We start from the raw sequence: 121,896 nt of genomic DNA, 5'->3' as shown, positions 1-121,896 counted from the left end.
ACAACTTTATGTACGAAGGAATAGGGTTTACTTCTTGTGCTAGAGACAGCTGGCTTTATATCACACCGGAGTATAAAATGACAATAATGTTGTGACCTAAATAAAAATAAGTAGTTTTTTACAGTATTTTTTTACAATTTTTTAATAATGTGAAATAGTACATTACGATACAAGTGCGAAAAAAAGTTTGAAACGTGTGGCTATAAATTTAAAACACGACCAAAGGGAGCGTTTTAAATCGACACGAGTTACGAACTTCCTTTTCGCACGTGTATCGTACGACGTTTTTCAGTATAGATGGCCCTCCGAAGTTTCGACCTGACATATAATGAACCACTTCTCGCACAAGTGCTTAAAAAAAACTCTATCATTACTGAAAATACAAAATAATTTAATTTAAATCTTTGTTAATATAATGGCTTACGGTAAACGAATATTATATATCTTAGTTAACACTTAAGTTAACATCGTGAAATACAATTTTAAAATAAAAATATATTTATAACGGGTTTCTTTTTAAAACAAATTTGTTATTAAAATGTTATTGTATGATTTTTATAACATCATGTTCACAGATTCCTCCACCATAGTAAAATTATTAACAACAAAAATTACCATTTTAAGTTAGGTCACCACATTATTAAGAAATTTGCGATAAAATAAGGAATACTTTTCTAATTGCACATAAAATCCAGCGAATAAGCAGCCTTTAATAATGTCAATAAAATTATAGATTAAATATAATAAGATCATACCATCCCATACATTAAAATGCGACCGCCTAAGAACGCGCATACACTACACCACACATAGATGGCGCTACAAAAGAAAATGTCTTGTAGCTTTCGATTATACTTATAGATGGCGATGTGTCACTTTTTGGTTCGAAAGTGACACTTAACGCCAATCTACAAATAATCAATGACAACAAGGCATTTTTTGTGGCGCCATCTATGTGGCGGGTTCATAGGCGGTCGCATTTTAATGTATGGGATGTTATGATCTTATATTTAATCTATGATAAAATACAAGAGTACTTAATAGAAATTCAATAATTGTCACCACCAACTTTCACTGACATATCGACTAAAAAATTGCGACAATTTTACATTACATTTGTAACTATTTTGAGGTAAAACAAATGAGAATCTTATATCTAAGAACGACATAACTATAATTAAGTATAGAATACATTATTTACAAAGTCTTAAAGAATCAACACTTTGGCTCTCTCGTCCATATTTTACATAATGAGTAAAGGGCCTTACTGACGGGATTGTGGACTCCAGAAATTGGATGAAATCGCGACAGTTTAGGCACCCCTTAATGAAGTATACACAATTGATTTGTAATGTTGAAGTAGATTATTCTTTTTGGTAACATGACATTTTATATATTTATAATATCGCATTTTCATTAAAAAGTAAATAAATCCACAAACACATGACTTGGGACGAAACTATTAACATTGACACTAAACGATTTTGTTTCATTTGAAACTGTTCAAACATTATTTTTGTGCTTTTTGGCCTTAATTTGAAGAGCTCAAAACCAACATGAGTCTGTATCGATAAATATAAAAAAAATGAAATATGAATTCTACATAGCGACACAGTTATAGATAAAACCATAAATATCTCAGAGACCATGTTACCAAAAAACACGAACACAGCTACATTGACAGATTGACAGATATTGACATGTTTCCAAATTGTTTTACACACGTTATCAGTGTCTGTTATCACTTGCCCACCGCTATTGCTCACACGGCGTACGTTGATATCTGAAAAAAAAAGAATAAGTTTTTTTTTGCGAAAAAATAATTTTTGGCACAAGCTTTTATAGCCGACTTTATTGTTCTTTCAACAGTCATCTACTGCCCCATCGAGTAAGGGGTTTTTATAAACGTCTCGGTTTATAAAAAACCCCTTACTCGATGGGGATACGACATTTCATTACAGTTGGCCAAAATTACAATAAATATAATTCATACTAATGTTATAAATGGGAAAGTGTGTGGCTGTTTGTTTGTCCGTCTTTCACGGCAAAACGGAGCGACGAATTGACGTGATTTTTTAACAGGAGATAGTTGAAGGGATGAAGAGTGACATAGGCTACTATGTGTCTCTTTCTAACGCGAGCGAAGGCACGAGCAAAAGCTAGTTATTAATAAACATAAATTTTACATTGTAAAATTGTTGTTATTATTGAAGTTCAAAAGCTATGAGATATTTCCTCAAAGCGCTTAATTTTCTCATATTTCCAATAAAAAAAAAACTATAATAGAAACTTATAATTTCCACAAACACAAAATTAGCGTCAACCCATCCATTATTTCAATACAAATTATAGATTAAATCGTGACAGAAAGAGCAATAACATAATAACGTTCGCACATTTGTCCCCCGTCTCTGGGGAGGCTGACAAAGGCCAGCGGAGTCCCATGGGCCGCGTTCTGTCTAAGTGGTTCCTCTGTTTTTGAAGGGAAGTATGCATTTTCAAATGTATTCTGTGCAGGTCTCTTAAGGGGTACGATGGGACAAATACTGTAGGTTACGGACATCGGATTTTCATATTGAAGTGTCGAATTTAACGGAAAACAAAAACAACACGGTGTATGCTATTTACCCACTAAAATTAGTCAGATATCGAGGTAAGAAACTATATTTTGTTTATAGATGTTTCTCGTGTTCCTGACATTGATGCATCACCAAGGGACCGGGATAAAATAAAAAAAAGAGTACGAGTTGTACCCGATATTTTGGTCCGAAATTTTGGGATTTTGTTGTTCTAAGAACACGAAATTATACATACATACAACATACATACAATCACGCCTGTATCCCATGAAGGGGTAGGCAGAGCACATGAAACTACTCAAGTTTCAGTGCCACTCTTGGCAAATAAGGGGTTGAAAGAAAACAAAACTGTGACGAAATTATAGACTTTAAAAAAATACGTAAGATATAAAAAAAAAATACAGTGTTACTTCTCTCCTTTTTCGTTCAGTCGTCATAAACAGGTTTTTTCTAATACTACGTCGGTGGTAGTCAAGCATACGGTCTGCCTGATGGAAAGCGGTCACCGTAACCTATGTACGCCTGCAAATCGTAGCTGTCACATGCGGTTGCCAACCGTTAGAAACTTGTTTTTTTAAAGCTGATTTACCATGAAAAAGCCATGAAATTTCATAAAAATCGATCCGCTTTTGTGTTAATTACACAAACTTTAAGCGATAATATTTGGATAATAAATATTCAGAATCCGAAAACATTACATTTTTAGACAGATACCAAAACACGTAAAATGCCTAAAATTGACAGCAAAGTTAATATTTTGATAACAACGTTTGCTAATTGGTTGACCCGTTTTCGAAAATCTATACACAGCGTAACCGCACATGCATATACAGGGTGGGATCAACAAATGATCCTTGTTTAAAACCGGCCATTAAGCAGTTAACACCTGACGGATGGATTCGAACCCGCGATCCATCGCTCGGGGATTTATGTTCACACCTCACGTGGGCTTGAAAATGTGGGATTTGGTGAAAAAAATAGGCGGTTTACTTTTTTATGGTTGGGGCTATTTGCCTGAAATAATTTTTCCATTTAAAAGCACTCATTACTAGCTTTTGCCCGCGGCTTCGCTCGCGTTAGAAAGAAACAAAAAGTAGCCTATGTCACTCTCCATCCCTTCAACTATCTCCACTTAAAAAATCACGTCAATTTGTAGTTCCGTTTTGCCGTGAAAGACGGACAAACAAACAGACACACACACACACTTTCCCATTTATAATATTAGTATGGATACACTGAGAGAAAATACAACCAGTTTTCATGTTCGTTCAACAAGTTTTTTGGTTAAAATAGCGCCTACGTGCTCTTTGGTTCAAACAACAAGCTACTTGTCATTTGAATCGGCAATATATTTGAATCAACAAGTCGATTTTATAAAAACAACCTGACACATATTGTTTTAAACATACGTTTGGCTGATTCAAACGGATAAACCGCAACAAGTCGAACTTGTTAAATTCACAATGCAAATTTCTCTCAGTGTATGGATAAAACTTAACAAATAAAAATAATTCCAAAAGAGGTAACCATTCAGTCCACGAAAGAGAATACTATATTTTCCGAGTTAGTTATGTATACCTGAAATTTTCTTTTGTTTTGTTTATTCGTAATGGACTCAAAACTTAAAGAACGCCGAGTATTGCGAGTACGGCGTATTAATACCAGGTATTGTCCCAGAGCTGTAAGAACCTCTTTTTTGACACATGACAGCGTCCACAAAACGTAAACTCGCGCAACCTAATGAAATTTTAAATAAAATCCTGTAATAATATTTGTAATCAAGTACTTAAAAACAATATTTTGTTTACTTTAAACATAATCTAATACCATGTTACATTTTTTCGAATCTTCGTTAGTGAGTATTTTACGATATTAATTTATCACGCAGGATTTACTTATTATGCCATTTATCATTCATTTTTATTTTTTAACTAGTGCTGTGACAGAGTCTGTCATTTCGATTCAAATGACATTGCAGTAAGTTGATAGAAATCGTATATCTGTTTAAGCGTCTCCTTGTACATAGGGCCTAATCGATTCAACCAATTCGAAATTAATCGTTAGATTTGGCAAACGATACGTCTTAGCCACATCGCAACATACTTACTTCAAAACAAATGTGTCAAAAATGTGAACTTACAGATCCGGGACAATAAATAATCGAGTCACTGATTTAAACTTTCACGATTATGACACATAATTATTTTTAAAATTGATAATCAAAACCAAGTGCGGGTAGTTCGAAAAACTCGCGCGGCTGTCAGAAGGTCTTGATGTCATTTCAAGCCAGTCTTCTCCGAGACCACGGGGACAACGCCGTCCTTGAAACGTTGGAGGTCAGTTTAATATGTAGTTATACGCGATTAAGTCCCGATTTTAAAAATAAATAAATAATCGAGTATCGGATACAATATACCTACCACTTGGTGAGCAGACCGGTGGTGTGCGAGTATGGGGCGGGGTATGGCGAGTATTGCGAGTACGGCGCCGCGTATGCGTACTCGCTTGCCAGTGTCGTTGCGCCTGGAACAGGGAAAAAATACTTGTGAACAAAAATACAAAAAGTAATGCAATAATAAAAATCTTTTCAACTCGTCTGTAAAAGTATAATCTTGTAATATTTAAACAAGTCATAAAACTTATATTGACCGGGATATAGACCGTGATTAAGTATATATAAGTCTAATGAAAATAACCGTGAATCATTAAACAAGTCATAAAACTACAGAAAACCAAACTTTAGAATTATAATATTCTGATATTCTGAAAAAATACATTGAAATAATCAAGATGAAGTAAACAAGATATTTAATTTTATGTAAGTAATGTAATAAACACTAAAAAGAAAAAATGTAGGTAGGTGGTGTAATTTTATGTAAGTAATGTAACAAACACTAAAAAGAAAAAAATAGGATCAAAAGAAAAAAATTAAAGGTATTTTAATATCGGAATAAGAAATAGGATCAAAATGTGCAGTGCTGTCAGCCTAAAGTACGATATATTTTAATTTTCCCGTATCGGAATAAGGTACCTATTATACACCGTGTTTTTTTTTGTTTTCCGTTAAATTCGACACGTAGCTAGGTTCATTATTAAGAACCATACTGTATATAACTTTTAGTTAAATTCGCAAAAAAATATTTTTTCATCATTTTCATACAATAATAAATGAATTTATTAGTGTGAGAGACCCTTAAGAATAACATTCAAGTTAGTGTCTAGTGATTGACGGCACATGTCAAAACAAATAACATTAGGAATTGGTTAAGGTTGTTATACACGTGTTCAGTAATTATCTTTATTTTTTTAATAACTCGATAACCGTAAAAGTTAAACGCTAGTTTCTTAGAGAAATTAATTGTATTTGATCTTAAAGTTAACGGAATTCAATAAAAACAGGGTGTATAAACAAAAGTTCAAAAACCTCATTGGCACTGTTTCAAGAAAAAATACACCCCTTTCTGTGGATAAAATGTGGGTTCTGTGACCTTTGCTAGCTTTTCCTTTCCCCTAAGGTGTTGAGCGAAAAAAGCTTAAATACCAGGCATTTTCGTATAAATTTATCGAAAAATAAATTACTGTCGAAAAAGTATGACGTAATGGAGTGTGAAAATTTTTATACAATTTTTATTACTATGCGATCGATGTTTGATAAGTTTCTGAATGCATTTTATTTTACCTTATTAGTCGGCAAAGTAGGTACTTAACGTGAATTCCATACAAGTTCTTGCTGCTAAGTTCTTAAATAAACATCGTTTAATAGTTTAGTTTAAATTTCCGTTTTTAGCACATTTAAATACACCGCGTTTTTTTTTGTTTTCCTTTAAATTCGACACGCAATGAACCTATCATTATCAGGAACCATCCTGTATATCACTTTTTGTTAAATCAATAAATGGATTAATTAGTGTGAGAGGACCTTAATCATAGCATTAAAGTCATTGTCAAGTGTTTGACGACATATGTCAAAACAAATAACATTAGGAAGTGTAAGGGATGCCACACACGTGTTCAGTAATTAAATTGATTTTTTTAATAACTCGATAACCGTAAGAGTTTAGACGCTGGTTTTTTAGAGAAATTGATTGTATTTGAACTAAAGAATTTAATGAAACACGGTGTATACTTAATAGTTAATTATTAACTCACATAATAAGAAATATACACAATGTTCATGCAAACATTCTCTTCTTTATATCAAAATAAATAACGGATGTTACATTATTCCATTTCCTTTATGACTGTTGATTTTACTGAAAAATCACAGCCTGCTCCAAGACACCGCGTATCACGGCATTACATAGCGTTATTTAAACAGACACGCCTCCCACGCCCCCGCACATAACGACCTTTATACGCGTAACCACATTCAAAATATGTCCCCGCCACCCTGACGTTAATATTTATAACCAAAATAAGCCACCGAAGTACTCAGAAGCACTTCTGTCGCATCACAGACTCGTGTTACGCTTCGTTACCCCCTCCAGACAAAGCCTGTATGGCCACCCCCCCTCTAAAATTATTTGCATACCCCCGAATGAGCTATTAAAGATGTCTGCTCCCGGGTAAGCAGATTGCGGTGGATTAAAGACCAAAAGGGAGAGGGCCCGAGAATGTCGCCCTGCGGTACTCAGAATTATTCCCTACCTTTATAAGCATAAGTGCGAATTCGGGGCGGTATGATATAAATTTTATGACGTTACGACCGGCGCGGAGCGGGGTCCAGAGGAGAAAATTAGATTTCGTGGAGAGTGCTCTGCCGGAGTGGCGCTCGACTTTGTCGAAAGCTTTCGTAAAGTCATTGTCGTTTTTTCAGTGATTCTTCAACTGTTTTTCTGTTCGGCCACTTTTTGCTTTATCCCCTTTTCATTGTTTTATTCGTGTTTCATTGTTTTATCTGTGCGTGGCTGCGACTCGTTATTGCGTTTGTTTATTGGCAGTGATGCTCCGAGTTGATGTCCGCAATTTGGGGGACTTTTTTTAGGTGGCCATTTGCGCAGTTTTACTTTGTTTTAATGTAATGGATTTATTTTGCTTTCGAATGATTCACTTTTGACATGTAAAGTGGCTATTCTATAAAACGATACAGGTATTCTTTTTTGTGTAGTATGTACCAGCTGTAAAAATTGCAAGGCGAATTAATCAATGAATCCATTCGTAATTTCTCCATGCAGTTTTGCAGTTCACTGTACATAAAATGCAGAAATAGTAATAATAGGCTAGTTTCCTATACTTAAAATAAAATATTTTATGCAATGCACGAAATAAAGCACCCCGTAATTAGAAGAAAAACATGGACAGCAGTTATGGTTAAACATAATTTCAATTTAATATGTCAATGAAAAAGATATAAAGTAAATTAATTGACCGTGACGTCACTCCTCAGTATTTCATAGTAATTCCATATTAGCAAATCGTTTTGACATTTCTTAAAAAGAAGCTGATTTGACTAGTAGGAAACTAGCCTATAGTCTAAAGATAATGGTCTTTTGTAATTTACATGTAACTGTTTGCGGTAATGGACATATTAAATCCGTGCGAAGTTTTGTCAATGAAACTTGAACACCACTGACACTTTGGCGCATGAGCCGCAGATAGGGTTTTTTTATACCATGTCGGTGGCAAACAGGTATACGGGCCGCCTGATGGAAAGCGGTCACCGTAACCTATGGAGGCCTGCAACTCAAGGGGTGTCACGTGCGCGTTACCGACCCATTAGAAACTTGTTCAAAACCTATCGTTCTTACTGTAGAACTGTCAGTCACAGCTATATGTAATGTTACTAGCGGCTCAAGTCAATATTGTATTTACATTAGAACCGTCACTTACCGTCTTACTGTGCAAAAGCAGGGTAGGGCATTGCGAGTGATTGTAAGACTACTAGCGCGATCACTGATAGCGGTTCTTCACCGGTCGAACATGTTTAAACTTGTTGAACTGTCACTTACCGTCATAATGTGCGTATGGAGGGTAAGGCGGTGCCGGTGGTTGTAAGACCACTAGCGCCGCCGCGTCAGGACTCGCTGCAGCCGATGGCGGTTCTCCGCCAGCGCCCCCGTTCGAACCCGTTGAGTCATTTGTTGCTGCAAACATAATTTCTAGTTAGAACATTGGTCATCATCCTCCTTGCGTTATCCCGGCATTTGCCACGGCTCATGGGAGCCTGGGGTCTACTAATCCCAAGGTTTTGGCGTAGGCACTTGTTTTACGAAAGCGACTGCCATCTGACCTTCCAACCCGAAGGGTAACCTAGGCCTTATTGGAATTAGTCCGGTTTCCTCACGATGTTTTCCTTCATCGAAAAGCGGCTGGCAAATATCAAATGACATGGTTAGAATATTGGTATTGATCTTTTATTATTTAAGCTTTACTACGCAATATGAAGCTGTGAAAATAATGTCGTATAGTTTCTCTATGTACTAGTCAATGATTGTTACTGATCTTTGTCATTGTAAATGAACTTAGTTTACTGTAGAGGGCTATTAGATGCTTAAGGTACCGTGACAAACGTAAAATAAACCCCAATTGAAGTCTAAATCCCTTGACAGTGATTTTTTGACGCTCGATTCAAAGTGTATTTTCAAAACAGTCACAATAAAAATCAAATTTAATTTTAAAAGTTACCATTTCATTAGCCACGCAACAAAACACATACATAGGTACAGATGCACATAGAAACACAACATATACCAGAAAAAACATTTTCAACAACATTTGAATTAGTTTCACCAAACTGCGATAGTTTTTTTTACTAGTTTTCGCAGCACACGCGTTTTCCCGAATTAATCGTCGGTTGGAATCAAATAAAATGAAAGCCGGTTGGAAAAATGGCGGAAGCCGCGGATGAAATGGAAAAATATTGCGAGGATTTTAGGATTTTGGTTGAAGTTGACAGCTAAAAGTGGATTTGGAAGCGCTTTAGAAAAATCTACAGTGTGAAATATCTACGAGTACCTACTTATATCTCAACTTATGATTTTGACTGACTTTTAATTTTTGATTGAAGAAAGTGCCTACTAATCAGATGTTCCTGGGTTCAAATCCCGGTAAGATGAGTACCAACATCATTTTATTCTTGATTGATGGATGATAAGTTTAGTACATTAGTATTGTTAACGCCCTGACTGGCAACACAGACAGGATAGCCAACCTCCGGTCACCCCGCTGATCCAATGAGCAGCGGCCAGAGCCTCGAGCTGCCGGACCAATAGGAATGAAGACTGAAGCGCCGCGGTTTTCCCCCGTCGCGACACTATAAAAGCACGGTGCGCGGCACCAGCGTCCCTTTTTTTACTAATCGAAAACTCTCTCTGTCGCGTGTCCTAGACAAAAACCTGTAATTTAAAATCCATTAAAAGAAATGGTAATATTTTATACTGTTTTATTTAAACAATTGAGTTCAGGCTCAAACAAGTATCATCCAAATTATCATTCAATTTATTGTACATTATCTGATGAATATAAGCTAAAAAATACCATATTATAATAAAACTAACTTAAAAACTATAATATTGAAATGGTTAATTCATATTGTAGTGTATTTGTACTAGTGGTATATTGCTGAAAATAAAAAATTCGGTTTATCATATTATCCGATGATATATTTAATCTGACTATTTTTGTAAATCCACACTAATATTATAAATGGGAAAGTGCGACGTATTGACGTGATTTTTTAAGTGGAGATAGTTGAAAGGATGGAGAGTGACATGAGCTACTTTTTGTCTCTTTCTAATCCCCCATTTCCCTATAATGGGGGGTAGAGGTTTGTATGGAGCACTCCATAATTTTCGAATTTAACGCGAGCGAAGCCACGGGCAAAAGCTAGTTATACCTATATTTAAATCTGAATTTAAAATGTAAATAGGTAAAGAATATGAATATGATTTCCATGTATTATATTTGTATTATAATGTTTACTTTATGTAACGTTGTCTGAGTACCCACACAATCGTTCAAGCATACCGTGGGGTTTAGTTAATCTCTAAGTATTTTCTATTGTTTTATTTTACCTGATACCTCATTCCATTCGTTTTTAATAAATCACTACCAGTTAGAGTCTGACACTCAACACGTCACACACATCTAAAAAAAGATGATGTCACAGATCCCATTCACAAGTTCCATCTTCAATCACTTCCCACGTGCTGAATGGATGATCTGACCGCAAGACTGCGGTCAGCCAGTTCCATGGGAATCCCATTCATTCGATCAATTTCATTCACTGGCCTTGGCATTCGATATTACGTGTTAGGTGACTAGCAATTGTTGAATGAAAGTCTTTTCGATTGGAATTTTGATGGAATTGTCAGCGGAATGGAATTGTTAGTTTAGGCGCAAAGTCGAATGGAGGCAGACCTGATCATTAAATCCGCATTTGTAAAAAAAATTGGCATTCTACGCTGAAGACGAGGCATTATCCTAAGATGGACGCAAAAATTATCAGAAAACTCTTGGCATCAAAATAAATAATGACATTTAATTATCGATTTCTCTGGTTATAACGACAAAATTAAAATTTTGAAAACCCCCGAGATAGTGAACTAATTTTCATGAAACATGGCTAAGAACACTCCCGACTAACTCAGCTTTCAAACAAAAAAAAATTAAATCGAAATTGGTTCATCCGTGCGGGAGCTACGATGTCACAAACAGACACACTCACAGACAGACAGACACGTTAAACTTATAACACCCCGTTGTTTTTGCGTCGAGCGTTAAAAATGAAGAATATTCGTCAATTTATATGTATAACTTCCAAGATATTTGAGTAAGGATTCAACACTACGACCCACAACTCGTATTACAGCAATTCCCGTCAACTTTGTACAATGCCACGTCAGCAAATTTTAATTGATCCTATTTTGTTACCAACATTTAGTAATATAATTCGACTTTCGTAAGATATATACAGGATAATTGTTATAACTAAGAAAATATAGATACTAGAGAACCTTAATGACGAAATAAAACTTAATAAAATCTCAATTAATCAACAAAATCTTGGTAACAAGATAGGAATTAATAAAAACAAATTTAACTTTTCCCTTAATTTTTGTACAAAGTTGACGGGAATTGCTGATTAAAAGTTCTTCAACATTTTTAACATGCGACGCAAAAACGACAGGGTGTTATACTTATACGTTTCAAGTGTCTGTCTGTCTGTGTGTGTGTGTGTGTGTGTGTGTCTGTGTGTGGCATCGTAGCTCCCGAACGGATGAACCGATTTAGATTTAGTTTTTTTATTGAAAGCTGAGTCGGGAGTGTTCTTAGCCATGTTTCATGAAAATCGGTCCACTATGTCGCGGTCGGGGGTTTTTTCAAAATTTTAATTTTGTGGTTAGGTTATTAACAAAAATCTTAATAAATCATTGAGTCTAGAAATACTATGTCCTACAAAAACACACTTTCAATCTACGCACGAAAGTTTTAATGCTGTTCTCATGTCGAAAAAAGGTCCCTTAAGTTTTTTAGAGCAAAGACGGGAATTTCAGTATTTTAAGGGAAAATTATTTAGATGCAGGGATAAAAGCCTGATTGTTCTACAAGGTAAACATGTATAGTATAATGTTTAACTTCTGATTAGCAGAAACGTCTGCAATCGATGCCGTAAGGCTTAGAATAAATTTAAAAGTGGAAAATGTCTGCCTTGGGTGAGACTTTAACTCACGGCCTCTGGATATAGTATAATGATCGCGTTGATCCATTAAATTTGACAAAAACCTGTTTTTCGTCTTTGCCTTTAAATGTCAAGGCGGTGGGAAGTACTACAAAGCAAACAAGTATTGTAAGACAATTATTTTAAGTGTTGTGTATAGACAAGGTGACTTATATTGCGCAAAAACGTTCAAATGGGTAGTCAGGACCAAGTACGGGAGGTTCGAAAAACTCTTGCAGCTAGAAATCTTTGTCACAAATGTAGGTTTTTAAAGCATTTGTAATGACAGTTTTCATCAAAAATGTAAAATTTATACGAAAAGTATAAAAATATAAACTGTAAATAATATATAATTATAATTTTATTTTTTATTGAAATCATTATGTTATTCTTTATTTATTGTTTTTCATAATTTTTTACATGTTTCCCATAATTTAACTAATGCTTTATTGTTATGTGTTATTATTTGATGTTCATTTTAAATTTTAAATTGTTTAGTTATTTCATTGCGTATTTTGTCACTAATGTATGACACATGTTGCTTGATTTAAATAAATAAATGAAAATGAAAATGAAATGAAAATAAACACGCAACCACACTGTCTTCTGTCGAATTCGGTGCAGAATTCAGATTGGACCCTATTTTATCACAGGTGTGCCACACTCACCAACAGATTCTATTTATACCGAGGTCATTGGCCGTTTGACAATAGCCCTAGATCAGGTGCGCAGGCGGCTAGTGTTACAGAGGATGTGGTCAGGATGAGATTACGCGGATACCCTGATGCTGCTAATTTCGAAAAGAGTATTCCTACATATTACATCTTAGGAACTTATGCCCTTTTTGTTCTGTGGGGGTTTTATTCCTGATCAGATTAAGAAGGTATGTTTTGGTATGTGTATTATAGGCGTTTAGGCCTTTTGTAATCGGTGGTTATTACTCGTCTAGTTGCCATTGAGATAGTATCGAGAAATTGTAGTTTTGTTTATTTATCGTTTCGGGATGTGGTTTTGGTGAATGGGGGATAGTAGTCGTTATTTAAATCTTGGAATAAATCGTATTTACAATTTTCATTGTTCCACTATTTTGTACTTGAGGCATTTTTTGTTGCAAAGCTAAAAAAATATGTAATACAAACAGGCCATACCTCAAATTAATTGTGCCTGCGTCTAAACTCCATGACATTAAACTAAACATAATTATGAAACATTTGACAAAATTTAATGGAGCATAATTTGATGAAGCCCCGAATTATGAGTTTTCATCACATAGGGTATTTTAATGCTTCCTTATTCCTTAGTTTCGTTTTATTTCAACCCCTTATTTGCCAAGAGTGGCACTGAAGCTTTAGTAGTTACATGTGCTCTGCCTACCCCTTTATGGGATACAGGCGTGATTGTATGTCTGTATGTCTGTCCTTATTCTGTAAAATTCGGAATCCTTTGTAAGCTGATAAATAAACTTTTTTTTTTTTATTCTTTCACAAAAAAATCATATTTAGGTGGTTTTAAGTGAACTACCTAGTCAATATTATATTATATGTGTGTGTTACATTCAATGCTAAGTTTACGAATAAGTTTATCATTTTGTAGTTTTTCTTTTACGATATTTACCGCTATTTAAACCTAAGTGTAGTGGAAACTTACGGGACATTTTATTTGAATGTCACCACAGAAATGTTGACAATGCCACCGCAGGGTTAGTTACGGGAGAGCGATAGACAGTTAACCTTCCTGTTAAGAATGATAGAGGATTCTGAAGAGAAATGCTGCAAAATAGTCTTGAATTAGAAAATGATTCTGATACTACTGATACAACAAACGGATTCGCAGTAAGTGCCAACATAGATTAAATTTACCTGTCACTGCAATGTCACAATTTCGTTTTATTTCAACCCCTTTTTGCCAAGAGTGGCACTGAAACTTGATTAGTTCATGTGCTCTGCCTACCCCTTTATGGGATACAGGCGTGATTGTATGTATGTATGTATATATTAAATTTAAGAATATCATACCATCCCATACATTAAAATGCGACCGCCTAAGAACGCGCATACACTACACCACGCATGGCGCCACAAAAAAAATGTCTTGTAGCTTTCGATTATACTTGTAGATGGCGTTAAGTGTCACTTTTGACATAGATTTATAGGTCGAAAGTGACACTTAACGCCAATCTACAAATAATCGATGGCAACAAGACATTTGTGTGGCGCCATCTATGTGTGGTTTAGTGTTTACGCGTTCTCGGGCGGTCGCATTTTCTACATCTTCATGTATTTAATCTATGGTGCCAGATATGAAGTGTTTTATGATCGAAGTAACTCATGAATAACCTTTGAATGAATTAATGAGTTTATTTGGTTATCAAAAGTGAAAAGTGTAGTTTTTTCAGTTTATATGTCAAAATATTGTTTTGATATTTAATGAATGACTGTCAGTCTTTAACAATTTTTTTTATAAATTATAAATAAAATGTACAAAAAATTTTTCGTGCAAATTGTATGGGATAAGTTTTTCGCGATTTGTGACTTTTCTAGCTGGAAATATTTTTTTGGTCCCATACAAGCTTTTGATCCTGGATAGGAATGGGATCGCTCGGCGTCAAAAAAAAAGTTTCTCAAAAATGCCCTTTTCCTCGCACCCTGTATGTTTTTTCCAAAATCTGTATATGTCATTTTTCATCAATTTTAAATCGATGGATGGTTCCCTCAGGCCATTTTCACGTAGGACTACGGGATCTCATAGCTGCCCTTACAGACCTGCTATCAAAATACACCCTGTATATAATTATGCCGTTAGATCTGCCGGCCATGGCATTCCAGAAAAGAAAAAAGAAAATTATTTATTTGTCCCTCTTTTCTTTGCCAAGCCATGTATATGTGTATTCATAATGTAAGCTTACTTCCTGTGGGGTTTCATTCGCTTACAACCCTGCATACCCTGCTTATTTCTTCAGTATCACAACAAAGATGAATCAGTAATATAATAAAATTCAAGATATAAGTTACCTTTCAGGAAGCGCTGGTAGCCTAGCGGTAAGTAAGTGCGACTTTCGTTCCGAAGGCCGCGGGTTCGAATCCCGGCTCGCACCAATGAGTTCTTTGGAATTTATGTGCGAAATGTCATGCGATATTTGCCAGTCACTTTTCGGTGAAGGAAAACATCGTGAGGAAACCGGACTAATTCCAATAAGGTCTAGTTTACCCTTCGGATTGGAAGGTCAGATGGCTTTCGTAAAAACTAGTGCCTATTCCAAATCTTGGGATTAGTTGTCAAAGCGGACCCCAGGCTCCCATGAGCCGTGGTAGCCGGGAGAACGCAAGGAGGATGAAGTTACCTTTAAGAACAGTAGCACAAATGAACAATACTATTCTAAAAAAGTTTACTTCAGAATCCGCCGCCTCACCGCCGTAGGCACTTTCAGGGCGTGGCGTTGACTAATGACAATACTTGTCAGATTGGTTGCCAAATGACAGCCCCGACGTCCGCGCTGTCACGATTTGATTATGGATATGAGAGGAAACCTTTAGGCACTGGTTTCACCAAAAGCGATGAGCTATGATCTATCGCCGTTATAAAGATAGTCGCTGCCGTGTATAACCTAACCACAAAAAAAAATTAAAAAAAAAATCCCCGGCATAGCGGAAAGCGGACCCCAGGCTCCCATGAGCCGCGGCAAAAATGCCGGGATAACGCAAGGAGGATGATGATAATAATAATAATAAATCCGTTTATTGCAGACAACATATGGTCCAATTAAAATAACAGTACAATTAAAATAAATAAATCACAGTTCAAAAAAAAATATATAATTTACCAGCCAGTTTCAAAAATTAAAATTACCTATATTTGCGACAATACTGACATTTCTTTTTTGTTTATATTATAGCATTTTAAAAGATAAAATCATAAAAACTCACAGATTAAATTAGAATTACATATATTACTATTAAGTCCTAGGCTACTTAAAATTCAAATAAATATAATTATAAGTCAAGATATAAAAATGTCAGAAATGTCAGCAATAAATAAAATCTAAATTTAAATTTAAATTATAAATGATAGTGGATCGTTTTTTTTTTGTATAACAAAAGTGACTGCACTGTAATTTGCGTTGCTATACACATCTGAGGATTGGAGACATGGTGACCTAACAGCCTGGCACACAGGTTTAACCTAGTTTGGGCACCAGTCTCACAAGTTTTGCAATTGTTGTACCTATCCATTAATTATGAGAAAATTATTGAACACAATGAAGATACTTTGTGGTGGAGTCAATAAATACTTTTTTCATTTTTCGTTTTTTTTTTCATTTTCATGAAACATGGTAACACTCAAGTCTAATTCAGCTTTCAAATAAAATTTAAGTGTGGTTCCTTCACACAATTTAAAAAAGTGTGGTTCCTTCACACTTTCTGCTGCTAATTAATAGAATAAGAATAATAAAATAATAAAAAATATTTTTATGGTGGTAAATAATTGTACGAAAATTGTACTTTCTAAAAATAAACAATCCGCCGTCCTACCGTCCGTCCGTTTGTCACCACTCTCTATCTTATAAACGGTAATAACCAGAGAGTTAAAATTGTGTGTGTGTACTATACAGTATGACCACGGAGGGTTATGAATTTATTATTGCAGTACATAGTCACGAAAATAAATGTACTTTTATGTCCTATTCATTTTAAAAATTGTACTTCTACGGTTTTGACGGTACAACATACCTACGGCTCGTCGTCGTGACCATACTATACAATAAGCGACTCTAAGCATAATTTAGATGGTAAATAATACTTCAAATAATTGTACTTAATTTGTACAACACGAAGCAGACAACACTAAAATATAGTAATCAATAAAAATGACTAATGGCAGAGTTTGAAACGTATTACTGTGTTTGGTAATAATTGACCGCATACTAAGCGTAACAAGTAAACAACAGAGATATACCATACTTTGTACCTATATTATTAGAGGCTGGCAACCTGTCACTGCAATGTCACAGTTTCGTTTTCTTTCAACCCCTTATTTGCTAAGAGTGGCACTGTAACTTTAGCAGTTTCATGTGCTCTGCCTACCCCTATATGGGAAACAGGCGTGATTGTATGTTGTATGTATGTATGTATGTATTATACTATTTCGTACTACCTTTAAGAAAATGTATCTTACTTAAAGTTATCCTAACGAAATCATGTTTTACCCGTCACTCTGACAGTCAGACATCGTTGAATAAATTTGTATCCAAATTGTACTGTACAGTACTACTACTATTAAACTGGGGTACTTGTACTAAACAGTACAATTTGGGTAGAAATTCGTGGAGTACTTTTTCAACCTATTCAATGATGTCTGACTGTCAAGAGTGACAGGTAAAACATGATTTCTTTAGGTCAGATGACGTTTCAAAGTCGAAAGAAACAACGTGAATTTTCGCTATTTTCATCGCTACTACTATATACTAAGACTTCGCTGTCTGTCTGTCCGTATGCACTGTTTGCCAAGTATTGGCTAAAAATTGAGTACTTATCTACCAAAACTACCACTCATGTAGTTCTATGGGACAACTAGGAAATGTAATTACTATTTTTTCCCATGATGGGACAAAGTAACAAAAAACAGTTTTATTTTGTTCTATTACGTCACTGACAAGAAAACCAGAATAAAAAGCTAGTATGTAGTTCTATGGAACATAATGGGACAAAAAATGCCGTTTTATACCATGACGTCACTGTCCTATGGAACATTTGGGAATCACTCCACACAGGCATATATAGGCAGGCCTATTGGTTGAAATTTTGTATTATAAGGATGGGTAGGAATGATGTTGGAGCGCAATGATTTATTCCCTAAAAACTCTTTTTAGTTTTTAACTCCTGACGCAAAAACGACGGGGTGTTATAAGTTTGACGTATCTGTCTGTGTGTGTGTCTGTCTGTCTGTCTGTTTGTTTGTGTGTGACATTGTAGCTCCCGAACGGAAGAACCGATTTGGATTTTTTTTTGTCTGAAAGCTGAGTAAGTCGGGAATGTTCTTAGGCATGTTTCATGTCGCGGTAGGGGTTTTTTTCAAACATTTAATTTTGTGGTTATACCTGCGTATAGTTATGCTATGACATATGACCATGATGTTCTAATCCTCCACAATTTGGAGTGTCCATGTTTTGGAGGAATAGGAGGTTCATAAGTCTTTAGTTTGAGTGTTTCCTAAAGGGAAAACTGAGGAGAAACTTACCAGAATAAATGAATAGTCTCCGTAGTACCATAGAGGAATAGGTAAGGGAAGAGTTTGTAACTCTACACATCAGTAAATCGTCACTACTTTTAAAAAATCTCGTATCTCACGCTGCTTCTCAAAGTTAAAACGCAGTAAGTCTATATGCATTCCATACATACTTACTACAATTTTCTTTTCATTGACAGACGAAGATACAAGTTTTTTTAAAAGTAGTGACGAAATGTGGGTTATTTGTATAGGCATAGTTAAGTGATATCTAGCGACAACCACGCGTCAATCACGCGTCAAATAGCGTGAATTATCAGTACCACTACTCGATACTAGGTGGCAACAGTCTCGTCTGCCAAAAATGTAATATTAGAACAGTTTACAACTTATACTACAAGCAGAAGGAATTGAAAACAGAATAGTGATTTATACTATTGTAATATTAGCTAGAAATTTGTGAGCATTAGACTTTTCGTTCGTTGCGACATCTATTGACAAGTAGCAGTACTGATGATTTACGCTAGTTGACGCGTGGTTGTCGCTAGATATCGCTTAACTATGCCTATATAAATAAAACGCATTTACTGATGTATGGAGTCACAATTCTTCCCTTATTTATTTCTCTATGGTAGAGAAATAAAGAGAAATAAATTTAAATTCGCCCCGTCCGCTGCGTAATTAGCTTGTAGTTTTTTTATGAGGAGAATCTCACCTGAACACTGACATTGACAGCAGCATTCTTATTCATAAGTTAGTGTCCTTTTTTTTAATACTACGTCGGTGGCAAACAAGCATACGGCCCGCCTGATGTAAAGCGGTTACCGTAACCTATGGACGCCTGCAACTCAAACAGTGTCACATGCGCGTTGCCACCCCATTAGAAACTTGTACAATCCCTTTTGCTGTGTTAAATACACAGTAAAAAGGAGTGTACAAGTTCCAAGGAGGGTTCGGGTTGCCGACGACTCAAAGGACAAATAGACGGAATAGGTCAGTTCCGTAAGTACTCCCGTCATGAGCACACCGCACCATCGTTGAGCTCTGGCAGCCTTACTCACCGGCAGGAACACAACACTATGAGTAGGGTCTAGTGCTATTTGGCTGCGGTCTTCTGTAAGGCGAGGTACTACCCCAGTTGGGCTCTACTCTAGCGAGCGAGATATCCGCTATGCTGTGCCCTACCACACAAAGCGGAATATCATTCGCTATAACCCTACCCCCTACAGTATGTTTTTCATAAATTACAGTGTCTTTGTTTTGAAGTAAAGGAGGTTAATAAGTAAATAGAAACTCACCAGAATGAGGAGTATAGTGGGGATGAGCGGCGTGTTCGTACGGCGTGTCAAACAACTCTCCGTAGTACCCCGTCGCCCCGCCAGCGGCGCCACCGAGCTCTGAGAGTAGCTTGTACTCGTCTTTGAGACTCCATTTTGATGATGACCAGAGCTGAAAGAATAGTAAAATGTTAGAAAGGTCATTTGCTAAACGGGATTTCACTTAGTTTAAAAGTCCTTAGGGATCATTGTAGAAGAAGCACAGAGAACCTCCTATAGAGTACCAGTATTGTAAATTTAGTGCGCGGTACAAATCACCAGTGCTTGGGGCGCGAGGAGCGGGAGGAGAATGTGTTTAGCGCGCTGCGAATGGTCGTTTCAAGGACGGCGGGCAGTCGCGTCAGATGAAAAGGGACAGAAGTATGACTGTCCCTCTACTGTCGCGTAAGTGGCCACTTGGCCAGTATAAGTTGACCTATGCCGGCTCTGAATAAATTATAAATATGACTTATTTGTGGAATGTAATGCCGTCTGTTTTTAAATTTGAGCTTGTTGTTACCTTTTCACACTACAGGTGGACATCTCCTCATCCTCTCTCCTTAAAACAATTTTTTTATTGCGAAAAACACGCGCTGCTTTCGGGTCGGTTACTTGGTCGCTACTGATCGGGCACGGCGAGCGCCCGCGCTTATATCATGGCAAATACAAGTAAGGCTGGTGACCGCGAGTCGTCTTGTAATGGATGTCTATAGGGGTTGGTCTGTGAGAAGAAGTGATAGAATGAAAGTTCTTTTGATTAGGTATTCAGAATTAAAGGCAACATTTATTATAAACTGAAATAGATATCATACACTAAAGAAAAAGCGATCAAGCCCACTGGTGGCGAAGCCGGGAATCGAACCCGGGTCTCCAGCTAACGCGGCCAGTGGTCTTGATTGCTTTTTCTTTAATGTATCTGTTTCCTATAATGGACCTAACTATATGCCGAAGTTAACTGAATCAATAAAAACACGGTCTTAACATTTACAACTAAAGTCAGCTTTTGATGAAACGAACTGACTGCTGTTAATCACGCTAACAAGCATTTCATCCCAAAAACCAAACGTTAAACACTTTAATCCGTTAACCCGGATTTCCGGACGATAAATCGGACCGTTTTTTCGGACCGCGGCGGCGACCGACGCTATCAGTCAAGGTGGTCGTTTGGCGCCCAAATTGATGGTTTTTTGTTTAGGTTTTTTATTGGTGATAGATTTTGAATCAAAATTAACTAGGGTCTTTCCTTTCCCAAGGTGGTGGGTGTCGTAAAAGTCGATTGTGGGATTTGGGTTCAATTGTGGAATGGGAAATGGGCTAGCAATCACAAATGAAAATTTCGTTTAATTTCAACCCCTTGATAGCTAAGTGGGCATTTTCGCGAAAAGAGATTTCAAAGTTATTTTTTTGTAAAATAGGTGTAGGTATAGTTTCTAATGGGGTGGCAACGCGCATGTGACACTGTTTGAGTTGCAGGCGTCCATAGGTTACGGTGACCGCTTTACATCAGGCGGGCCGTATACTTGTTTGCCACCGACGTAGTATAAAAAATAGGTAAATGCAATATTTTTCTACTCAGAATCACGAGCCCTTTCGATCCTAGTAGGTAAAAAAAGCGCCCCAAATTTAATTTTTCCAATTCGTTATCATTTTTCAAACACTTTGTATAGCGGTTACAAAGTGGAAAGTATGCAAAACAATAGAAAACTTTGGGACCATTTTTGTCCCCTGTTTTTTGTCCTAGATCGAAAGAGCTCGTGATTCTGAGTAGGAAAAACATAAAATTTACCTACCTTAGAATAGTTATTTGTTATACAAGAGTGCAAGAGTGTGATGGAATTGAAAAATGAGCAAGCGAAAGGATTCTATAGTTGAACCACGAGAGAAGCGAGTGGTTCGAGAATAGAATTCTGAGCTTGCGAGTTTTTCAACACACGAGAAGTAAAATATATTTGCACTCGTGTCTAACACAAAACTTTTCCCCTCACTATAGCGAGGAAAGTACAACGCAAAAAACGCCTTTATCACTGCTTCCAGTAGTTCCACAGGTGGTAAAACATCTTCATCACTAGATTAACCCACTTTTATCAATTTTAAAGCAGAAAATTTGCCTCTATTCAAGGTCAAATTACTTTATCCACTAGTGGATAAAATGTGTTTTTACCCGCTGGTATTAAAGGACAAAACACATGTTTCCGAGCTAGTGAGCCGAAAAAAAATTTTTGGTGATTGTTTTCGCGAAAATGCCCAAGTAGGACACTGAAACTTGGGCATGTTCATTCCAATTCTCGGTAAATAGCTATAATACTTACATTAGAATATATTTGATCGCCATTATAGTGACTCCTTTGTCGTTTCACGTCGTCTTCCGAATGACTGTTGAAGTCTCGGTTCTCATCTGCAACAAAATATGAAATTAATTTCTATGTAAAAGAATTTATCTATCTATCTACCGCGGTCCCGGGTTCGAATCGTGGTAAGGGCATTTATTTATGTGATGATCACAGATATGTGTTCCTGAGTCATGGATGTTTTCTATGTCTATAAAGTATTTGTATATTATATCGGTGTCTGAGTACCCACAATAAATACAAGCCTTCTTGAGTTTATCGTGGGACTCAGACAATCTATGTAAGAATGTCTCACGATGTTTTCCTTCACCGAAAAGCGACTGGCAAATATCAAATGACATTTCGCACATAAGTTCAGAAAAACTCACTGGTACGAGCCGGGTTCGAACCGGCGTCCTCCGGATCGAAAGTCGCACGCTCGTAAGAGCGTGCGACTTTCGATCCGGAGGACGCCGGTTCTTGCCGCTCGGCATTATAGCCTAGCGGTAACTCTAGGCTATAATAACAATTTAAGAAATAAATCGCAAAGAATATAAGCGTGTAATAACTTTTATTACCTCCAAAAAGCTTCAATAGAGACCAAACTCAAATTCAAACTAAAATTTCAAAACTCAAAAGCCCTATAAAATATCTTAAGCGATGAATTTGAAAAGTTATAGAGTTATATAATATGGCAATTTGTGCAGTAGGTTTAATAGCTCAGTAAATCTCGCTACGGTCTATAGGCCGCTCTATGGAGGTAGAGATGGGGTGAGTGTTTCGAGTGTGTGAGTTAGAAATATCGATAATTTGATGCGCATTCAAAAGAGAGTACTTATGTAAATTACATGGTATGCTACTGAAGCGTATAAAGTATTTTTACAGTTTTATCATACTAAGTTAGTATCTACGTGCTGAAATAAGTAGGTAAGGTGCATTAGGGTAATTCCAAATGACAGAAATGCTCGGATAATTCCGAAAGGGGAATCTTGATATGATGGAAATAATGGTGATTTTTAAGCGACTTTCGTAATAAGACGACTTTCGGAATTACCCTAATGCACCTTACATATTTAATTAACCACAACCCTACCATCCAGCAACTGCCTTATGGACTTAGGTATACCGCCGCCATTTTCAAATAGTATTTATTTATTCTGGTACCTACTTTAATGATGAAAGTATATGATATTGATAATCAAAATGTAACACGAAAAATGAATTTCCTAAAAACGTTTTTGTAGTCAAGCACTGATACTTACAAAAAACATTTTGAAATTATTATTTTTCAAATATAATATATTATGGTAGAACTTTATAAGCACTCAGCTCGTTTTTAAATATTCATAGACACATTCTAATATCATAATACTCTCATAAAAAAATACAATTCCAACTCCATTATCGATAAATCGACACCCAATTTAATGAATCTCATCCCATCTCTACTCCCAGCTAGGGGTGCAAACTCCGCGGGGTCGACTATTTTATTCGCTATACTTCGCGTTGCTCACAAGTTTAGATACACTCAACTCCAAAAAGACAGAAGAGCCTACAAATTCATATGTACTTAAGACCTTTTAAAATACATCTTAGTTTTACCTTGGAAAGAGTTTAATTATGGCAAAGTGTGCCCGTGCGAGTCGTTCTCTGGAATGGATGTGTCTCAAACTCAGTCTTATTCATACCTAATATACGTAAGCTAAAATTTTGTGAGAATGAGCAAAATACACTCTTAAGCCGGTCTGTCTCGCAGCCGGTGTATCATGCTTCCAATTGTATCACTTATCCTCGTGGATAAGACATCTGTCACTCTCACACTCACATACTTGCCAGAACGTGACGGATGCTTTGTCCGCGAAGTGATAAAATTAGAAGCATAGACGGGCAGTTTTATTTAAAATCACACATCGTAAAAATGGTGCGGAAGAATTTCAAAAAATATATGTAGACATATTGGCAGATGCTTATGCTTGTTGTAAATTATTTTACCTGTAAATGGTTGACATAATTTACCAGTATTTATTTTAAATAATGTCGAAACCATCGTCTGGCCTGGAATATGGTGTAAATGCGAACACTAGTCCTTGAAAGAGATGTCGTCACTACTTTTAAAAAACCGGCCAAGTGCGAGTCGGGCTCGCGCACAAAGGGTTCCGTAGCAGCAAACCAAAATTACAGTTAAATCAACCTATCTCAAAAACTATAAGAGATACTTTGATCAAACCAAAAATCGTTGAAAGAGTTAATTAGCATGCATCACCTCTATTTTTTTTAGAATTTTATACCCCGTAGTTATAAAAATAGAGGGGGGGGGACATACTTTTTACGACTTTGAGAGCTGATATCTCAAAAACCGTTCACTTTAAGAAAAATGTTTTTTAGAAAACAAACTTGTATCTTCGTCTGTCAATGAAAAGAAAATTGTAGTAAGTATGTATGGAATGCATATAGACTTTCTGCGTTTTAACTTTGAGGAGAAGCATGAGATACGAGATTTTTTAAAAGTAGTGACGATGTGCATTATGTGGTTATATCATCTCTTTTAATGAACGTATTTTGGCTTAAGTTTTAACTAATAATTCTTACCCTGGTCTTCATGCCGCTTTCTCTTCAACCCGTTTCCATTATGTAGACCTTCGACCTGCTCAATGCCAAGGATGCCATTGATGCTATAACTGCCCGTGTTGGGTACATGCTGCTCCGTCGTGGGGAGAGAACGGCTGTTGTACCTGCGTTACCCGAGTGGGTTATTACCTGTTGGGGAAATTAGGTTATTTAGCGGATTATCAACAATGTCAAATGAGCAATTTTTTTTTTGCCACTTTTATTGTCATAAAAGTGATATTCTTGAAAAAAGAATGCCATTTCTATTCAGAATTACTAGCTTTTTCAATCCTAGTAGTTAAAAAAATTGTCCCATACGTTTTTTTCTTATTTTGTTACCATTTTCCGTACATGTTGTATGGGGTAACAAAAGAGGAAAGTAACCAAAATGTATGGAAATTCTGGGACACTTTTTGTCTCCCAGTGAGATTGAAAGTACTCGTGATTCTGAGTACAATTGACCTCAAAATTCTCTAAAAAAATCAAAATAAAAAAATGGCAAAAAAAGAGAAATGCTCAAATATGGAAAACAAGTTGGAAAAGAGTGACTATAAAAAAAGATTCAAAAATGGACGAGAAGCTTATACTAATGGCTTTAAATTTTAAAATAATAGGGAATAGAGAAATGGGAATATAATATTGTAATCATCAGCTTTAAATTTATGATTCTCGTGAGTCCTTCCGTCGGGGTACGATGTACAGAAAGGTTTACAGATTTTTTTGCGTCATAATACGTTCACCCTTGTGGTGACTGGTCAAAAATTTCACCACCCCCTTTCATGCCTTGGCTGTCGTAGAACTCGACTGTGAAATAAAGGGTAGATTGTGGGGTGGATGATGGGCGGATAACCTGTCAGTGTGCGACAAGTCACAATTTCGCTTTCTTTCAACCCTTTATTGTCAAGAGATTGCACTGAAACTGTAAGGTTGGAAATACCGGCGTGTGTGTATGTATGTATGTTGTTGTTGAATTCCTAAGGCATAGAGGTGTGAAAGGCCTTCACAAGCTTGCACCACATCTTCCTGTCTTCAGCGATCCTCGTGGCAAGGAAAACGCAAGCATTGTTTTTAGCGGGAAACCGCAAAATGAAAGCCGTGGACCCGGGCGCCCTGGGTCCATTTTTCGAAGATTTAAGTTACAATATACAAGTGGTTGTCAATGTCTAATATGAAAAGTTGGAAAGAGACTTCCGCTTGTAGTTTCAGTTTTGAGAAATGGGCCCCTGTTCGCTCATGGAAGCGGTCCGTCAAAAATGAGCTTCGAGCGGCCGGTTTAAGCTGTATGTATGTATGATAGGATAATTTCAGAACACTTACAGATACTACGCTGCCTTGCGCCGAGGAAATTTCCTGTTCTTGCTGCTGTTGCTGGTTGTGCGCATGCTTCGCCTTTTCTGCTGCTTTATTCCGGACGATCCTGGGGACAAAGAGTCAATTTTTAATTTTAATTAACTATTTTGATACAAAGTGAATCTTGGCCTCCGAAATAAGAGCACGCCACCTATACCAATCCTGCGCAGCCTCTTGCCAGTCACCTACTTGAAGCTGACGAAGATCCGCCGCCACACTGTTCTCCCAAGAACACTCTCTTGACATCTCTAGAAATTTTTAATCCTAAACTAATGAAATAAATTGAGTATTGGACTATAAAACTCTCGTGAGACTCAAACATATTCAAAAGTATTTTAAGCGGGTTACTCACGTGTTAAGTCGATATAGCGTTCGACATGTTTCGATTTCGAGGATTTTTCTCAAAAGTAGCGACCTCACCTTTACTTGTCGAGAGCGCGACGCATACTGCAGGCGCTTGCTCTGTGTGCGCGGCTGCTGAGAAAGATCCTCGAAAATGGATCGAATATGTCGAACGCTATATCGACTTAACACGTGAGTAACCCGCTTAAAATACTTTTAAATATGATGATTTATAATGGAATAAATGAATATGAATATGACTTAACACGTGAGTAACCCGCTTAAAATATTTTTAAATAGTATTGTACTGGTTTATTGTAAACTACATTTCTTCTTGTACAATTTTCGCTGTTTGTTCCTAGGGTAAAAATGGTAAATGGTAAACTCCGGAACGAAAATTTCCGTCCATGTCCAGGTCACAGCGGTTTCGTCCTCCACACTTTATGCTTAGAAATATTATTTTTGCCAAATCTTTCATTTTTGGTTACGTTGTGACAAAACTTTCATTATTTGACAAGAACACTCCACAATAACATTATTATCTAAAAAGTTTTTAAATAGAGAACTATAAAAAGTTTGAATTGTAATCTCTCACTAAATAAAAAGCATGTAAAATTCGAAAGAATATAGGTTAATTCAATAATACCCATGAAAATGAATCACCCAAAAAGTTTACTAAGAAACTCCGAACAAGAGCACCTGTTAAAAACTTCCTAAACCAAAGCAAAATCCAACCATCGATCATATTAAAACCAGCTATTCACCTTTTTAATAAGTTCCCGAAACAATTTTTGCATATGTCAACCCGCGAGACACTGGCAATAATTCACGAAGCCAGGGCTATCCATCATGGCGGGAAATGAAACGTCAACTCGGCAAAATGGCCGCGAAGCATGGCGTTGTATCGAGATGTTACTTACTGTCTGGGGATTTTAAATTGGGGTGTTTTGTGTAATGAGAACGTGTAGGAATAAATATGGTGATTATTCATAAAAAAAATGGTACTTTTCATACAGTAAAGTACACCATACATACATGTCTGTAAAGATTTGTAATAAATATTTCCATATCTACATATTATATAATTTAACTAGTTTTTGCTCGCTCGCGTTAGAAAAGAGACAAAAAATAGTCTATATATCTCCATCCCTCCAACTATCTCCACTTAAAAAATCATTGCAGGAGTAAAATTGGGCCTAAAGTTACCTACTAATAAAACTGGAGCCCCTGTCGTGGAGCTCTTATATCTTCAACAACTTCTCCATTAATAGTTGTTAATGCAAATCTAATCTCATAACCCAAAATTAGGGCAATAAAAAACCGCCCTTCAAAATTCAAAACCCTAAGCAATTTGCCAAAAAACGGCACGTGGCAGGAAGCGTGGCCAATCGGCAAAGCGAATCGTGGTTATGCGGCGCGCGGCGGTATATGGAAAAAGGATGTTGGCACGCGTGCCGGCTGATTCATTGCGGTAATGGTGGATTGAGAAGTTGCAGATTTTAAGACAATCGGACCGACACCAAGTGTGCAAGGCAGTTTTTAACCCCCGACGCAAACACGACGGGGTGTTATAAGTTTGACGTGTCTGTCTGTCTGTCTGTCTGTATGTCTGTCTGTCTGTATGTCTGTCTGTCTGTCTGTCTGTCTGTCTGTGTGTGTGTCTGTCTGTGGCATCGTAGCTCCCGAACGGATGAACCGATTTAGATTTAGTTTTTTTGTCTGAAAGCTAAGTTAGTCGGGAGTGTTCTTAGCCGTTTTATAAAAATCGGTTCACTATGTCGCGGTCGGGGGTTTTTCAAAATTTTAATTTTGTGGTTAGGTTATATACTAGCTCCATTACGATAGTACTCTTTACAGGCATCTTCTGGGCGAGCTCACTCCATCGTAGGCCACGTCTTTGCCTTTGGCTAGTCTGTGGTCAAGAGTAAGCCCATTTATAATAATAAAAAAAAAAATAAAAATTATACTGTGCTAGCTCATAGGCTGATTGTGTGTACAACGAACGCTTCAGTCTGTCGTTAACTATAAGTACTATAACGTATAAGTACAACAAAAATCAACATCCTATTTACCTATGTAAAGGTTTTTGAAGCTATTCCTTCGTATTTTTACAGAAACGTACGAACGTATCATGCTATTTCAGACAGTCTCAGTACAAGACGTATTGCCATTGTCTGAATTAGCATGACAAATACGAACGCTTCCGGAAAAATACGAAGAAAAATCTTTTCGCTCTCCATCTGTAGTGAATAGTGATCTACTTCTTATTAATTTAGCCCAAAAATACTCTCCTTATATTTTGGCACATTTTGCGTGTCCATCGATCGAAATAACCACAAAAGCATTTCTTTAGTAAAAATAAGCATGATGCCTACCTATACCCAACCCAATGGTAAACTTTAGAATCTCATTAATTCTCAGCAAGGACGATATAATACCGAGACAGACAATACCCATACAAAAAAGCATACCCCTAAAAAGTATGGGCCTTTTAGGCTTAAAACTAGATGGCGCTGTTTCGCAGCCTGGAAGTGGCCAAAATCATATTTTCCCCAAATATTTTTGTGTGTTTTTATTTTTTATAAGAACAAATGGTATGCTTCTTAATTGTTATATCATGATATCACGACAGTAGGTAGGTATAGTCAGCCAAGAAAGAGTTTTACCACTTTTGGACTCTATTTCAAACACATAAGTTAAAAGTGGTAATCCACTTTTTTGGCTGACTGTACATACATATTTTGAAAAAAAAAAAAAAAGTATGCATCATCAGAGTAGCTATGATAATATTTAAAAGGTGGCGCTAAAAAATCAATTCAGCAAATAGGCCAGCACTTTTACATGTACGTATTCATTAAAGTTAAACAAATGAAATTAATAGAAATATTAACTTAAGAAATAGAGATTATAGATCCTACCATCATCTTTGATACTCAGTATACTCTTTTGACCTTGGGTACTCTATGCCATTATTTAGCATAATTTTCTTACCCTAACCATAATATCCAAAAATACAATTTGCAGACAACTTCCGTCCTTTTAGCGAATGTAAAAATTTCACAATAAATTTGCAAAAAGCAAGGATTACATCCATTTCCTGCGGAAGGGTTGCCAGCGCTGCGGTCCAAATATATTTTATTATATTCTCTGTGATAATGTTGCCATACCACAAGTGCTTTGTTGTATAGGAAACGAGTTTGATTTATCAGTGAGACAAGAGTTTTTGTGCATTTTCGACACAATATGAGGTATTCTTTAATGCATTTGCAATTTTTGCATCAGGGTCTATAAAACAGTGGCAGACAAGCATACGGACACAATGTACATACATTCTAAACTCTTTGTAAGACTTTATGCTAGAGGCATGAAGAATAGAGGTATTATTCATGGCTAGAGGATTGGTTATGGTTTGACATAATATTGTCAATGTCAGTGTGATCAAAAAAGACTATGATAAACTTATTAAGTTATTACATTTTTTTACAGATTTGTTTCGTCAGCATAGTATAAAAACTCTTAAAATTACGTGGTATTTTGCTCCGAAGAAGATTTTATTCTATGAGGTACAGTCAGAGCTTTAAGTAGGTATTCAAACTGACCCCTTGATACCTACGACATAATATAAATCGAATAGATCAATCAAAATCAGCAGTATAATGTTGTGCTGTGTTGTGTGTGAGTGATGACTTGAAGATGCACATTTTGTGGTTTTCATATCTGACGCTGTGAGCCAGATGTGGCTCGGAGATGTGAGTTCTCACAACTTTATTATTTTATAGTTACTATTACTATCTCAGTGATTTAAGTTCTAGCTAACAATTATTTTTATGTTCTAAGGTAAGGTAAAAGTACCAATGCTCGACACACTAATAGAAGGAAAGAAAGAAGAAGAAAGAAAATACGTTTATTAGCACAAAATACACATAAATCCAACGAATCACAACTTTCTGACACATTTATGGTCAACTAGCTTTTTGCCGCGGCTTCGCTCGCGTTAGAAAGAAACAAAAAGTAGCCTATGTCACTCTCCATCCCTTCAACTATCTCCACTTAAAAAATCACGTTAATTCGTCGCTCCATTTAGCCGTGAAAGACGGACAAACAAACAGACACACACAGTTTCCCATTTATAATATTCGTATTGGAACACTGATACTTTTACCTTACATTACTTAGATTTAGAAAAAAATATCAAAATGATTAGGTTATTTAAAAAAAGCAACACAACCAATTTATATCCCAACCTATTCCAACGTTGTCATCAAAAGTCACCCCACAAAATCATACCCATAAAATAAAATAAAAAAACACAAAACTGCCACGCAGCGCAACGCCAAGACATTTTTAATCGAGCCCGCTCGTAATTGAGGGTATAATTCTTGTTCCCAGTTTGACATTTTGAATTTTTGGCGCGCAAATGAAACAATTTGGTACGAGGGTGTGAATTTTAAAGTTGGGGTATTGTAATTTGACCTTCTGCTTATTATGCTTTATCAGGAGAATGTTAAGACGATACGACAATTCTCCATACAAACGCTCTACTATTTCCTCCCTGGTTTTTGAACATAGAGCAATGATTTTTTCAACACAGATTGTTATCATTTTTATCTGTGTCGGACGGTTTTGATTTTTTTGACAAATATTCTGATTTTTAAAGACTCTAGAGCCAATCAAAAATTTCCAAAAACGGCCTTTTTCATTGTGGCGCAAAAAAAGGAGTGATACTCAAGATTGGTAACAATTAACCAAAAAATCAAAACGGTCCGACATAGATTATTTCACTGTTATTCAGATTCTCAAATTTCGTTCCGATTGATTAAGTTTTGAAGGAGGAAAGAGTCGAGAGCGGAACCTCGATTATAAAGATTTTTTTGAAATATCTTTTGACTTAGTTGTTCTTAATGGACATTTTTTTTCGATAAATCTAGTTAATAACATTTGCATATTTAACTAAAATTCCCAAGTTGAAAGGGGGAAATTGAAATGGAAAGGATTCCATTTTAGCATTTTCGCTACCGTATCCTCTTAAGGTAAATTCAGACAGTTACTCGTGTTTTTAAAATAAGGTAAATTTACCAATCCTCGACATGTTATTGCCATTTATTGACAATTTAGATTGAAAGTTGCATCTACTGATAGTCTGTCAAGCACTGGTACTTAAATATCTTAGAAATGTAACACGTTAGCATTTTGATTGCTTAGTCGGATTTTTTGTAAAATGATATAAATAAACTGTCAAATTATAAAATTCAATGCATTACAATATTTTGTTATTCTCGATCTACATTTTTTTAATATTATCTTTGTTTAGCACATTTCAAAATTGTACTTTGTATACCTATCAGTGAAGCATAGCGCTCTGACAGAATTTTGTACCAACATTGTTACCTATGTTTACAAATAAATTCAATAGCGTCAACATCTGTCCGTTTCAATAATATTTTGTAACTCATATATTCCTTATTTCTCCCATCAATACCTCTTTCATCCTATCAATATGTACTACTGACATTCCTATCACAAAACAATAGACAACTAAAAGCATTCCCAACTTCTCACTTCACGACCGCGAGCATTACGCGCACGCAGCGGACACGCGACGACAGGCACGCGACGGACACGTGCGTAAATCGCATTGGGCAAGCGATGGGCTTCGAATTGACTTGACTTTTGGAATTTTGAGTTTTAATTTGATATTGAGTGTTTGGGTTGAGCAGATTAGATCAGTGAAAAGTTAGCAACCATTAAAAAGTATTTAACTCAATGGTATTTTATTTATGTTATAAAGTTACTTAATTATATGTTGTTAGCAGTATTAGAAAATGTATGGGGCGTTTGTGTAACTCCTCAGAAGTGTTAGTTTAGGCAAAAAATACTTTAATACAATTAAAACAATGCTTTTTAAGAAAGTATAAAATGAACCTATTTAAACGAAGGTATTTTTATTACTGTTATACAGTCCTTTTTATATAAAAATAAAATATATGGGGCATTTGAGAAACTTCAAGAATACAATTAATACCCTGTTTTTGAACCTCAAATAAACTTTACAGTTTTTGATTACCACATAAAAGAAATAAATATTAAACAATATTTCACGTTTAGAAAATGGCAAAAAAACCGACACAATAAAATCCAATAAAAAATAAAAGCGAAATATATATTAAATTACCAATAACATCCCACAATAAAGCCAATAAAAGTGCTAATGTAAAACTACTTAAAAACAATATCCATTACTACCAGAATAAATTTAAAATAACTAGATTTGGACCCCTGATGTGTACTGATACCGGTAATCCTGCATTATTGTTCGGTAATGGACTGGAGTGGCACCCCTGGCGAATAACTCGAGTGCCAACCCTAGGGGTGCGCTTGATTTGAGACAATTGTAATGACAGAATGATAGTGTGGGGGGGCTTTAAATGTTAGTGTTGAAAGTGGGTAGATCAACATGTTATTGAAAGATCGTGTTTAGGTTATGCCTTTGTCTTACCGTTGAAGGGATAAGTTTTTTTTTTTATTTTTAAAGGCCGTGTTGTCGTTATGGTACCCATCTGTTATTTTATCTCCCAGACTGGCATTTTCGCGAGAATAATCATCAAAAAATGAGTAGGAAAAACATTATTTACCTATTTTAGGAAAAAAAGTTTTTGATTTTTTTTTGGCGAAAATGCCCATACAGTATGTTCTTCAAAATTGGAAGGGTTTCCCCAAACTTATCAATACGGTTGTTGATAAGGTTGACCGAAGACGCATGTTCATACGTGTTCAAACTAACGAGCGATTTTTACATACAATCATACAACATACAATCACGCCTGTATCCCATAAAGGGGTAGGCAGAGCACATGAACTACTCAAGTTTCAGTGCCACTTCTTGGCAAAAGGGGTTGAAATAAAACAAAATTGTGACATTGCAGTGACAGGTTGCCAGCCTCTCGCCTACGCTACAATTTAACCCATATCCCACAGTCGACTTCTACGACACCCACGGGAAGAAAGGGGGTGGTTAAATTCTTAACCCGTCACCACACGGGACGAGCGATTTTTGGTAGGCTAGATCCAATTCCGTGTCTTAGATTTGGGGAAACCCGGTTTCTTAGGGACGGCAACGCGCGTGTAACACCTTTACAATCATAAGCTATGGTGGCTGCGTACCATCAAACAACCCGTATTCTTATTAGCCAGCATGTGGAATAAAATACTTACTGACTGGCGCGATAAGCCAAAATGAGTTTTGGCCTCCAACACAAGAGCACGGCACTTTGCTCGGTCTTGAGCGGTATCGCGCCAGCTTTCGCCAACGCCGAGCTCAAGGAGGTATAAGAATAAAATAAGCATCGCGATCCAGCGCGGCAATGCTACCAGCCTTCTGATGGGCATCCTACCATCCGGCGCCGAGCTTGCTCCTGCTTTTTATTTGTAAATATTTTTTTTGTTCATATATTTATTGTGTTAGATTAAGTTTAGTAGTTTAAGTTCTTTTTATGTTTTTTATACAGATGTACCAATCTATGAATAAATCTTCTTATTGATGTTAAAAAAAAAAAAAAAAAAAAGTTAGAACGTAAACAAACAAAATTGCCGATATGATTTCCGTGCAAACAACACACAGTTCAATCTAAGCCCACTCGAAACTGTCAGATACCGCGATTAATAAACGGTAGCATGTAATCCGGTAAACTAATATCGGTAATACCGGTGTCTTATCTTATCTGTGGGGCGTGTAATTAGAGATTTGTGACAAGTTTATGGCGGGATAATATGTTAAAAGCTAATAGAGAAACATTGAAAGTATACGTTTCATTCGTAGTTTTTATGAAAGTATAATCAAAATAGTTACAAAAAATAATACTGCATGGGAAACATTATTAGCAAGCTTTTTACCGCATAGGCCACATAAAAACGACATTTTGACTTCATTAGTTAAGATTGCTTATAGTTTTTTTTTTTTATTATGAATGGGCTTACTCTTGACTACAGACTAGCCAAAGGCAAAGACGTACGATGGAATGAGCTCACCCAGAAGATGCCTGTTCAGGTTCACCCTTGATGTGAAGGTTGCCGGGTTATATGAGCTCGGAAATATAGCCGCCGGTATAGTACTGAAATTTGAGGCTGAGATAAAGAAGTACAGTCTTCAGCTTGCTGTTCTGATAAAAAATTCAATCGATTTACAGATAGTCTGTTCCCGCCCCGCGCTTATGGGCGTTTTCAGAATTTGGGACCCTCAATTAGCGTAAGTTGTTAACAAAAAATAACTCGCTGTCAGTTTTGTGACGACAATTAAGCATAAAATCTGTCTAGAAATTTACTTTTTTCATATTCTGAATGTATATTATCGTTTAAAGTTTATGTAATTAACACAAAAACAATATTTTTATAAAAATGTCATGCTTAATTATCGTCACAAAACTGACAGTGAGTTAATTTTTGTTAACAACTTACGCTCATTGGGGGTGGGGGCTTATACCTGTCACAGTTTTAAATCTGCCACGTAAAATCTGTTGAGGGACAGCAATATGTGTGGAAAAGCGAGACAACACTACGATGTTGCCACTTTTTAACTTCTAGGTACTCTTTTTGTTCATACTGTACCTCTACATGGACCAAGACCCTATTTCCTGCCTTTTTAATGCCTATCGAGTACTTCCCAAAATAAATATGAAATATTAATCCCAATAACTAAGTCTTACTACTCACATCTTGATTGATAAACTAATCGAAAATCCCTGTACTTGGCCCTACGCAAAAAAACTTTATATGATTATTATGGGTATTCGCTATAACTCAATGGTACAGGGGATGTCCGGTGAGAGCGGAGCACGTGTCCCGGCTTCCGGTGACGCCATCTTTGTTCTCCCACCCGTTTCCGGTACGCACTTTGCACGCAACCCCTTGTGGGGCCAGGGAGCGGGCGGGGAGCGTTTTGGTTTGTTTTAGAATAAGTTGCTTAGTCATGGAAAAGTATTTTTGAAGTTTTGCAGCTTTAAACTGTTTAAAAGAGCTTCAGTACATTCGATGATAAGATTTTTTTTTGAAGCAGCCTTTACTTTGACACTTATAATTTCGATAACAGCAATGGAATACTATAAAATCACAAATCAATCAATTTATTTATAAAAACTAGCGAGTTGCACTCGAATCAAGCCTTACGTTCATTCACTACCGTCAAAAAGTTTAAGACCAAACACGATATATGCAAATAATCAACATTTCATGAAGTTCCTATGAGAATATTACTTTTCAGTACCAACAACCAACAAAATAAAGCGTATAACAATTTTTAAAAAGGGATCATATTTAATAAGAAATAAAAGCTAAACGTTTTTCTCATCGAAAAATCCTCCTCGACGCTTTTTCACTTCCGAGCAGATTCTTGGCATTCTTGCTATAAGTTTGTGTAGCGTTTCTTGGCTAATGGATTTCCACTCGTATTGCAGTATCTCCCATAGAGCTGTTGCAGATGTCGGACATTGTCTTCGGACTCTACGGTCGAGTTCATCCCATAAAAGTTCGATCGGGTTAAGGTCTGGGGATTGCGTGGGCCAAATCATATTTTTTAACACACCTTGGCGTTCTTTATTGACTGTGTAGCTTCTACAGATCTTTTCTGAGTGTTTGGGATCATTGTCTTCTTGCAGAACAAATGGGTTGCCGATCAATATAATAAGATTACGTTGTTTTCTATTGATTACAAATTTAGTTTGATGATTTTTAGAAGGGTTTATAACAATGACACTGAACATTGTGTTGGTCTTAAACTTTTTGACGGTAGTGTACATTCGTATTATATCGCGTATAATGAATTTCCAATACATGCCGACGTTTTGAACCCTTTAACATCGTTTGTGGTCAACGGATGTCACCCGAAATACTAAACGTTTGTTACGATTATGTCAAGGCAAGTACATAAATAAATAAATAGAATAAATAAAATATTATAGGACATTCTCACACAGATCGACTGAGTCCCACGGTAAGCTCAAGAAGGCTTGTGTTGCGTTGCAGGTACTCAGACAACGATATATATAATGTACAAATACTTATATACACACAAGGAAATCCCTCATACATCAATTTTTTATTTGTATTATAAATAACCAATATAAATAAATGCCATATTCACCATAAACCCTTGTATTTAAAAGACAATTCACATCAAATTCTGCTGATTCACCCAAAACTATTAAAATTTCATTTCATGGCCACACTCAATAACTCTTCCAAGCTCCACCCACCTTGCAAAACAACACCTTATACCGCCACAGAAGAGTTGAAATTACAATAAATATCTCCGGAAAACTTTGAAAGGGAGTGGTCTGAATGTTTTCCTTTATCTTTGTAGGTATTTTGCTTAAGATGTCAGCCCTAGCCAAGGTGACAAACGACGCTACGCGACGCCAAGTGGCTCGATCGCGTCTCTACGACATTGATGGTCCCGCCAAAAAAACGAGTAAGTGACATATCTGCGATAGAACGACGAGCGGTCTGGCTCAGTCGGTAGACTCGGTAGTGACCCTGCCTGCTAAGCCGCGGTCGTGGGTTCGAATCGGTAAGGGCATTTATTTATGTGATGAGCACAGATATTTTTTCCTGAGTCATGGATGTTTTTTATGTATAGAAGTATATATTTATCTATTTAGGTATGTATATCGTCGCTTAGCACCCATAGTACAAGCTTTGATTAGTTAGTTAGTTAATATTGGGGACACCTTACATGTATCAACTTTGGGGCTAAGTTGATCTGTATAATAATATGTGTCCCAAATATTTATTTATTTAATTTAGAAACAAACAAAAGACAGTCACTCCCGTATAAATAAAAGAGACGCGATGATATCGCGTGCGAGATAGTTCGTCGTATAAATCGCTTTCATTTTATTTACACGGGAGTGACTACCTTTTGTTCATTTCTATAGACGATAGCTCATCGCGTACGCCGTGTCTTGCGTGGGCGACGGTCGCGCGACCGTCGCCGTCGCGTCTCATACTTCCATATCGATAAGGTTTGGTTTCGTATGCGTCGCATCGCCGTCGCGCGACCATCGCGCGACCGTCGCCCACGCAAGCCGCGGCGTTACTCACGTTTGGTAGGACCAGTGCCTACAGAAGATAGGGAGAGCTATAGGTACGATACACACAGTGTTATAGATATTTGTAATTTTGGTTTGCTTAATACGGTTTTCTTCTTCATTTTCTGTTTTTTTTTTTTTTTTTCTGGTTCATTCGAGTTTGCACTTAAGGAAGGAGCGAAAAAAAAAATATCTGTGGCTGTTCCGTCACGTTTCATGATACCACTTACTTTTAGTTTGATGTACATATTGAAAATGTATCGAGCTATCTACTTATATCATGTTATGGTTTGTAAGTAATATTCTCATTAAGGAAACTGTAAGTCTGCAATTTAAGTGCTTTAATCTATGTCAATGTACATATATGCGACTGTTTGTTTCTTATTAAATAAAAATAAAAAATAAAAATAAAAGATACGCAAACGGAGCATGTTGTGAGTTGTAACGTTGGCTAGATACCCTGTTTTGTCTTTACGATAGTATTTTATAGGAGAATAGTAAGAAAAGTTTAGTTTGCTTTTGTGCTTTCAATCAATGTGGATAGGTAAAGGGGAATGTTGTGAGACAATCTGAGGGGACTCTTTTAATACAATATGTGTTTATATACGAAAAAAGATCCATATTTATACGCTTCATCCTTATAATAACGGAGAACGGAGAATGGATAGATAAGATAAAAGGAGAAATAAGAGGTCCTGGGTTGATGGATAGTTTATCACAGATAAAAGGAGAAATAGTGAAAGCTAAACTTTGCTTAGTTTGGGGCTAAGTTGATCTGTGCAAATGAAAGCTAAACCGCTACCCCAACCGTCTTCATGCTCGTCAGCCGCGATAGCTGGAGACCCGGGTTCGATTCCCGGTTTCGCCACAACATAGTAGGATTTTGTCCCTATTACGCCGCAATGGCGCCCTTCTAATACTTTAGACTGTATATCTCTAATATATAGTAGAATACTATTACGATTCTTTATTCGTGATTTTTTTAGTAATAAATATGAAAAATCTTACCTATTGATAATAGAAACAGAACGTTGTCTTGACTGCATATCTCTTCGTTCAGCAGTCTATCTCTTATTTCCTAAGCGAACATAGTAGGGTTCTCTCTTTTGTACGCCACGATGGCATTGGCATCAACCCCTAATACATTAAGCTTATAAATATTGTCAAAAAGAGATGAACCTCTTACCTATTAATACTAGAAACAGAGGGCACGTTGTCCTGACTGCATATCTCTTGGCTTAGCAGTCTACCTCTTATCTCCCAAGCGAACATAGAACATTAGGTTTCCTGACTTTTTAGGGTTCCGTACTAAAAAGGTACAAAAGCAACCCTTATGGTGCGACTCTGTTTTCATCATCATTTCAGCCATCAATCGCTCACTGCTGATCATAGGCCTCCCTTCGTTTACGCCACTTATCCCGGTCCTGGGCTAATCTCATTCAGAAGTGCCCCGCAGTTTTTCGAATGTCGTCCACCCAACGAGCCAGTAATATATATGTCAAAAACTTACCTATTTATACTAGAAACACTAGGTACGTTGTCCTGACTGCAGATCCCTTCGCTCAGCAGTCTGTCTCTTATTTCCCAAGCGAACATAGTAGGGTTCTCTCTTTTGTACGCCGCGATGGCGTCAACGACGGGCGGCGTGGCGACTTTAGGCTTCGAGCCGCCGATCACGCCGGCTTTGAAGCTCCCGGTTTCGTAGTACCTGGGGAAAGAGAAGTAATGTTGTAAGAAATTATCAAAAACTTGAGTGTTTTGCACAGGTAAAATTTATTTTAGAATATATTTATAAAACAGAGAATATAAAAACGTATCTATAGCAGCCTTTAAAGCGCCCGTCTTCCTCATCAATAAATCATATCTTATTTATTAAATTATTAAATCATTTATTTCAGGCAACTTTAGTCCATAGATACACATATTCACAAAAGAAAAGAAAGAAAGAAAAGAAAATTACAATGAAAACTTAGGTACTTATATCAAATTAAATTAAATTAAATCAAGGATATACATTTAAAACAATTTCACTGTGCACTGATACATCAAATAATTCGATAACTCAATAATTCTTTTAAAAAAAAAATAATAATAAAAAAAATCTTATCTTATCTTATCTTATCTTATCTTATATTATCATCCTCCCCATAGGCCTCCTCTCCATTCCTTCTAGTCAATATTTATAAAATAGAGAATATAAAAACGTATCTATAGCAGCCTTTAAAGCGCCCGTCTTCCTCATCCTCCCCATAGGCCTCCCCTCCATTCCTCCACGCTTGTCTGTCCATTGCCATCTGCATCCAGTAATCGCCAGCTAGTTGGCAGATGTCATCTCTCTAATGTCCGACCGAGAATCTCGGCCGTGAATAGTCTCACGACAGTCTCACGGCCCAGCCACGACATTGGTCTAAGCGCGACAGCGGTGAGCGGCAGCCATACGTGCGAATGAAAAGACCCATCGCTGTGTCTCGATCCAATGTATGGCCGCCGCTCACCGCTGCCGCGCTTAGACCAATGTCGTGGCTGAGCAGTCAGCCGGCCGAGACTTTTGGCCGAGACTTCATACAATTTATTCTCGGACGAGATTTTCGGTCGGACCTTACATCTCTTCATCTAAGGGGTGGCTTGCCACGACCGCGGGTGTTAGCGGGCTTCCACACCATAGTTCGTCTCGCCCAGCGACTACGGTTCATCCTGGCAATAAGTACATTATAAAAAAACCCACAGCAGCGGGGCAGGATAGGGCCCAAGCTGCCGGTAGTTAGGGCTGCAGAGAGAGGAACCGTTAGACTAGACCGGCAACCTTCAAATGAAGGGTGAATAAGCATCTTCTGGGCGAGCTCACTCCATCGCACGGTCTTTGCCTTTGGCTCGTCTGTGGTCAAGAGTAAGCCCATCATTTATAATTAAAAAAAATACGCGCCATAGCCAAGATGACCCTTGATTCAGCCACCTAGCGCTCAAGATGTTCACGAAAATAACTATTGGGACAATGATCGTTGAATCAACATCCCACGTGGCGGTTATCTCGTGAGCTAAATCTAGATACTCATACCAGACCTTTTGTTGTAAATAAATTAAATGAAATAAATGTATTATTACAACTTGAACGTTAGGAAAGAAAATTTAAAGCAATACCCAATGTTACAATAAAAACAATTCACAAAAGAAACAACTCGCAAAATTCGAATTGTCAATAAATCACAAAACAACGCTTCAAATAAATCAAACCAAAGGGTAGGGTGTCCAACTAATTAAATTGTCATAATACAGTCCCATTATTTTATTGAGCACAGAATTTAATTTTCGTCAGTCGTAATGCCAGGTCTCTCGGGAGGGGAGTGATCGGGAATGTCCTGACTGGCCATGAAGGGGGTCACTTTATGGTTGATTTGGGACTAGGGTGTCCATATGGTGTGATTTTGTGAGAGTGATTTTTGTTTGATTTTGGAAGGTTACGCGTGTTTGATTATTTGTGAAGGTGAATTAATTGTCAAGTGTAAGTTGGTGTTAAAAACGGGTGCGTATCGATGGATATAACTTTTTTTGATATATTTTTAGTCGTTATAACGATCATTTGATATAATTATTGAATCATATAACAACAAATAATATACTAACAAATTGTATAATTCTTATTTAATATATTGATCACTTTTTCGAATAATTTTTATTATAACATACTTTGAGTATAATGCTTATTTCTGATAATAAATAAATTGTATAACACAAATTCTTTCTAAAGCATAGTTAGAATAAAAAACAATTGTACAGTAAATTCGATCCATCATTTACCAGAAAAGTAGATTAGGTTAGAACTGTGTCCCCCACACACAACGCGCTGCTACCAGAAAAATAGGTTAGGTTAGAACTGTGACCCTTAAACATATGTACTGCTATCAGAAAAGTAGGTTAGGTTAGGTTAGAACTGTGATCCCTTCAAAAAATAATAAAATTAATTCATGAAATGTTTTATACTGTTTGCTAGTTATATTATACTAATCGTATATCAATAGATAGTTATACCATATAACGGTTATTATAAATAAGTATTATACGAAATAATGATTATACAAAATAAAAGTAGATATTTTGTGGTTATACCAAATGTTAATTATGTCAAATGAGTAATTATATCCGTTAAATATATACGAAATGTTGTTATATCAAATGTTATTATACCAAAAAAAGTTATACCAATCATTACACACCCGTTAAAAACAATATTAATTATAATTAATAATAAGTCGATACTGTATGTGTCTGTTTGTTTGTCCGTCTATCACGGAAAAACGGAGCGACGAATTGAAGTAATTAAAAAAAAAAAAAAAAAAATTAAGTGGAGATGGAGAGTGACATAGGTTACTTTTTGTCTCTTTCTAACCCCCCATTCCGCAATTTTCGAATTTAACGTGAGCGAAGCCGCGGGAAAAATCTATTTCTCAATAGTTTTTCGATCACATTAACCAGATACTCTATTGTCCCAGAGCTGTAAGAACCTCTTTTTGACACATGGCAGCGTCCACAATACGTAAACTCGCGCAACCTAATGAAATTTTAAATAAAATTCTGTAATAATATTTAAAAAACCGGCCAAGTGCGAGTCGGGCTCGCGCACAAAGGGTTCCGTAGCAGCAAATATAATAAACCAATAACTTAACCAAAATTACAGTTAAATCAACCTATCTCAAAAACTATAAGAGATACTTTGATCAAACCAAAAATCGTTGAAAGAGTTAATTAGCATGCATCACCTCTATTTTTTTTAGAATTTTATACCCCGTAGTTATAAAAATAGAGGGGGGGGGGACATACTTTTTACGACTTTGAGAGCTGATATCTCAAAAACCGTTCACTTTAAGAAAAATGTTTTTTAGAAAACTTTATATCATTTTAAAAGACCTTTCCATTGATACCCCACACGGGTATGTACATCGAAAAAAAATTTTCATCCCTCAGTTACATGTATGGGGGCCCCACCCCCAATTCTTTTTTTTTTTTTACTATTTAGTGTCATAATTTTGTAGCGGTTCATACAACACATATTCCCATCAAATTTCATCACTGTAGTACTTATAGTTTCCGAGTAAATCGGCTGTGACAGACGGACAGACGGACAGACGGACAGACGGACAGACGGACATGACGAAACTATAAGGGTTCCGTTTTTGCCATTTTGGCTACGGAACCCTAAAAAATCAAGTACTTAAAAACAATATTTCGCTTACTTTAAACATAATCTAACACATGTTACATTTTTGCGGATCTTCGTTAGTGAGTATTTTACGATATTAGTTTATCATGTAGGATTTACTTATTATGTCATTTATCATTCATTTTTATTTTTAAACTAGTGCTGTGGCAGAGTCTGTCATTTCGATTCAAATGACTTTTCAGTAAGTTGACAGAAATCGTATATTTGTTTAAGCGCCTCCTTGTACATAGGGCCTAATCGATTCACCAATTCGAAATTAATCGTTAGATTTGGCAAACGATACGTCTTAGCCACATCGCAACGTACTTCAAAACAAATGTGTCAAAAATGTGAACTTACAAATCCGGGACAATAACTAAAGCCATTTTAAAGTGCATTCAATTTGACAATATTAGATCTACTTGAGCACATTATTTCAAGCCCACTTTACAAAAAACACCCTTATATAAGTAAATAATAAGGTTTATATGACACGTGGATGTCCTCCCCAGTCCTATGGGAATAGGATCGATCTCTACTAGTTTGTTTCACACATAACTGATGATCGAGGGTGTGATGTTCCAAAGTACTCTTTAGATGTAGCACTATTGTTAACTGGTCTACTCTTATAAGTGTATTGATAAAATTAATTTGATATAGGTTTATCCATACTAATATTATAAATGGGAAAGTGTGTGTCTGTTTGTTTGTCCGTCTTTCACGGCAAAACGGAGCGACGAGTTGACGTGATTTTTAGGTGGAGATAGTTAAAGGGATGGAGAGTGACATAGGCTACTTTTCGTCTCTTTCCAACGCGAGCGAAGCCGCGGACAAAAGCTAGTTATGAAATAAAATTAATATCAAAAATGTTGGTAGGTCTCGTGTTCGTGTGCCAAACGGAACTAGCCACCTTGATGTCACGCTACAGTCATGTCACCAAAGTCATACTTACAAAATTATTATAATATTTTGAATAATAACCTAACCACAAAATTAAAATTTTGAAAAAACCCCCGACCGCGACCTAGTGGACCGATTTTCATGAAACATGGCTAAGAACACTCCCGACTAACTCAGCTTTCAGATAAAAAAAACTAAATCAAAATCGGTTCATCCGTTCGAGAGCTACGATGCCACAGACAGACACACACACAGACAGACAGAGAAACAGACAGACAGACAGACAGACAGACAGACAGACAGACATACACACAGACAGACACGTCAAACTTATAACACCCCTTTGTTTTTGCGTCGGGGGATAAAAAGCGTATTACGGAAACTATAGGTCTGGTTTTTTGTTGCTTATTTTCTGTTATTTCTTGTATATGACTGTTTGTTTCTAAATAAAGAGAAAAAAAATGACAAATACCTACACATTTATTAAAATGTATAAATATCTTTATAGACTACTAAGACAAGTAATCCTTAAATTAGTTATACAAACGCATAACCCACAAATCTAATGAATCCATCAAAAACCAGCAAACAAGATTAAAAATACGCACTTAACCAATTTATTGTACAGGCGTGTGCACAAGTGTTTAGCGGACAGAAGCTGAGATAAGCCCATTACAAGTGTGATGGCACCCTGTACAGGGGTGCGCGGAAGTGGATTAGTGACGATTCTGTTTTAACAATTTGATATTTGACTTGATATTCGGTTTTTGTCCGAAAAAGCTGACAAAAGATAGTTTTTAAAAGCTTTGCGGCAAAGTTTATAAGCAACATCAGATGTTCCTTTAGTTTAATGACCATCATTATTTGCATTTTTAACAGCATAAAAAAAACATTATTCAGTAAGTAGGCGACAGGGGTACTTTCACATGTCAACATTACGAGTACAATAAATAATATGAATTCAACTAAAGTAAAAAACTACTGCGAGGAAATGCTGCCAGCATCTTAGGCACTATGCCTCAGGGCCTCTTTAGACTTAGGTTTTTAGTTTTTTTTTTATTGACTAGTTTATAATATTTATTGTACCAAATTTTTATTTAAGTGTTATTAATAAAGTTAAGTATAATTTCAAAAGCTACTACAATTAATAAGAAATGTATAGAGTCAACAATTCTAAGTGATTTTATTTTCAGGTTTACCTTCACAAATATTGACAAGCTAAAACTTTGCATCAGTTGGGCTAGCACATGATTGGCGCGAGAATATTGTCGCCGCGAGATAGACTAGCCGTTCAAATGTCATTAAACCGATTAGAAAAATATGCAAGTAATCTATTTCGGCGAGCTTCTGTCACGTCAGTGTTAGCCCAGCAGGAATCGTTTCATGAGACCTTTTTGCGTTTACTTATTAGTGCGAATGTCAACTTAGATGATACTATTTAAGATCGTGCCAAAATAATGTTGAAACCATATCAAATTATTGGAACAGAATCGGGTTCGGTGTCACTTTAGTGATTATTAGACTTAGTGGTTGTTCAGGTTTTGGTGATGTAAATAAATAATTTATTTGTATGTTTTAATAAACCGGGGTTTGATACGAATACAATTAATCCATTATTCATGATGCTTGTTTTCAGTAAAATTTGGCAAGAAAGGCAAAGAATCGCACTAAAAAGTACCTATTTTTTATCATTTAACCTTTATTGATAAACCTTAGAATATAAAAGGTAAACTACATCAACTACATGGTACTCTTTGGTTTTAAGTTTTTTTTTTCTTTTTATAAAAAGATACTTCGTCTTTTAAATATCTGCTGAGCATTATAGGCTTCTCTTCCTGAACGCCATCATTACTCGCACTAGGCTAAAAGAAATATTGATTGTTTAGTATTAAATCTGTCTAAACACTTGTACAGTCGAATTCATAAATATGTGTACATTTCTTCACCTTAACTCATTGCAGTAAGATGACAAAATGTACTCATATTTATGAACTCGACTGTATAGTTGATTATCCAGGGTTCTATAGTGTACTGTCCCTAGGGACATCAACATAGAGGGTCCCAGTGATCCCTGTTTTAAAGTAAAGGGACGCCGGTACGAGCGTACAGTGTACACTGGATAAAACTAAAAGAGCATTGATAATTGTTTTTTTTTTTGTAAAGTTTTGATGACACTACAAATTATTAAATTCATGCATCGCTTAAGAGGATACGGTAGCGAAAATGCTAAAATGGAAAGGAGCCCCCCTTTCAACTTGGGAATTTTAGTTAAATATACAAGTGTTATTAACCAGATTTTTCGAAAAAAAATTGTCCGTTAAGAACAACTCAGTCAAAAGATATTTCAAAAAAAAATTTAAAATCGAGGTTCCACTCTTGACTCTTTCCTCCTTCAAAACTTAATTAATCGGAACGAAATTTGAGAATCTGAATAACAATGAAATAATCTATGTCGGACCGTTTAGCTTTTTTGGTTAATTGTTACCAATCTTGAGTATCATACCTTTTTTTGCGCCACAATGAAACAGGCCGTTTTTGGAAATTTTTGATTGGCTCTAGAGTCTTTAAGAAGCAGAATATCAAAAAAATCAAAACGGTCCGACACAGATAAAAATAATAACAATCTGTGTTGAAAAAATCATTGCTCTATCTTCAAAAACCAGGGAGGAAATAGTCGAGAGCGTTTGTATGGAGATTTGACCCCCATCGTATCGTCTTAACACTAACGTTTATATTTGGCTCGAGGTTTCGGACGTGACAATACGTCCGTCATGCAAACTAGCAGAAGATTTAGCCTGATTGACGACCGGTCTGGCCTAGTGCGTAGTGACCCTGCCTGCTACGCCGCGGTCTCGGGTTCAAATCCCGGTAAGGGCATTTATTTGTGTGACGAGCACAGATATAATAATAATAATAATAATAATACGCTGTCAACTTCAAACGTGTTTTGCTAATCTCTCTTAATTTTTTTTGTATATTTTGTATTTACATGTTGATTTTTGAGTTACTTTTTATGGAAACCAGAACCCAAGTCAGTTCTACATGTGACCAAACTTGTATTGGGTATATTTCATAAAAATGATCGACATGTACGACAAGACAAATATCACGGAATGATCACAAGAAGCAAAACACGCGGACAATCAGCGGTTCTACAAAGCGCACGCCCACCACCCTCGCCCGCCTCGTCCGTCTCCTCGCAACCGCCGTCGAGCGACGAGTTCGCTACCGCGGCCGACACCAGCGAGTCGAGCGACGAGAGCGGGCCGCCGCCGCCGCCGCCACGACCACCAGCGCGACGAGGGCGGCCACCGCTGCCGGCACGCTTGGGGCCTGCGGGACATCCTGCCCCGCCCACGGCTCCCGCTGCCGGTGGTGTAGTGCGCCGCATGAGATGGTCTCAGTTGATGAACGAGAATGTCATGCGAGCGTACTATGGGGCTACAGAGGGGGGAACTAGGCTGTCCGCGTATCGTTCAAGAATGCTGCTTCTGTTTCAGACGCTTGAACCCACCACCACCGTATCGGAGCAGCGACTGTCGGATCAGGTGCGTGTCATTCAGCGGTCAAAGCGGTTGGATGACGCCACACTTGATCGGCTTCGCCAGGAGGCTCTCGCTACTTGCGCGGACCCCGCCTCGGGGCGGGATTTGCCCGCCATGTCGCCGGACCCGGTGCCCGAACCCGACCTGGCACCGGAGGCGCCGCGGGTTGATTCCGGTAACGACGGCGGGGACTTCGCGAGTCAGAGCGAGAGTGAGCCTGCCAATGAGCAACTGAGGAGGTCTTTGGAAGAGGCGATTACGCAGTATCGCTCCACAAACAACCCTAGGCCACGATTACCACGTCTGCCCATGAATAGACGCAATCTAGCGCTAATAGGAGCCTTAAATGCTTTACTAGATCCATATATGCGGACTAGTAAAGGTCTAGATGATACACACTCGATCATGTACTGCGGGGCCATCGCGGCATGCCGTGTTGCTCGAGTCAAGTTTCCGGACGCTGACCGTGCAACTAGGACCGCCGGAGGTGTCCCTGCATGGCAAGTACGGATCGAGCGTCGTATCAACTCGTTTAGGACTCTCATTGCAAAGCTGATCTGCTTCAGAGGGGGTAATAATCGCCCCCGAGTAATGCGCTTTGTGAACCAGGCGTTCGCGGGGACGGGCATCAGGCCCCGCGACTATTTGGCCAATGTCACAGAGCGCATCGACTTCCTGAAGCAGAAAGTCTATGCATGGGCAAGCCGTATTCGCCGCTACAGAAAGCGTGTGGACCGATTCCAGCAGAATCGTCTTTTTCAAAGCGACCAAAGGAAAGTATACCGAAGGTGGGAGGAAACCGACCCTCGTGTGTCCGACGTGCGGCTGCCGGATGCTACTGCCATGTCTGATTTCTGGCGTAGCATCTGGTCGGTGCCCGTTGAGCACACGGAGGGCGAGTGGATGACCGTTGTCGAACGTGAGTGCGAGAACATCGAGCCTATGGGGGCTATCACCATCAGCCCCGACGACGTAAGTTGTGCTACCCGTACGGCCCAGAACTGGAAAAGTCCTGGACCGGACGGATTGCACAACTTCTGGCTAAAATGGTTTCGATGCTCGCACTCGCGTTTGGCAACGCAATTTCAACAAGCCCTCGATCTTGGTTCTCTCCCACCTTCCCTAACAACTGGTGTTACTTTCCTGCTCTATAAGTCCGGTAGTACCACGGAAGCAAAAAACTACAGACCCATTACGTGCTTGCCTACACTTTACAAGCTCCTTACATCCATTTTGAGAGCAAAAATTAACGCGCATATTGTCGCTAACAACATTCTGGCTCCCGCTCAAAATGGATGTAGGGTTGGGTCCCGTGGTACTAAAGAGCTCCTCCTCATAGACATGACCATCTGCCAACAAGTTCGGCGGAACAAGGGAGCCATCTCGGCCGCTTGGATTGACTATAAGAAGGCCTATGATTCGGTGCCTCATTCATGGCTGAGAAGGGTATTGGAGCTGTATAAACTTGATGCAGCTTTAATATCCTTCCTGGCTGCATGTATGAGGCAGTGGACCACAGTCCTTCGTCAACCAGGAGGCAGGGATGGCCCCCTGGCCCGCAGGACTTCATAAGGATTGAGCGAGGAATATTCCAGGGTGACAGTTTGAGTCCATTATGGTTCTGCCTAGCTCTGAATCCCCTCAGCACGCTGCTGAAGGATTCTGGGCTAGGTTGCCGGCTTCGGAGAGAGGGTGAAGTCATCTCTCACCTTCTGTACATGGACGATCTCAAACTATTTGCACCGAACACCCAAGACCTGATGGTGCTATTGAAAACCACAGAAGTTTTCAGTACCGCCATCAGAATGGAGTTTGGTGTCGATAAGTGTGCGGTCATGCATGTACAGCGGGGGGAGGTTGTAAATTCAGAAAATTTTCAACTTTCTGAGACGATGTCGTTCAGATCTATCTCTGAATCAGAAACCTATAAGTACCTTGGTATGTCACAGTCGTTGGGTATTGAGGATGTTGGCATTAGACGGTCGGTGAAGGAGCGCTTTTTCAGTCGGCTCACAAAAGTCCTTAACAGTCTTTTGTCAGGAGGCAACAAAGTGCGCGCCTTTAACGCCTGGGTAATGCCTCTACTCACATACTCCTTTGGCATACTACGGTGGACCCAGACTGAGCTGGACGCCCTGGATCGGAGGGTCCGTTCACTGCTTACCACACATCGTATGTTACACCCGCGCTCGTCTGTTATGAGATTGTACATCCCACGGAAGTGCGGAGGTCGAGGCTTCCTAAACGCCAAAGATCTCCACAACCGTGAGGTGTACAATCTCAGGAATTACTTCCTTAACAACGAGTGTGGGATGCATCGTGATGTGGTGGCAGTTGACGGAAACCTCACGCCGCTCTCCTTGGCGAAAGAGAACTGGCGCAAACCTGTGGTACTAAGTACTGCGGACCGCAAGGCGATATGGGAGAGCAAGCAGCTACACGGGCGGTTCTACAAGGCCCTCACGGGACCCGATGTAGACCTGCTCGCATCGGTGAACTGGTTACGATTCGGGGACCTCTTCGGAGAAACCGAGGGTTTTGCCTGTGCAATTGCGGACGAAGTTATGATGACGAACAACTACCGGAAATATATCCTGAAGGACGGTACGGTCGACATTTGTCGGGCATGCCGCCGTCCCGGAGAGTCACTCAGGCATATCATTTCCGGTTGTTCTCATCTTGCTAACGGCGAGTACTTGCACAGACATAATCTCGTAGCCAGGATTATTCACCAGCAACTTGCTCTTCAATACGGCCTTGTGGACCGCGAAGTACCGTACTACAAGTACTTACCTGCGCCAGTTCTTGAAAATGGTCGTGCCACGCTCTATTGGGATCGATCTATTATCACTGACAGGACTATTGTAGCCAATAAGCCTGACATTGTGATAATAGATCGACTGCAACGCCGGGCAGTGCTCGTTGACATCACCATCCCCCATGATGAGAATCTCGTGAAAGCCGAGAAGGACAAGTCCAGTAAGTACCTAGACTTGGCTCACGAGATAACCGCCATGTGGGATGTTGATTCAACGATCATTGTTCCGATAGTCGTTTCAGCGAACGGTCTCATAGCGAAGAGTCTCGACCAACATCTTAAGAGACTCTCGCTAGGTGGCTGGATCAAGGGCCAGATGCAGAAGGCGGTGATCTTGGACACGGCGCGGATAGTCCGACGGTTCCTCTCTCTGCAGCCCTAACCACCGGCAGCTTGGGCCCTGCCCCGCTGCTGGCGGCACCCTAGGTTAGGTTTTTTATAATGTGTTTATATGTTTTTTTTATATTGTTTTGTATGTGTTTTTGTATTTTACTTTTATATCCATATTATAAACAGCCTAGCCTAAGATAGAAAATAAATACTGGGAATAATAATAATAATAATAAAGTTTTATTTCAGGCAACACGTACAGTTGTACACCCATATCAGTAAAATTTAGATTTTTAGCCAAAAGGAATACTTAATATTAAAATAAAACTAAACTTAAAAGTTAAACAATTTTAAATAGTTGTACACTATTTCTTGTTCCCGTCTAGGTGCACAGAAAGCCAGTGCCTAAACAAATTACAACTAGTGTTGCGATACACTGATGACAGGATAGTGTTTCGTGAGCAGCGCATCCCTTCCCAGAAGGACGCAATGCGCGCCCGCATCACAGCGAAGAAGTCAGGGGTTCTGGCTTCCGCAAACATGGTGGAGGCACTACAGGAACGCGGCAGCCCCATCAATGTCCGGAATATACTATTATACTGCACACGGATATTCCCTGAGTCATGGGTGTTTTCTATTGTATATAAGTATATTATATATATCGTTGTCTGAGTACCCACAACACAAGTCTTCTTGAGCTTATCGCGGGGCTCAGTCAATCTGTGTAAGAATGTCCTATAATATTTATTTATTTATTTATTTATATTTATTTAAGTACCTTTTTAATTTAGTATGGATGAAATTCGTGTTATTTAGTTTAAATCGTTAATCGAGATGTAACAAACTATGAAATCTCTACTAAGTATAAATACATATATACATTAATAAACTCACGCCTGTATTCCCTAACGGGGTAGGCAGTGCACTTAAAACTGCTCAAGTGCCACTCTTGGAAATTAAGAGGTTAAAAAACACCGAAAAAAAAAATATGTACTCCATAGACCAGATATAAGAAGATAACATTGCTAACTTCTATTTATACAGTCACCGGCAGATAACATTGCTAACTTCTATTTATAGATATGTTTACACTATTTGTAGTATGCATTTTTGTGTATCTTGTCCATAAAATACAATGTAGGTACATAATAGGTTATATAGCTACCTCGTAATATACCTACTTTTAATTTACTTGCATGCTACATCGTTATCTCCACAAAAAGATTTCAAACCATTTGAAGCACGTAGATTTTGATTACATAGTCTAATAATCTGTTGCAACGTCTATATGGTTACCATTCTAGAATTTAAAGTATTCAAGGCTTAACATTATCTATTCTGTCTAGATCCATCTTTTTTTTTAATAATCTTAGCCTTGGATAATTTCGTCTATTTCTTGTGTTATAATATTAACTACCTTTTCGAGTATCGAGCATTTTCTAAAATTGGGACCCAAAATTAGTGACAGTTGTTAACAAAAATTAACTCGATGTCAGTTTTGTGATGCCAATTTTTGAAAATGCCCTATATTATAGGTCATTCTTACACAGATATCCTGAGTCCCACGGTAAAATCAAGAAGACTTGTGTCGTGTTGTGTTGTGAATTCATGAACAGTGTAACATAGTGAAATAACATATCATCACTACTTTTAAAAAATCTCGTATCTCATGCTTCTCTTCAAAGTTAAAACGTAGTAAGTCTATATGCGTTCCATACATACTTACTACAATTTTCTTTTCATTGACAGATGAAGATACAAGTTTTTTTTAAAGTAGTGACGATATGTTTAAATCCAAATCCAACTTATTCATTTCTCATAAAAATATTAGATGTTTGAGTCCTTCTTGGTCACTATCTGCAGACCTCGTACTTAAAACCCCAGCCTAAAAAGTCCAGTGCAACACCTAAGTACTAACCTAGGTTAGGTGATATAAAATGGAACGTACCTAGCTACGCCCGGCGCCGCGCAGGCGCGCCCGCCCATCGAGTCACTACCGACAAATAGAAAAATTTAGCGTCTATGGAAATATTGGGACGATTTTCATACCTATTGTCATTTCTTTGTAATAGTATCACTACTTTTATACCTTGTTCCCTGGTTTTGCATTTTGACTCATAGTCTTATGTCTTGATTTTAGTTTTATATTAGACTAGCTTTTACCCACGCTTCGCATTAGAAAGAGACAAAAAGTAGCCTATGTCACTCTCCATTCCTTCAACTATCTCCACTTAAAAAATCACATCAATTCGTCGCTCCGTTTGGCCGTGAAAGACGGACAAACAAACAGACACACACTTTCCCATTTATAATATTAGTATGGATTAGAAGAATACTAACAATTTATAAATTGTACTGTACAAAGTGTATTATTTTTACATCAATAAAATAACTTTGTTAATTCTTATTGACTCTTAGAAGCCCATCTGTCGCAACACATATTAGATCGAAATATAGGCATATAGCACATGGCATAGTCTCAAAATAAACCTTAACATTGAACATGACACCAATAGCCAATCAACACCGAATCAATTTGTCAGCCATGTCGGCATATTGTCAATCAGATAACAAGATTAGTCGGGGCTTACGTACGCCGGATTATTGGCTTACATGTCGACAAAGCTTCGCAGTAAGTGTAGAGTACGTTACTTGACAGTGAAAACTGTACAGAAAATGTAGGTACAGAGGACACAGACTTTAATCTAAACTAGTTTAACGTTACACTGATTCAAACTTTCACGATTTTTACACATATTTAAAATTGCAAACGGGACTTAATTGCGTATTTACTATGTTTTAAACACTATGTTTAACGTTTCTGTATCTATGCCGTGTAAGGTACACTGAGAGAAATTTGCATTGTGAATTTAACAAGTTCGACTTGTTGCGGTTTATCCGTTTGAATCAGCCAAACGTATGTTTAAAACAATATGTGTCGGGTTGTTTTTATAAAATCGACTTGTTGATTCAAATATATTGCCGATTCAAATGACAAGTAGCTTGTTGTTTGAACCAAAGAGCACGTAGGCGCTATTTTAACCAAAAAACTTGTTGAACGAACATGACAACTGGTTGTATTTTCTCTCAGTGTACAGCGGGACAAATCTTGACTGGGGGACAATTGTAATTAATCCATTTTTTTCCTACGTAATAATCCTATTATGTAATAATTTACACTATGATGTTGAGTTCTACAATTTCTACATGTATCCACTGAACGTGAACACGCCTACCCTATAAACGGTGGACACTCTATTTGCAAACATTGTAAAACATGGAAAAAAGAACCAGTTACATTTGCCCCCGCAGTCGAGATTTGACCCGCTGTACCTTACTGTACTTTAGGCATTTAAAAGAACGTGAACAAATAATTTGTGCACAACACGCCTTCTTGAGCTTACCGTGGGACTCAGTCAATCTGTGTAAGAATATCCTATAATATCTATTTATTTATGTATAGGCATGACAAAATTAGAAACGTATAAACGTGAAATAGAAACATCATTCGCTAGTGGGTAGGTATACAATGAATCAGACCGGATGTGCTGCAGACAGGAGTAAAATTATATTGCAACACAATGCACATTATTTGTCCGTTAAAATAGCCTAATTTTGAATGAATGCAATAAATGGGGAAAATCCTGAAAATATTTTTAGACTACAATTGAAAAACTTCTAAATAAGGCACAGCGGGGCAATTCCCGACTGGGGGTAATTGTAACTGATCCATTTTTTCCATCATTACACTATTAAGTTGAGTTCCACACTGAACACGCGGGCCATATACAACCAGTGGACACTCTAATGAATAAAATTTTAAAACACGGAAAAAATTATACTTAGTTGAAGCCCAAGACTTTTTCAATTACACTTCTATAAATCATGGTCTTAGTACTTTAATTAAGATGATATTATTTCATTAAGGTGACATGAAGACGTTTATCATAGTTTAATAACATGTAATACGACTTAAAATCTCAACATTTAGTGTACAACATTCATTACTGAAAAACTCTGAGAACGCGGAGTCATCAAAATTAACATCTATAATTTTAAATGGGCCAGAGGCACAGCGTTAGTGTACGTACACAGTGCTGCAGAAATTTAGAAAAATTCCTGCCGATATGGTGCTGAGATTGCAGTGGATCCCCTCACATGTAGGAATAAGAGGAAATGAGGAGGTTGACAACTTAGCCAAAGCTGCCTGCACGAGTGGGGCGGAGGTATATGTTACTCCAGAGTTTACAAAAAAACTACATATATACCGTAGAATAACGCGATGCACCTCACTGCACCTGGAAGGAACACTTTGACGAACGTTGCAAGGAAAAAGGTGTGTGGTACAAGACTATGCAATGTGAACCTCCTCATATACCTTGGTTCACAAAAGCAAATTTAGGCAGGAAATTAATTAAAATAGCATTAAGGTTACGTTGTGGGCACATTCCGCTTAACAAGTTCGCGTACATAATGAAAGAAGCACCATCACCAAATTGTGAGACTTGTAATAAAATAGAGGACGTTCACCATGTTTTGGCGGAGTGTGTACGGAACGAAGGCGATAGACGTTACTAGCTCTGTTTTTTTCACTCGGTCTGAATAGGTTAGATATGGGTGGATTCCAGTGTATTTTATCTGAGCCTATGTCAGTTGAGGCTAAACAAATTTATTTATTTGTGTTAGGCTATTTAAGTAGATATAAGACTATTCCATAAAATAAGTTGTAATATTGATTAAGGTACAATGGGGCTGATATAATCATTAAGGATTGTAAGTCCCTAGTTAAATAAACTAAAAAAAAATGGGCCATTTTTTGCAAAGTTTTTCACCCCACTTTTTTAGATTTGGAAAGTTTATGTGGTTTCCACTCAGAATCGCGAGCTCTTTCAATACTAATAGGAGAAAATGTCCCAAGGTTTTTATCCATTCCGTTACCATTTTTTCATACATTTTGTAGGTATGGCGGTAACGGAATAGAAGCTTTGAAAAATGAAGGTAGGTATGGAAATCTTGAAACATTTTTTTCTCCTATCAGAATCGAAAGACCTCGAGTAGAAAGAAAATAAGAGTATGAATCGTGTAAAACATAGCCATGTTACAGAAAAGTGGACAACTTTGAAAAAATGGCCCAAATAGTTTTCCACTGAAGAAGAAATTCAAAAGAGCATGTTATATTCATTTTTACTACTATTTATTCAAACAATGTATAGGTTAAATTTTCGTTGTTTTAATTGTATTTATTTCAATGCAATCACAGCAGTAAGCAATCATTTCTAGATCACATAAAACGAAATCAAACCCAAACTAACACATAAATGAAAGTAGTTCGGCTCCTGTCCGCATAATTACCTGTTTTTCTGGTCATATAGTACCACAACTTTCAGTGAAATATATCCTTTAATACCTGAGTGATAAAGTTGGTTTTCGGTTGAGGTGGTAATCGACTCAGGCGCAGAAAGCGTGTCCATTTTACTTCCGTTGATGTAGTGTGTTGCATGTCCGTATGGAGCGCGATTGTTTTATTATTATGCATCAAAATTGTGGATGCCCTTTAAGATACAGTCAGCAGCAGAAGTTCCGTAGCGGGCAAGGTGTTCACAATGATCCTAACACACTCTTATTGTCTTAAAAATAAGATCGTGTCAAGTTCATTTTGAACACCTTGCCCGCTACGCAACTTCTGCTGCTGACTGTACCAGTTATAATATTTTCCTGTGTGTTTAACCCCCGACGCAAAAACGACGGTGTTATAAGTTTCACGTGTCTGTCTGTCAGTCTGTATGAATGTCTGTCTGTGTGTCTGTCTGTGGCATCGTAGCTCCCGAACGGATGAACCGATTTAGATTTCGTTTATTTTTTGTTTGAAAGCTGAGTTAGTCGGGAGTGTTCTTAGTAATGTCATGAAAATCGGTCCACTATGTCGCGGTCGGGGTTTTTTTCAAGTTTAATTTTGTGGTTAGGTTAGGTATATAATGCACAGTACCTAAGCAAGAGGGTATTATCTAAATTTTCAGCTTATGATGTTTCTGATTTTTTTTTTTCACTCCGCCACTCCGGATCTTTGATGCTGTGTGTAGTCGTCATCCCTATTTATACAAGGTTACCTAATTGTCTGCCTACTCATTGTGTCTCCAAACAAAAGTATATGAAGTTTGTTCTATAAATAATATAATGTGGACAGCAACACTCAAAAAGCGATCGAAAATATAAGAAAACTTGAAGAAAACAAGCTATTTTTGTACTTAATTTATGCAGTAAGAAACCTACATAATAAATCCATTTACTTGTTAATTCAATCTCAACGTAAACAAAAGTATAGGAAGGTTGTTCTATAAATAACATAATGAAGACAGTAGCGGGCAACACTCAAACAACGATCGGGAATAAATTGGATGCCGCCGTCCCTGAGGCATAGGGATGGGTATCCACTCGGATTTGTTTTCAATTTATCTACCTTTTCAATATTGAAAATAAATCTTTTAGACTTCTAATGCTTTTAGATTTTTGTAATGTTAGACGGACAGACATATTAGACATTGCCATTAGTTTTAGTCAAAGACATATGTAACTCCATATAGACAGCTACAGTCTAAAAAAAAACGTACCTCAGTACCGTACAGAAAAAGGTACGGTGGCTAGGTGGCATTACACCTTTGGGGTACGCTCAACTAGATGGCGCTAATATTAATATCATATTTGACATTTTAACACATATCAAGCTAAGAATATGGGTCAAATTGTCAAAACTGTGTCGAGAGATGGCAGTCTATGCACTGTGATTACACATTTTACTTTGACAGTACTCTCTATAATACTTGATCCTCTTTGGTTTTAGTAGATATTTTCTTTGATTATACTTAAGTACTACATCACCAAAAATCGTATTTAGAGATAAATATTCAACCGCAATTCCACTGCCTTGGCAGTGCGCATAAGAAAAGAAGAAGCAAAGCGCTTCGTGCGAATTCGCGGAATATATACCAAGTAAGGATGGAAACCGGCCGTGCGTCTAAGAGTCCGATGGTAGAATGGGGACGGTGGAATAAGTTCGTGTAGCTCTTGAGCACACTCCCCGAAGTGCAACCTGTAAAACGCCGACAGACTGGTGACTTTTCGCCGAAGTAGCTGTGGTCTATTTGCTCATTTTTTTTGTAAGTAACTAAGTATTTTGTATCTCAATAAAAATCATAAAGTTAAACACGGTCTATACTCGTAAGTCCTCAAATAAGTAGTGTCAAACGTTTGCTTCACATTTCAGAATACTGCTAATTATTTTAACTTATTAATTACTTTTCTCTAATACTTAATTATTAATCTGTATACGAGAACAACGATTGAAGTTTACTTCCTACTGACAGTCCCACCCCTATCGGTCACTTTTCAATTTAAATCAAACAAAGGCAAAGCCAGCTCTACTGCCCCCGGTCCATTCCATTCATATCATTCGGTCAGTTATATTCAAATTATCATTCGATCTCTGAACGATTATGCTTCATTTGCGGGGTTATTTGAGTGCGTTGTGGCTTCATGGCTTGGAGATAAAATTCAATGAAGGATAAAATAGTAAAATAAGCTCAGGGGGCTGTATAACCCTTAATAAGAGCAAAGAGGATTAAGTATTATAGAGAGTTACTGTCAAAGTAAAATATGTAATCACAGTGCATAGACTGACATCTCTCGACACAAGCTTAAAACTTTAAAACTCAGTTTTGACAATTTGGCCGATATTCTTAGCTTGATATGTGTTAAAATGTCAAATATTAATATTAGCGCCATCTAGCCGAGCGTCCCCCAAAGGTGTAACGCCATCTAGGCCACCGTACCTATTTCTATATGGTTCTGAGGTACGTTTTGTTCTTAGACTGTAGAAGAATGGCAAAAGAAATCAAAACTGAATTTCATGAATTTGACAAATAAAGTCTAAAATCATGGTGGTGAATATACCAGTATGTATCAGCAGCGGCTGGTCCATACAAGCCGATTCTCACCGGCTTGCCTAAAATTGATTACTAGTAAAGTACCTAATGTTAAGAGGTACACTGAGAGAAAATACAACCAGTTTTCATGTTCGTTCAACAAGTTTTTTGGTTAAAATAGCGCCTACGTGCTCTTTGGTTCAAACAACAAGCTACTTGTCATTTGAATCGGCAATATATTTGAATCAACAAGTCGATTTTATAAAAACAACCTGACACATATTGTTTTAAACATACGTTTGACTGATTCAAACGGATAAACCGCAACAAGTCGAACTTGTTAAATTCACAATGCAAATTTCTCTCAGTGTAGGTTTCTTTTTGCTCAGTGTTGCCTAGCAGAAATGTTCACCAGCCGCCACTGGTATGTATGCCCCCTATTAAGGGATGCATTTGCTAGTTGGCTTGAGAAATAATGTCTTTACATTATTGGGTTGTATTAACATTAACCACAGAAGTAGCATTACAAATCCATACTACTATTTAAATGGAAAAGTGTGTGTGTGTCTGTTTGTCCGTCTTCCACGGCAAAACGGAGCGACGAATTGTAGTGGTTTTTTAATGGAGATAGTTGAAGGGATGGAGAGTGACATTGGCTACTTTTTGTCTCTTTCTAACGTGGGCGAAGCCGCGGACAAAAGCTAGTAAGTAAATAAGGGTAAGTCTGATATCAACTATAGACAGAATGATGAAACTAGGACCGCATGGCGCTAAAGTAGTAAAAAAGATCGGCTTTTTTATGAAGGGTTCGTTTTCCATATTTTATGAAAAAATAGTCCACAACTTGTTTATGGCGGAAGCGTTATTTTTAATAAATGTTATAAAACAACAGTTTTAGTAGAAATTTTCGACCGGATGCCGCACTGTTTTGTAACTATTATTTTCTTTTAATATCAGTGAGCAAAAACAGAAAGTTTTTAAAAGTGAGCAGTTAGTGGGAAAGGCTTTTCCGGTGTCGCAACTCGCAACTTGGCATCGTAATCGTTTGTTTTTTTTTCTAATTTTGTTTAGATGCCATCATCAATATCATCATCATATCCGCCCTTTATCGCCACGCTATCGCTACTGAGCACAGGCCTCTCTTCTGTACGCCACTTGTCCCGGTCCTGAGCACCTGAGCTAGTCTCATCCAGTTGTGACCCGCAATTTTCTGGATGTCGTCCATCCAACGAGCCAACGGATGCCATGCGCTTCTACTACCATTCGTCAGGTTACATTCCTTGCAAATTACAATACAATACAATACAATAAATAAATAAATTCATATTTTTCAAATCAAAAATATCTCTTGCTGTATATTTTTACCACATTTGAACGGCTTTTTGCCCTACAACTAATTTCTCCTTCATTTAAAGTTTAAAGTAGACTACAAATCTTTCGACTATACAAATCTAAAACACCATAACTGCCTCCAAAACATCCTCCAAATCTCCACCTTAAATCCATCCAATAAAGTACAAGATATCTCGTATTTTGTAGGTAGTTACGTTTTATATGCAGAGGTAAGGCTGCGGTCAGACAGTACTTATCTCGCGCTTTAACCGACCGCAGCCGTGCAGGCTTTAATGAGAAGAAATTTATCGACTAATGAGGTTTGTTGGACTGTTTTATTACTGTTGTTTAAATATATAAAGATGCCTAGTAGTTAAGAATTTGTATCTATATGACAAGTAAAGAAAATATTACGAAAATAGACACAGAAAAATGATAAAAATTTAAAATTTAGCTCAAAATATTTTCACCTAGGTACTAAGACCCTGCGTGCCTGCGTTTTTTTTTAATCTTATTGCACGAAATCTTAAATCAGACCTGAGGCGGAATGAATACTTTAAGACATTATCTACCAGTCAACCTCAAGTAATTTTTGTAGTTAGTCTACAATTTATTTTGGACTAAGGGTTTCAAACTAATTGAAAAGTCTATAAAACTATTAAAACTATGAGAATTCAATCATTAAAAATTTCAAAAATTTTGACCTAAAATTGTAATTTTTATGGTAGTATTTTAAATTTTTACAATAATTTATAATGTAAGAACTTATTCTACAATTTGTTTACATTATTACACATAAAAACTCGTCTTGAAAATCCAGTACGCCGCCAATTGTTTCAAACACAATGGACCCCGGTAAGCACAGTTTTTCTCAATTCTCTCTCATCCTAGCCTACTTCTAACTATCTTACTTCTAAACGCCACAAAATGTAGGCAATTATATGTACTTATGACCTTTTTCTTGTGCGCAGTTCACGCATGCGCACAGACCGAAACGGCGCGTGCGCGGAGCGCACTTATGTCATTTGCCTTTGTACGGTCAGCAGCAGAGTTAGCGGACCAAATAACGCTTCAGAAGTGTATATTATTCTGTAATCGCTAAAAAAAAGAAGGTTAATGTCTATATGTAAAATATACAGAATAATAAGAATTTATGATACTTTTAATTTAGCTTTTAAAATTTAAATATCTTTTGTCTTGATGTCGTTGAGTAGAGATCTAGAAGGATATCAAAAGACTAACCTAGATAGTATCTTCGAGACAAAACCATGTGACACCCTCAGTTGTCTACCTACTGATGTCACAGGGCCGTACGCCACTGTGGGCTAGTTCCACTATCCTTTCAAACCAGGCAACGTCTATTAGAAATCGATAAGGATGTTTACACCTAAGAGACTTAGGTACCGAGATAGTATCTTAGACACACAAGCATGGTACGCTACTGCAGCCTAACTCGGTTATTTTTCTTCAGATAAAAATCAAAATAACTTACCTAGATAGTATCTTCGAGACACAGCCATGTGACACCCTCAGTTGTCTACTGATGTCGCAGGGCCGTACGCCACTGTGGGCCAGTTCCACTATCCTTTGCCGGACGACGTCGGGTAGGGCCGGCCGTTGACGAAAACGCCGCCCAGTTGGTTCACACCGCCGTGGCCTGTGGATGAAAAATGAGTTTTATAAAACTAAATATTTGTAAGGTTTTGGATGGGTAAAAGTTTTATAATGTGGTGGTATTCTTGTAATTTAGCGACAAAATTGTATCTTTTGTTGAATACTAAATATCTATAGGTTAAATCTCTTCTTCCTCGTTCCCTCAATGCTGAGGATCGCGACCACAGTGTCTCCATTGAACGCGGTCATAAGCCATGAGGACTGCACGATATAGGCTGCCGCCAGTCGACTTCTTCACACAGTCAGACCATCTCTTACGAGCCCCACCCCAAGCGCGTTTACCATTCATTCGCCCCAAGATGATACACTTCTCCAGATTTTTTTTTTTTTATTATAAATGGGCTTACTCTTGACCACAGACTAGCCAAAGGCAAAGACGTGGCCTACGATGGAGTGAGCTCGCCCAGAAGATGCCTGTTCAGTCTTGATTTGAAGGTTGCCGGGTTATATGAGCTCGGAAATATAGCCGCCGGCAAGGAATTCCACTCCTTGGCAGTGCGCATAAGAAAAGAAGAAGCAAAGCGCTTCGTGCGGATTCGTGGAATATCCACCAAGTAAGGATGGAGACCTGCCGTGCGTCTAAGAGTCCGATGGTAGAATGGGGACGGTGGACTCGGCTCGTGTAGCTCTTGAGCACACTCCCCGAAGTGCAACCTGTAAAACACCGACAGACTAGCGACTCCATATTATGCATTGGTGATCTCATGATGTGACCGAAAAATCTAAGAGTTCGCTCCTGGCATATTTTGGAGAGGCGATAGGTTAAATACTAAATGCTCAAAGGAACGGGCTAACAAACAATTATTTTGACAAAAAAATGGCACTAGTTTCAAAATGGCACTCAACAAACAGGTTTCAAAAACAGAACTATACCTAGCATTTGTAACTCCGGTCATTTCAACTGAAAAGTCTAAATAATCGGAGATTTCAAACTAAAAAGACTATTGAATATAATGTAATACTAATGAATATATAATACCAATCGTATTCTCACATCTCATTCATCAACATCATCATCAAACTTATATTGACCGTGATTACTGTGATTTAAAAGGTAATCACGGTCTATATCCCGGTCAATATAAGTCAAATGAATATAACCGTGAATCATTGAAAACTCTTATCATCATCAATATCATCTATCTAAAAATGAAAACATGGTATCGATTGGCGGGCGGGGCCGGGTCGATGCGTCACGCCCTGCGCGCCCGTGTCTTGGAATTCGAGGGTGCATGGATATAGCCTTAGCGGATTTTATATTGTAATTATTTTATACATTTATTTATAGTATCATCATCCTCCTTGCGTTATCCCGGCATTTGCCACGGAGTGCTATCAAAGAGGATCGAGTATTATAGAGTGTTACTGTGAAAGTAAAAAAATCACAGTGCAAAGACTGCCATCTCTCGACACAAGCTTAACACTTTTGAACCTCAGTTTTGACAATTTGGCCCATATTGTTAGCTTGATATGAGTTAAAATGTCAAATATCAATATTAGAGCCACCTAGCCGAGCGTTTCCCAAAGGTATAACGCCATCTAGGCCACCGTACCTTTTTCTCTATGGCTTTGAGGTACGTTTTTTTCTTAGACTTTATGCGTCTATACGGAGTTACATATGTCTTTGGTGCTATCTACCTAGAATCAACCATACTAGGTTAAGGCCCGATCTAGTCGACAATGTTTTTTTTTCTTGGTGGTTCCGATGTACGTTTTATTTTGAGACTTTATCTGTCTGTATGTTTTTGGTGCAGGTAACTAAAAAATCCTCTAAAATTGTCGGTATAAGCACAGTATTTATTATTCAAATAATACACAGCAAAGAGTACTATCGGATCTACATTTTTTCATGAGAATCCGAAGAATATAAATAAAGCTGTTTATACAATATTTTGTTATATTACGTTCACAATGTCTACCACAAATAAGAGAAGCAGCATTGCGTTTGAATCTTATCCGGATTTGAAGATAATTAGCCGGTAAAATAGCGACCGTGAACCGGGTGCATCAGACCGTACCATGACCGGTCGATAGAATGACCGATAGCTAGCGAGAATATACGTCACGACTCACATTTTAGTCTTTTTCTCCTCGTACAAACTTAGCGCAACTGCGCTAACCTAAAGTCACAATGAAATGTATTTTTATCCGATTTCAAGATAATTTTACCCGGGGAAAGTAACGACCGTGAACTGGGCACATTTGACCGTACCGTGACCGGCCGATATGAGAAGTGACCGATAGCTAGCGAGAATATACGTCACTACTCACATTTTTGTATGAGAACCATTCAACAGGCGGCCGGCTGTCTCCTCATGCAAACTGAGCGCGATTACCTCTATAAGGTCACAATGAAATGTATTTTTATTCAGATTTCGGAAAAGTAGCGACCGTGATCTGGACGCATTTAATTGTACCGTGACCGGCCGATAGGGTGACCGATAGCTAGCGAAAATAGACATTACTGCACATCTACCTTTTATAATGCGTTTTGTTATCTCTATGATAAAGCTTTGTTCTGTGACTTACTGACTTCAGATTTTTCTGTTGGTCTTTTATAGGTAATCTAACACACATTAAAATATAAATCCGATAATGTAGTGACCGTGAACCGGGCGCAGTGGACCATACCGTGACCGCTCGATAGGATGACCCTATAGGATGACCGATAGGGATCGGAAATAGACGTCACGGTACACATATGTATGTATGTATCGTTCTTGTAGACATAAAGACAAAAATATGTACATATAATTTATTTTTAAACACAGAACAGCCTTAAATTAATAGGCATATTGAAGTTGACTAATTTTGACTTTATTTGACGTCTTGTGCAGTCAAACAGTCAGCAATTAGTATCTGTAGATTTATGACTGTCAGAAAAAAAAAATATCTAACGTTAAATCAAACATTACGTCGCTACCAGGCCTGCCCGCCTGATGCTTAGGAGTCTCCGTAGCCTATGAACGCCTGAAACTCCATATGCTTTAGCGAGGTATGACGTTCCAACCATCTGTATTGACTGTAGCTTATCCGGGTATTAGCCGGTTGAACATTGTAACGGCCCTGAACCGGGTGCAGCGGAGCGCGCCGGCCCGGTCGATACCCGTGAGCGTGAGATGAAAATCGTGTTCAACATTGATTTTCGTAGTCATACTGTCAGAGACCTTAGGTATATGCACACACGCACCTTTCAACTTATTGTAGATCGTATAGTAAGTAAATAATCCACGAGTTTTTTGCAGAGTAGGAAACATTACAAATGGCAGACTTAATTCTACAAGAAATATTTTAAGCATTGAACCAGTTTATTACGATGCCCCAGTGAGATTATTTTTAAGGTAAAATAGTAGGAACAGTCGCGCAAAAATATCTGAGCACGCCTCATCGTCTTGAAAATAGTACTCGGATACTGGTGATCAAATATATATGAAAGACGCGCGTTGCTAGCACACATTCTAAGCTCGTGTAGGTGAACGCGTACCATGCTTGTATGAGTGAGATATGACAGGTCGACTGTTCGCGTTCTTGACAGGCGGTAACTGTGAGGTAGCCGAGAGAGGGTGGGCGGCTCTCAGCGGGGAGCGGGAGCGGCCATACTGCACGATAGTACTCTTTATTATACTGTGACGATAGAGGCGCGCTCAGATATTTGTGAGCACCTTGCACCATTTTGATGGCGACTGTAATAAAGAAGAAAAACAACAACTTATTATTACACCCCCAGCTTTCCTTCACAATTTCACCTGCTCTTCTAAAAATACCCCCGAAAACTAACTCGACGGGGGGTAATTAACAGTAATGGCGTACAAGATGGCGGACCGGAAGGCTGAAATACGCGGGAAACCCTCCCGACTTCCGGTGCGCTCGGCAGGTGTCCGCTAGTTCCTTTTCCTTGTTTTTTTTTTGGAATTTGGTGAGTTATGGCGGTTCTTTCTTGGGTTTTATATGATATTGGGTAGAAGAGTTTTGAATGATTCACGGTTATTTTCATTAGACTTATATTGACCGGGATATAGACCGTGATTACCTTTTTGATTTTTGTCGAGCTCCCTATATTTCGACGCAGTTGCATGCATCATGATCACGGAAAACTGACGAAGTCGGGTGGATGTTAAAGTTGCATAGACAGCGCGCGATCTACCCTCCTTCGCGTGCGTCGGCTGCGTTCACTTTCAGCGTTACCACTGGTCGCATTCACACTCGATGGTCTGTCCAAACACACTACACTCACAGTGTCACTACGTTTGTTCAATTCTGACTTCACCGGTTTTTTACACAAACAAATCACTGGATTCCATACATTAGATAGTTTGAAGCCATCCTCACGATTGAAATTTTAAATAACATACATACAATCACGCCTGTATCCCATAAAGGGGTAGGCAGAGCACATGAAACTACTAAAGTCTCAGTGCCACTCTTGGCAATTAAGGGGTTAAAATAAAACGAAAATTGTGACATTGCAGTGACAGGTTGCCAGCCTCTCGCCTACGCCACAATTTTAACCCAAATCCCACAGTCGACTTCTACGACACCCACGGGAAGATAGGGGATGGTGAAATTCTGAACCCGTCACCACACAGGCGACTACTCGATATAAATTATATTAAAATCTATTTTTTTTTAAATCTTGGCAGATAGGTACTAATATACCTATATCTGAAAACGTGTGTGTATATTTTTATTGGTATAATTATAAATATTAGAAAAAAGGCATACTTTGGTAGCTCATTAAGTTTGAGATAAGTATTTCAAATAATTAAAATACCATCTTAATAAGTTTAATGTTTAATGTTTATTAGGGCACAAACGGTACAATTTATCTTATATAACATACATACAAACATTCAGTCGAATTGAGAACCTCCTCCTTTTTTGAAGTCGGTTAAAAATAATGTTATCAGTTAATACAAGAACCAATGAAGATGCCACAAGTTGCAAATGCATTTACATGTACAAAATCGGAACGAAATTTTATATAGAATTTAAAAAAATATATACCTAAACTAATTTTCAATCATGTGTTCATTTCACGCATAATGTGCTCTATCGCTGATAAACTAAAACGACAATTTACATGTTGTGTTTCACCCCAGGTTAAAACCCAGGAAATGACTGGTTAGAGTGGAATCAAAGCGATAGCCCCCCCCATAAAATACCGACAATGCTTCCAATTCAGTCGGGATGTGTCGGCATGTATGTATGTTATTCACAATGTTTGTTAAAGTTGTAAAGTAACTAACCAGTATTACGAACGCTCTAACGAAACCTTAATAAAGTGAAATGAAATAAAAATGAAATGATATAAATATTTATTCAAAAATAAAAATAAAACTTAACACAAATTGCAACTTCTGCCAAACCAAAGAATATGCTTCCAGGCTTCAAATACCTACATATCTAGTATGACTTTGCTAGTGTTCAAATCAATCCATGATATTAAGTCATATGTTAGGAGTAGGCGGGAGAGGAAACTAACTAGCTGGTATGGCTCTGTGATCCAAAGAAGATCTTGCATGGCCTCCAAAACGAAAGCACGCCACCAGTATTCCTATCCCGATCCTGCGCAGCTTCCTGCCAATGGGCGAGACGACAAAAAAAAACGAATTAGTCCGTCAGTTAGATTATCAAAGAATTTTAGACAATTATTTTTTCTTTTTTCTCGTAAACGAAAAATGACGACGTTGAAGTTTCGCGTGACGTCGTCACGCCTAGGTACAATTTTTACTTAGAAGTGACGTCACAAGCCCCCACTCCGGAACTTTGATGCTCTATATCTTTGTATTTTTTCATTAATTAGAAAAAGCGAAAAATATGTGTTCAGTATTTTTGGACGATCTAACTGACGGACTAAACAGAATGCCATTTTTTTATGTAGTCGTCATCCCTATTATCGGCTTGTAGCTGACACAGATCCACCATCACACTCTGAGCGGCCACCAGTTGGTCTACCCAGATACGCCCTTTTGGCAGCCCTATCTTCTCCTATTCTTAGTAGGTGGCCGAACCGAAAAATGGATGGACTATGTGAGAGATGACATGGAACGAATGCAAGTGAATGATAAGAATATGACGTCTGATAGAGAGGTATGGAAGGAAAAGACATGTTGCTCTGATCCCAAGTAATTGTCGAAATTAATCAAAAACGTCGTATGATACATGTGCTAAGAGGAACTTCGTAATCGCATTTTCCGCACTTGTATCGTATTCTTTTTATGTGTAGGTATTTTTTTGGATTTTATTTAAATCTATTGTTAAAGCACTCTTAACCCGTAAATTATTTCATACTAACTTTCCAGCGGCTTCGCTCGCGTTAGAAAGAGACATAAAGTAGCCTATGTCGCTCTCCATCCCTTCAACTATCTCCACGTGCCTTAAAAACGGATAGACAAACAGACACACACACTTTCCCATTTATAATATTAGTATAGATGATGTGTTTATAATATCCCCCCACCCTGTTGTCACCCTGTGTGGTGACGGGTTAAGAATTTCACCACCCCCTTTCTTCCCGTGGGTGTCGTAGAAGGCGACTATGGGATATGGGTTAAATTGTGGCGTAGGCGAGAGGCTGGCAACCTGTCACTGCAATGCCACAGTTTCGTTTTCTTTTAACCCCTTATTTGCCAAGAGTGGCCCTGAAGCTTTAGTAGTTTCATGTGCTCTGCCTACCCCTTTATGGGATACAGGCGTGATTGTATGTATGTATGTATGTTTATAATATATACTTGGTCGTTCGCATTTCTAAAGTATAAAATGAAGGAGGTCTATAGCCCCTGGTTTTCCCTACCCTGGACTCGGTTTAAATCTGGAATATACACCGTGCGCATACATCGTGCACAGGTCCTCGTTAATTATGAATGTTTGGCGAGGGTGTGCGCCGGCGCATGACCGGCCTTGATTTTAGGACCCGAGTGACCCCGGTTCGAGTCCCGACTGTGGATGTGTAGGAATTTCTATATTTAACCCGGATTTTATTGGAATCTGTAGGAATTTGTGTAATATTGTTTAGAATTTATTTTAAGTTTGTTGCAAAAAAGTGTACTAATTGCGAAATATATAAACCATTTCCTATAAACCTTTGAGAAAAGCATAATCTTTCTTTGAAAACTTTCGAAATTTATTTTATAATTACAAATTTGAATTATTCTGTTGTCTGAGATTGTTCATAATATTGTAGAATTATATTTAGAAATAATAATTTTAAAGTGATAAATTAAATGGGAATTGATTCTTCTAGATGAATACAATTCTTAGAATGGAATACCTCCAGGGATACAAGTTACTTAAATAAAATTAATGTCTCAAATGTGAGGACCAGTCTGGCCTAGCGTGTAGTGACTCTGCCTGCTAAGCCGCGGTCCCGGGTTTGAATCCCGGTAAGGGTATTTATTTGTGTGATGAGCGCAGATATTCAATTGTAATTTCAATTCAATTTTAAATATTTTCTAAATATGTACCTACATGTGACGTGTAAAAGTGCCCCTGTGGCCTATTTGCTGAATAAATTATTTTGATTTTGTTTTTATTTTGATTTTTTTTTGATGTTTTCTATGTATATAAGTATGTATATTTATCTATATTAGTAAGTACCTATATCGTCGCACCCATAGTACAAGTTTGGCTTAGTTTGGGGCTATGTTGATCTGAGTAAGGTGACCCCACAATATTTTTTTATTTAAATCATGAATAATCATTAAATTACTATAGGTACACGAACATTTTCTGATGATATTTCCCCAAATCTGTGACATCCTGCCGTAATCAAGTTAACGAGTGGAAATTAAAAGCCCCGCCAGGAAACAACCGTTTCCTGCCCCATCGGTATTTATGCGTGTATACCTGTACCTACTGTATAACAATTTAACTTTAGGGGACATGCCATGTAATGAAAATACGTGAATGAATACATTAATATCTTTGCTGATGATGCTTTCGAATATTTTATATCTTGCAATGGTTAGAAAGAATATATATGTACTGAAATTTAAAAAAGTAGAATTTAACGTATATAACCTAACCACAAAATGAAAGTTTTGAAAAAAACCCCGACCGTGATATAGTAGACGGATTTTCATGAAACATGGCTAAGAACACTCCCGACTAACTCAGCTTTCAGACAAAAAAAAACTAAATCTAAATCGGTTCATCCATTCGGGTGAGACAGACAGACATACAGACAGACACGTCAAACTTATAACTCCCTATCGTTTTTGCGTCGGGGTAAAAATACAGAAATATCAAAAAAGAAAAAAACACAAGCAGAAATTTTAAAAATTGGGACTCAAAATTAGTGAAAGTTGTTAACAAAAATTTCCTCGGTGTCAGTTTTGTGACGACAATTACTTTTGTGTTAATTACATAAACTACAAGCAATAGTCTACATTTAGAACACCAAAAAAGTTTTTTTTTTTTTTTTTTTTTTAATCTTATTTATTTTATAAGCCATACAATTCGTCCCATTAATGCAAATACCGACTAAGTGACTTTTTGACGAAATCGAGTTTTTAGCACCTATAGAATAAGGTTTTCAAGGGCTACAATATGTTAAAACCCATGTATTGATACGACGCTGCATTCAAAAGATAGCTTCCGCATAAAGTTACTTAATGGTCAATTTGTTGCATTATAAACTGCCAGAATGTAATATGAATATTTAATATAAACTTTTATGCTTTATCCGCCAAGTAGAACCTTTTAATGGTGTATAGTGTTTTTTTGCATTTAAACATTTTGTTAAAGTAGCCATCTTATGTTCTACAAAAAAGTTTAATGTGTACATATTTGATTTTTGCAAATAAAACTATCAACAAAATTCTTTATTTTAAGCCAGGCTAAATACACCAAATGTCTTTAAGATGTTTTTCCAGAAGATGTTTGTTTACAAAAATCAGCAATTTCATTCTACCAAAAAGTTGTATAGGGACTATAATTGGTTTTGCATGTGATGTGACGAAGGAAAGGATAACGGTCTATTACTGCAAATACCGACTATGTGTAAATAGGCGATTTTGAGATAATGCGGTTTGAAAGTTTGAAGGCACGTTTTATATGAAAAAATGAAGAAATTTACGTTATGTGTATGGCATTTTAAACCCTATATTTTTTTGTTTACTACTTTGTCGTATATATATTCAGAATGTATTTAGTTGACGATCAAATACGATTTAATGAAACAGTCGAATACCTACTTAGTTGGTTTTTCCTGTAGAAATAAATGTTTGCATATTTCTCTTCTTTATACATAATTATAACCCATTGTTTGTCTTAAATAAAGCTTCGTTTTTCATACGATGTTCTACAACCTAAATGAGTTTTTTCTGAAATATAATAATTATAAGTTAGCCAGTAAGCTAATATAGTCAGTAGTTTTTAAGAATATTGTACGCTCGAAATGGGCACTGTTGATACTGTATTTCCTGTATATCATACCATCTTATGTACACAGTTAACAATGAATAAACTTTACTTTACTTTACTTACTAGCATACCTACGGTACGAGTAGACTTCAGATGTCACAACTGTGTACCACTTCACCAACTGCAGTATTAAGTGGTTGAAACCACTCATGGTACCCTTTAGGTATTAAATCTCTGTCACAAAGGCTGAATAAAGTCTTGAGGACACTTAGGTGGAGTCGAGGCACGTCGAATCGAGCCCTGCATACATTTACAATGAACGATGAATCCGATTCGACGCGTCGCTAATGGACGTAGTTTCATAAGAAATGCAGAAGGCGAATTAATGAGATTCGACTCGGCGAGCTTAGTGGGCACTAGGCTTAAGTTCATGTCGAGATCTGGACGTAGCACAAGGCAAGAAAATCAACGCCACAAATTAAACTCCAGTTCAGTAGAACCACCTCAAACTTCTTAATGTATCATATCATATTTCTATCTCGGTCTAAAGCTCGATAAACAACTAGCTATCTCTGCGTTCAAGAAAATGGACTTACGCAGACTTTTTGACAAAGGTATCGTAACTAAATAGTACCATGAGTGCTTCCAATCACTTAATACCTAGTTAGTCTAGCATTGTCAGCCGTGTTACGGACGTGTTTGTATCGAATTCCACCAGCGATGAAGATGTTGTTTAATAACTTTTTATCACTCTTGCGCAGTAAGTGTGCAATCGCACAAAGGCGTATCAGGAGTAAAAGAAAAAACTTTTTCCCAAAAGAGTGTTTAAATTTGTATTTTGGACTACCATAAATACTTTTTTATCTTTTTATTGCAAGTGTGATGAAAAACACTGCGTGTAACTGGGGGCGTAAGAATATTGCAAACATGATTGCTTTAAATCGCCCCAGAAACCTATGCAATTACCGTTACACATTACTTTTTCTTACTTATTACCTCATCTACGCCTACATTTTAGTGACTTTGGCGTAAATACTACAAAACTTTAAATAAACTATTACTTCAGGTTATTGAGCGTACAAAAACTATTTACCTATACTAAATGTAACAGTGTAGATAGTGAAATTTCGAACATAAATTATGGCGGACTTCGGATTGCTGAGACAGTGAACTAGTATGTAGTAAGTACCTATGCATATTATGCTATTACCCAAAAACGCATTAACCGATTTGTAAAATTCTTTTTGTGATTTCAAGGGAATGCTATTGCGTTACTTCTTGTTAAATTTTACTGAAATCGGTTAAAGTATTTTGTGAAAAATCTCCTAAAACCGGTTGAAGAGGGTTTTTTTCAAAATTTTTTTTTTGAGAATAACTCTTCAAAACCATAAATAAAGTATTATTAATGGTTAGTAATGTTAAAAAACTTTTTATTACAAATGTACCAGTTAAATTAACAATGATAAGTGAAGTTTTGTAACATAAAATTAGAGCAGCTATATTTCCTGCAACTAAAACCGCCTATGTCATTGAGAATATTTAATATATTTTGAAATAAGTTCAAAACTTTTGTATATTTTTTCTTTTTTTGCAAATCATAAGTAAAGTGTATTAAAAGCAAAGCTTAATCAAAGGGAAACACTGCTTTATATGTATTAATAAGAGAAATATACAAATTTTTATTTCTACAGGAAAAACCAACTAAGTTTGCTACTATTTTTTTTGTAGTTTTATCGGCAATCAAATCAAGCCTGGATATTGTTTACGATTAAGTATTAAACAACACAATACGGGCTGTAGAATGCTGTATACAAATAGTAATTTTTTTCATGTTTTCATATGAAATCGTACCTTCAAACATTAAAATCGCATTATCTCAAAATCACTTTTTTGCACATAGTCGGTATTTGCAGTAAGGGGACGACATCTAGTTTGATTAAGTCGGCTTAAAAATAACAAACTTTAGGTATTACCTAAATCAACAGTTATTGAAATTACATTTTAAACGTTGGTTTAACAGGATAATTAACTAAGGATTACTTTTATAATATTCAAATCTAAGGTCTAGTGACTGTATCATGAAACTCAAAAATCTACCACTATATTTAGTAGTGAATTCTGAGCTCAAGATTTGATGAAAGAAGAAGAGGAGTTCCCCCGCAGAGCACTGAGTTTCCTTTAAGAGGTCCAGCCTTGGTTGTTCGTTGATTGTACACTCGAGAACTAAGTGGAGGAGGTCCTCCTCTCTCTCACACCTTGAACAATTTGGATCATCTCTTTTCTTCATTATGAAGTTAAATTTGTTAAGTGGGATGTGATAAGTTCGGGTTCTGAAGCAAATAACTAACATTTTTCTGTTAAGGTTTCGAGAGGCAAACCAAGGTGAGCGCGGTGGTTCGCTTACAATGGTTCTATACCAGATGCCTTTGTTTTTTGAACACTCATTGAAATAAGATTTAAATTTGGTGTAAATGTCGGTTTTCACTTTTGAAAGATGATCAGTGTAGTGCGGTACCGTATCGAGGGGTATGCCGTTCTGTAGAGCCTCAGATGCAAGGGAGTCAGCTACCTCGTTACCCCTGATGCCGACATGTGAAGGAATCCATTGTAAACGAACTTCAACCCCGTTACGTATCAATCTATGGATACATTTAATAATGAGGTAAGCTTCGTATCTACCGACACTATCGCCCTTAGCACTTCCCAACAAATGTTGTAGACTGCTCTTCGAGTCCGTAAATATTACAATTCTACGGTATTTTGTCGATTCCAAGTAATGTAAAGCTTCACTGATTGCCAATAATTCAACTCCCATTATGGGAATACATGAACTTTCAATAAGAAATTTTGCCCCAAAACTCGCCGCTTCATCGTAAAAAGCGCAACTGGAACCGTGCTTTGTTTTGGATCCGTCTGTGTAAATTTGCATGTGATCTAAGAACTGGATGTCTATCATGTCTTCAGTACGTTGCTTGAGATCGTGAATGGGTAGTTGAGCTTTAGGTACTTTAACATTGCTCACTCTGTGCACTATGATTGAATCCCAGGGGAGTGTCTTAACATCATACGAAAGCGAGAACTGAGGCAAAACTTCACATTTTGACATAGGAAGGCTGGAATACTTTCTGAAACTCTCAAGCAACATTGGAGGATGATTTTTGCGCCAGTATCTTGTGCCCGATTGTAATGTGTTTTCTAATGTTTCTAATTGTTTCCTTAAATAGTCGGATGTTCTAGAAGAAAGTTTCAGGAAGTATTTGTCACTTAAATATGTTCTTCTAAGATTTAAGGGTGGAATACAAAGTTCGGTTTCCATTGCAAAAATTGGGGTGTCGCGAATAAAGCTTCCACAAAGACGGAGACATTGGTTCTGGATTACATCCAACCTCTGAAGGAGTTTAGAGTTTGCGTTACCGTAAATTATACATCCGTAATCAAGACGAGATCGCACCAATGCCAGATATAGCCTTCTTAAGTGAATCGGATGGACACCCCACTTTGAGCTGCTTAGCGAACTGAGGATGTTAACGTATGCAATACACTTTTGGGCAGTTTCCGAAATGTGTCGAGTCCAATTTAGGCGACTGTCTACCCAAACACCCAGAAACTTTGTACTGTTAACAACCTCAATTTCAGTGTGATCTACACGTATATTAATCTTAGGTACATTATACTTTCTAGTGAACACGCAAAGTTTAGTCTTTGACAAAGAGATTTCTAGTCCGATCTTTGCTAACATTGCTGTAAAGATGTGAAGACCTGATTGAATGTTACTAGCACAGACATCGATGCTTTTGTTAATACAATAAAGAGCAAAATCGTCGGCATACTGTGAGATCTTAACTGTCTCGACGAGTGTGTTGCATAACTCAATTGTGACTATGTTAAATAAAATAGGTGACATGGGATCACCTTGAGCTAAGCCTTGTCTGCTAATTCGTGTTATTTCCCTTCCATTTTGTAACCTGTATATCAAAAGCCTCTCTCCTAAAAATTCTCTAATATATCTACACAATAGCGGATCCACGTCAAATTTAAGTAAAGAGGTTATAAGAGGTTCAATTGCCACATTATTATAAGCATTGCTTATGTCTCCGTAAGCACATAAAACGTAGTCCTTGTTTGTAAACGCCAATTCTGTGTCTACAATAAACCTACTAAGATTGTCTTGGCATGAGAGTCCGCGACGAAAACCCAAAGTACTATCATTAAATAATTTTTTGCTTTCGAAATGGTATTCGAGGCGACGAGTTATCATTAAATTAAAAGTCTTACAAAGGCAGTTAATAAGCGAAATAGGACGATATTTAGTAGTATCAGTATTTCTTTTTGGTATGGCTATAAGTTTGATGCGACGCCACTGCGTTGGTATCTTACCTTGTTTATAAATTGTGTTAAAAATGTGTAGGAGAAACTCTTTTGCATTATCCGGCAAATTACTAATCATAGAGTAAGTAATGGAATCTAAGCCCGCCGAAGTATCTACTCTTTTAAGAATAGAATTTAGTTCTGAGAATGTAAAAAGAGTTGGATTGCAATCATTAAAAATAAAATTTAAGGGCTGAATGGGAACGCTATCAGGGGTCAGTTCTGTTACAAAGGGAACTGCGGCACTTTCTGGCAAGTAGTCTTTACGACTTCGGTAACCTTTAAGCCATCTAAGTTTTCTCCAAACCTCACTGCTAGGCGTATTGCTGTCTATATTTTCACAAAACTGTTGCCAGGAGTTTCTTTTTGCAAGTTTAATTAGTTTTCGAGCAACAATTACCTTTTCTTTGTAAATTAAATAGTTTTCTACTGTGCGTGATTTCCTAAAGTGTTTTAGAGATAACCTTCTCTCAGCTACTGCCTTTGATAAATCAGGATTCCACCAGGGTTTTGGCTTGAATTTGTTAGGATTAACGCCGATTTTAATATAAGGAATGGTTTTGCTAGCGCTATCCTCAATTATCTCTATGAGTTTATCGTAATTACTTTGTACGTTATCTTCAAAATGTAAACCCTCGCATGAAGATTTAATATGTTGTCTATACTCTACCCAGTTGGCCTTCTTGATGTTTCTTTTAAATTCGGAACTATCTGGAAAGCTATCAAACGTTTTAATAGAGATAATAAGGTGATCACTACCAAAAGACTCTCTAGTGACGTTCCAATCAAAGTCGAGCGAGAGATCAGCACTACAAAAAGAAATATCAGGTGCTGTGCACACTACACTATCATTGAGCTTGGCGCAGCGGGTAAAATCTCCATTGTTAAGATATACATAGTTATGTTCTAAGCTGGTGTCTGACAAGAGCCTACCCCGTGTATCAGTTGTGTATGACCAAGCCGTGTGATGAGCGTTGAAGTCTCCGACTACAAGAGTTTTCTCAGAGAAGTGACCGAAAAGGTCCTGATAGTCCTTAACGCTCACTGAAACATTTGAGGGAGAATATACACCTATGACGTATTGGAGTTTATTACTATTAAGGATTTCAAGGCATAAAACGTCAAAATTATCATAATTTCTTGGAAGAGGCTTGAGAGTGCAATTTATAGATTGGTGGACCAGGATAGCTACGCCTCCATAACCATCTGCTCGATCTTTTCTAAAGATAGAATAACCCGACAATGTAATATGTTTTTCACATTCCAGCCAAGTTTCAGAAAGAAAACATATATGTACTTTTTCGTTGTTTAGATATGAGTCTAGTTCACTTAATTTTGGAAGTAAACTTTGACAGTTCCATTGAATAATATTGAGCTTGAAACGTGTAGTCGAGACCATAAAAAAAAAGAATAAAGAGAAAAAAAAAGAGAAGAAAAAAAAAGAACGAAACGTAGCTTACCTACTAATTTTTCTTAGTTTCTCCCTTGTGAGATAATAGTTTTAGTTTACTTACGATGCGTGAGATTCTGTTCTTAACACTACGACATGCGATGTTAGGTATCAAGTCAGTAAACATTTCAATCAGGCCTTCAATTTCTTTTGTGTAACTGTAAGTGATATCTGAGATGTCTTTAACTCCGTATGTGTCTATGAGATACTTTTTAACTTGTTTTGCAGATAGTGGGTACGTTTTGGCGGAATCGATTATAAAGTTGGCCAAGAGATCCCAGTCGATTGATTCCAAATCACTGTGATGTGTTTTTTTCGGTTTCTTTACACTCTTGGATTTGTAGACTTCGTCTGAGCTAGACTGGGAAATGTTATCAAAGTCCTCATCGCTGTTTTCGTTGCTCGATGCGCTTTCATCGTTTGTAGCTCCGCACTCCATGGTATCCGTGTTTGTCGAAGATTCCGTGGGCGGGTGTGGACGCTTGAAGATTTGTGTCTCCGCAGCATGTGTCTCATCCTGTGTATTTTGGCTAGAAGCGTTTGTGTCGTTACTGTTATCTGGGCATTTAGAAGCAACGTGACCGTCTTTTTTGCATATAAAACAGGTCATAGTGTCTGATGAAAAATAGATCCAATAATTCGTATCTTCAAAGTCAACAGATATTTTCTCTGGGAGTCGGGTGAAATCTTCAGGTGCGACGTAAACTTGTCTTCGGAAGCTTAGAATGTGATTATAGCCCGTTTCATTGAGACCAGCACGGAGAAAGAGATGGGCGACTGTGGCGTGATATTCATTTCTAACAATTTCTTTTCGATTTCAGTGTGTGGTATAATGGGGCACACGTTAGATATGATGATACGCTTGTTTCTACTGATAAGCGGTCTGATGGGTAGTTTTTGTTTTTGAATCGTGACATACTTTTTGTTATCAATGATTTCATCAGCGATTAACTTTGAGGAAAGGTAGATACAAATTCTATTGTTTGCTATTCTTGACAAAAAACGGATTTGAGATGGATCTATTATTTTGCCTAAAGCCTGGGCGTAGTCCTTTATTTGAACGTTTTCAATAGCATCGATCACGATAGCTTGATCTTTTTTTGGAAACGTTGTTGTTTGTGTTACTGTAGAATAACTGGGGGGTTGAGGGGACATTTTGTTTGTTTCTGTAGTCAGAAACGTTACGAGTTTCTATTATTGTCACTTATTCGTGGAAAAGAAATCCGATTCCATCCTTCGACACTTTTAGTCAATGAGGGTAGATATGGCACTCGTGAAAAAATAATTCACTACCGCGCGTAGATAACGACCACTCTCGCTGACAGGTCAACGAGTACTGTGAACACCAAAAAAGTTGGTTTTTAGACAAATTTTATTCTTTACTGTCGTCACAAAACTGTCATCGGGTTAATTTTTGTTAACAACTGTCACTAATTTTGGGTCCCCATTTCTGAAAATGCCCTCGTACTAAGTTGAGATATAGGTACAAACTATTTACCATACTTTTACCCCCTTATTCATAAACGCACTCTAAAGTTATCAAGCCGATAAAGTTCGTTTGTCCTTTTCTATCACACCAGTACGTCGGAAAGGGACAAACGAACTTTATCGGCTTGATAATTTTAGAGCACGTTTAGAGTTTTACGAGTAGGCTTGTTATAGTTGTGGTAGTAAAATAGGTAACTATAGGTATTATATATTTGAAGGAGAGATCTTTATGTAATAAACATAATTAACTTTTGTATTATAAATTGGAATAGATATCATACACGAAAGAAAACACGGCAAGGCCCACTGGTGGCCGAGCCGGGAATCGAACCCGGGTCTTCAGCTTACGCGGCTAACGTCTTTACCACTAGACCACACGCCCGCCGTGGAACCCGACGAAATTTCTCTAGTGTATGTTATCTCTGATAAGGCTAGGCGCCTTTTGACCAACTCTAAGGGCGAACAATTAGTGCTCGCACACCTCCTATATGAATCCTTTGCAGGATTACGATATAGCGAGAGAGATGGTGCTGCCATCTATACAACTGGGGAACAAATCAAATTATTTTATTGAATATTTATTTGAACTTTAATTTTGTATTACCAAGCAGCACTAATGAGTATGGCAAAAGAGTATAGACAAGTGTTTTGACACGCGCTTTGAATAGATTTCCATGCTTCAATCATAGATAATAGATCAGATAAGCAAATAGTAAAGTTATATAAAATAATGTTGCTGAATAATTTACCTCATCTCTGAATTAACGTAAATATTAAAATTATAAATAAGTATATTATTATAATACTAACTTTGAAACTGTAATGTAATGCATGATCTCAATTTATATCCATCACAATATTCACAATCATAAAGTTAAATAAATTGACGTTTTCTTTATCAAAATTACCTACTTTCAGTCTATAGGATTCTACTTTTTTTTACTAACATCCCATTGTTCAACATGACTCATATTCCCATATCAATGCCATCATAAATCCATACGCAGACAGGCCATATACCATATCCTGCTTAATTAGGGGGTATAAAAACTGTTTCGACGGCTGAGTGCGTTTGGGTTATGGGAACTTCTTTGTTTTAAGGTTTTGCTATTTTTTCTGGAGCATCAGAAGTAGATATATTGGTTTTATGTGTTTAATTGACGAAGATACTTGTTTGAATCATTTTGTTGAAATTTTATAACTTTCAATTTTTAACCCCCGACGCAAAAACGACGGGGTGTTACATGTTTGACGTGTCTGTCTGTCTGTCTGTCTGTTTGTCTGTCTGTGTGTGTGTCTGTCTGTGGCATCGTAGCTCCCGAACGGATGAACCGATTTCGATTTAGTTTTTTTCATTTGAAAGCTGTGTTAGTCGGGAGTGTTCTTAGCCATGGGGGTTTTTTCTAAATTTTAATTTTGTGGTTATATCAATTAGTTGTCAAAGCGAACCCCAGGCTCCCATGAGCCGTGGCAAATGCCGGGATAACGGAAGGAGGATGATGTTGAAATTTTATAATTTTAGGCACAACTTGGACACTGGAGATCAAAACTATGAAAGAGGCGCGTTCCTAGCACACAGTCTAAGCTCGTGTAGATGAACGCGTACTATGCTTGTATGAGTGAGATATGACAGTTCGACTGTTCGCGTTTTGACAGGCGGTAACTGTGAGGTAACCGAGAGCCGGTGGGCGGCACTTTCAGCGGGGAGCGGGAGTGGCCATACTGTACGATAGTACTCTTTATTACACTGTGCTTTAAGTATAGGTAGATACTACAGTGTAGTCGTGTGAAACTAAAAATAGATACCTCGTAGTTTTTGATGATCTCACAATTGTGAATTAACAATTGATCAGGGCGAATGTAACTGTAAGTGTAATGTACAAAAATTTTTGGAAAAATCTCTCTATGTCTATATATAGATATTGCAGGTGTGGTTTGCCTTAAGAACAAGATTATATTTTCCTGAGTCTTATAAGATTAACATTGTTATATTAAAACATCAAACAACTTAATGAAAAGAAACAATTCCGATTAGGTGTTTTGATTTACACAAGCTAAATGACGACTTAAATATCCAAAATTTCCACTTAAATTCCGTCTCTCAATTTATTTCATTAGCATTTTGAGAGTAGGCAAGAGTTTACTACAGAAGGCATAACATCACATAACAAATCTGTATAATATCTCTGTAATTCAACAAAAACAGGAAAATTGACAAAACTCTCTCATATTGTAGCATCAAAAGGGTATGAGGAAGGCATTACCATACGCGGCCGGATGCGAGCCCGCCACCATTGTCCGCCATCTTGGATTCCTAATAAAGCTCCGAGGTTTTATTGTTTTTTGTTTTATCACAGTCATATTATGTTCCTGTCTACATATGTGTTCTTTGTCTAAAAGTTACGAAGTTTTTTTTATGCTAGCTTGTCTCTCATAATATAATGTAGGTATACGTATACTTTTAAGTTTTTATTTTGTTTGAAAGACATATGATACCCGAAACATCGTTTAGATTTCATGTAGAAGTAAATATTTCTTAAGGCTGCTTTCAAAAAAAACGTCAAAAGAATGTAAAATTGATAGTTTTAGTCGGTGAAATACTACACTTTCCGTTATCCAATAGATTTATTTAATTCATGTTCCAGTTAGAGCATCTTATTATCTTGATTTTTTTAAGACTGGATTTTTGAAAACTAACTCACTAAATTAATTATGAATTTTTCTCTAATGCACGTTTAGAAAAACGCACGTATAGAGCTGAATCAGTCGATCTTATTTGTAAAATTTGGACAATTTTGAATATTAAAACGGGTAAATTTATAATTCGTATATCCTGTACCACAATCATTTCAGACTAGATTTTTATTTTAAGTTTTTGAAAAAGAGTAAACTAGCCTAAGGCGAATTCAATTTTTTTCAGAAATTACCTAAAATTAAGTGACAATTTCTTTGAAAATCTACATCACATCGAAGTAAGTTTTATACTAAATTAATCTGCAACGTTTACTTAAATTGCTGTTATGCCTTAGTGATTATAAATTGCTATTATTGATTTTTGCCAATTTTTTGAAAACGAGCCTTCACCGGTACAATTATTACCACTTTTGGACATTTTCTCATATTTTGTTAGACCAAGTAGAAAAAGTCCTATAATGTGATATATATTTATAAACTACTCGCAAAGCCCTTTAATTTGATACCACACACAGTATGATCGAGCGCTCGGTTGCGATTTCACTATTTTTAACACGAAAGCCCTCTTAATATCGGTAGTATTGTTTTTGTGTTAGCTTGTTTTTACTAGAGTTATATTATGTAGGTATGTCGTCTATATCGAGGCAGTCTTTGTTTAGTTTTAAAGACTCATTCATTCGAAACTTGAATGTAGTTAGATATGTAGTCAAAGGGCGCCATCTATGTAAACCGTTTTGTACGTGGCGAATATTGTATAACTTATTTAGACTCGGGAACCCGATTCTGACTAAATTCTTGTACTGTATCAATTATGGATTTGACATGTCAGATGCCAAAAGTTATATTTCTGGTTCATAAACGTCACATAACTATTATGTTAGTACAGTAATGAATGAATTAGGAATAAAAATGAGTACCTAGCCACAATACCTGCATACTTACACGAATTTACTTTTTAGACATAGAACCAACAAAGTGGCGATAAAGAAATAAGAGCCATTCATTATTTTTTACAACATAACCTTAATTGCTTAATTAACCAACAAAAACTGAAAGATATCCATCACAAAAACTTACCCTGAAAACTTACATAACATGCAAAACAGTCCAGAATCGAACGCAACCAACTGGTTAGTTACAAAACAAAACCGGACCACCTTTCTAAAATCTTACAATTAGCTCCCGAACTCGTTTCAAAACGCAGATCAAGAAACTCATGCGCACCCTAACCGACCAATCAGTGAGTTCCGTTCCATGTGTGCGTGGAACGTCCGCGTTTACAGCATAATAAACTTCCATGTGTGCGTGGTGATATATGAGACGATTAGCTTACATGTGTGTCGTGTTTCAACCGCGTTCCATTTGCGGTTAAAATTCTAAATTTAAACGAATCTGTGTTCTCTTCCGTTGAAGTTAAGAATGTTTGTTATTGAATGGATGTAAATTGAAGTTTGTAGTGTTGATGTCATTCACTTCTATAGTAGGCGCGGCGTCTTGTGTCATTTGTGTATGTATGTGTGTATGTAAGCTTAGGTAAGCCTATTGTTCGTTGTATACAATTTGTGATCTATGGCCGTTGAGTCATTCGCTGCGTAAATTTTGTTGGTTTCCTTAATCAGAGTTTAATGATGTTCATTTTAATGTGACATGTAACAAAGTCTGTCACTGTGATTGCTAGGAGGAAGCGCAGAATAATAATGATTTGTAGTCACTCAAATAGTGAACGGTGTTCTAGAAAAATCGTAGGTATTAGTTTGTTGAGTCTGTTCTAGTTCCAAATAATTCATTTATTATTCAATTTGTATTATACTTACTCGTCTTTTTACTGTCATTTGCATCTAAAAAGCTTCCAATTGTAGGTATTGAATGAAAGACCTATTTTATTTAACTTTTTATAATTGCGAAACATTTTCTTTTAAAAATATTTACAGTATGGGTAACATAGAAGTTCAGACATTTAAAGAAAACTCAACATCTCCAATACTGGCTATCATCAACAGTCGAAAATGTGGAATACCTTTGAGTTGAAAACGACATACGTTGAACGTCGAAAAATGAATTCTCTCAAAATGAACAAATGGGATCAAGGCTCCTATTTTACTGAATTTTCTTTGGGTTCGATTGCCGAATTCATGGAACTCAATAATCATATTCAAAACACCGCATGTAGGTATAGATATGATCACTGATCAGTTACCTACTAGTGAATTTTATAGGAAGTACCATACAAAAAAACTTTCTTTGAAAAAAACTTATCCTCCAAATACCTACCTAAATCGGAGGCATGTGCTTACACAGATGACAGGACCACTTACATTTTAATGACGGCATTCACAATTTGTAACCATAAGGCACAACAATGGCACAAAAACTAAAACATGACCTCACGCGACTACGTAATCGTACGTGTATTAAAATATACAATAGGTACATAAAATTTATAATGGCTGGCAGAATATGCAGACAAAAGAGTAGGTATAGGCATTAAACTAGTGTCGGTTACCTAAGCGTCTTTCTGATCCTTTGATTTGACATGGCTGTAGTTTTTTACATTCTAGTAGTAATTTTTCCAGCAATTTTGGTGTTGCATTGTCATGTTAAAGGTTTTTACATCACTAGCTTTTGCCCGTGGCTTCGCTCGCCTTAGAAAGAGACAATGTACCCTATGTCACTCTCCATACCTTCAACTATCTCCATTTAAAAAATCACGACAATTCATCGCTCCGTTTTGCTGTGAATGGCGGACAAACAAACAGACACACACACTTTCCCATTTATAATATTAGCATGGAAGTATCTCAAATTCGTTGACACAGTCTCTTTCAGAAGCTTGAGTTCTTTTAAACTTGCAAGAAAATCAATAAAGAACTCGAAGTAGGATTACAAACGTTCGCGTTTTTTGGGCCATTTTTTTTAACATTTTTTTTACATGGGGCACAATAACGCGAAAATGACATAAGTTTTTCAAAATTTAACTAAAAATTCAAACTTCCTAAATAGTATTGGACAAAAATAGGGCCCCAAAAATACCTGACACAATCCTTTAGAGCCATATGAGCGTGTTAGAAGTATCTATGAAGCCTTTTTTTGTGCGATGTTATTTTCGTTGACTGTACCTACTCAACATCGACAAAGACTTTTTTACTACTACCGAACTACTGCTATTATTCTGGAGTAGATAGGTAGGTATGGAGTAGGTACCTAGATGGATTGGAAATTGCCGTACGGCTACTCTAAGAGGAATCCTTTGAATGTTACACTGACAATCACAAAAATGTGTCCGATGCGCTATTTAAGTAGGTAGTGCCTACTTATGACGTTAAATGGGTTTTGATTAATTTACCTGTTTTCAATAAAGAACTAGAAAATAGTTAGGCTTGTATGAATTAATAAGCAAAACATTACGTATTATTTGTAACAAATGAAAGCCCCTCACGATTCATAAGCTAAACAGGCGCTTTACCTAACCCTCATAGCTAAAGCTTACTCCAATATTCCTCAACCTCGCATACGACAAATTCTCCATGCATAGACACATGTCAGACCACGGTCGCGCTCAAACAGCCAACAGCCTCCCAATTAAAAACGCACCGCAATTTGGAACGCACCTACTCACACTACCAAACCGTGCCCCGCCCTTTCACCGGCCGGCCAATCGGAGCGCGCCGCTCGCCCTCCCGCGCGATCCAAGCCTCCCCATTGGCTTTGGAATAACGATTTCGAATTTGGAGGGAATTTTTTGGGTGTTTTATACGTACGAAATCTCGGGGTATCGCAGAACGAGGTATTTTATAGAGACATTGTGGTTTTTATGTTTTTGTCGCCCGGTTATGATAATCTTGTTATGGAGAGCTCGTTTGTTTTTGCACAATGATATTTTTGGGATTTATTCGGTTTAATATATGGCTGGTTTGGGAGATGGCTTCCGTGTATGATATGGATTGGATGGGGGAGTAAGGGATGAAATAGGTAGTCATAAAATAAACTAAGTATGAGTCTGTGCGGAAAGAGAACACTCTTCCGCCACATTATAATAAAGAGTACTATCATACAGTATGGCCACCTCCGCTCCCCGCTGAAAGTATCGCCCACCCCTTCTCGGTTACCGCCTGTCAAAAACGCGAACAGTCGACCTGTCATATGTCACTCATACAAGCATGGTACGCTTCACCTACACGAGCTCAGACTTAGACTGTGTGCTAGGAACGCGCTTCTTTAGGTATTTGATCGCCAGTGTCCAAGATGTGCTTCCGCACAGAATTTATAAAATGAATATAGGTAGGTACTTTACGTAAAGAAAACTACATACTTAATTCCTAAACAGTCTGTGTGTTGCAGACACGTGTAGGTAAAGATTGGGTTTCTAAAATAGAGAAGATACTAGAATTTTGAGTTAGAATTATCCAATTTATCTGAAAAGCTTCAATTCCGTCTAGCATGATTAGATTTTGAAATATTTAAGGGGTCCAATCAGGGCGATGGTCCAATGATCGCAACCTTCCATAATAGGTACAGAATTGGAATCACTAATTTACATATTACGTACTTAGGTTAGAAAACATCAGGTGGTCAGACGGTCATATACCGAATTGTAACCTTAACATGTTTTTTTTTACTGAGGAGACGCAATCCTAAAAATTTAGAGTTAAAAGATCTTAGGATCTTAGGATCGTCAGTATCAAACTAAGTCGACTAAACATCACGCAGCAAGAAATCTACATGAAATACTGTATGAAAATGTCTATACCTACCTAAAATTAAATTTAGAGAATTCTTTAACAGTGATAAACGATTTGGTCGATTTGGTGTAATCGACCCAAAAAGGTCGCATAGCTTTTTTTTAGTAAAACTAGAAAAAGCTACGATTTACACAAGTACAGTAGTAAAGCTAAAACATTGATTTTTTCAGTACAGATGGTGTTTTTTTACGCACTAGTGCGAGAAGTTGTTCATTATATGGCAGGTCGAAACTTCGGTGGTCCATCTGTACTGAAAAACGTCGTTCGATACACGTGCGAAAAGGGAATTCGTAACTCGTGTCGATTTAAAACACTCCCTTCGGTCGTGTTTTAATTTATCGCCACTCGTTTCAAACTTCCTCTTTTTCGCACTTGTATCGAAATGTACTATTTTACAAGACCTGCCGTAAATTCTTGAGATTTCAATCCAAACATAAAGTTACGAAAATAAAAATGGTAGATGTAATTCTTTTTTATCTAAAAACATTATTAGATAAAAGAGATGGTGTTTCAATTTAGACCGGATAAGCCAAACACTGATGAAATATTAACACTTGTAGGGAACCATCATATTATGATTAGATAGTAGGGTGAGGTTGCCAACAATGAGCCACCAAAAATTTAAATCTTAATAAGTCAGTCATAATAGGTCCAAATTCAATATTTTTTATTTAGTGCATTTGTTATTTATCTAGCTCTAAAATTTCATCATTATTTTTTAATAAAACTGAATAGAAGTCGAGATATTTTAGTTTTTTTAAAAGATGAACAATGGCTCATTGTGTACAATCTCTGGTACAGACTGAACCGGTACTATGTATTCAATGAACCGGCCTAGTACACAATGAACCTACCATTATATAATTGCATAGTTTTTGATAAATAATTGCAAAATATACAAACTGATTTAGGTAAATATGGGGCAATTTAATAAATACAACATTTACAATGTCAAAATGCTTATTTATTTAAACTAAGAGTAGTTTACTAATGTAATCGTCACAATATTCTTCGTTATATGAAAAATAAAGTCTTGCACTTCAAAAAACTTAAATAATATATGTATTATCATATATTTTTGTACTATATAGTAACGTTATATTAGATATATTTATATTAACTCTTAAACATGGCAAAAGTTGTACAAAATAGACCTTCCAAAGGCTAACTAGAGAATTACCTAGAGAACCTCCTGGTTCATTGAGTACTCTAGCCTTGTGGTTCAATGTGTGCTAGATATACATTTTCACTTTTTAAATTCGGTAAAAAATAAACGGCACAAGAAAGCCGCATCAGTGAATGTCAAAAAGATAGAGAAATAGTCACTCCGCACAACTGATTAATTAGATAAATCAAACATGACTACATTCTGAGAAAATAAAAAAACTAAATACTTACTTTTTTTTGTTTTCTTGTCCAAAATCACAAAATACTTCACTACACGTGCAATTTCAACGCGGACCGGCCGCCGACTGGGGAGCGAGCGGGGGAACCTTAGCGGCGCGTGCCTATGTTCGCAGTGCAGTTTGGCAACGTCGCATTTTCGAATAAAACCGTTGGTTCCTTGTGTACCACTGGTTCTCTGTTGCCCACCTTACCCTACAAGATGCGAATTTAATTACAGTGCGGCATTTGGCTGACCGACTAGATTGTTTGTAACATCATAACTCCGCAATGTATCTAAAATCGCATGCGATTTCGCGCCATCTAAATGAGCCTTAAGTTGTGTGATTTCTGCAAATCTTTATCAAAGATAAAACCAACTTACATGTATAATATTCCATCATATTCTGATTGTATCTGTAGGCCGCTGAGAGGTCCACCCCTCCGCCGGCCCTCAGCCCGAAAAGGGCCGCGAATGTCGCCTTACTCTGCCCCTCCAGCTTGCCTTCTTTTTAACACTCACTGTAAATCCATGAACTCAGTCTCCTCTTTGCTACACTCAATACAATCTTTACGAAACTCGATGTTTTTTGCACTTCTGTCTTTGCTACACTTTGTTGCTCTAAATTCGCGTTTTTACACTTAAAACTTTTAACGCACTTAATTTTTGTCTTCTTAGAGTGTCTTTACACAAATTTTTAATGTTTTTCGTCCATTTTTGACACTGAATCACTGCACGGTACAGTCACACATATTAGCTTTTAACTGATTCATTTTTTAAATGTTTTACATATTATTGGTGGTTCAAAACTGGAAGATGATTTAAAAGGAAATAAATAGATTTGTATCTTATTTACCTACTACTAACCGGTCTGAAAATATTTATACAAAAAATGACCCATATAAATCAGTATTTAACAGTTTCCAGATATTGTAGTAAATTGATAAAGTCAAATTATTACGCAAATTTGCACTGTTTTTTTTGTAATTGCCTCTCGCGATTTGATCAGCAGATAACAGATTCACGACCGACGAAGCACTGAAGCTCGGCTTTCAAAAAGACGCGTAAAAAATCAAAACGAGTGTTGACGATTCGATCGGTTAGTTTCAATGCACTAATGACTTCAAAACTCTTAAAAACCGACCGTGGTAATCCTGTCTCCGATTACTATAGCGATTGGTCGGTGAATTTGCCGGTTTTTGGACGATTTTCCGCTATTTGGGCACTTTTCCGGTCGGATTGCCGCAGGTGGGTCGTTTTCTCATGAGAAGGTAAGGCAGCGCCTGATCAGGAAGTTAGGCAGTTCTCTGTGTAAATCTCCGATTGGTTAACGGTAAACTTAAGCGTTTTGGTCATTTAGTTAAGCTTTGGTTGATTAATTTGATGATCGATCAAGATACTTATAGTCATTTTAATTAGCTATGACATACCTAGTCTGTTAAAAGGAGCTTTTAGGGCGCTCCGACAACAACTTTTAGCAAAAAGATTTACAAAAGGTAATTTTGAAACACAACTTCAAGGTCTCGTCTTTAAGGAAAGTAAATCTTAGTAAAGAAAAGGCTAGTTTTTAAGAAAGCGACCGCCATCCTGAAGTGGTAACAACTTAAAATGGTGGCCGAATTAGGTTCTTATGTCCGGTTTCTTCGCGATATTTTCTTTGACCGAAAAGCAACTGTCAAATGAAAACCGCCCGAGAATTTTATTGGTGAAAACAGAGACGTATATGATTAAGAAAACGTATTCCAAGTTAGAAAACACAGCTTCAGAGCACCACTTTTGCTAAAACTTTGCAACACTATTTCTACCTACCTACCCGTATGGTCACTTCACTGTCTCTCTAACACTTGCACAGGCTTTGTCATTATCATTAAAAATACGTCCTAATCGAGTGCTACGGTCTTCCTAACACTTGAACCTGCGTCAAAATATCGGGAACTCAATAAAAATCAAAAAGGTAATCGCGGTCTATATCCCGGTCAATATAAGTCTACTTAAACACTTGCACAGTCTTTCTCATTAAGAATACGTCCTAACCTAATCGACTGGACGGTCTTTAGGTATAACACTTGAACACTGCGTCGAAATATCGGAATCAAAAAGGTAATCACGGTTTGCCGGTCATTAAATGACACTCTTCTGACACTTGCACAGTCTTTCTCATTAAGAATACGTCCTAATCCAGTGCTACGGTCTTTCTAACACTTGAACACTGTGTCGAAATATCGGGAGCTCAATAAAAATCAAAAAGGTAATCACGGTTTGCCGGTCATTAAATGTCTACTTGAACACTCTTCTGACACTTGCACAGTCTTTCTCATTAAGAATACGTCCTAATCCAGTGCTACGGTCTTTCTAACACTTGAACACTGCGTCGAAATATCGGGATTTCAATAAAAATCAAAAAGGTAATCACGGTCTACCGGTCATTGAATGTCTACTTGAACACTCTTCTGACACATCCCGGTCTACTTGACTTTAACACTTGCGCAGTCTTTCTCATTAAGAATACGTCCTAATCGAGTGCTGGACGGTTGGCTACAGATGGCTTGATCTGATTTTGAGGTATATTTTACGGTCTGCGCCGGAGGCGATCGATTGTGACAACTGACAAGGGTATCAGTTTTCAGTTTGAGCTGTTGACCGTGGGATCAACTTTTTTCGTTATGACATTCTTTGTTTATGTAATTATAATATAATATGGCTGTGAATGGTTTGGTATATACAGGAAAAAACTGTTTATTATTTAGTGAAGTGTTTGCATGTAATACTTATTATGATATTTTTACACAATTAAAACATCACTTTACAGTCTTATATGTTATTTTCCGTGGGATTTTATTTGTTTTTAATTTTATTTCAAAATCATTTTAGGACTAAAAACCATTGCAAATGAAAATGATTCTCTTTCATGGAACTCATTTTATTTAAGTTGATTATTAATAGATTAATGAAATTAGTTACGCATTTATAATTTAATGTAAATATTGAACACGTTTAATATTCTTGTATATCTTTTTAATGCCATTTGAACAGCAGAGATGACGCAATTTAAAATAGTGCCTACAAAAATTTTGACTTTCTCGATTTGAAAAAGTAATATTTTTCATAAGTTCCATTTCAGGTGCAAGTGACGTCTTATTTTCTTTGGTTTTTCATGAAAATAGTTAAAATATTATATTATTAGGTATTTTTAATTTAGTTAACCTGGATACTTATATGTAATTTTACCATTATACATACTTAATTAATTATGCAATGTAACCATGGATGCAATATTCAATTCAATTCAATTCAATTCAAAATATCTTTATTCATGTAGGCCTAGTTACAAGCTCTTATGAATAGTTCATTACATATATATTATGATCTTAATCTAACCTAATTATCAGAGCAATTTATTGTTGTAATTATTGTTCATAATAATATTGAGTCTATAATATACAATTTCATATAAAAATAATCGTTAAACAAAAAATAAATAATTATGAATGAATTATAATAATATATTCATTAGTTAGGTTCACACAGCTAGTTTCTCGCGGTCACCTGATAGCTAGGTTTCGATTTAGACGTGGGTATCAGAATTACATGCTGGATTATTTTACACACGGACACAGGTACATGTATTTACATGTACGTACGTAGGTATTTATAACAAGTTGTTATATCTACTCCAGTTCAAATACGAAGGCCTGATAGCACTCGAGACGGTCATTAGGCGTTAACATATACCTATAGGATTAGTGGAAACAAATGATACATGGGGCCCATTTCTCGAAGCTACTAGTTACAATTTACAAGTGGTGGTCACTGTCTAATATGACAAGTTGGAAAGAGACTTCCGTTTGTAACTTGAAACTTTTAGTTTTGAGAAATAGGTCACTGGACAGACCCTTTTCAGTGTGGTATTGTGTAAAATGTACTTTCGCTTTAATTTTTTTTTTAATAATTAAAATAATTTATTAAGAAATTGGACTATGAAAATGTTATAACAATGCATGCATCGTATTCACAAACTTTGTATCAATGTTTGTTCACTTTAATTGTAGGTACAGTCGACTACAAAGAGATGTATCCACTTTTTTATCTTATTATAATGCAATAAGGTGAAAAACTGGATACATCTCTTTGTAGTCGACTGTACATATGCAGTCTTCAATCAATTGCTAGAATAAACTGAGCTTTTTAACACTTTCACCGCCGATGTACGATCGTAGCGCTGCCTCGTAGCCGATAACATGTATTTCCCCGTATGTAACAAAATGCGTCATAGAGACAGAACGATCACATATCGTGATTAGCACTGAATGGGTTAGGTACTTTAGTTCTAAGAGGATCCGAACGGCAATTCGAAAAATTCAAATTTTGTACGGAATTGGGCGTTGCCGTTAGGGCGTAGTTATAGGTAAGTACCAAACTGAATAGGTAAATATTTAGTTTCTTTATATTTATTAGTGTCTTTTTTTATACACAAACTGGTTTACTTATTTGTTTTATTGTAATTAATAACATTAACGAAATTATTTGTTTTCCATAATGTTTGCGATATTAGTTGCATGTCATAATCAACTTTCTTTTCTTTTCAAAAACTGCCGACGTCAAAAAAATCTGAGAAATAGACCTATGAAAGCAAAAAAAATATGTTAAGATTGTCACAATTTTTTTTTACAATTGTAAAATAAACTTAATTATTTCACTAAACACTTTTTAGTATATTTACCATAAATCACACTACATTATCTAATGACCAAATAATCCTTACAAAATGTTCACTTTTACTTTTCAAAATTTATTTTTCCATCCAAGACATTTTTTTTACACAACCACTTAAACTTTTTTTTTATCTCTCTACCATATGACACATTTTTGACAGTAGCACATTAGCCAAGATTCGCGCTTGGCACATCACTGCCGATTCGCTCGACCGCGCGCGGGGGCGCCAAAACACTCTCTACCCGTCACGTGAGCGAGGGGCGCGTTCGGATACTTGTGCTACAGGGGTGGCTGGGGAGATAGGGGAGGTAATGATTTTTGGCGATTCAAAAAAAATGCCAAGTCAGTGACTTAAATAGAAGCTGTGCGTTGCTTGAGCGCATTTGCAGGATTAAATCCCAGCCGAGACTACATCAAAATTGGTTTAGATGTGCAAAATTGTTTTTTTTTTTGCATATTTTCGTCATTACAGGTTCGATTCTGTACTTAGTAGGAGAGATAGGATACTGTGTAGGTACGTTTTAACCGAAAAAAATGACAGAAAGGTGTATACTTTACTTACGGTAAGATAATGCTTGGGCTCTTCCCTACCGACTCGTCTTCTGAAGTCAAAGTTTCGTTGAGTTCAAATTTTATTTAATAGAAAAATAATGATTAATTAACTTTAAGTTATACGGGACTCGAAAAACATGATAGCAAAAAAACTCACAAATAGACCAAAAACAGGGATATGCTTGAATAAAAAAAATACGAGAGGAGTCGTTTACCTACAATACAACACTATAATTAGGTAACATAAAATATACAGAAACTATTCAGTTAGTTGCAAAACTGAATCGCAACCTACTACTTTGAGATGTGTTTCTTAAATTTATGTGAAATTTGTGCGGAATAATGTTTAAAATAAGGTTGTCTATTGTTTGCCCGACAGTCATTTAACATAATATTCATTTGCCCGAATCTAACTTGCCTGAATTTCATTTGCCCGAATGATTTGTTTACCATAAAAATCATATGACATACTCGTTGTTTATCTGAATATTACCTTCCATAATCATACAATGCCATACTATTTGTTAGCCATATTATTAAGTGCAATAATATGGTTTCATAGAATATTCAAACGCCATAAGCAATTATTGCCATATTAATTGTTGCCCATGTTATTACCTAACCTAACCTACTTTCTGATAGCAGTTTCATTTTCCAGGGGTCACAGTTCTAACCTAACCTAACCTACTTTTCCAGCAGTTTCATTATCCAGGGGGTCACAGTTCTAACCTAACCTAACCTACTTTCTGATAGCAGTTTCATTTTCCAGGGGGTCGCAGTTCTAACCTAACCTAACCTACTGTCTGATAGTATTTTCATTTTCCGGGGGGTCACAGTTCTAACCTAACCTACTTTTCAAGCAGTTTCCTTTTCCAGAGGTTCACAGTTCTAACCTAACCTACTTTCTGATAGCAGTTTCATTTTCCAGGGGGTCACAGTTCTAACACTTCTAACCTAACCTACTTTCTGATAGCAGTTTCATTTTCTAGTCCTTCTAGTACCTATTATAGTAGTTTTCGATTCTGCCAAAGCACATTATGGAAATTGACTTTTCTGGACGCTAATTTGTATGACAAATGATGGTATGGAATGTGGTAATTACGGATTTCGATGATTCTGACAAATGACATTATGGAAACTGACTTTATGGGAAACAAAGTTTCTGGCACTTGATTAATATAGTAAACAATGATTATGGCATAAGATGTTATGAAAAACAATATTATGATTGTTGAATAGGGTGGCAAATAAAATTATGGCAAATGAAATTCTGGCAAATGGGGGTATCCCTTAAAATAAACTATCGTTAACATACTAATTAAAGATACTCTAACGCCGAGGGATTTAAAAATAATAGATTGTTTATTGCTGTAAATTACCATTGACTCAGTTTTGCATCATCTAACCTTGGCGGTTGTTTATTTTCTTTTTATATTAAATTAAAAATAATTGGTAGATTTTTCCTGGTTCTCAAATTGTCTCAAAATATAATTATAATATGGCAAAAAATCATTGAAAAAAATTATAATTTCCAAAATCGGATAAAAACCCCAAATTTTCTGTGGTGAGAGTATCCGAACGCGTGACGTCACGCTCCGCCCGCCCTAGTCTCTATCTCTCTCGCACGATCTGACAACCCTTGCTATCGTCATTATCTGTGTGAGATAACTAGATAAGTGTTAGATAAGGATAGAGTGAACGGTAGCAGTTTTACTCATTTTACTAAATTGTGCTAAGTACAGATTACGCTAAGTATAGACGTAAGTAACGTCAGATTTTAAAGGGAAAATGAGATGACAGTTTCAGTGTTTTACACTTACCTGCATTGACCTTACTTAGAATATATTTTTAATGCTTGGGTTCGATTCGATTTCGACTCACGTTCTTATTTTTTATTTTAATCTAAAAGCAACATTTCATTTGGTCCCCGCGTCAAAATTGATTTAAACTTTCACGATTTTTACAAATATTTAAAATTGCAAACGGGACTTAATCGAGTAGCTATGTTTTAAACACTAACCTCCGACGTTTCAAGGGCGGCATTGTCCTCAAAGCAACAATTTTTAATTTCAACTGCGTTTTTTCAACGACTGTATCATTTATACACCGTGTTTTTTTGTTTTCTGTTAAATTCGACACGTTCATTATTAGGAACCATCCTGTATATCACTTTTAGTTAAATTCGCAAGACATTTTTTTTCGTCGTTTTCATACATACATAATAAATGAATTAATCAGTGTGAGAGACCCTTAAACTTGAATGTTGTTATCCCTCAAGTTAGTGTCAAATTATTGACGGCAATGTCAAATTATTGACGGCACATGTCAAAAAAAATAAAATTTGGATGTTTTGAAGGCTGTCATACACCTGTTCAGTAATTAGTTTTATTTTTTCAATAACTCGGTAACCGTAAGAGTCAAGACGCTAGTTTCTTAGAGAAATTAATTGTATTTGATCCCTTTAAATTTAACGGAATTCAATAAAGACACGGTGTATGTACTTATACATATCATGAAATATGTATTAAAATACCTACTAGCAAGACCATTACCGTATATGTAGAGTATACAATTATACATGAAAGCCACAATAGCTCTGGTTGGCACAAAGACATCGCTAATGCGCCGTAAGTGCTCTGTTTGACAAATTGGCGGCTGTACAGATTGGAGATAATGGACCTCCAGGAGTAGGGACTTGAGACTATTTAGAACATAAGTCAGCAGTTCTCAAAAAGTATGTACAAAAATTAAGGAAAAAGTTAAATTTGTTTTTATTATTCCTATTTTGTTACCAAGATTTTTTTCATGAATTGATATTTTAGTAAGTTTTGTTTCGTCATTAAGGTTCTCTTGTATCTGTGTTTTCTTAATTATAATAATTATCCTGCATATATCTTACGAATGTTTACTTATATTACTAAATGTTGGTAACAAAATAGGATTAATTAAAATTTGCTGACGTGGCTATGGACAAACTTTTTGAGAACTGCTCAAGTACAGGCGAACGAGCGTAGGTTCAGACGCTACAGGAGCGAAATTTTAATAAAATGAAAAGGAGCCCCTCTTTCAATTTGGGAATTCTAATATACTAGAGTTATTAACTAGATTTACCGATAAAAAAAATTGCATTAAGAACAACTCAGTTAAAAGATATTGCAAAAAAATCTTTAAAATCGAGAATCCATTCTCGACTGTGTCCTCCTTCAAAACTTAATCAATCGTAACGATATTTGAGAATCTGAATAACAATGAAATAATCTGTGTCGGACCGTTTAGTTTTTTTGGCTAATTGTCACCAATTTTGAATACCACGCCTTTTTTACGCCATAATCAATAACACCGTTTTTTGAAATTTTTTGATGGTCTCTAGCGTCTTTAAAAATAAGAATATCAAAAACATCAATACGGTCCGACACATAATAATTTATAGTCTGTGTTGAAAGAAATATTGCTCTGTCTTCAAAAATCAAGGGAGCAAATAGTCGAGAGCGTTTGTATGGAGAATTGACCCGTCCCGTGTCGTCTTAATTTTTTTTTATACCACGTCGGTGGCAAACAGTTAAACGGTCCGCCTGATGGAAAGCGGTCACCGTAACCTATGGACGCCTGCAACTCAAAGGGTGTCACATGCGCGTTGCCGACCCATTAGAAACTTGTACACTCCTTTTTTGAAGAACCCCATACTGTAGATCATCGGGAATACCTCGGCAGGGAGCTCATTCCACAGCCGGCGCGACCGCAGGAGGAAATTCCTCTGAAACCGCACGTTGCGCGACCATTTAGGTTGCAAGGTGTGTGGATGAGCGCCCTGTCGATGGCGAGCGGTGCGATGATTTTACAGTAATTATGTATATACTCCATAGTTTACGGTGACCACTTTCCATCAGGCGGACCGTATACCTGTTTGCCACCAACGTGGTATAAAAAAAATCCTCTTTGTTAAACAAAACTTCTCAAGTTCTCATACACAGTAGTCGCCCATCACTGCGGTAAGCCTTGACTATTCGATTATGGATTTTGATACACAACCCTCTCAAATGAAACCTTAACACATACACACACAGTCTACATTAGCGTGAATATTTATACTTATATAGTTTTGCTTCATTAGACTAAATGCCTGAAATTAATTATCTTATATAATTGAGGTAATGGATGATATATTGTTAAGTAATGTATTATTAATATTAATACACTTCGTTAGATATTGATGGAGAATTTGATACACAATATTAATCAATTATAATGTGAATAGTTTTTTTACCCGCGGTTTCGCTCGCGGTAAATTCGAAAATTGCGGAATGTTCCATACAAACTTTCAACCCTCGTTTTAGGAAAGTGGGGGGTTAGAAAGAGACAAAAAGTTTCCTATCTCACTCTCCATCCCTTCAACTATCTCTACTTAAAAAATCACGTCAATCCATCGCTCCGTTTCGCCGTGAAAGACGGACAAACAAACTTAACAGAACAAACACACTTTCCCACGTGACGTGTGACTAAGAATTTCAACACCCCCTTTGTTTTTTTTTATGATTTATAAATAGACTTACTCTTGGCCACAGACTAACCCAAGGCAAAAACGTGATCTATGATGGAGTGAGCGCGCCCTGAAGATGATTGGTGCCGGAGCCAAATGGCATTTCTGCGACGCGAAACGAAAACGAAACGCCGCGAAAGATAGTCTGGCTCTGTCGCGCCAATACGCAAGAGCGATAGAAATAGATTTCTACGAGCGTTTCGTTTCGTGAGAGTTTCGTGAGCATTTGTGCCATTCGGCTATTTACATACCCTGTTCAGTATTCACCCTAGATTTGAAGGTTGCCGGGTTATATGAGCTCGGAAATATAGACGCCGGCAAGGAATTCCACTCCTATGGCAGTGCGCGTAAGAAAATAGTATTTTATACAATCGTGATATATACAAAGCTTTTCAGTCAAGTAGGTACCATGTTTAGGCCACGAAGCTTGCTGAGTGACTAAGTGTCAAAGACTATCCAACACTGAAAAGTCAGCATGTATAGTTTAGTCTGTGGTGTCCTAATTGACAGATTAAAGTCGACGAGTAGAAAAGAAACATTGCTAAATCTACTCGTATACAATGTAAAAGATAAAACTTATTAGTGGCTAAGCCGTATTCACGTCACTATGGTATAATTTTACTGTAATTTATATAATTATTCAAAAATATCCAAAAGCAATGAACCCAATAAACATGAGCAGGATAAAGCAAGTTCCCATGCGCCAGGCGCAATTAGTCACGGTCCGGGAACGAACCTGCGACCTTCGGGTTTGGGGGATCTTTCATGTGTTGTAATTTTGTAATTTTAATTACTAAATAGTAGTGACAGCTTTAATTATACAAATAAACGTGTTTTAAGTTCAGCGAATAATAATTAATTTGTAGTAGGTAATTAATTAGGATGGAGGAGCGCTGGTAGCCTCTAGTGGTGAGCGCTGGTAGCCCAGTAGACCGATTTTCATGAAACATGGCTAAGAACACTCCCGACTAACTCGGCTTTCAGACAAAAGAAACTAAATCTAAATCGGCTCATCCGTGCGGGAGCTACGATGCCATAGACACACACAGAGACAGACAGACAAACAGACAGACAGACACGTCAAACTTATAACACCCTGTCGTTTTTGCGTCGGGGATTAAAACGTAGGGTTTTTAGGGTTCCGTAGTCAACTAGGAACCCTTATAGTTTCGCCATGTCTGTCTGTCCGTCCGTTCGTCCGTCCGTCCGCGGATAATCTCAGTAACCGATAGCACTAGAAAGCTGAAATTTGGTACAAATATGTACCTATATCAATCACGCCGACAAAGTGCAAAAATAAAAAATGGACAAAAATGTTTTATTAGGGTCCCCCCCCCCCCCCTACATGTAAAGTGGGGACTGATATTTTTTTCATTCCAACCCCAACATGTGATATATTGTTGGATAGGTATTTAAAAGTGAATAAGGGTTTACTAAAATCGTTTTTTGATAATATTAATATTTTCGGAAATAATCGCTCCTAAATGAAAAAAAAGTGCCCCCCCCTCTAACTTTTGAACCATATGTTAAAAAAATATGAAAAAAATCACAAAAGTAGAACTTTATAAAGACTTTCTAGGAAAATTGTTTTGAACTTGATAGGTTCAATAGTTTTTGAGAAAAATACAGAAAACTACGGAACCCTACACTGAGCGTGGCCCGACACGCTCTTGGCCGGTTTTTTATTAATACCTTGCTATGATTGAAATACATCAAATTTCACAAAAAACAAACTTTTCTTTCATGTTAATATCCAGAACGGCTACATTTGTATGAAGAACCGACAGTCCTTCGTAACCTCAAGTCGCATCGCTGCAAAGAAACAATGAGTTCGGGCTTACTGTTCTCCCAGGGAAGTTGCGGTTGCTGTATCAATGTCAGGTGCACGGCAACCTAATATGCTTATAAGGGCAGACACATTTGTTATTTAGTTGAAATAAGCATGGATGTAATATTGTCTTCGGTTACCGCGATAGTTACTCATGAAATAAAACTATGGAAACGGATTAAATCGCGTATAATGAATTTAAAATTCATCCCGCCGTTTCGAACTCCTTACAGCGTTCGTGGTCAACTATACGCGATTTAATCCGTTTCCATAGTTTTATTTCATAAGCATGGATGATTAATATATGGGATTAAAAGAATAAATCAAATAACCACAAAATTAAAATTTTGAAAAAATCCCCGACCGCGACCTACACGGGAAGCATGGTCGCGCGATAGACGATAAAATATCAGGCCGTCCCTATCGCACTTACAAATAGTGCGATAGGGATGGCCTGCTATTTTATCGTCTATCGCGCGACCATGCTTCCCGTGCTAGTGGACCGATTTTCATGAAACATGGCTAAGAACACTCCCGACTAACTCAGCTTTCAGACAAAAAAACTAAATCAAAATCGGTTCATCCGTTCGAGAGCTACGTTGCCACAGACAGACACACACACAGACAGATAGACAGACAGACAAACAGACAAACAGACAAACAGACAGACAGACAGACAGACAGACATACACACAGACAGACACGTCAAACTTATATCACCCCATCGTTTTTGCGTCGGGGGTTAAAAAATATTCAATAAAACAATTTGATTTGTTCCCTAGTTGTATAGATGGCAGAACCATCTATGTCAAAAGTGACACTTAACGCCATCTACAAGTATAATCGAAAGCCACAAGACATTTTTTTGTGGCGCCATCTAGTTTGGAGCTAAGTTGATCTGTGTAAGGTGTCCCCAATATGTATTTATTTATTTCGCGCTGTTGCCGGAAACGTCACATGAAGTAAAACTTACAAGGCTGATCCCATAGACGATTTTGTCACTGCTGACCTAATGAATCATATCAAACTCAAAAGTCACTTTATACACTCACATGTTTTAGAAACCAAACTTTATACCCTCGTAATAAAATTTATAATTTACCAATATTCCAAATTGAAACCCTAGACTCATTCTTCTTTTATCTCGTTACCAAGAATGAACCTCAAGGTATAAAAATAAGGTATATTTTAATAATATTCTGGGTTCAAAACTTCAAACCCCAGCCTCGTTCGGAGCACGTCTCATTTTTTCTCCACTAGGCGACTGGTTACCTAACCAACGACACAATCGCTGACGCTTCTTGAGCGTTTCGTAGTGTTATCTATAATTTGTATTTGTTTGTTACCCGTCGTGATTGTTTTTCACCGAATGGTCGAATCGGAAGATCAGCGCTGGAAGACGCCAGAAATATGCTGAGATTAGACCATTTCGGCCTTCTGCAGCCATTTTTGCTTGTGTTTTCTTTCATTGTGTGTGTTTGCGAATATTTTTTTCTACTCTATTCTATTCTCTAGTCTCTCCGGTTTTCTGCTGACTTAGCTTAGACTTAGACTTTAGCCAAATTGACAACCGTTGACGCTAAACGCCGATCGAAACGCACTCTGGCTCTGTGGTGCCATTACGGATGAACGAAAGAGGCTATTATTATAGTAAGCCTTTGTCCGTTTGGGTACGTACCCTGTAGTAGCGCGACAGAGCCAGATAGCGTTTAGATCGCCACGTACCGTCAACGATAGTACCCTTGGCTAGGCCGACTGGTTTCCCTTTCGATGCGCGTGACCACCAAGACTCCATTGACGCACGTTTTGGTCACTGTCTGGTGGCCGTAGGTGGACTTTATATGGTTAGAATAAGGGTTACAAATGTACATACAGTTAGGCAGGACTGTGGTACCTACTTCTGTAGTGAATATTGATGTACGGTTATGAATTGATACCAAAGAGGATCGAGTATTTAGAGAATTACTGTCAAAATAAAATGTCTAGTCACAGTGATACTGAGAGAAAATACAACTGCCATCTCTCGACACAGGCTTACATTTGAACCTCAGTTTTGACAATAAAATTAGGCCCATATTCTTAACGTGACATGTGTTAAAAACAACTAAAGATATAGCGCCATCTTGATGGTTCGAGGTACATTTTTTCTTAGACTTTATCTGTCTATATGGAATTATATACCCGTATGTCTTTGATGATACCAAAGACAATGTAACGTCGCATAGACGGATACAATCTAAGAAAAAAACGTTCCTCAAATCCATAGAGAAAAAGGTACGGTGGCCTAGATGGCGTTACACCTTTGGGGAACGCTCGGCTAGATGGCGCTAATATTAATATTTGACATTTCAAAACATATCAAGCTAAGAATATGGGCCAAATTGTCAAAACTGAGGTTCAAAAGTTTCAAGCCTGTGTCAAGAGATGGCAGTCTATGCACTGTGATTACACATTTTACTTCGACAGTAACTCTATATAATACACGATCCTCTTTGATGTCACCTACGTATTTTGAACAAAATCTGATTCACCCATTCGCATTAAAATACAGACAAGAAAGTACTATTGTTATGTAAGGTATTCATTTTTAGACTTCTACCAGCTCTTATTTCTTTATTTCAGTTTTCTCACTGGTTGCCATTATTAAAATAGAAAAAAAGAATCTTCGGTTATAACTACAAAAATAAATGGTTCTTGAAAGTTAAGAGATTGAAATCGTGAATGTCGCTTGCACCAGTATCACAGTATAATAAAGAGTACTATCGTACAGTATGGCACTGTGGTATGGCCACTCCCGCTCCCCGCTGAAAGTGCCGCCCACCCCCTCGCGGTTACCTCACAGTTACCGCCTGTCAAAAACGCGAACAGTCGACCTGTCATATCTCACTCATACAAGCATGGTACGCGTTCACCTACAGGAGCTTAGAATGTGTGTCAGAAATGCGCCTCTTTCATATATTTGATCGCCAGTGTCCGAGATGTGCCAGTATAATATGACTACAAACAAAATACACAATTATCCGAATCTAATCAAATAAACTGTCAAAATATTTTGGAATAATTCTTGGAAAAATGGTAACTTCAATGATTTGTCAAATATTAGAGATTCTATTTTTGGAACTCCACCAATACCTTTACTACGAGTAGAATAAATAAACCCTAAGAATGAAAAGAGTAAATGTGATAAATGCGGTTTGGAGTTAACTGTTAAGCATATTTTAATCGAGTGTTTAGCATATAAGGAAGAAAGAGAAAAATGTAAATTGCCTATAACATTAAAGGATTGTTTGAACGATAAGAATCTGAATGTACTAAGATTTATAAAACTAATTGATGTATATAAAAAAATGTAATTCTCTTGTAGTCGCTAATGACCGTGTTGTTAAAAAGCGACCTTAAAAAAATATATCCGAATCAATAACGAATCATTAAGATGGCTTCCTAATATGAGCAACGTGGGTTCTGAATGTTCTGATTGGTCTGAAACACTATATTAAAAACGATTAATAAGCTTAGAATAAAGTGTTTACAATACAAAACTCTCTCTCACCTCAGTCGCTGTCAACCCAAAACCGGTAGCGTTGTGATATCGAACATTGTTGTCAGTTATTTTGTTATACAACTTTTTATCATTGAGTGTAAATGTCAGTAAAGGTTGGGCGCCAGTGTCGGCGGGGAGTAGTGATAGCTTGTGGCGTATAGATGGCAGCACTGATGTGTGTCATATGAAGTAAGAAAATGGAACATTGTTTGTTTTTTTATTTAGTCGAAACAGGTGTAATAATGGTCAGTAATTCGTAAAAAAAAATAGTACATTACTACAGAGGCCGGGACAAAGGGGGTTGCCGGCCGAAGACATATAGACGGCCGAGCGAAGCGAGGCCGGATAGGTCTGAGGCGGGCAACCCCATTTCCCGCCGAGGTATGTATAGTGCTTTTCTCAAACATGGTATGAAATAAATAAAGTCTACTGAAAATAGTAACTTTGGATGGCTGTATCTCCTAAACGGTGCGTCGTAGCGCAAAAATAATAATAATCGAATTTTCGTTCCCCTTTGATACTCCGTATACGCTTATAAAAAAACAAAAAGTTAAAAAAAAATTAAAAAAAAAACGAAAAATTTTTTTTTTGTATGAAAACGCACCCAAAATCAAACATTGTCTAGGGCCCGTACCAGTTGCAGTCGGATATAAATTTAATTATACTTTGAAAATTACACGCATACTATCTTTTTGACACATAAGCTTCATGAAAGGTTGACTGGTAGAGAATGTCTCATGGCATTTAGTTCGCGTTTTGTATATTAAGTTGTTTTTTGTGCAATAAACTATAAAATATATAAAGTTCATATTTTGATCACGTGGTCTGTAGACATTACGTAGACTCTTTTTTTCATTTTCATCTTTAAAGGTATACTTATACCCGCTGACACTGGCACCTGACTCGCCCGCCGAACTAATTTCACAGCGATTAGAGCAAGTGTACTCGCACAAAAACTGTCCATTCACCGCCGTTGGAAAGTGAATGAATCTCGATATTTGTGGACCGGTTCTATCCCTTACGGCGCGTCGCTTAATGTGAGGCGATTTGGTGATTTTTGTGAGAAAAGAAAAATGCTACCAGCATCTGTATTGAGGTTTAAAATCGTGGATCAATCCATAATACTCCATACTTATATCTCCCTCTTTGAATCTACTTTGTCAAGTCTGTGCTGCTATTTGGTTAACAGACATGATGACTGACAAAAGGGCTGGATTATAAGTTACAAGCAGGTTACAAGTGTTTGTAAATAAGTCCTCCGTGATCGCTCCTCCGCATCGTCTAGCCGAAGACCATACGAAATGAAGATTATACATAAAGTTGCGATAGATGTATGTGCAAAACGAGACTGTCTTATAAATAAATAACAAAAATGATGTAAATTACAGTAATACTTAATTTACTCAATCAATATTTCATAAGTGTTTTTTTTTTCGTAAGTACTTAATCCAGTAGTAAGTTCAAAACCATATTTTTTGCCAGTTAAATGAGATAAACCAAAACATACTCAATAATGTATCTTGTGTTACACGTGTTCGTCACATAAATAACTATAATATTTCTATACTTAGTCATTTTACATGAATAATGACATCGTTATACTTTGTGGTAGCAAATCGAAAATAAAGTAATCATTGTCCAAATAAAAATATTTTTTAAATCTGGTGACATTTTATCTAGATATATCCGTAGTGTTAGCTTAAAAACTAATTATCTATAAATAGAACTATTCCATATGAAATGAAACAATGAACTATCCATAGTGAACGGAAGTGAAAAAACTTGGAAACAGTAGCAATTAAGAGAAATCACAATTGTTACATAATTGTTCTCCATTGTATTGATCTAATTACTACAGAACTATGAATAGACAGACATGTTTCATTATAAATGAATGTTTGAAATGATCATTTGATCGTGCTTCGTTGGTATACGAATTTTTGAGTTTTACAATTTTTAGGTACAATTGTAATCTTCGTGTGAGATATTTCTATGGAGTACAAATTACGGTATAAATGTAAAATATATGTTATCACGAAAAAATATAGAACAAGGTTATCCACTTCTTTTTAGTTTTCTTCTGCTTATTTTAACGTAAAGGATGGACCCAAAATGACCCTTTTATCTATGTATCAAAAACTGCCTTATTTTATTTATTTTTCATTAATTAAAAAATTGGTATTTGGTACTTATTGCTGACTATCGTGTCGATAACATGCATTATAATATTTTTGTACAGTTAGCTACTTTCGTCATTTCATGCCTACGACCTACCCTAGTCGTTGACTAGCAGAGAGTGCGTTCAAGCATTACGTCCACTTACTTGTAACTTTATGATTTAAATTGTGACTCCCAGGATGATAAGAAAAGACCAGATGAGAGCATCGCCGGATCGATCGTTATATTCCTGGGGATAATGATGATGATACTGATGATTGTGGTGATGACAATGATGATGATGAAGGTGATGACGATGATGATGATGACAATGATAATGATGGTGATGATGATGATGATAGGAATGTATTTAATAGTGTACTCACCGTCTCCACTCTGGTTGCTGCTGTGGGCGTGGTACTGCTCATCTGAAAAGTCGTATTCTACGTCAGGTCAGACCATCTGCTCTCGACTCTATTGAATCGTTCATAAATGGTAAGTAAAGAGAATAAAAATAAAATGTCACTGAATAAGACAGTTATCTTCAAACTCGGATAAATCCACTTTTTGAAACTTAAAAAAAAAAGAGTTTCGATAGGAGTAGATATTTCCTAAATAAAAGAATTATGTGAATATATCAGAGTGTGAAGTCAAACTGTTCAATCTTCGTAACAAGAACTTCATAATTCATTTGTATTTATTTGTATGGAAACTTTTCGCCACTCTTCGACAACACCATTGATGGTCATACATAGGTACAATTTTATTATTGTCACGAAAATTATATGAGAAAATTATTTTTTTAAATTAAATAATAGAGTTACAAAGCACTCTCAACAAAAAAATGAGAAGGTACGGTGCTCAGAGTTACTATCTCAATTATCAATTATGAAAAAAAATCACTACACTATGTTGTTGATGACGATGATGATGATGATGATGATATCTTGATATCCCTCATCATGTTGTTACTCTGAGTATTACAAAATAGATACGTACCTCCATTCCGATGATCACCCATCAACTCCTGACTCTGCAGCGTAGGCGCATGAATCAGCACCTTCTGCTGCGGACTATGGGGTCCAGACCCTCAACCTCCAACAGAGGAGCATGGGGCTCATATCCATGAACAATCAGGGGAGGTGGGTGAAGATCCATTGCGTACACTTTCCGATCTACACACACTTAACACATAGTCGGTTACACCACAGTTTTTGACACAACTTTTTTCGGTCCTCACTTTTTTGCCAACACTTTCTGACACAACTTTTTTCGCAGCCAACACTTTTTGACACAAATTTTCCTGTCACTGTTTTTTTTATTGTTTTTAAGTACACTTCGTTGTCCGAAAAGTTCGTTGGTCTATACGTTTGCAACACTAAGGAGTACTTTTGAAGAGTATTTTGTTTTGCACATGGCAACTTTTGTCACCGTTTCTTGCGGATCTTCTGTTTCATCATTTTGCGTTTCTGCAACAAAAAATAAATAAATTAGTCGGTGAAATTTAACTTTCTTTTGGCTAAATAATAACGCAAGAAGTTATAATTAGAAACAGATTAGCTTTAGATTCTAGGAAATCTGATGAAATGAGGTAGCTGTTTTTTACTCGGCATTTCTTGAAGTTTTTAAAATATATTGGTGTTGTTGCAAAATCAATCATTTACTTGTCACAATAAAATTTAAATCGGTAAAAATTACCAGTGCTCGACAGCATTCCAGTAGATGCCACTTTCAATCTTATGCCATTGTCAATAAATGTGGCAAAAGAGTGTCGTCAATAGGGCATTAGCGTGTCGAACACTGATATGAACATTATTTTATCTGCTTTTCCAAAAGTTTTTGACAATACAGTTTTGTTTCAGTTTTGTTTGGGTAAATCCATTCTGCTATAAGGTTAAGTATCTTTCAGATCGTATTATATTTTTTATATATTCAACCTTTAAGCAGAATGGATTTACCCAGGTTTGAAGTTAAGCGACACATGTATGTATAACATAATAAAATGTGCTCCACATATAATAACCGAGTAAAGTTGTATAACTGTGTCGGACAGCGGGTTTGAATATGCAAACAAACGCTCAAGGAAGCTTGGGATAGGTCAGGGTGGAGCTGGGAAAGTTTGGAGTGGGCTTTCTATTTTGTTTTATAATCGTGGGAATAGTCGTAATCAGGTTAATCTGGTTTCCGACTTTTGATACAAATTCTCACTCACAAATATAGGAAAACATATTCTTATCCTCTTTTTATTCAATAGTAACTTTATATGTTTATTTCAACGGATTATTATTTAGAATGGCACTGAAAAATCAGGAGATTCGTTTGCACTGCTTACCCCTTGTGGGAATACAGGAGTGAATTTGTGTTTAAATGTTTGCTAATTTGATTTGTGTTTGTTGATAACGAGGAAAAAATAAAACCAGAAACGCTTAATGCCAGTGAAATAAAAAATGGACCACCACTTAAGGCCAGCATTCTAGAAGTAAACTAAAAGTAATATATATAGAAACCGACCTAATCAGTCACTACAATAAAGTTTGTGCTATGGAAACCAGGCTACAACGATATTACGTAGTATTTATTATACATATTACCAAACTAAAATGGAGTTAGGCGGGATATATTGCTAGGCAGAGTGATGGCAGGTGAACTAAAAGGTTAATGGAATGGTGACCGCTTACAGTTGTTGTAAGAAGTGCTTGACGTCCATTGGCTCGTTGCGTGGACGACATCCGAAATTGTGGGTCACAATGAGGAAGAACGCTGACATTTTATCCCGCCAGGCGGCACCTGTGCAAGTGCCTAGGCATCACTGTCATTCATATGTGAGAGAGAGAAAAAATCATCTTCTCGCTCTCACGTATGAAATTCTTTATCTGTGCAATGGACTAATAAGGTGGCGCCATCTGTCATAACCTTTGAATGTGCCTCCTCATTACATGAGACTAGCCCATGCTCGGGAAAAATGGCGTACTAGAAGAGAGGTCTATGCTTAGGCTGTGGGAGATACAGGACTGATATGATGATGATGACGAGACTGATAATTTAGTATGAAAATTATGTAGAAAATGTTCATAACTAAACGAAGAAATAATAATTTTGTTTGAATATTACAAGGAAAATGCCTCATCCTACCTCCCTAGCTCCACGTGTACCAAACAATGGCCAGCGCGGGGCACGAACCTCGGACCGAGTTTAAATAATACATACATTTCCGCGGAAGCCTTGATTTAGTGCGCCTGCGCACAATGCTCGGTTTTTACTGTCAAGCTACTCGGGTTTAGCGAAATAATGATCTGTGTTTATACTAGAAACCATAATGCAATTTTTAAAATGTTATCAATACGAGTATGTTGCCATAAAATTTTACCATGCCATTTTTTTTAAGTTGTCAGAAAAATTACGTTGCCATTACTGTCAAGCTGCTGAGATCTCAATCAACATCAATCCATACTAATATTTTAAATGGGAAAGTGTGTGTGTCTGTTTGTTTGTCCGTCTTTCGTAAAAACGGAGCAACGTATTGACGTGATTTTTTAATTGGAGGTAGTTGAAGGGGTGGGAAGTGACATAGGCTACTTTTTGTTGTTGACATCGATTATTCAGTTACATATAAGAACTATAACAGTGCATTTTTAGCATAATCCGACCGGTCTGACCAAGCGTGTAGTGACCCTGCCTGCTAAGCCGCGATCCTGGGTTCGAATCCCGGTAAGGGCATTTATGTGTGTGACGAGCAACAGATATTTGTTCCTGAGTCTTGGATGCTTTCTAAGTATTTGTATATTATATATATCGTTGTCTAAGTACTCACCACGGCCACAACACAAGCCTTCTTGAGCTTACCGTGGGACTCGGTCAATCTGTGTAAGAACGTCCTATAATACTTTTTATTTTTTATTTTATAATAATTAATTATTTATGTATTGTATCGTTACCATAATGTCCCACTTTGTCACTTGTCATAAGGCTTAGGTTATTCTTATAAAGCAAAGCGATCTACAGGCAGGTTATTGGTATAATTCGACAAATATTTTCATTTGTTTAGCTCTCAAAGAATGCTCACAAGTACAGAAACTACTTTACTTTAGTGGGCGGAGTGTTAAAATTATCTATATATTCTTTCATAACTCGTGACGAGATCTGTTCACATTTTTAAGCAAGCGAATTATGTGGATAAAAATATAGGACTGAATACTGCTGTGATAAATTGTATAGTCATAGATTTTATTATTAGGTGTACGAGATAAAATGAAGGTTTCATTATAAAACACAATATAAAACTAGTTAGTTGTTAATTCATGACTAATGTCACCTTGTCCGCTCAGATAAACTTAATAATACTTATAATTCTAATCCTTGAAAATCATAATCTAACACATAAACATATACATAATACGTAAGCAATGATTATATAGAATTTTAACTATGTCAAGCAAGATTGAACTTTAAAGTCTGAGATATAAGAGTCAGAGTGATAGCATTTATAAAGGGAGGTATACATGAGATAGTCATCAGCGGACACGTGTGAAAACTGTGTGGGAAACCGACACACATGAGAGCGGCAAATGTGGAGATATGGTCAAATGGTGTTTGTTTATGTGATTAATATTGTTCTTTTAGTGAGTTTTATATTTTTAGATTTTTATTTAACTTATGTAGGATTTAGTATCAATATGATTAAAAAAAGAAAACACCATTTCAACTATAGGAAGATTCAAATGGTATTCCGAACAAGATATTTGCTATACTTTTTTTATAAAAAAAAACTTCTACAGGTGACACATCAAATTAAGAAAATATTTCTGTGCTTATGTTTTTTAAATCAATTCGTAAAAGCATCGATATCTCCAGACTTTTTTTATATCAGACACAGGTTATCTCAAATTGAAAATATTTTTTAATCCCCATTGTTTCCAGATTCAGACCTTATGGCCTTGGGCCGTTCCCATGCCTAATGTTTTTGTGGTACGAATGCTCGCTGGTCACTGCCCGGAGATTACAGGGTTTTGTATTATATTATCACTGTAATTTTATTAATCATTCATTAAAATAATAAAATGCGGCTTAATACAGTCCAAAATTGCAATATTTCAACAAAAATAAAAACTAAAAATGCCATTCTCCTGAATGAAATCGAAAAAGTTTACAAATTAAGATATTTTTGCATTAATATGGGTAAGAGAAATTCCTTTCCAAACGAAAGTTTTCTTAATTATATACTCGTAAATTACATTTTTCTGGGTTTTGTTGGGATTTTTCTAAGCTTTTTGCTACGAAACTTAGCTCACGCCAGCAAAACCAGCAATGATAGGAGTTATGGCTGAAAATGTAGCTAACAAGGTGTTTGAAATCCCGATTTAGTGGAAAATTAAATTATACAAGATATGAAAAAGAAAAAATTTCCAGCATTTAAACTTGTAAAGACATTATTTACAATTTTTATATCCATCTGAAATAGTTTACTTTGAAATGTTTTAAAAATCGTAATTTAAAAAAAAGTATAATCAAAGCGATTTGTTCTCATCTTCCTATTCTTATTATTTTATTATAAATACAAAATAACCTAACAAGGCGTTAAACGTGTGAACGACGGACGGACATGACACCCACACTAACTATACTTTGATTATATATCCGCGCCCAAATGGGTTGGGAGTTGGGAAGCTTCTGTAGGATTTACAAAAAAGTGTTAATCTTAAAATATCTTACCTGACAATAATTGCTCTTCGTAATACACATAAGGATGAAAATCCGCGCGAAGTATTTTTTCATAGAAAAGTAGTTCTCATTTTCCTTGTTCCTATATTTTTTGTATCATAGAAATTTGAGTATCATCTTTGTCAAATATGTGGTATTTATTAGTATTATTTTGACAAAATTCGTTATATGTAATATGTAATGCATACAGCTATGCCTGTGGGTTTGCAATATTTGGAAATTAAAAAAAAGAGTTCAAAGCATTCAAAAGTTTGTATAAAATCTGTTAGACTAGTATTTGTTAAAAAAATCATAAAATTAACTACATGACCCGATTAGAAATAACCAAAGACGATAAAGTCGAAAAACATACCTATGTATTTAAATACGTTACGTGCATGATAAAATTTCGATGAATAATATAATAATTATATTTAATATATTTATAGTCTTGTTATAAATTGAAATCCTGTCATCATTCTGACCTTGACAGTCACTTCACCTCAAATTGGCTTAAATTAAAATCCAAAATGGACGCGACGGAATATTTCGCGTAAAAAACAACTGGCAAGTTAAAACAATCGTTCTGGTACCAGACGAAATGATTCACAAAGGAATTGTTAATTAGGGTTAGGGTGACCACGTTGTTGCTGAAAATATAGAACTGTCCTTTATTTAAAACCCAAAAAGGATTTCAATAGCATATTAGTTATTTATTTAATCTTTATTGCACAAAAATACACAAAAAATTACAAATGGCGGACTTAATGCCAAAAGGCATTCTCTACCAGTCAACCATAGGGCCAAACAGAGATTCAATACACATGGTGCAGAGAGAAAACAAAAAGTTACTAAGAAGAAAAGCAAACTATATGTATAGACTACATATATATTACGTGTTCGATCTGGATTAAACATGGAACTAATTTATGTCAAAGTGATATTTTTCAACAAAATATAATTATATTGGGACACTGGTCTTACATTTTTTTCTTGGAAATCTGTACAGTCAGATACAACAACACTTTGACTTGAAACATGAAATACAACTCTTTTTGACAGCATTATACATTTAATTGTTATTTAGATACAATCTATCAAATTTAATTTGTCGCCCTACGAAATTATGTAGTGATAACTTATAAGAGAACGCCGATTTCAGAAGATACATTTTTAATACTTTATGTAGAGTGAGTTACAGTTATGTAGAGTCTATTACATTTTGATGTAAGCACGGATGCTGGTTAAGCACGAGTGTTTTAGATGTAAAGTCTCACAATGACTCTAACCATAGTCACCCTACACAGTTAGGTAGAGCCGATAACACGTCGCTACAAGTATGGTTTGTTAGGTATATTACCCTCAAATGCTTTTCCAAGGACTCTACATTTTAAATTTTTTTAAACCAGTCTTTCACTCCTCACTAAAATGGTCACACTATACAGGTAATAACAAGTACGGCTAGTTAGGTATATTAGACGCTACTTCTTTTCCAAGGACTCTACATTTTTTAACATCCATTGTGAAGTTTGTAGCGTTGTATAAAGTTACGTCTGACGTGAAAAATACTATTTTAAGTCTTATTACATTGTAATAAAGAATAAAATTATTTACTTATACGTGAACAATGACTACACGCACGTATTCTTATAAATATCCTGCCAACATTTTCTTTAACCGTCGCCATGTTTTTTTGTATTTTTTTATACCACGTTGGTGGCAAACAAGTATACGGCCCGCCTGATGGAAAGCGGTCACCGCAACTTATGGACGCCTGCAACTAAAGGGGTAATATGCATATTTATTAAATTTAGATTTAAAAAACGCTGGTGGCCTAGCGGTAAGAGCGTGCGACTTTCGATCCAGAGGTCGCGGGTTCGAACCCCTGCTCACCAATGAGTTTTTCTGAACTTATGAGCAAAATGTCATTTGATATTTGCCAGTCGCTTTTCGGTAAAAGAAGACATTCTGAGGAAACCGGACTAATTCCAATAAGGCCTAGTTACCCTTTGGGTTGGAAGGTCAGATGGCAGTCGCTTTCGTAAAGCTAGTGCCTACGCCGAATCTTGAGATTAGTTGAGTGGACCCAGGCTCCCATAAGCCGTGGCAACTGCTGGGATAACGCAGTAGGCCGATGATGATGATGTACATTTATTAAATTTGCTTTAGGCACTGGTCCCACCGCGAGCTAGTAAGCTATGAGCTATCGGCTATAAAAACGAACACAAGATAATCACTCCCGCGTAAATAAAAGAGACACGGCGATGTTTATAGTTACTCGCCCAGCGGTGAGCTATCAATATCGCCGTGTGTCTTTTATTTGCACGGGAGTGCTTATCTTTTGTTCGTTTTTATAACCGATAGCTCATAGCTTACTAGCTCGCGATGGGATCAGTGATAAAAGACTACCAACTGCACTGCTAACTTATATATCTACCTGACCCACAAAACACGCCACTTCATGTCCAACGGTTTTCTTCCTATCTTCCTTATTATACTCGAATATACTATACTTCAACGCTATTTGTCAAATATAACCTTATTACAATGAAAAATAGAATCAACGCACGCGACTTTTTGAATGAAACGTTGTTTCACCACTGCATACGTTTGTGACGTGCAGATCGGTCAAATCTAACCTCTATTACTTTAACTATACGATTGAAAGCACGTATCTTTTTTAATGAAACGATATGTTAAACTAACATGAAAAATGATCATTAACACGATTAATTTAAACAATTACTGGTGCAGTCACGCAAGCGCAGGAATGTGGGGGTTACTGGTTACCGGTTGCAGGGGATTTTTTAGGGTTACCATTGGTTTGAAGGGTTGACGTTTTAGAAAGTGAGTTTGAGATAAGTTATATTGAGTAAAAAATAGCAAACAAGAACTTTGCATTTCTTATTATTTTATTTTATTATTTTAAAATTTTCCGTATCTGGCTATTACTTTACTTACATACTTTCCCTCTTATTCATAAACGTACTCTAATGTTATCAAGCCGATAAAGTTCGTTTGTCCTTTTCTATCACACAAATACGTCGGAAAGGGACCAACGAACTTTATCGGTTTGATAACTTTAGAGAACGTTTATGAATAAGGCGGTTTGTCGGCGCGATAACTCAAAGTGAGTTTTGGCCTCCAACACAAGAACACGCCACTTTAGAATTCCATACTGGGGGCCGATTTTTAAGTCTCACGGCGTTCGAATTCAGAAAATTGTCACTGAAAATAATAGGCAATTCACCGTTTTCAACCGGTATTTTAGTGACAGTGAGACTCAAAAATCGGCCCCCTGTTCACTATACATATTTTTCTATATAATAATATTTTATAATTGATTAATCACGTCTCATCCTAGTCAAAATTAAAAACTAAAGCCTAGAACAAAAGATATCAACCAACTTCTTTTTCAGAAGAAAATGTCATATATAACGTCACCTTAATTTAGTAAGAATTATTATTACCCCTTTAACCCCTTATTTGCCAAGAGTGGCCCTGAAGCTTTAGTAGTTTCATGTGCTCTGCCTACCCCTTTATGGGATACAGGCGTGATTGTATATATGTATGTATGTTATTATTACCCACTTGTTTACATTTCTAGTCAAAGAAACTAAACTATAACTCGCACAACTGTCATTTCGAGAATCGTTAGTTGCGCAGGGGTTAAAACAAAAGGGTAACCCCAATTAACCCTGCGCCGGCGCGGGGGGCAAATGTAGCGGAAAATTGGTATTGTTTACAAAATAAGTCATTTTTACTGTCACGGTTGGCTGAACGCACTTCAACTATTTGACTGTTGGCAATCGGAGTGTTAATGGTTTTTCTATTGGCACTTTACCTTTTTTTTGCTGTATTCTCCGAAGAAATATAAACACTAAATAATAATGTTACTTATCAACCTAAAAATAGGCACAGAAATGACAGTGTCAAGTGTCAAATGTCACTTAGGTGAAATAGGTCACTGCCTGTCAAATTAAACTTAACCTTATCCACAGATGCCATATACATATATACCATAGATCAAGCAAACGTAGATACGTTTGTAAGTAGATACTTAGCGTGTCAAATGTCAAACTCAGTAAAATCCACTGCGTTGTCCGTCTTTAATCGCAGCTTGCAGCTTTCGGGCGTCAATTTTGTAAGTTGAAGTCAACAAAAACATTCATGCCTTTTTACGTGATGTTTAATTGCAACAACACAAAAATTATAAACACACATGGGCGGAGACATATTTAAAAGCACAGGCAAGTAACAACTTCAGTACAAAATCTGACACGCTCGGCCGATACAAATAGATGATTTTTTTTCTTCTATACCTTATCACTCTGCCATTTCCATAGGAAACCCATCTATCACACCACACCCCGATTACCTCACGGGTCACTTATGTAACTAGTAAAAGCGTTTTCCTCTCGCCCTGACATAACTATTGTTTTTAACTTCGCACGCCCGTGCGAACCGTGCTAGTTTCATTGTCACGTGTAAACTAGTGCACGAGTAGTGCACGTGACTTTGAACTTGCTATTTGACCTTTAAATTTGGGCGCAGCAAATTCTTCGTTGTTAGATACGGGAGTACAGTAAGCCAAAAAGTGGTTTACCAATTAATTGCGACCTTATGTGTTTCAAATAGAGCCGAAAAGTGGTATAAGAGCCATTTTTTTTTTCAAAGTTGTCCACCCCACTTTTTTAAACGTGGGTATTTTTTACGCGATTCATAAATAGTCAGAATCGAGAGGTCTTTTGATCCTGATAGGAAAATAAAAATGTCCCAAGATTTCCATACATTTTTCAAACCTTCCATTCCGCTACCGCTATACAAAATGTATGAAAAAATGGTAACGGAATGAGAAAAAAAACCTTAGGACACTTTTTTTCTCCTATTAGGATTGAAAGAGTGGTGACACGATTCGGAGTGGAAAACACATAAAAATTTCAAATACCTACTCACTTTGGAACTAAAAAACAAAAAACAAAAAAGCATAGCTCAAAAACTGGCCCATAAACCACTTTCTTGGCTGACAGTACCATAATTGACTCATGGTCTTCAACTGTGCGTCCAGAAACTTCCTGCCCCTGCACAGCTAGACTGTGGAATAAACTGTCGACTGCGGTATTTCCGGACCGATACGACCTTCAATCCTTTAAGAAAAGAGCGTACACCCATGTTTAAGACCGGCAACGCACCTCTAACACGTTTCGGGGACATGGGCAGCAGTGATCGCTTATCATCAGCAACCTGTCTGCTCATTTGCATCCTATCGCATAAAAAATGGTGTAAGGTACAGCGGGGTAGACCTCGACCGGGGGGCAAATGTAACTGGTCCATTTTTTCCATGTTTTAAAATGTTTGCATTATTAAATAGAGTGTCCACCGGTCATATATGGTAGGCGTGTTCGGTGGATACATGTAGAACTCAACATCATAGTACAATAATGGAAAAAACGGATTAGTTACAATTGCCCCTAGTCGAGATTTGCCCCGCTGTACCTTATTTAAAGGCGAAGGTGTCACGAAATAGTCTAATCTCATCATATTGTGGGCGACTTCTAGCGCTGATCTTCCGATTAAACTATCCGTATCCGTTTGACATGATGCCAACGGCCACTTTTCATCATCGCACCGCTTGCCATCGACAGGGCGCTCATCCACACACCTTGCAACCTAAATGGTCGCGCACCGTGCGTTTCAGAGGAATTTCCTCCCACGAACGCTCCGGCTGTGGAATGAGCTCCCTGCCGAGGTATTCCCGATGAACTACACTACAGTATGGGGTTCTTCAAAAAAGGAGTGTACAAGTTTCTAATGGGTCGGCAACGCGCATGTGACACCCATTGAGTTGCAGGCGTCCATAGGTTACAGTGACCGCTTTCCATCAGGCGGGCCGTATACCTGTTTGCCACCGACGTGGTATTAAAAACAAGTTGCGTACATAAGCTACGGAGACTGCTAACCATCAGGCTCGTCGTATAAAATATAATTTTAAGAATATAATGGATAAATGAGTATGAGTATGAGTAAAACGTATGCTTGTTTGTTACCTTGAAGTAACTTTTCTACACGCATATGCGTAGTCAAAACGTTTATCAAGCATCATCCAAGTGAATTGTCTATATTGTCATTGAGGTTTTAATTGTCACTCGTTTTTGCCCATTGTATTATAATCAGGCAATTACGGGGTTAATGAACTTTTGTCATTACTGATAGCGATTCTTTCCTTGTTCCTTCCTAGTTTACGATTATATAACTTGTTTGCTTCCTAGACAATTTGTTTTGGACAAAAAAATTGATAGCTGTACTGTTCCTGTCAGATATCGGATCGGATAATGTCAAAAACGCACTAATACCTTGAAAATAAAAACCTATAATTATGAGCACATTGTACATTTTCACCACGCATTTTATTTATTTATTTATTTATTTTTCACCAAATGGTGGACGTCAACCACTGCACTTTCATTTGGTTGCAGGCATCGCAGGCAGGCATTTTCATTTCCGCATCGCTCAAGATTCCACCATTTTCTAGTCTTCTAACTTCTAACTTATTATTATGGGAATAAAATAAATTTAAATAGACATAACCAATGTTTCCATACTAGACATGGTGAATTTTACAAATTGCGGTATATACCTACTTAATTCTGATTATGATTGTAGGTATTTTAACCAATATCAGAAAATAGACAAATCTACCTAGCCACGCGCCAAAACCGTTGGCCCATTAAAACCAATCCATTCATTATCTTAATCCACAGCCGTTTAAAAAAACGTAACGTCCAAATCCAACCTGCTGCGACTACCCTAAGGTCATTATACCCACCTGCTGAGGGGGGAGGGGGTGCACCTGACGCAACGGCGCGCGCGCAACGAGGGAAACTGTAGGGTTGGCGCTAGGATCTATTGCAATTATACCGAAACCTAATTTTTTTAGCTTGTGATGTGAGAAAATTACATTAAGATTTAATTAATTAATTAATTAATTTAATTAATTAATAGCCTACATGGTGTCCCACTGCTGGGCAAAGGCCTCCCCCATGGATCTCCATCCGTCACGGTCTTGAGCAATCTCCGGCCAGTCACTAAGATATGCGTCCAGGTCATCCCGCCATCTCCGCCTAGGTCTGCCAGATCCTCGCCCGTCTTGCGGCACCCAGACCGTGGCAATTTTTGCCCACCTCTGTGGGTGCATGCGACAGACATGGCCGGCCCAGTCCCATTTCAACTTGGCAGTCTTAACTCCAACATCAGTAATGCCTGTTTTGGAGCGCAGCGTAGAGTTACGGATTCTGTCAATCCGTTTTACTCCTAGCATACTGCGCTCCATGGCTCTTTGGCAAACCTTCAATTTGGTCTTTTGCGCCTTCAATTTCTTCAAACCTTCAATTTGGTTTTTTTTAAGATTTAAAAACGCAAAAAATATGTGGGTATTACCGGGTTAAATGTTTACCTAATCTTTCAAATATAATATATGCATCAAGTTCATGTATTTTGCCTCATTTGGATTATAAACATACATTTTTCACTTCTTTGCCTATACATCCGAGCATGCAAGACAAAATATTTCAATATATTCCTTATGTAACTTAATCTGTACATTATTAATGAATGGTGAAAATAATATCGATTCAAATCCAAGACAAGTAGACCGCAAGAATGGTTTATTGCCATAGACAGTTAAGTAGGTATAAGATATGCCCAAAAACTACCTATAAATATAATTCCAAGCAAGGTTCTATGTTATTAGAAACCAAAAACAAAAACTTTGATGTAAAAATCGAAGTATGTAGCTAAAAATGTAAATGTGCTTTAAGTTTCACTGTTTGTACGCCTATTGGCAAGACCATGGTGATTCTATGTATTTATTGTTATGATCCATCATTGTATTTACCCATGTTCTACAGACAATAAATGAATTATGAATTATTTATTTTCAAGATTTTTTTATAAAAACCTACTTACCTAATCACAAATGTATACATTTTAGAAGCCAGAATAGGACATATAAAATTAATACAGTGATAAACAAATAGTCATAACCACAATTAAATTTGAAAACGAACTTAACAAGTGACATTACTAGGAAGTGCTAAACAATTGTTACACCATATTTAAATTACCAAGATGGCCGATATGCAAATACCAACGTTCCCACACGGCCACCTGTTTTATAATTTAAAATTCTAATGTGACAACCCTGGCGGGGGTGAGAAAAAATAGATTTGGGAGCGATTTGTTGAGTATCGGATCATTTTGTATCTGGTGTCATGGTTTGATCACTTTCACTTGTGTTTGTTTCAGTTAAGTTACGAGTATATTAATTTAAAACATTATGTGCATCTTTGTCCACGTAGGTAGGTATAGGCACTAGTTCTACCGCGAGCTAGAAAGCTATGAGCTATCGGCTATGTTTTTTTTAATACCACGTCGGTGGCAAACAGGTATACGGCCCGCCTGGTGGAAAGCGGTCACCGTAACCTATGGACGCCTGCAACTCAAGGGGTGTCACGTGCGCTTTGCCGACCCATTAAAAACTTGTACACTCCTATTTTGAAGAACTTCATACTGTAGTTTATCGGGAATACCTCGATAAATACGAATAAAAGATAATCACTCCCGTGTAAATAAAAAACACGGCGACACTCGCCCCGTGTATCAATAAAAGAGACACGGCGACGTTTATAGTTACTCGCCCAGCGGTGAACTATCAATATCGCCATGTCTCAATTTTTATTTAAAGTTCTACTTTTGGATTTTTTTCATATTTTTTAAACATATGGTTAGTTCTTGTTTTTCGATTATTTCCGAAAATTTTATAGCCGATAGCTCATTCTTTAATACCTATCCAACAATATATCGCGGTTGGAATGAAAAAAAATATCAGCCCCCACCATGTGGTACCCTAATAAAACCATTTTTTTTTTGCACTTTGTTGGCGTGATTGTATACATATTGGTACTGCATAAGTTTAATGATGTAACGGACGGACGGACGGACAGACAGACATGGCGAAACTATAAGGGTTCCTAGTTGAGAAAAAAGACTTCATTTATTGGCATCAAATATCAAAATTTTAATGTACTACCTGTAAAAAAAAATACTCTTTCTTTAGAAAGTATTAATTCATTTTTAGTCTAAATTATCATTTAATTGGAAATTAAAAATAATTTCAGTCACAGAAAAGATACTCGCTTTACTTCTTTCTTTGTATTTACTCGTAGGTACAGTCAGCCAAAAAAGTGGTTCACCACTTTTCGATCTTATGTGTTTAAAGAAGAGTCGAAAAGTTGGTAAACCATTTTCTTGGCTGACAGTACCTAATTAATATATGTAGATACTCACTGGTGTCAAATGTCAAAAGAAAATATCAATAACCCTTGATAAGATAATAATCTCTATTACAACATATTGCAAAAAGTTCAAAAACACCGACACAAGTTCAACGGTTCATAACAAACATAACTGCAATAACTTACCCTTCATTAATAACCTTAACTACCATTACGCAACTTAAAGGGCGCTAAATGCAAAAATAAACGAGGCGTACGCATATACGAACAAACGCCGTATCAACCACAAATTTATCGTTGAATTATCAACCTTAAAACATTGCGCTGAAATTCAAATTTAGAATGAAATGAGAAAGCAGACGATCTAAAGATAACTTTCGCGATGACGTAGTTTTCTTATTTCATTGAAAGATTACCATATTTTTTACTGTATTGTTATTCCAATTTTGAATCCGAGCACCTACTTGCAACAGTTGCAACGTACTTATTCTTTTAAGGGCGTTCGATGTTAAGCAATTAAAGTTTAATAATAATATAATCAATTGAGAATCTCGTGAAAGCCGAGAAGAACAAGGCCAGTAAGTACCTAGACTTGGCTCACGAGAAAACCGCCATATGGGATGTTGATTCAACGATCATTGTTCCGATAGTCGTTTCAGCGAACGGTCTCAAAGCGAAGAGTCTCGACCAACATCTTAAGAGACTCTCGCTAGGTGGCTGGATCAAGGGCCAGATACAGAAGGCGGTGATCTTGGACACAGCGCGGATAGTCCGACGGTTCCTCTCTCTGCAGCCCTAACCACCGGCAGCTTGGGCCCTGCCCCGCTGCTGGCGGCACCCTAGGTTAGGTTTTTTATAATATGTTTATATATTTTTATATTGGTTTGTAAATGTTTTTATATTTTATTTTTATATACATGTAAGAAACCTAGTAGCCTAGAGAATGAAAATAAATACTGAGAATATAATCAATCAGTAAGTATAAGATAGGTCACAGATTGAATAGAATCTTTACTGTAAAGGCCACTTTATACTGGTCTCACATATTTGCAAAATTTTGTCCAAATTGTTGATACTTCGTAAAATTTATTGCATGGAAATAAAGACTAAAACTGGTCAGTCAAGACTGTCAAGAGTGTTATGAACAGGTGTGTATGATTTTTTGCAGTCAGAGGTCGGGAGGGTTTGTTAACCTATGTTATAATCATGATAAGAGTTATAGTGTCATGCGATGTAAGGTTAAGGAGTAAGAAAAACATTAAAAAATACTGGTAAGTATTTAAAACTGTATTTCAGAAATGAAAGTAAATTACAATCCGTGCGGATAAAAGAAACAGGTACAGTAATTATACATATTTATGTATAGGTATATTTTTTGTAAATAGGTATTTGACAATTTCCATTTTTTTTATTATGAACTGATCGGCAGTTGGCCCTAGTCATATCTGATGGAAAGTTAAAAGTGTTATTAAAACAGAGTATAAAATGGAGTTCGCGGGTTCAGTAATTGACTATTCACTCTTGTTTTAAAGAGACCGAGGTCATATTTTTCATCAGATTCAGATAGCAGAAGCGAATTTATTTACTTCTCAGTACCAATCAATTTTTTATTTGGTGACTAACTTCAGAACGTTCCAGATTTAAAAAGCAAAACAGTTTCTTCCGAATCTCAAAAGAGACAAAACAATCAAGATACATCTTCAATTATCATAGAGATAAACCCCTTCATACGAATACCAAAACTATATCAAATAAATAAAGTTAAAATTCCTATACAAGTATTAAAGGGAACTAGCGGTCAGGCAACTCTAACCCTTTATGAATGAACCGGCGGTTTGTCGACCCCTGCGGGTTGCTGGTGCAAAAAAATCACTTGGCTCACACCTCACACCTGTGCGCACGCGATGGTAAGGCGTGGGTATACTGGCGATGATAAAATGGAGAGGTATAGTCTGTCAAGCTATTGGTGGTCAAAAAAGTTTGTTACTAGGAAAAGGGACGAAATTTGCGATATTTCTCGTGAGAATAAATTTGCGTCTAACCTTTTTTTAATTGCTGATCTTTTATAGATACGGAAGTCGTTTGATAGACTTCATTTCCGTGCATAAAATAAAAACAAATAAAAATTGTTGAAAATGTTTTCAGTTCCATAATAAACTAAAGTTAGAGACTTTTATAGTGATAAACTTGTTTGGCTGACTATACCGTATCAACCTGTCCAATTTTTTTATTATTCATGTAAGAATACGGAACGAAACCAAAATGTTCTCAAATTTCAATTTTTCAATGTTGTGTGTTTGTATCTAAGGTGTGTTTGTATTACTAATACATATATTTGTATTAAAACAAGTAGGCAGAAAATAAATCAAAATATTTATATTGTAACCTTTGTTTTTCACAATCTGTAGCATAACATTTTTTGTACAGATTTGAGACATACATACAAATTACAATATTTACAATACAATCACGCCTGTATCCCATAAAGGGGTAGGCAGAACACATGAAACTTTGAATGAAAACGAAACTGTGGCATTGCAGTGTCAGATTGCCAGCCTCTGGCCTACGCCACAATTTAACCCATATCCCATAGTCGCCTTCTACGACACTTACGGGAAGAAACGGGGTGGTGAAGTTCTTAACCCGTCACCACACAGGCTGATTTGAGACATAATTTTTCATTACGAATAGAAATTTTGCAGTAGGCAACTGAAAATGAAGTAATAAAGGCACTCAACAAACAAAAACAAAACATTTCAGTTCAGTTTTTAAAATTAAATGGCTTCAGTCCATGTAGATACAAATAGAATTCAACGTCTGTCGTCAAAGGAAGTTATCAAACGCCAAATGATGCGAAATTGCAACAATTATCAATTTCAAGCGCTCACTGTCACAGTGTCA

The 121,896-nt window shown here is 36.9% G+C and overlaps 1 protein-coding gene across 1 annotated transcript; it reads right to left on the bottom strand.

Annotated features, from left to right (window-relative positions):
• Positions 1 to 1,080: 1,080 nt before the first annotated feature.
• Positions 1,081 to 105,246, bottom strand: LOC125237496 (paired box protein Pax-5). The gene is given in 14 exon segments (XM_048144610.1): positions 1,081 to 1,783; positions 5,000 to 5,102; positions 8,528 to 8,662; positions 19,758 to 19,908; positions 22,085 to 22,170; positions 24,692 to 24,787; positions 24,820 to 24,859; positions 26,027 to 26,126; positions 38,990 to 39,187; positions 61,010 to 61,124; positions 61,127 to 61,174; positions 104,392 to 104,448; positions 105,005 to 105,088; positions 105,091 to 105,246. Coding segments are annotated over 14 exon segments (1,287 nt in total). The 5' UTR covers positions 105,164 to 105,246; the 3' UTR covers positions 1,081 to 1,782.
• Positions 105,247 to 121,896: the final 16,650 nt, after the last annotated feature.

This window comes from Leguminivora glycinivorella, chromosome 21 (assembly GCF_023078275.1).
Source record: "Leguminivora glycinivorella isolate SPB_JAAS2020 chromosome 21, LegGlyc_1.1, whole genome shotgun sequence".
In the NCBI taxonomy this organism is placed as follows: Eukaryota; Metazoa; Arthropoda; class Insecta; order Lepidoptera; family Tortricidae; genus Leguminivora; species Leguminivora glycinivorella.
Note: the sequence above shows the minus strand (reverse complement) of the source record. Positions and strands in the feature narration are given on the sequence as shown.